The following is a 144179-nucleotide window of genomic DNA, read 5'->3' as shown; positions in this document are numbered from 1 at the left end:
GATCAGGCAGAAAACAGCAGGACGGGTCACCAATAGTCAGCAGCTCAGGAGCTTAGTGAAGCAGGCCCAGATGGGACATCAAACTCAAGCAGTGCAAGACACAGGATCCAACAGCCTCAAGCTCAAGCCCTGTATACACCAGCTCCGTGGTGAAGCAGGTCTTGCAGGAACTTCAAGTTCTAGCTACAAGATCCACAGGTTGGCTGTCCCACAGGTAGTGTAGCTCACAAGTTGAGAGCTAGCTAAAGCAGCCTTATGCTGGTCCAATCACCAGAGAGCAAGAGAGAGGGGCCAGGGTTTGGCGAGCCATTTATCTATTTGCCCTCCAAACAAACTGCAACTTTATTAATCCCACATGTTCTCATTGGCCATGTTGACACAATACCTAACTATCACACAAACTAAGATAAATTAGGGAAAAAGTCTGGTGAGCTAACTCCATATATTAGCCATTGAAAACACTATGGGTCACAACACAGTATTTTCTGATATACTGCCAGAACTTTACCTCCCTGCATGTAGACTAGAAAACACTACATAATGGCCACAAATTATGGAATCAACCATACCAACAATAATGACTATGATGAAAGACCAGGCAAAGGAGTCAAAGACAAAAGCCAGAGGAGTGATTACAGTGCGACATCACATAATCTCACCTGGGTGAAATGGGAAGTTGAAAGTGATGTCTTCATAATCTATTACCTAGACTACTAATAAAGTTCTAGTGAATATATGTGTATGGATATTCAAGACCATGAAAATCCTCACAACTGAGTTCATTGAAAGCATCGTGATAAACGGAGAAAAGATTGGCATTGTCAAGCGTTCCATTTGACTTAAATGCACATCTATGTATGTTGACGGAGCAGCACTCAACATGCTCCGTGATGCACTGCGCTGGTACCTCTGTTGCGCGGGAGTTCTTTAGAGTGTTGAAGAACAAATAAGTCACTTTCGAGGCTAATCTGCACCTGACCCGAGCTATGGTATTTGCAATTACCTCATATGCGTATAATATTTGGACATTAAATAAGGAAGATTGGAGAACCAATGCATTTGAATTAAGGTGGCAGCAAAGAATATTGAAAATATCATGGACTACCAAATAAGCCAACAAATTTTGAAAGAAATACAGCCAGAATGCTCCTCAGAAGCAAATGGTTAGACTTCGTCTCATATACTCTGGACATGTTATTAGGCGATACCAGTGCCCGAAAGAGGGCATATGCTTGTGACAGCAGAAGATTGTCAATGCGAGGGACTGACACTGTGATTGCAGCAATATGGACTTGTCAGTACGATGGACTTTGTATTGGACAGGGTTCTCTAGAGAGACAAACCAGATTGCTAGTAATTATATATAAATATATTTATAAAGATAGACATATAATTCAAGAAATGAACCGTTAAATTATATACAGCTATATAATACAAGAAATTAACAGTTAAATTATAAAGCAGTGAGACACTAGCAGTCCTTTAAGGTTTGAGAGCTGCCAGTTGCCAGTCCTCTTCTGTAGAGAGAGCTGGGCTACATATATCCAGGCAGCAAACAGCAAGGCCTGTCCCGAACTGTCATCAACTGTCAGTCCCCCGCTCCAGAGATGAACATTCCAATCGTGTGGGCTTAAAGGGACCTCAACTTACAGCGACACAGTCCACAGGCTAGGCATCCCACAGGTAGTGTACCCCTTTAAACTGAGGCACAGAACAACCAAAGTGAGGGTCACCGAGCCATTTATCCCTCTGCCCTTCAGTTAATCCTACTTGTGTTTATCAGCCAGGCTGGCACAATAAACTATAGCAGACTTGTCGATGCAATGGACTTGATGATGCAATTTGTCGATGCAATGGACTGATACAGTGGATGTAGCAATATGGACTTGCTATGTGATGGACTTGTCGATGCAATGAACTTGTCGATGCGATGGACTTGTCAATGCGATGGACTTGTCAATGAGAGGACTGACACAGTGGTTGCAGCAATATGGACTTGTCGATGCGATGCACTTGTCGATGCGATGCACTTCTCGATGCGATGGACTGACATTGGTTGCAGCAATACGGCTCAAACATAAGGACAAATGTGAGAACGGCACAGGCCTGAGCAGTGTTTTGTTCTGTTGAGCGTAGGGTTGCTATGAAGCAGAACCGAATTGAAGGCACTTAAGAACAATAACATACAGACATTCAGATAAATATCTTTAGGTTTTTTCTCGCTCTAGAGCAGTGATTCTCAACCTGTGGGTCGTGACCCCTTTGGGAATTGAACGACCCTTTCACAGGGTCATCCGATTCATAACAGTAGCAAAATTACAGTAATGAAATAGCAATAAAATAATGTTATGGGTGGTGGGTCACCACAACATGAGGAACTGTCTGAAAGAGTCGCAGCATTAGAAAGTTGTGAACCACTGGTATAGGACATGTATCAGGACCACATCATCTGACTTCTAATTCTTCGGATGTGAACCAGAGGCCTATTGTATTGCTTGTTGCTCTTAAGACTCATCTGCTTCCAATAGATGTCAGCAGTCTGTTTGACCTGCCAATCTTAGGTTCATCAACCCTGTAGCTTCATGAGTAAAGAGAAGCCGCCATACTGACTTTTCACCCATGACTTGGGAATTCCAAGCCTCTCAACTATGTACCTAAGGTACACCTGACCCAAGCCCTGGTAATTTTAATTACCTCATATGCACTGTTGGGCAGTGAATAAGAAGATTAAGGAAGACTTGATGCATTTGAACTATGATGCTGGCTCAGAATACTGAATGTACCATGAACTGCCAAAAGAACCAACAAATCTGTCTTGGAAAAAGTACAGCCAGCAGGCTCCTCAGAGGCAAGGATGGTGAGATTTCTCTCACATAATTTGGACATGTTTTCAGGAGAGACAAGTCCTTGGAGAAGGACATCATGCTTGGTGTAAAGTAGCAAGGCAGAAAGAAAGAGGAAGACCTTCAGCAAGAGGATTGACACAGTGGCTGCATCAATGGGCTTAAGCAGAAGACAATAGGGAGGATGGCGCAGCACCAGGTGGCGGAGCTATGAGCTGGGCCCAACTCGATGGCCCCTAACAGCTAACAGCAACACTATGAATCATTCCCTTAAGATTAAAAAAAAAAGTCTCTTTCTTTATTTAGACACATATATAAATTTTACTGCTTTTGCAACTATCTACCTTAACATTTTAAAAATTTTACCAGTCTCAGTACAGATAACTAAATATCACGCCTGAGTGTGTTCACTTAAGAAAGGAGTGCACATTTATTATTTTTACTCCAAACCCTTTTCATTGTCTTCAAAAGAATTTTAGAAACACATGCATGAAAGATACATTGCAATATTAACTTTGATTCTACTATATCCTGAAGGGCACAAAAAAACTAATAAATAGAAAACTTTAATATTTTTGTGAAGTTTAAAGTAATATCTTCATTATATTTCTAACACTTCACACATGACATCAACCATAAAGATTCACTTTCTAGGCTCACTATATAAAACAAAAACACAAAATACAACAGCATTATATCAGCCCAAATAAATCAACTGCCATCAAAAAATGAGGATCAGTACATTTTCTTTATTGTGATCATTTATTTGTAGGGTTTTTTAATCTTAAATTTCAAATGACTGATATGTTTGACAACATATATATAAAAGATGACACTGGGTACAGATCCTCAATTTTTATATCCTCTAGCTTTGAAAAATAGAATTCATTCTGAAACATGTTATGTTCTCTCTAAGATTGTTGCATTAAAGACATCCCTTGCCTACTCTGACCTCACTTCACCCGCACTTCGCAGGGGTAAATCCATTGCCATGTGGGGAAGAACTCTATTCTTCCTATGGCCAAGTTCTGAAGCAGGGGCGTTACATGCCTAAGCGTGAGCCTTAGTGAACTTAAACTTTTAAGAAAGATTGAACCAATAAAAATAAAAATAGACAGCACATATTATAAAGTCTCCGGGTAGCTCAAATAGTTAAAATCTTGAGTGCTAGCCAAAAGGCTGCTGGTTAGAACCCACCCAAAGCTATTTTGGAAGAGAAACCTAGCACTCTCGTTCTGAACTCTTAAATATCTTTAAAAATTTAAAAGGGTTTTTAACTCTGAAAATATGCAGTAGCCATGCACCAAAACTGTCTTGATAGCAACTAACAATAAAAATACTGTATTAGTTCGGGTAGACTAGAGAAACATATTCACAAACATGTATATGTATATAAGAGACAGGTTTCTGTACAAGAGCAATTGAACATGGAGAAAACATCCCAGCCCAGTCCAGATCAAGTCCGTAGTCTGATATAAGCCCATATGTCTGATATCAATCTATAAAGTCCTCTTCAGAATCACGAAACACATGCAATGAAGCCAAATGCAGGATGATCACAAGCCAGTGGGTAGAAAGTCTCCGGGTCCAGTGGCGTTGTAAGCATCTCAGCGCTGGCAGGGGTTTCTCTGTGGCTTCTCCAGCTTCCGAGGTCTGGTTGCGTCCATGTAACTTGTCTTCTGCAATGTCTCCCAGGGAATGGGAGAGAGAGAGGTGTCTTCCAGCTCTCCAAGGAGGAAGTACCAGATTTCCCAGAATTCTCAGGAGAAGCCCATGCCCACACAGAAGTCTCATTGGCTATCTCCAGATTGACAACCTAGACTTAACCCGTACACTCTCAATCCTTAAATTGACACCAGATTAGGTGACTACCACAAACACATATTAAAATACTTACAACCTACAAAAAGAAAAACAAAAACCAAACTCACTGCAATTGAGTCACTTCTGACTCACGGCAACTCTGTAAGACAGGGTAGCACTGCCCCTGTGAGTCTCCGGGTCTGTAACTCTTCATGGGAGTAGAAAGCCTCATCTCCCTCTCCAGGAGGGGCTGGTAGTTTTCAACTACCCAACGTGTAATCACTACACCACAGGGCTCCTTGAAACATACCATGGACACAGTAAATCTGTGAACTTGGAAACATTCCCATTTATAGATTTAAATATCTGAATGCCAGAGATCTCACAGACACTGAGTAGCAGACCTGAAATTTAAATCCAGTTCCCTGAGTCAGCAGTATAGAATCAGTCATTATGCTTTACTACCGCTCTTCTTAATTTTCAGCATTATTCAAAGTGGTGAGAAAAATGGGTTTATCGATCCTGAAGTTTCCAGATATTATTCATTCCAGGTGAGAATGTTAAATAAATTAGACAAAAGTATCAACATAAGTCTTTAGATGAATATGCAATATTGATTTTTAATATACTGTACATAAATATGTTTAATATGGTACATACAAATAAATTAATTTACCCATACATATAATTTAAACTTTTCAAAAGTTATATAGAAACAAATATAGTCATTTATCATATACAAATAATATAGCATATGATTATAATTTTGATACATATGTATACTCAATTAATGTGGGTACCATTATATATATTTATAGACAAATTGATTATCTTAATAAAAACTAAATGTACCAGTTCTTTTTAATGTGACAGTTGAGTTTTATTTTTAAGCATATATAGAAATGTAGAAAGAAAATACATCCCTGATTATAACCTCTTAGTTTAAAGAAACTATAGGTTTTTGTGTTGTTGAATGAAGGAGGCAATCAAGTAGAGTCCGTGGCCAAATCCACATGCCTACCTGTTTTTGTGTAAAATTTTACTGGGACGCCTATCCTCATTCACTTATAAATTATTTATGGCTGCTTTCTTGCCACCTCTACGAAGTTGAGTAGTTGTCGATGTCATGTTATGGCTCCCAAACTGTAAAATATTTATCTAGTGTCTGATCTGTTACAGTGAATGTCCTCTAATCACTATCATATTGATTTTGGAGATTTATTTCCTTGATTGAAATTTATTCTTATAAATTGTCTCAATACAGATGCCAGGAAAGGGTAAGGTAGTTTAACAGATATTAAGATGATAACCCAATTAAATCTCTTAAATGATTAAATAATTAATATAAAGTGAAACTGTGAAAGGGAAGCCTTATACACTTTATGGCTGTCATATCTACATTTGGGCCATATAGTCTTTGACAATCCCTCAAATCTCAGCAAGTAGCACTGAATGTGACCCAAGTCCATGCATAAGTATAGAAGTATAACCAAACTTCTGCTACAGCTACAGAGTGTTGGTTTCGTCCACTGGAGAAGTTTGGCTCACCAGGATTCATACCACTCACTATCTAGTTTTATTAATATTAATAAAAACTTGCAGGGTCTATCTACATGTACTTAAGCTAAATGATCCTAAACATTATAAACCTACCAATTATTTTACAGTCAAGTGAATGTTTTTCCAGTCTGTAAAATAGAAGAAAATGCTAAACAATTTAAAAGCTAAAAAACATGCTATTCTATCTTATTGAAGAGATACTTTAGGTCATTCATGAATTATTTCTCATAAGGAGACTAAACCCATAGGAGAAAATAAAGCCAATAAAGAATAAATCTAAACTATAAACCATTAAAATTCCTCCAGTTGAAAAATGGCATTTGGAACTCACTCCTTCTTTCAAAATTAGACTCCCTAAAGCTTTAGAGATGCCCCAGGGGCATCATTTACGACTGCCATATTGGATCCGCTCTGCTTATGTATGGCAACCTCCCATGCAGGCCACCTCTCTTTTTTACACTTCAGTCTGTTTTACATTTACATGTGCTGCAGCTGCATCACAGTTCTCAAAGATCGTGAAAGAGGTTGTAAGGCTAAAACTGACGTAGTAATATATTTTCCATTTGAAAATCATAATGTTTCAATCTCAATCTCAGATACTGCAGTGGTACAGTCAATCAAGTAAAAATGTAGTTTGCAAAAATCTTATTTTATAAATATAATTCACTCCAATATGGATTTCAACTCAATCTGAAAAAAGAAACAAAAACCCCAAGTGCTTAAAATTGGATCAATACATAACATCATGTGAAACAGAGAGAAGATTGAAGTGCTCAAGAACAGAATGCTCCTCAGCAGCGAAGATGGTGAGACATCTCACATACTCTGGACATGTTACCTGGAGAGACTGGCCCCTGGAAAAGGGCTTCATGTTTGCTAAAGAAGAAGGAAGCACAAAAATATTACTACCCTCATCAAGATGGATTGACCCTGGCTTCAACATTAAGCTCAAGATAACAAAAACTGATAGGAGGATGTAGCTAGGCAGTGTTTCCTTCTGCTCTCTCTATAAAGAAAGTTATGCGTCTGGGTTGTATCCTCTTACCATACTTGTTTAATATATATGCTGTGAAAATCATGAGAGGCTGGCTTATAAGGAGAAGAATGTGGCATGAGAATTGGAGGAAGGCTTATTAACCCCTGCGATAAGTAGAGGAAGGCTTCGAGCACCTGCAACATGCAGATGGCACAACCTAGATTGCTGGAAATGAGGAGGACTTGAAGTATTTGCTGTTGATGATCAAGAACTGCAGTCTATGGTATGGATTACAACTCAATGTCAAGAAGACCAAGATCCTGACAACTGAACTGACGGGTATCAACATGGTAAATGTAGAAACTGAAGTTGCCAAGGATTCCATCTTGCTTGGATCCACAATCGCTACTCATGGAAGCAACTGATGCATTGCATTTGGTAAATCTGCTGCACGAGACCTGTTTAGAGTCTTGAAAAGCGGGGTGTTACCTTGAGGACTAAAGTGTGCCTGACCCATGCAATGGTATTTTTCATTGCCTCATATGCATGTGAAAGTTGGATATGCAATAAGGAAGGCCAAAAAAGAATTGATCCATTTGAACTGTGGTGCTGGTCAAGAATATTGAAAGTACTTGGACTGCCCAAAGGAGAAATAAATATCTGTTGAGGAAGAAATATGGCCAAGAGTGGTCCTTAGAGGCAAGGAAGGAGAGACTTCATCTTACATATTTGTACATATTATCAAAAGAAACAAGTCCCTTGAGAATGACACCAAACTTGGTTAAGTGGAGGAGCATCAATATAAAAGGAAAGTCTTTAGGGAGATGGACGGACACTGTGGCTGAAACAATGGGCTCAAGGGTAGGAACTATTGTGCAGATGGCACAGGGCCGTGCGGTGTAGCATTCTGATGTGTATAGTGGTCACTATGGGTGGTCACTGACTCCATGTACCTAACAGCATACTTGCACTCTCTCTGAGTTAGTGTCAACTTAATGACTCCTAATGATGACAGCATCGATCACTATTTAGAAGACTGTACCTTTGTTATTAACTGGAAAAATATTTCAATTTATTTTTCTTGTGATAATTTCCTCATATCCATCCCAGTTTAATTTTTATATGGTTTGAGAGACAATCCCCTCTGAGATTACAGAAAATAAAAAGTAAACAAAGTATACCTCACTCAGGTGAGAGAGGGACATCTGCTTTTCGCTCCACAAGATTGGGAGTGAATATTCCATGGTTTACAACAAAGATCTTTGTTACTCTTCTTTATTGTATCAGATCAGACAGCCTAAATGCTGAAGGTAAAGGAAAGCCATGATCATGGTCATTCGAAGCCCCTAAACCGCAGAAAGGATCATCAATCAACAAGTAGTCCCTGTCTTTTTTCTGAGAAGCTCAGAACTGGATAAAGAATGCTTAAAATAACACTGGGAAAAGGGAGACAAAAAATATATTTTGACTATTTCTCTCTTAGAGAGCTTTCTGCCTTTATTGGCTTTTAGAAGGGTAACCTTAATTTACATAACGACCCCTCAGTCTCAGTTTCTTGTAATGAAGCTATTTTGAAAAACCTACTGATCTCAATATAAGCTATTTTAGCTCTCAAGTTTATAGGAATGGTCACCTTTCTTTTCAAATTGCCTGATTGGCAGTGCTTCTGTCAGCAGTACTCCCCAGCCTAGACTTTAATGAAATGTTGCGCTTGTCCTCTGAGGCTTAGGATAGCTATTTGGTTATAATTAACTCCGGATTGACCAATGGCCAGTGAAAGAACAATTTACTCCAAGAAAAGATTATTACAACCATCATTTTGTTCCAAGTACAGCTGCTCTGTTTGGACAAAACTGAAAATACAAATGACTCATCCCACTGTGTTAATTTCAAACAACCACGAGGGAATAAGGAAGCATGAAAAGATTGCGCCCCTTCACTGTAGCTATGCAGAAGTGTAAGCTACAAGGGAAAGAAGAAAGAGCATCGTTTTTCAAACTAGTTGCCACCAAATTACACTAAAAAGCAGTTCAGAGAAAGAGGCACCCAACTTCCTTTTTTCCAGATGTAATGCAGCAAACTGTGGTGGGTCTCCTCTCAAAATCCATCCAAAATAAGTTCACTCTGTCAACCTCTACTGCTAGCACTCTTGTAGAAAATTCCATTCTTTCTCAGATTAATGCAGGAGCCTCTCAGCTTCTGCCCTTGATTCTCCTCTATCCCCCAAAGCCATATTATATGAAGCAGCTAAAAACTGAAACTCACTGCTATTGAGTCTATGCTGATTCACAATGACCCTAGAAAACACAGTAGAACTGCCCCTGCGAGTTTCTGAGACTGGACCTATTTATGGGAGTAGAAAGCCCTATATTTCTCAAACCAAGTTTCTAGTGGTTTTGAACTGCTGACCTAGCAATTAGGCAGCCCAATGCGTAACAACCATGCTATCAGGGTTATTTAAGTGACCACTTAATATTAACTCAAAGCAGAGTTCAATTGCTCCTCTGCTCAAAATGAAAGTGAGCCTTTCATTAACCATGGAAGATCTTTGATTGTCAGCAACAGTTAGTTTACAAATCCTACTCTCAGGTCCATGCAGTCTGACCCGGTCCCCCGACTTTTCTCCAAGGAGTCAGACAATGTTCTCCTTCAGGCTTCTCTCAGGTGCCATTGAGTCCATGTCAATTCACAGTAATGCCATGTGACCAAGTAAAATTATCCTCTAGAGCAGCGGTTCTCAACACATTTCCAATGGTCTTAGGAACCGAGACCCTTCTCTATCTGTCTCCAGGCAGGTCCGCCCACATGCAGATACACCCACATACAAGTACTGGGCATGAAGACTGTTACCCATGCTACACCATGCTTCAAGACCAAATTTCTTTTATTTGTCATTAAAAATAAATGTTTCACAATATATAATTACTACAGTGATTATCCCTATGCTTTAAATATGTTCAATTTGTTTAACAATGAAAATACATCCTGTATATAAGATATTTACATTATGATTCATAACAGTATCAAAATTACAGTTATGAAGTAGCAACAAAAATAATTTTATGGTTGGGGGTCTGTATCAAACATGAGGACCTGTATTAAAGGGTCATGGCATTAGAAAGATCGAGAACCCCTGCACTAGAATGATCTTAGCTGCAATCAAATGATCTCCAGTTTTTGCTTCTACCGAATGAATGGGTGGGTTCCGTCTGCCAACCAGTTGGTAGGGAGCTGAATAATGAACCATTTCACCATTAGGCCTTTGAGATAGCATCAATGAATATGGTCCTTTGGCCACAATCCTTACATGATGTACTAAAACTGCTGGCCTCTGCGCTGCTGGCTCGAATTCCGTTTTGGAGAGAGCTCTCTACTGCACTGACAGTAGATTAGGGGGATGAAGTCTCCACTGCAGCAGAGGGGGTAAACCAAGCCAGCACCCTGTTTCCTTGGGGCTATGGTCTGCTGAAAGATTAAACACCACACCTCAAAATCATTTTCTCTATATAAGAGACACTTCAAAAGCAGGAGCAGAGAGAGAAGTCCCAGGATCACCCATCAGAAGAACAACTACCAAAGGAGTATATTTGAAATCCCTTTCTAAAGTAGCACAAGCCAAGAGCAAAGACACCAGATACACCAGAAGATATGATGTAGACACCATGGGACTTAGCAAAGAAACCAACCCAACATCAGAGGCTGAAGCAGAGAGATCATGAGAGAGAGAGCAGACACTGAGACTGCGAGGCAGAGCAGCAGGTCAGCTTCTTGGCCGCAAGAGCCAGAGGCCAAGAGATCATGTGGCGAGAGGCTGATACTATAGAGAGAGCTGGCTATTGGCTATGAAGATGCTGCTGTGGACCAATGACCATAACTGTATTGTTTGCTGATCCTGACTTGGGATTACCTCCCAATTCCCCTAATACACAATTGTGGGTCCTATGTGTGACTTCTGCCTCAGCATGAAACGCAGCATGAACGTAGAGTGTCATGGCAGGAATGGTCCGTGTCAGCATAGGATAGAGAAGGACGGAAGGTCGAGGCATGGCTGACGTCTGCCTCATGTCAACAGGCAGGCCAGGGGTCAGGTGGGGCCTCCTCCATGCCTTTTGAGCAGCTTTCTCTCCTGACCACACACCTTGTTTAAAACTACAGCCCGACCTGCCAACATTTTATTTTTCGTATATAAGTTATCACTTTCTAACATCATAAATGTTTTGTTTTCGACCTGTCTTTTCCCATTAAAAAGTATGCTCCAGGAGAACAGGAATATCTGTTTCATTAACTGCTGATTTTCCACCAGTTGGCAGAATAGTATCTAGTAAACAGCCAATAAACATATGTCAAATCCATTAATTAATGTGGTTCTAATGCCCAAGAAAAGCGAGATTCTGCATTTTCAGAAGAAAAAAGCATTTCATGCAAAACCACCCTTCTTAACAGCTCCACCCTCACACTGCTCTGATGGTAAACAAAGCTCAATGCACTTGCCCCCAGTCTTCACAGCAAACTCTACTTGGGGGCCCTAATGGCAGGGCTGTTGCAAATAGAGATACCACATCTTTAGTCTCGTTGACATCTTATTTACCGAAAAGGCACAGCTTTGGCAATTATGAGGAAAACCGTCATCATTTTCTCAAACAAGATGAACCACGAGAACTAGATGGTAGCCAGCTACCATTACTGAACATCTTGACCAAAGCTTCTGTGGAATAACTGGACCAAACGGGAGAAAAGTGTGTACCAGCGTTTCAAATGCTCATAGGCTTCACACTACCTGGAGCCCTTGAAACTGCATGAGATCAAGCTGACCAAAGCAACATGAAATATTAACTAGAAACCTCAGGGGCAAAACGTTCAAGTTCCTGGAGGGGAATGACTCGGCAAAGGAGAATGAGGAAGGTTGCAGACCTGGGGTATGTACTCACTAGCATTAAGGTCAACATGGGGAATTGGTATATACTTTCAACAACAGTAAAAGAAAAGGTTTGCTTCTTATCTTCCACATAATACAAAGGGTTAAAATGGAAGATGGGAAAACACTGAAAGATTTGTTAAGTACCTCCCTTGGGTCAGGCACGGCACTCGGCAGTGGAAATCGAGCTGCAAACAAGAAAATAAAACCATCTCTTCTTGTATCGCCTATCTTGAGGTCACATTCCTAACACCCAAAACCAAACTCTTAAAAAAACACAGAGTGAAAACCCCTAAAGTCATATATAATTGGCCCCTTCTGATCTCATCTCTTGCTACCCCTTTCCCCACTGACTTTAGTCCAACCTCACTGGCCTTGTTGCTGTTAATCAGACTAAAACATTGCACACCTCAAAGCCTTGGCAATAGATCTTCCCTCCGACTAAGACACTCTTCTCCCCGCCGTCCAAGTGCCTGCTGTGGGACAAGGGCTAGAGACCAAGATTTAATAAGGGAAATGATAACCTTAATGCTGCATGAAATGAGGGAAAGGGAGAGGAGTAAAACAAAGAAGGAAGATAAGGAGTGACCGCAAGGCTATAATATAAAAAGCGGAAGTCAGAAAACACAACTCTGAAAAACAGATTATTTTAAGTACGCATACATCTGAAGGAAGGGGGGCTTTAGGCTGAAAGAAGGGCAAGTGAAAACACCCAAGTAAGGAGCCTGCGTAGTGCTTGTAAGAAACAGTAGGCTGGCAGTGTAACCAGAACAGGTGTGCACAAGGAGGAGAGGAATCGGAGACGAGGATGGAGCGGCAGCCACACCATCCAGGGTCTTGAAACACCAAAGAATCCCTGAATGGGCACTAGGTGCCAAGGCAAGGTGTGAACAGGAGAGCAGCAGCAGCAGCTAAATCTAACATCTGTCCAACAGAATCTTAAAATTCAGGACATATCACATTCACATACCACTTAACATCAGAATCCATTTCAGTTAAAAGGTGCACAAAGACAAAGAAAGCGGGGCAAGTCAGATAACAGTATGAGCTGTTACAATGGTAAATGGCTAGAAGTGATCAGATTTCCAAGATATTTATAATATAGAACCAAAAAGATGCATTATGACTTGGGTGTGTGACATGAGAGACAAAGAGTTTAAATCTAAGGTTGCTACTTTGTTTGTGTGTTTTCTAAACAATGTAGGGGTTCTCTAGCTAGCACACTTCAGTGCTTGGCTCCTAGCTGAGAAGCTAACGATTCATTTCCCCTCAGAGATAACAGCGAAGACAGGGCTAGCGATCTACTTCCAAAAGTTCACAACAACGAAAAGCAAACGGAGTCGTATTCTAGTCTACACACACACAGGACCACCGTGAGAATGAATCACCAGACAGCAGCCAGCAAGAACACCAAACAACTTTTGGAGGAATGGATCTGCCCTGTTCTGAGATAGGCAAAACTTCAGAAGGAAAAAGAAAGTGATTTACAATGTGTACCTCAAATTTGAACATGGTAATTTTCATATACGCTTTAGACACTCAAACAGATGCCAAATAGTACAAAGTAGACATCTGAAATTGAGAGCGAACTCAATTGGAAAGATCAAATTTGGGAGTTGTTAGCTATCAGCAGATAGTAATTAAAGAAGCTAGGTGAAGTCAATAAGTGACTAAAGTTGGTAGTTAAGAAAAGAGCTACGCAACTTGAGACCCGGACACTTCGAGAGAAAATGTGAAGAGAGACGGAAAGGAAAGTAAATACATAGGAAGAGAATTCCCAATGAGCAGCAGGAGGGATGGCAGGCAGGGAAGAGAAATGTGTTGTCTGAAAAGACAAGTGAAAAAAAAGTATCTTAAGGAGTTGAGAGAACAACTGTGTCAGAATCTGCTGGCAGTTCAAGATGAAAACTGGGAATTGACCACTGAAGTTCACAATGGAGAGGCATTCTTGCACTTGACAAGCACAGTTTTAGTGGCGTGTAGGGGGCAAAAGCCTGGTGTTAAGTGCATTCAAAAGACAAAGGAGAGAGAAAAATTGGAGTCAGTACAGACAGCTAACCTCTTAAAGGCTATAAAAGTAAGGAGAGAAATTGTCCAGTGGCTGGAATGAGTGGGAGTGGAAGTGTGTGGGTCTGTGTGTTTAAGTGAAGAGAAACAGTTCCCCATTTTTAGTGCCAACAGAAAAGGACCCAATAAAAGGGGAAAATCAAGGATTTAGGGCAGGGACAGAACTCCGAGAGATATCTGGGAGCAGGCGAGCGAGGCTGGGCTCGGGTGATCCTGAGAGAAGGTCCCATCACTGGCGTGGCATCATTAAAGCCATGGGAATAGGGGTGGGGGGGAAGAATACAGAGCATGAGACTTTAGCAATGATTCAAGTCAACATAGTGGAGCCAGTGCGTTCTCTCACTTCACTGCAGAGCTGTCAGGACCGGATACTGCTGCTGGAGTCTGTAAACAACGCCTTGGGGGGCTCCTTACAAACACACCCGAGCAAGTTAAGCACTTTCTGAAATTGCATGTAGTTTCAGGAGGAGAAGCACTCTTTCACAAGACTAATACTAAATTAATGAAAATATGCTTGGGCACAAACCCAACGTTGTAAAGGCCAGACACTCTTAAAAACGAACGCATAGGGGAGGGTGGTAAGCAAACTGAACATCAAACAATGCTGGCAAGCTGCACAGTCATAAAAATCAACTAGGTTTTAGGTTCCTAATGGAAGAGACCATTTATTATCATCGCTGAGGACAACGTTATCTGGTCACTACTCAATAAATACTAGTTGAATTAGTTAATTCAATTCTGTTGTGTTGCATTACATGCTCCTCTCAATGAACTCATGGTTTGCTGGTTTATAGCCGTAATAATCTCATGCAGCGTCCCCACTAAAATGCATTGTTTTCATTGATTTCTCTCATTGTCACAGTGCTATTTTTTGGCTTTGCATTTTTAGTGTAGTCTTGGAAATGTACACTATGCGGTAAATGCAAAATATCTTAACAAGGACTGCTAAATGATCATATTATAATTAATGAAGGGAAAATTGCCTTGCTGGATTGTTGTAAAATGGCTGATAAATCCTGAAGTGACTTGGATTTGGTATTGTTTTAGCATAAGGCAGTGGGGGTAGGAAACGCATAAAAATATTTGCCATTGAAATTAATGGGAACTGCCTTTCTTTTTCCTTAGAAAAATCACCCTATGAAGGACTTTGACGAAATAAATTAGCTCCATGAGGCAGGAGGCGTCTACATTTACTTGATTCCAAATGGGGAGCAAGGATAGTCATTTGCACAAAAGTATTTCCCGGTGGTACTTAGAAAACTGAAACGAGATGGACTGCCTCACCTGTTTCCCTGAGAGCCCACCGAGACAGCTTATGTTAGTTTCCACCAATAACCCACTAGATTAAATAGCTCTATTGTAAGTTTGAAGAGCTCTAGTTGAAATAAAGTGTTTTGAGGATGAAGTCAGAATTAGACTAGGCTATACAGACCTCCCAGAAATTTTATTCCCCCCGACAAAAAAAGTGTTACTTGATCAACTTAAGAAAACACACACCCCCATATACTCAAATATAAGCCGACACGAATATCAGCTGAGGCACATAATTTTATCATAAAAACTGCATTAAAAATGTGCTGACATATTATTATATCTGCAGGTCCACCTAGATAAGATAGGCGGGACAAACAATGTAAGAAGAAAATAACGGGACCAAAGGTCCCGGAGGGAAATGAGAGTGTGGGAGGTGGGGGAAAGGAGGAGGTATTGGCCAACTCAGGGACAAGGGAACAAGGAGTGGTTCAAAACCAGTGCCAGGGAGGGGAAGGGAGGACTGGTAGGGAGTGACCAAGGGCAAGGTACTGAGAGGAATTACTGAAACCAGAAAGAAGGCTGAACATGGTAGTGGGACAGGAGGAAGGCGTAAGGAAATAGAGGGAAGGAGTAGGAGGAAAAGGGCATACCCAGAAGCCTAAATACAGACATGTACATATGTAAATATATTTATGATTATGGGGGAAATAGACCTATGTGCATATATTTATAGGTTTAGTAGTAAGGTAGCAGGTGGACATTTGGCCTCCTCACGTGCATTCCCTTAATACAAGAGCACCTTGCTCAGCTAAATGGTCATTTCATGATTCCCACCTTCCCAGCATGATCGCTAAAGATAGACGTATGCATAAGCAAATGTGGTGGGAAAAGCTGATGGTGCCCGGCTATCAAAAGATATAGCATCTGGGGTCTTAAAGGCTAGAAGACAAATAAGCGGTCATCTAGCTTGGAAGCCACAAAGCCCACAGAGAAGAAGCACACAAGCCTATGTGAACACGAGGTATTGAAGGGATCAGGTAGCAGACACCAAAGAACAAAAACCATCATTGTGTGATCACCTTCCCCACATAAACGCTGAAGATGAATGTGTGCATAAGCAAGTGTGGTGAAGAAGGCTGATGGTGTCCGGCTATCGAGAGATATAGTGTCTGGGGTCTTAAAGACTTGAAAGTAAACTAGCGGCCATCTAGCCCAGAAGCAACAAAGCCCACATGGAAGCAGCACACCAACATGTGTGATCATGAAGGGCCGAGGGGACCAGGTTTCAAGCAACAAAGACAGGTGGGGAAAAAATCATATCATTGTGAAAGAGAGGAGCGTGTGACGGGGACCCAATGCCCATCTGTAGACAACTGGACATCCCTTGCAGAGGGGTAGTGGGGAGGAGATGAGTCACTCAGTGTTCACTGTAGCAATAATGAAACTTTCCTCTAGTTCTTAAATGCTCCCTCTTCCCAACTATCATGAGCCAAATTCTACCTTGCAGACCTGGTTAGACCAGAGGATGCACAGTGGTACAGATGGGATCTGGAAACACAGGGAATCCAGGACAGATGAACCCCTCAGGACCATTGGTGAGAGTGGCCATACCAGGAGGGATGGGGGTTAAAAACGGGGAACCGATCACAAGGATCTACATATAACTTCCTCCCTGGGGGATGGGCAACAGAAGAGTGGGTGAAGGGAGACACTGGGCAGTGTAAGATAGGATAAAATAATAATTTATAAATTATTAAGGGTTCATGAGGGAGAGGGGGGCAGGGAGGGATTGGGAGGGAAAAAAGGAAAAGGAGTTGCTGATTCCAGGAACCCAAATGGAAAGCGAATTTTGAGAATGATGAGGGCAACGAATGTATAAGTGTGCTTTGCACAATTGATGTATGTATGGATTGTGATAAGAGTTATATGAGCCCCAATAAAATTGTTTTTTTTAATGTGCTGAAAAACTCGGCTTATACACAAGTATATATGGTAAATGGTATTCAGTATTTGTACATTCCAATAGCTAAGCAAAAGCAGAAAAAATATATACGGAGGAAGAAAAAACACACTGAAAGGATCACAAATAATCACTATAATATGCATAATCAAGTATTATAAATCTATTACCTCCAATTAAAAACAACAATACAGCCACTGATACAGGGAGAAGACCCAATCACAGAGTAAGTATGGAACTGTAACCACGCTACCGGATGAGAGACAGTAAGCGTGCCTACCTTCAAGGAGAAGGACTGTCGTTGTCATCAGTGCTGTCAGCATGAAGACATAGATACATCTGTGACAACTTGAGAAACTACACAAGCTAACCTCTCTCATTTACAAAAATTCAAAAGGTACTATATCTCATAATTTGTCTATTATAGGAAAGTAAATCGATCAACATACTATATAAAACCAAATGTATAAAGTGAAATCTATGAGCTTTCCCTAGTACACAACATGAAAACTGATCTCCCATCTACTTCTATCTCTTCTTCTCATTCAATTCCCCTCTCTTTTTCTGGACTTAAGTAAAATGAAGGCTGCTTTTAATAGGTATTTCATGTTCTGGATATATAGTACAATGAGTCACTGTTCATAGCCTGGCTAGCAGGTAATTGTACCGTACATTTGTACCGTACACGTTGGTACTTAATTACATCCCATATTGTGTAAGTCTCTAATTCACACATTCCTATAAATATCTCATTGCTTCCTCATCAAAACCACAATCTCCCTGAAGGCAGATATTCTTGTTACAAAATACCAGTTCTTCCTCTAAGATGGCACCTCTGTGCCAGGTGGGTAATGGATCTTCATAAAAGCATAAAGTGTTGAAAAGAAGTAATCGAGCATACGCTTTAGAGAACTTCTTGATATACAGATTTTGAGCAGCACCAAAAGGAAACTGAAAACTATCAGTCTATAATTAATTGAAATTTAAACAGGGTGAATAACAAAATATTCCAATAAAATTCTGACTCACTTTATCTATCACTGAATTAATTATGAAATGTCCATGAAGAAATCACACTTGAAATACTCAAATATATCTTCGGAGATAAAATTAGGAGCTATCATATGTGCACTTTTAGCTAGTTAAGTTTCCAGTTTTTCTATAAAGAACATGTATTGCCTTTAAGGAACTAAAACAACAATAACAACAAAGGAAAAAGTCTTGTATTATTCCTGAGAACAGATCATGGAGTTTGAAATTCCAGATCCAAGTGTGTAATCTGAGTACTTTACTTCATCACCAAATGCCTAGTTTTCTTCATCTGGAAAATGAGAATATAAGAGGGACTATCTCCTAAGGCCATAGTAAAACACTAAATGGGTCAAAATGTTCCATGTCCTAAGGAGTGACTCATATATAGTAAAAGTGATATAAGTATTTGTTGTTGTTATTTTTAGTATGTCTTTGGGATAGGAGGAAAGAGGACAATTTCATTCTTCAAATTTCTACAACACATCCTTTTAAGAAGCACTCCATGCCTCTGAGGGTTCTCATGAAGATAAAATATAAATAAGATAGCTTGCTGTATTGTATCAAGTAGATGATACACTTTTAATTATAATTGAACAGCTAGAAATAGAAAAGATCTGCCAATCTCATATAAATAGATTACCTACAGATAGGTTAATTATCAAATTTAGAGATTTAAAACCAAATCCTCACATGGTGAACACCAATTACATAATTCTCCTCTGGGGTCTCTCCTGGATAAACCGCATGAGGAGAAAATTCAAACCCTTGGGGGTATGTTAACAGATGAGACCACAATAGAAAAACAGACTGCTCAGTACTACAATTGAAAAAGAACTTGGGAAAGAAGGAAAAGAGAGGAGAGAAGGCATTGCAGAGTTTATAATCGAGAAATAAAAATTACTTTTAAGATTTTTAAAATTTTAATATTTGTTAATAGAAAATTTTATTTTAAGGTCATTGGTCATATAATACCCTTACATGCACATTTCGCCTCCATAGCTTAAGTAAAATCAGGTCAACTAGTAGTTTATTATTGGCTCAATTGGTCTAAAATTTGACTTTCTAATGGAAAGTAGCAAGCTCCTTATTCCTCTGGGATTTGGTTGGGGAAAGCAAGTTAAGGCAGCTCTCAGCTCTCAGCTCTGCAGAAGCAGCCTTTGTCCACCAGAGATAAGTATTATCAGAACATAAGCCTTTCTTCCCCTCCTCCTCTTAGAAAATCACTGGGAATTCCTAGAAACCCATTGTCTATAGCCATGCCCCACATCCATTGTCTCTTCAACACATCTATCAGGTATTTGTTGCCAACATCCCCTGCAACTTGTCAAAGTCACTGTGACAGGTAAGTCGCGCCTCATCTTGGCTGGGTCAGGATTCTCAATACGTTCCCAGTAATCCTCCACGATGTGATCTAACACAGCACAACAATTCCCATCTTGGGGTCTGCTTGTGAGTAGACAAGCACAGGTGAGAACATAAAGGCGGGATGCAACCTCCTGACTTAGGTCACAGCCCTCATGCAATGGGAAGGAGGTTTCTTTGGGGAATGTGTCCTACTACTCATGTACTGGTCAGTTGAGGCTGTGGGAAACTGCCTCGCTTTTTGATGGTGGGGATCCAACATCTGGCTCATCAACCCCTGGGGTTCTTTGGACTTCAACCAAAGACCCACTATCTACATTAATGACCCTCGACGTCACCAATAGTTTGCCATTTGGCCTTCTGTGCATGGATTTTATGAACTCTGCAGCCACAAGCCTGACCTCGGACCTCAGACTCATCCTCCTCTGTAGTCATTGACCTTTCTGTCTTCTTTCTTTCTGTGTAATCAGTCACTATAGTTAGGCAAGTCAGGAGAAGCCCCCAGCTTAACATCTGATCCATGCACTTGAGCTAGACTGAACTTACCCATGTCTACAATTGTATGAGGCATTGTCTTGATATCAATTTATCTCTTTATAAGTGTCCCTAGTTTTGCTTCTTTATCTGTAACACAGTCAGTAATTACCTTAACGTTGCTAAAGTTAATTCTCAGTCAGTCCGCCTGTAACATGATGTGTCAGAATTGTCTGCTCCTATTTGAGATACTCTCTAGACATTGTCTATTCCTGGTTTCCTCAGCACCTCTATTAGCAGCTTTGCAGTTGCTGGAATCCACTCAAGGGCATGTAGATGATAGCCTCAGATGACTGATCTCTGTCAGTGCTGCCTTGTCCCATTCTCTTTTCTACCTTCTTTCACCACCAGGGTGAGTGCACGAAGCTTCACATTTCATTAGATACTGACAAATGTATATCTCAAGCCAAACCACTCAGTCAACTCCAGTTTCAAATCCAACATCTGTTTAAATTTCTAGCAGATATAAAATGTCTACCTAAATGTTTAATAGATATGTCAGTCTCTAAGTGATCTCCTTCTTGGACAGACGATCTTTTGTCTCAGCAAATGGAAATTCCACCCTTCTCATTCTTCAGCCCTGGTGCCAAAGTGACTTGCTTGTGGAGCTAACCACAAAATCAGCAGTTCTAATCCATCACCCACACCGAGGAGAAAGGATGACGTTTTCTGCTCCCACAAAGGTTTACAGCCTCAGACACCCAAAGGGACAGTTACACTCTATCCTACAGAGTCACTGAATTGGAATTGACTCAGGGTCAGTGAGTTTATTGATATATTTATGGTTCTTTCCTCAAAACCTTAGAGTTGGTGCCTTGATTTCTCTCTCTTTCACACCTCATACATCTTCGTCAACAAATTCCAAATGGTTCTGCTACCAACCAGAATTGTTCTACTCCTGTCTATGCCACTGTTAACAGCCTACACTAAGTGGCCATCATTTTGGGCCTGAATTTTAACTGCTTTTCATGCCTCTGCCCTTTCCACCTACAACAAAGTTCTTTTATGTGAACCACTGCTGACATTTTCAGATGAACAGTTGGCCTCACGATGTAAAATGTTTAGCAGCACCTCTGGCTTCTAAATGTCAATATCATCTCTCCGCATTTGGGACCATTGCAAATGTCCCCAATACCTCCGAATGTTTTGGTTTTTGGATGGGGCAACAAATTTACCCATGATTAAGAACCAATACTATATAGCATGTCTTATCCAAGCCATGGGTCACCTCAAATACACATGAAAGTTGGATAGTGAATAAAGCCACAGAAGAATCGATGCAATTGAACAATGGTGCTGGCAAACAATATGGAAAGTACCATGAGCTGCCAGAAGAACAAACAAAGCTCTCTTCTAAGAGATGGACAGCAATGATGACTGTGTCCCATTTGAGGGGATCAAATAACAAAACTGTAGTAAGCAGAAACATTTGATGGTGTAAGATATGGCAATTTAATAATAATAATATATAATAAGGTTTCCTGGGGGGTAGGGAGGGCTAAGGAGGGGATAAAGGGGATCTGATATCAACAAGTTCACGGAGAACATGTTTTGAAAATGATGGTGGCAGCAACTGTACAAATATGCTTGATCTAATTGAAATATAAATTTTTATAATATCTATAAGAGCTACCAATTTTTAAAAAATAGAATACAGCTAGAATGCTGCTCAGAAGTGTGTGAGGCAAGACTTCATCTCATGTACTTTGGACATGCTACCAGGAGAGATTAACCCATGCCAAAGGAAATTATGTTTAATAGAGGGTCAAAGAAAAGGAGGAAGAACCCCCAACATCATGGACTGACATAGTGTCTGTAACAACGGGCTCAAAAATAATAAATGATGGCGAGGATGACATAGGAATGGGCCGTGATTCACTTTGTTGTCCAGTAGAATAAAATAACGAGGGAGGTGCTCTCAGCCATCCAAACAGATGAGTTTGAAAATGTTTCCAAGAATGGAATCACAGATTTGACTAATGTATTAAGTATAATGGATAATACTTTGAAGGTTAAAAGGTTGTTTTGTAAAAAAATTTAAATGCATAGCTTAGAAAAAAAAAACCTGGGTTATTTTTGGATACCCGCTTGAATGTTGTCATCAAGTCGGTGCTGCACAGTAACCCTATGCACATCGGAACAAAGCACTCGTCTCCATCCCAGCGTCACGCCTGTCCTTCACTTTGAGCTCACTGTTGCAGTCACTGCCAATCCCTCTCTCTCATTGAGGGCCTTCCTTCTTTACATTGCTGCTCCACTTTACCAAGCATGATGGACTTCTCCAGGGACCGGTCTCTGCTGATAATAAGTTCCAAGTATGTGAGACAAGGTCTTACCATCTTTCCTCTAAAGAGCGTCTGGCCGTCCTTCACCAAGATAGACCAGTTTGCTCTTTTGGCAGTCCGTGGGACTTTCATTCTTCTTTGCCAACACCGTAGCTCAAATGCAGAGAATCTTCTTCTGCTTCCTTATCCAATATCCAACTTTCACACGCACAAAAAGTCACTGAAATACCATGGTTTCTGTCCGCTGTACCTCAGTCCTCAAAGTGACCTTCTTACTTTCCAATACTTGAAAGAAATTTTATGCAACAGATTTACATAATTCAATGTGTTGCTTCATTTCTTGAGTGCTGTTTCCATGAGTGTTGATGATGAATCCCAGCAAGACGAAATGCTTGCCAACTACAATCTTTCTGTTTTTCCTGATGTTACCTATTAGTCCAGTTTTGAGAATCTTGGTTTTCTTTACATTGAGTTGTAATCCATACTGAGGCTGAAATCCTTGATTTTTAACAACTAGAGCTTTAAGTCCTCCTGTCTTTCAGCCAGCAAGGTGTGTCATCTGCATATTGAAGGTTGTTAATAAGCCTGCCTCCCAATCCTGATGCTGAGTTCTTCACATAATCCCGTTTCTCTGATGATTTGCTGTGCAAACAAATTGAGTAAGTAGGACAAGAGGATTCAATTCTGACACACGCTTTTACTGAATTTTAAACCAAGTAGTAGTCCCTTGCTCTGTGCACACAATGTCCTCTGGATCCATGTACAGGTTTCACATGAGCATAATAGGTAGTTCCTGTTCTTCTCAAGGTAATCCATAGTTTGCAGTGATTCATACAGTGGAATCCCTTCACATAGTGAATGAAACACGCTGCACAACAGCTGGTCTTCTCTGTGTTAAGCCAAATCCATCTGATTTCAGCAATGATATCTTTTGTTCAATATCCTCTATTGAATCTGGCCTGAACCTCTGGCAGCTCCAAATCAATGAACTACTGCAACTGTTGTTTACTACTTCAGCAAAATATTGCTTGCATCTGATATCAAGGATAATTTTCTTATTCTGTTGAGTCACATTTATTTGGAATGATTATAAATATGGATTTCTTCCAGTCAGTTGACAAAGCAGCCATCTTCCAAATTTCTAGAGGAGTGCTACCAGTGGTTCATCACTTTGTTGAAACATTTCAATTGATATTCTATCGATTCCTGAAACCTTGTTTTTGGCTAATACTTTCAGGACAGCTTGGATCTATTCCTTCAGTGTCATTAGTTCTTAGTCACATGCTACATCTTGAAATGGACAAATGTTGATTAGTGTGGTTCAATGACTGTGTATTCCTTCTTTCAATGCTTTCTCCATCATTCAATATTTTGCAGATAGAATCTTTCAAGATTGAAACTGAAGGCTTGACTTTTTTAATAATGAGTTATTTCAGTTAAAGATATGCCAACTATGTTCTTTCTTTTTGGTGTTCTAACTCTAAGTCTTTGCACATTTAATCATAATAATTTATTTTGTCTTCTCAAGCTGTCCTTTGAAATTTTCTGTTCATCTCTTTGTGTCCATCATTTCTTCCATGTATTGGGCTAATTTTTCTACTACCCTAAGTCCTTTGCTCAAAAACCATTTTCCCAATGGTGTCTTCTGTGATTTCCCATTTAAAAACCTCAACACCTTATTAGACATAACCAAACACTTATTAGCAATGGTTAGGGTGACATAGGTAATTCATGAAGGCGATGTTCTAAGGCCTACTTTGGTGAGTAGAGATTGAGGCCTGAAAAACTCATGTGGCCATCTAGGGTACAATTACTGGTCTCCTTTGCTCCCCCACTGGGAGGAGAGAAGACTGATAAAAATAGAAACTCTCATGGAAACAATTAGTCTAATAGTTGTATGGGGCATGCACACATCAGCCTTCACATCCATGAAACACAAAGCACTAGGTGGCGCCTGGCTACCACTTCCACCTGCTATGGAAAGGCTTACACAGAAGGCTCGGGTAGAGCAGAGGAGAATACAGTACAGATTCCAGAATCACAAAAGAGACCGGGCTCACAGGCTGGAGAGAGACTGGTGGCACCCTGAAGTCTATGATCCTTAGTCACTCCTCAGGTCTGTAACTGGACTCACCCTTGTAGTTCACGTTTCAGTCACACATCAGACAGGTCTCAAAGAGGGATAACAGCGCTAGTGTGGTAGGCACACCTGAGTATAATCAACCAATTAAGACCCAAAGGGCAGCATTTCCCCAAGGACAAATTTCAGAGCATTCGAAAAGAAGCATGGATGGGAACGGGTAACAGAAAGGAAGTACATATGTGATGGTACATGAGATGAAACAAAATGTGTTTAATTGTTGAAAAAAACTGATGATCTGCTCTGTAAACCGTCACCCAATTCACAACAAAATCAATTTACAAAAAGAAAAAAGTAAAACAAGTAAAAATATGAGCTTCATCTACAGTGCCACACACACACACTTTCTATTCATCCTTTCTGCCTTTGCTAACCCCAAGGTCAGCAGTTCAAAATCACCAGCCACTCCATGGGAAAAAGATGAGGTTTTCCATTCCTGTAAGGAGCTCCAGTCTAGGAAACCCACAGGGGCATTCTACCCTATCCTACAAGGTCGCTGTGAGTCTGCATCAATCTTATGGCATTGAGTTGTTTTTGTTTTGTCTTTTAATCTGTAGCTGATAGGCTATATATTTTACTTAATGATTTAACTTGCCTCAAATTAATAGGTTTTAAATATTAGTATAGAATGAAGTTTTGCATTTTTTATCCACAACTCTATGGCTATCAGAAAGTTAAGTGTCTACAACAGGTGAGTGACCCAACGAACACCTGCAGAGGAAATGAGAGGAGGAGGGAAGGTCGAAGAGAGGGCAGGAAGGGAAGATAGGTAAGGGAAGAGAGGATGGGTGAAATAGACTCTATAGTAAGACAGCCACAGCGAATACCCAAAACGAGTCTGCCTGGGTCATTCATAAAAACCGAGTTGATTCCAAAATATTCCTTTTTTGAAAATACAATTCACAATGTATAACAAAAGCTAAGACTTTGTCAAACTACTTCTGCTTTTACCAAACTTTATGTAGGATTTTATATAGAAAATGTACTTATAATGTCATTAACAGACATATGAAAATATCTATAGAATGCATAGAAACTGAGAGAAATTTTACAAAGCACATGGGCTGTGATATCTTCCCAAGATAACACTGACTGTGCCGGGGTAAAGTCAAATCATTCCATGCCATACACCCTAAAGTATGTTAGCGAGTCACCATCACAGTGAACAGCGTCCATTTCTACAGAGAAAGCGTACATGGTTCGGCTGGGAGTGAAGCAGAGGAGCAGAAATGCTCCCTGCTGCAAGCTGACAGTTACATGGGACCCCTGAAGTTTTAAATTGAGTTCCTCTGCTAATTACCGGCCTGAAAGAGACAAAGAATGATCCACATTTTATTCTCTGCTGAACTTGCAACAAGCACTCGTGAATGGGACATTAGGGTCAAGCTGGGAAGCTCCAGTTTGTTTGACCGAGTACAGAGCATGGTGTCACCTCCCGCGCAAATAAGGTCAGGTACACCTCCCTGCCTTGGGTTCCCACCAGGGAGATGTCAGTGTAACCGGGGCTAACTGAGGACTTGAGAGAGAGGATAAAACAAAAACGCAAACAAAACAGAAAACAAAAAATCACGTTGCCTATGGATTTGAAGTTCTGTGTTTTAAAATGAATTCAAATGTGTACAATCTCATTCTTTTCCATCACATGCTACACCTAGTGGTAAGAGTGTCAACTATTCTGTCTATTTTCTAAACAGCTCATTGTATGACCAGTAAAGCTACACAGCAGGCAGGTACTTTAATGAAACAGGCCTATTCTCTGGGGACAAGAACCTGTGGTTGAAACGCTAGCACTGTGATCATGAAAGCACTTTGTTCTTGCCAATGAGCAATACTTTTGATGTGGATCCTGATCAAAAATCCCCTTGGGAAGGAAAAACGTGTAGCGGTGGGGAGGGGGGAACAAAGGAGTGTTGTGATGTGAGATTTCAAAACAGATTTTCTCAGAAGAAAAAATACCTTCAGCATTCAAAATGGGTATGCATTCTACCTTTCTGGAAAGTCATAGAATGACGTTGCCAAAGCAGCCTCATTGAAGTTAAAGTAATAAAAGTAATTAATTTATTCATTCAACCAACAGTGTTGAGTATACTACTTTCGTGCATGGAAGAAACATAAGAACACTCGAGAACACAATCCCATGACCAGTGCAATTTCTTTCTCTCTTCTCTTTATTTAACTTACTATAACTCGGCATCCAACATGTGGCTGAATGAAAAAAACCTAGGGGCAGCTTACACACTGTAGCCCGGCATGTGAGAGTTAGGAAACAAGCACTAATCAATGGGCACCTCCTCATAGTGTCACAGTGAAGACTTTGGGGAATCACAGAGAATGTGTTTGACATCCCAGCTCCTTCATTTAATGGCTGTCTGCAGGAATAGGAAACTTCATGGTCTCAATTTCCTTAATATAAAAAATAATCGTGTAGCAGTGCCTACTGTACACAGTAGTTAAGAACATGAAGTGTGACACTGCCAAGAACCTTTTACGCATGTTTTTAACAAAGTAGAATTATTTTGGCTATCTTTTAAAATGCTAAACCTACATCAGTTCTTAAATAATTATACACATACTTTGTGGCAAGAATCCAGAAGCACCAAACTTTATTTTACCTCTTGTGAAATCATAGCCTCTAAAAATATAACCCTTAGACTGTTCATGCGTCCTAAGCATCTTAACCAATAAACTCCACCTTCAAGGAGCCCTTCTGAAAAAATAAACAAGAAAATTCTTACCGAGTTTTGGCAAAGAATAGGGCACTTTAAAGTAGTCTTCATAAAACTCAATTAGTCTCTTTGTTATATGGAGGGCGTAGTGCCCGGATCCTCTTCTGATGGCGTCGGGTCTTGCATACAACCGCACCTAAAACATATGCAGACGCAGCACTTTAGCCTTTTGGTCTCAAGTTGTATCTATCGTGCAAATATGAACCTACACAAATTACTTCAAGGACTACAAAAACTAAACAATATCCTTTGTCCATTATATCAAGGCACTTTGTAATTGAAAGAATCAAACTACAACAATTGAAGTAACCAAGGTGAGCAAGTTACAATTTCCTCCCTTTGCAAGACGACAAAGAGAACAATTCTATACCTTGCTTCAAAATAAATATTCAAAGTGATCACTTATGTGCGCCTGTTAGAGATTTGAAGGTATGGTGGATTAATATAATGGGTCCCTAACGATGCTGAAAATAGTCAGGATACGGTGGCTCAGCAGGAGAGAAAATTCATGGTTTGTTAAAGACATATTATAACAAACTTTGAAAGTATTACTGAGCAGGGCAGAAATATAATTTATGCCCCCTTCTTTTCTTTGGAAAAAACCTGTCTTGTTCCCAATCTGCAAACCAGGGATAGAAAATTCTTGCCTGGACATCAACAATCCTCATTCTGGTGGGCACTCTGCAAGTGCTCCTGGCTCAAACCCAGCTGAACATCATTCATATTCCAGCACAATCTGGACCCTTAATATGGATTTTAAATCAAGCACTGTATATTATCTAGTCCTCAGCCAAGAAGGATCCTAAGGCAAGTAACATAAAACTGAACAAAACTAACAATTGTACAGAAAAGGCTAAAATGAGATTAGTTTCCATAAAGCTTTCATAAAGCTATCCAGCATCCTTCTTTCCAAAGGCTAAGTCTATTTTTCACAGATGTGGTCCCTAATCCTCATATCAATTGTGTGAATAAGAAATGTGTATTTTGTACAGCAGTGGAGAGCAGTGTCCTGGGAGTTGGATTTTAGTCCAACTCTGCCACTAAGAACGTGGGATGCTGGTGAGCAAATTACTTAACCTGCTTGGGTCTCAAATGTTCTCATTTATAAAATAAAGGTGTTTGCCACCAGATAGTTCTACAGTGTTTTTCAATTCTAAAACACCTATTCCCAATCCCATTTTACAGATAAAAGGATTTATTATTTTCTTACTGGTGATTTTCCCAAATCAGTATAAAATATTTTATTTAGTATATGTAAATGGATATTTATGTTCATAAAGACTACAAAGGAAAACTGTAGTCCATGTGTAATGGTTAGATCTTATACTAACTTGGTACTTTTGTGGAGGCAGGGGTGGAGTCAAACCTGTCAATCATGTAGTCGCCTAGTGACGCCTCCTTGGGGGCGTGGCTTTTTATAAGCGAACAGCAAGAACTTCTTTCTCAAGCCCGCCGCCTTCCCTGCTTGCCAAGATTGTGTCTGCCTCTAGCGTCAGCCCCATGTGGACTGCAGACCCTGCATGTTTCAACACCCTGCCATTTCCCACCAACCCTGGATCCACAGGACTCTGCGCCCACCTGTGATCCCCCTGCTTCCGCTAAAGGTACTTGTTCTGTTTCATCCGCCTGCCTCAGCTGGGATGCATTCTTGATGTGAAATTGTTTCTTGATATCAAGGGTTTTTTTTTTTTCTGATTTCAAATCCATAAACAATCTATGTCATTGGTTTTGTTTCTTTAGACACCCTAGCCTACCCCATCGCAATATAACACATGATTGTACAGGTGACTCTTTACCATCTATATTAAAAGGAGAGAGAAGGGAAAACCAAAGCAGCTGCTCTTAAGTCAATTCTGAAGCAGCAGCTCGATATGTCCCAGAGCAGACCCGCTCCATAGAAGTGTATCACGGTAATTCGTCTGGAAGTCGTTCCTCGGGACTTCCTTCAACAGAATTTCTGGGTAGGGGTGAGCCAATCGCAAACTATCTGTACAGTCAAGATATAAGTACAATCTAAAAGCCTAGAAAATCGAGGAAAACACATTTTGACTTTAGCTTGAAAGACCTATAATTCAATACCAGATTTACTGACTAACACATTTCCAACAAAAATGGCTGACAGAAATATAACCTCTTCCATCAATCAATTCCACAAATCAGTCAAGATATCTGCAATGAATTCAATAACAATTAACTACTAAAATGATGAAGCTGCTTCTCATGCAGCAACTAAGTTAGATATAAAATTGGGTCCAGTCACCACAGATTTAGTCGGCAGCGGTAGAAAGCCGACACTCTCAGGAAAGCCCATCTGAAAGAGCAGCACATGCCACTCTTGACACTCGGGGAGATGCAGTCATTCCGAGTCCCTGCTGTGCCTGGCATCAACTATTCTGTATACATTCGGTATTTTAGGTGGAATTCCCAAGAGATAGGCCACAAGACAAGTAGGGTGTGTGGGTGATCAGGAAAGAGGCGTGCCCAGGAGATACCTCCGAGGGAATAGGCAAAGCAGCATCCAGAAACGTGAGAATCCAAGCGAGGCTGCAATTTCAGGTGAAATCTGGAGCACAGACTGACCCACAAGGGCCTCGATGATCTGGAAAGTGTGTCCTGCGTGATTGGCTGGCTCCCATGAGCCTGGACCAGGCCTCATTGGCTGCTCAGTGCTAAGGACGGGCATAAAACCTCAGGCACTTCCTGTTCTTGAGACAGCTGGGCAAGGAGCTCCCCTAGTCAATTGCTCTTGTTTTGGGACTCTCAGGTGTGAGCAGTTAGGAGTAAAATCACTAAAACGGAGCAATAGGGACATCAAATAGGGAAGGGGATCTAGCCTATACAACAGCAACTGTCATAGAAACTAATTCACTGTCAACAGATATTTAATTAGCACGTGCTCGGTGCCATAATAATCCGAGAAGTGGTGGACTGCTCACAAAAAGGTCAGTGGTTCAAAGCCACCAGCTAACTGAGAGGTCACCACTTCAAACTCACACTTCAGGAGCAGCATGAGGCCATCTGTTTCCATTGAGGTTTACAGCCTCGGAAATTCTAAGGGACACTGCCTGCCTCTCTGTCCCGCAGGGTCACTATGAATCAGAATTACTCAATGGCAGTTGGTTTAGTTTTTTGATTATTTTTAATAGGGATGAAAAAGACTACAGGAGGAGCAGGTGTGCATGTGTGTGTGAGAGATTGAGAGAGAGAAATGACTCAATGGCAGTGGGTGTTTTGTTCTTTGGGGGGAATTTTGTACCATGGTCAAGGCTAAGTATTTTTTATTTAATGATGAAGAAAACATGGTCTCTAGTTAAATGAGGTACAAAGCATTAAGGTACAAAGATCAGAGATAATATAATCATCATTATTAAAAAGCTTAACATATATTCAGTAATTTAGTATTTGTATTTTTTAGTTACATTATTTTCATATCAACTTGAAGATATGAAAATGTAGGGGTGGAGTCCAGTCTGTCAATCAGGTCACAGCCTGATGATGCCTCCTGTTGGGCATGGTCTTCTCATATGAAGGATCCTGGGCGCTCTCTCTCTCTCTCTCTCTCTCTCTCTCTCTCTCTCTCTCTCTCTCTCGCTCTCGCTCTCGCTCTCGCTCTCGCTCTCGCTCGCTCTCTCTTTTTCTCTTCCCTCTGCCTTTACCCTCCTGCTGGCAAGCCACTCAGAGACCTTCCAGAGCCCTGTGATGCTTCTACCACCATTTGATCCACAAGACTTGTCACCTACCAGCCTGTGATCTTCCTGCATTTTGCATCATGGCTTGCAGCTGTGTGAGTCTGAAGAGGAATTTATGGACTAAGATCAGACTTACAGACTAGTATTGGACATAAGGACTTTATCAGGACTATACTGGGATATTTTATTTATGCAGAATTACTTCTTGATATAAAGCTCTCTCTTACACATATATGAGTGTCCTTGGAATCCACTCTGTCCAGCAAACACATTGTACAAGTAACATTTTCCTGTGATATAAATGGCAAATGTATCATGAGAAAAATATATAGCTTTCAGAAGGTTTGAAATGAAGTAACTAATAAATTCAAGTTAAAACTATAACTAGGACCACTACAAAATGACAGAGTAAGGGTCACTGATTTTAATCTTAAGCACCATCACCGATTTTGGTAAAAATGCAGCTATTTCTATCAATCAACTCCACCAGTCTGTCAAGCTATCTGCAGGACCAGACAAGAAAAGCATGATTGAGTCAATCTGGTTGTTAAGAATTGATGGAAATGATCCAATTCCAGGTGAGGAAATAAGACATAGAAGCAGTGTCTTCATTTATTCATTCCAACATGTATTGCATGCCTGCTGTGTACCAGGCACTTTACGGGAGCCTACAAATAAAACAAGACCACAGAGTGCGTAGCCCTCGAGGTCTGAAGTTTGAACTCACCAGCCGCTCCAATGGAAAAAAGATAAGTTTTTGGTTCCTGTAAAGATTTACAGCCTTGGAAACCAAAAGTGGCAATTCTGCTCTGTCCTATAAGGTCAGTGTGAGTCAGAATTGACTAGATTCATACCATGCACTTCATAGCAGTGCCTAGATGTTGATAAGTAATGGCATGGATTAAGTTGTGTATCCTCAAAAGATGGGTGAGCTTGGCTGGATCATGATTTCCTGTATTGTGATTTTATTACTCCCCCACTTCGTGATCTTCTATGTATAGCTGAAGCTGGACTAGGTCATGGTGATGAGGATTATGTTATGTTTGTTATGTCACCGAGGCAGGATTCAGTGGGAGGCAACAGCCCTAGTCAAGATAAGGCCCCTCGTCCAGTGTCAGGAGAATCCTCCGGGGAGATAAGAAGAGAGAGAGAGGACCCTCCCCACCACAGTGAAAGAAAAGCCAGCAGAGTGTGTCTTTTTCACCGGGATCCCTGCCCTGAGAGCCTAGATTCAGGGAAAGAGGGATGTCCATACAGATGGAAATCTCCAAGGAATGCCAAGCCCACAGATGCTGAGGGCAGACAAGGACTTTGTCTTAGAGTCAACAGAGGAAGAAAGCCTTCCCCTAGATCTGGCATTTTGAGTTCTGACTTCTAGCCCTGAAACCATGAGAAAATAAACGAACTTGTCAAAGCCATCCCGGTGCTTAAGCTGTGTTGTAGCACCACTACTCTTCACGGCATCTTAAATGACACACAGATTAACAGCAAAAGGACAATATGAACATCAAAAGGGCATCTTTTGCTTTTCCTCTCATTCCAACAGATCAACTGATTAATCTCTTGTCCAAGGCCAAGTCCTTATTCCATCCCCTTTTACTTGAACAAAGACGTCACTGCCAAAATGCCTTCCCCGTTTCCTGCATCACCAACTGATGCCTGCCTCCTGGATCATTCTCCTCGGTAGGCACATACTCTGTTTTGTCTCCTTTGTTAAAATTAAAAACCGAAAAACCCTTAACCTCTGTTCCTCCAATTATTGTCCCATATTTCCATTCCCTTTTATATCAATGATACTCAAAAGAGTTTCCTATATTATAATAAACAACATAAAATGTAATATGAACCAGCATGAAAGTGGGCATATAATATAGAGACAATTATAAATGGGGTGTTTTGAAACGTATATCCCCTGCTTTTAAGTTGCTCATGAACTACAACCAGGCTTTTTTTTTTTTTTTAATTTTAACAATTTATTGGGGCTCATACAATTCTTTTCACAGTTCATTAACCAGGCTTTTATACCCAGAAAACCAACACTAAATCCAATGTCACTGAGTTGATTCCAACTCCATGTTGGGTTTCCAAGGCTGTAAATCTTCAAGGGTGCAGAAAGCCTCAACTTGCCTCCATGAAGCAGTTGATGCGTTTGAAGCCCTGACACTGTGGTTGGTAGTCAGCCCAAAGCACCACCTGGGCCCCCAACAGTCTACCAGAACTAGACGCACCAAAAGTACCCTACTAATGACTTCACAATGCATGCTTGCCCTGTCAGCAGTGCTTGGGACAGGCGATCATGTGTTCTCTTTGAAACACTTTTGTTATTTGACTTCTATTCCCACTTAAGCACTCCCAAGTTTGGCTGGCTCCTCCTCTTTCTTCCCTCAATGGTAGAGAGATCCGGATTGCAAGCCATAGGCTTCTTCCACAGGCTGTCTACACTTAAGATCTTGCTAATCATATATCATATCTAGTTTTCAGATATTAAAACTGAAGACTTTCCCTACAATTTCAGATTTGTAAATGCAGCTGCCAACTGATACCTCCACTCAAATATCTATCAGTCATATTAAAACCAAACCTTGATACCTTGATATCTGTCTCTCTGTCTCTCTCTCTCTCTCTCTCTCTCTCTCTCTCTCTCTCTCTCTCACACACACACACACACACACACACACACACATCCTGCTTCTCCTATAGTCTGTTTCATCCTGTTTAAAACTAATCCAAAAAACAAAGCAGCCACTGTTGAATCAATTCTGACTCATCGTGACACTGTAGGACAGAGTCAAACTACTTCCAGGATCTCCAAGACTGTGAACTGTACATGCTGACAGAAAAAAAACGCATCTCCTCTGTCCCTGGGAGTAGCAGGTCAGCTCCCACTGCAGACCTACCTAAAAGGCTTATTAGTGTTGTGCTTAACCATAGTTAAGTGCATGCAGCAGGACAATGGTACACTTACCCACTCTATGACATTTCAAAGTTTGCATAGACTGGCAATAGAAAATAATAAAAGAAATCTGCATGCAACTTTCAGATATGTCTCTTATGAAAGGCATTTAAAACAATCAGGCAGATAGCCGTGAATCTAAACCAGCCAAAGACCATAAGCTGGAGCTCTTCTGACCCCAGCACTTTAGTAACAATGAAGATAAATCACAGCGTCAGTAAAGGGAGATAGAATGCATGTCAGTCTTGGCTCCATGGAAAAGACATATGAGACACACTCGGGGAAACTAAATTTACACAGTCTCCAGAATGAGCATCAAGGAGGGAAGCTGATCACACTCTATAAATACCACCAAGGTAACACCATAAATAATTAAGGAGAGGAAATATTCGTCATCTCTGAAGGAGCTCTAAAAATGAAGTTTTAGATTTACTTCTCTATTCCCACTTCTTGGCATCAAAACAGCTTTGTGTTGAGAGTTGGTTGCTCCTGCCCAGGACATATTGGCGCAGAAGAGTTGACATGTGGCTATAGTTACTCAGCCCTGCATAAGAAGAAGGACTCTCCTTTGTCCCACAGACCATACAGCTCAGACCCCCCAGCAGTGGAGGGATTAGACCTCTGCCAATCAACACTTCTGAAGCATGCCTCTAACCACCCCAGGGAGCCAGTGTCCAACCCTCCTAAACACAAGAAAAAGAAATTGGATTTGTGGCTTCTCAAAAAGTTAAAAATGAGGGGTCATAGGGAAGAGATGAGTCAGTCAGGGTGCAGTGTGGCACCAATGAAACACACAACTTTTCTCTAGTTCTTTGGTGTTTCCTTCACCCCACTATCATGACCTCAATTCTACCTTACAAATTGGATTAGACCAGAGCATGCCAACTGCTATAGATAAAAGCCCCAAACACAGGGAATCCAGGATAGATAAACCCTCAGGGCCAACAATGAGAGTGGCGATACCAGGAGGATTAGGGGATAGTGGGGGAAGAAAGGGGGAATCAATCACAATGATCAACAAGAACCCCCTCCAAGGGGGACAAATAATGGAAAAGTGGGTGAGGAATGATGGGGGACAAGGTAAGATATGGAAATAATAATCTATAACTTATCAAGGGTTTGTGAGGGTGGGTGCGGAGGGGAGGTAGGGGAAGAAATGGGGAGCTGATATCAGGGGTTCAATTGGGAATAGAATGCCTTGAGAATGATGGTGGCGGCATATGTGCAAATGTGCTTGGCACACTGGATGAATGTATGGATCGTGATAAGGGATGTAAGAGTCCCCAATAAAAGTATTTTAAAAAATGCAATGACCACATAAGACAGCAATTCCACTCCTAGGCATATGTTCAAAAAATTAAAAGCAGGACACTGATACTTATATACCAATGTTCATTGTAGCATTAGTCATAATAGTAAAAACTCGAAACAACCAAAATGCCTGTCAACAAATGAATGGATAAGCAAAATGTCTGTGCATACCTATGAAATCTGCTGTCATCTACGCTGGCTCATGGGGACCCCGTGGATGTCAGAGGGGAAGTTTGTTCCATAGAGTTTTCCATGGCTGAAATTTTACAGAAATAGACTGGCAGGGTTTTCTTCTGCAGAGTTTCTTGATAATTTCAGACAGCCAGCCTTGTAATTATTAACTGACAACTATGTGTCTCACCCAAAGAAGGTACACACATACGATGGAATATTACTTACTCCATACACATAAATGAAGTTAACATACACATACTACAATAGATGAACTTAGAAAGCATTCTGCAAAGTGAAATAACCCAGAGAGAAAATGACAGGTGTTGCACAATCCCACCTAAATAAGCAATAAAGTAGGCAAATGTACAGCGTAGAATGTATATCAGTGGTCCTCAGGCTCAGAGGGGGGGGAAGGAAAGTAAGGACTTAATGTGCACTGAGCTCCAGGTGACCAACGTTTTAGAATAGCACTGCCCACAACTATCCAAAGGAAGAAACACAGTAACAGTGGGTCTACTGCATGTATGTATGTATGTATATATATGTATATATGTATATATATTCTATTTGCTCAAATGAGTGCTCACCATGTAATAACATGGCATTTAGCAACCTGTAAAGTATAGGTAAAACATCTAGAGATTTCATTAAAGTGCAATTCTAAGTAGGTCTGAGGGGATTAGATGTGAAAGTTGAGAACAAAGAAAAATCAGTTTAAAAATATGACTTTGGTCATAGAAAAAATGCTGAATATTGTTTGATAAAACATTTCAAGACCAATTACCTATTCATTGAAATGCCTTTTTTAAACAGAATAAACTATACACATGGAAATGGTTGGTTAGAATACACAAGAATCAATCAACTTTATCTGTGTAAAGACAAGATGGAAAAAGTTCAATTTCATTAGACAAAACAACGTCAAGGAACAGCCATGAAAAGAGATCATCAATGGCTCATATGCAAGTTCAAGTTGAAGCTGAAAAAAGAAATCCATGAAAGCCAAAATAGAGCGTGGATTTAAAAGGCCATCTCAAAAATAGATAGGACACATTAGACCAGATGAGTTGTGGGATCATATCAAGGATACCATACATTGAGTCTCTCTCGGCCCGCTGAGGGCCGCTCTGGCCGGTGCTTCGCCCCGGCGCCTCCGTGCGCTCGGCCAACGGCCTCCGAGAGCGCCCCCCCGAGCGCCCCGGGAGCCAGCGGGCGGCGGCCCTCGCCAGGGACCCTCCAGCGGGCCCAGGGCCCCTTTTGTTCCCCGTAGGACTTTTTGGAAAAGAACTTAAACGAATGGTTTCCATGAGGGGGCTTCAGAAAAGTCGTAAGCTTGAATTCAGAGATGATGGAGTTTTTCCATTTTTTTTAAGCACCCTCATGTACATAAAAACCTTGAACTAAGACCACACCATATATGCTAAAAAAAAAAACAACAAAACTGGAGGGTGTTTTTTGGGAACCAAGTGGCTCTAAATCCAACACATGCCCTTTGAAGCAAGTTAAAGGATTTACTATGAAGCCCAGAAGCAGATAGTGCCAAGTAGCAGGCAGTAGTAGTTACCCATTTGGTGAGTGGGGCAGCATTTCCTTCCCCCACTGCTGCTGAGATGGCGGAAATCAGTCGCATCCAGTATGAGATGGAATACACCGAAGGTATCAGTCAGCGAATGAGGGTCCCAGAGAAGTTAAAAGTAGCACCGCCGAATTCTGACCTAGAACAAGGATTTCAAGACGGCTCTCCAAATGCTAGTGTGATAATGCAGGTCCCAGAGAGGATTGTTGTGGCAGGAAATAATGAAGACATTCCATTTTCAAGACCAGCAGATCTTGACCTTATTCAATCAACTCCCTTTAAGCCTCTGGCACTGAAAACACCACCGCGTGTTCTTACACTAAGTGAAAGACCGCTAGACTTCCTAGACTTAGAAAGACCTGTACCAACGCCTCAAAATGAAGAAGTGAAATGTCGATTGATGACAAACCTCGTCCTGGATGTGTGTCAGCTTCCCAAACAGACGAAAATGATGACAAAATCTGTGCACTTGTGCTCAAAGACTAATGACAGACCATTGAAGAGATGGGGACGTTATCTGAGCTCAGTTCAGCAAATTGTAACGGAAGATTTAGGAATGAGAAGGGACGCTGCAAAGTTTGTTCCATGGGTTCTGACTGACCAGGGAAAAGAGCCGTGGAAACATGCCTGTGCTCTGAAAGAACAACTCTGAAATGCCCCCAACATTTTTCTCCAAGGTCATTACTGGTAAACAGACATGGTGCTATTCTTTATACCCCGAAACCAAACACCAGTCAAGCCAATGGAAGACGCATTGTCACCTTGCCCAAAAAAAAGTTCATCAAGTGAAATCAAAGATCAAGACGATTCTCATTTGTTTTTGTTTTTTGGATATAATGGGGGATAGTGCATTTGGAGTTCATTCCACTACGTCAAACTGTTAATCACACTTTCTGTTTAGAGGTTGTGAAAGATCTCGTAATGTTGTGTGACAGAAGTCTGATCTGTGGCAGAAGGGACACTGCTTTTGCCACCATGACAATACACTTGCTCATGTAGCCATCTCATTGTGCCAGGTTTTGCCAAAAAGGGCATGCCTCTCTTCCCCACACACCTTACTCACCTGACTTTGCTCCGGGCAACTTCTTTTTGTTTCTGTGAATGCAGAGGGACATGAATGGACAGTAATTTGATGACATAGAGAGGTGAGGACAAAAGCGAGGGAGGCGCTATCAGCCATCCAAATAGATGGGTTTGAAAAATGTTTCCAAGAATGGAATCGCAGATTTTACAAATGTGTTAAGTGTAATGGAGAGTACTCTGAAGGTGATAGAGTTGCTTTGTAAAAATATTTGAATACATAGCTTTGAAAAAAAAAAAAAAGGATACCATACATTAAAAAGGCAAAGTCAGAAAAATTTTTAAAAATTAAAAACAGAGGGGACCCGGAAATGTGCTTTGGGGCACAGAATGGTAGCTAAAGCCAATAGAGAGATGCTGAATCAAAAGAGTTACACAGAAGGTTTCAAAACCTAGAGGTTGTTATCATGAAAAATTCAAACACCTGGAAATAAACAACTAAGAAGGAAAAACATACCCAATATTTTTCAAGTTGAAAGAACTGAAAAGGAAAGGGTTCAGTCATAATATTGAAAGATTCGGCAAAACAAGAGGGAAACCCTACAAAAGATGGCTTTCCAGAATGGCTGTTACAATGGGCTCATCCATGACAATTATGGAGATGGTGCAAGACCAGATAGTGTTCTGCTACATATAGTGTTGTAATAAATCAAAGATGACCTGGCAATATCACACCAACATCATAGACCAGATACTGAACAACAAAAATATAATCAAGAACTGACAGCACTAAGAAACTAATGACACACCCATTCAGAAGTTTCAATAAATGGCTCCAACCCTGGACACACTCACACATCTGTTTAGAAGATGGCTATCTGTTTGGAAGATAGTAACCAGACTAAAGCCTGAAAAGATGCCTATTTGTTCCCATTCCAAAGAAAGGTGAGCCAATTGAATACCAGGCTTTTCAAAAGTTTGTGAAAAAGAAAAGAGATTAGGAAAATGAATTTCCACTAACTTTTTAAAGCCCCCTTGTACCTACATTATCAAACAATATCTTTAATATTGAATTGTCTTAGCGTTCTCTATTTTACTTCTCTAGATTCCAATATCCATTGAAGTGGCTACACAGCAACTCAGAGACCAAATCCACGATTAAATGATTTATTAAAGAAGTTAACAAATTGTAATGCCCATAAGAGGTGCTCAGGGTAGTTGCTAACCAGGACATGTGTGTGACAAAGTCACAGGTCTGTTAATATGGCCAAATTGGCGTACCCTTTTGCTGTAACCCTCAATCCAAAGGCAGTCAGCTCAAGCTCTATGGATCAGCAACCCAGCTCTTTTAAGAACCCAGAGGTGCCCCACTGGAGAAGTCTGCCTCCTGAACAACAGCCCTAATCTCAGCTCGGAAACCCAGCCCTCCCCTCTCATGCTCTAGCTCCTGGTGTGACAGCTGCCCCTCTGCTGCGATAACTGTCATCTGGATCCAGAAGGACCCTATGCAGTCATCTCTGGTCCACTCTTGCGTCCTGCTGATAAGGACATCCCTACTCTTCCTTCTCAGGTGATACACAGCAGGATGGCACTCCCAGGAATCCTGTTTTCAATGACTCACAAGTGAATCTGATCAGTATTATCCCCACCTTCTTACCAGACCCATGCATGGAAAGGTTGTTTATGGGAGTTAGAGACTTTGGCCAGAAGAACCACATTAAATCATTCAGTGCCCCTTCGAGTATCACATGCAGTTAAAGCTTTACTGAAGATAATTCAACCATGGCTGCAGCAGTGAGTGGACAGAAAGCTGCCAAAGCTCAAGCTGCGTCCCAAAGACGATGCTGAATTAGAGACGCCATTGGGGGAGTCGGGGGATCCTGGCAAGAAGCAGAGAAGACCAGAAGCTTATTTACCTGTATTTTATTGACTACACAGAAGCATTTGACTGTGAGCATCCTAACAAATTATGGAGAACACTGCAAACAATGACCACTGCAGAACACTTCACTGAAGGCATGCAGAAGCTGTCAGAGACCACAAGGCAACTGTTAGAACAGAACAACGGAATGCTGTGAGGTTTAGAGCAGAAGGGAAATGTGTCTGGGTTGTGTCTATTCCATCTGTGTCCTGAGCAAGTAATCTGAGATTCTGGATGTTTTAAAGAATATGGCGTCAGGACTGGAAGTAGATTGACAACCTGCAATATATAAATGAGATAAGCTTGCTTGCTGAAAGTGAAGAGGACTTGGAACACTTCCTAATGAAGATCAGAGTGTAGCCTTCAGCAGACTGCAAATCCATGTGAAGAAAACAATGGACCCAAGTCAACATCATGATAAACTGAGAAAAGATTCATGTTCTCAAGGCTTTCATTTTATTTGTACCGATAATCAATGTCCATCGGAGCATCAATCAAAAAATCAAATGATCTATTACATTGGGGCAATCTTTTGAAAAAAGAGTTCTTTAAAGTGCTAAAGAGCTAACTTTGAGGACTAAGGTGTGCCTGACTCAAGCCATATTCTTTTCCATTAGCTCGTGTATGTAAAAACCGAGCAATAAATAAGAATTGATGCCTATAAATCATGGTGTTGGTGAAGGATACTGAAAGAACCATGGACTTCCAGAACAAAAACAAGTTTGCCTCAGAAGAAGTACAGGCAGAATGCTCTTTAGATGCAAGGATGAAAAGGCTTTGTCTCGCGTACTCTGGACATGTGATCCAGAAGGTCCGGTCCCTGGTCAACACAGACCGATTCTCACAGAAGTCTACACAGTGGGTTCCAAGATAACAGTGTTTCAGGGTAACCCAGAACTGGACTGCGTTTCACCTGTTGTACATAGGTTGCTCTGTGCTCCATTAAATTGGCAACCCACAATACCAACAACAGATCCGGGAAAGACTTTGAGAGTCTGTTTTTCTTAGTGCTCCTAAATGATCCTGAGGCTGCCGTGTTATGGGCCACTCTTTAATAGTAAGCATCGGAGGAGTTGAGAGTTTTGTGGGAGAGACAGGCACAGAGAGATAAAACTAATCTAACGACACGGCAACAAATAATAGAATTCGCCCTAGTAATGAAAAGAGTGAGGGGTTTGGTTGCTAACTGAAAGGGCGGTAGTTTGAACCCACCCCATTGTTCCACAAAAGAACTACCAGGCCATTTGCTCTATAAAGACGACAGACAACGCTGTATGGACAGCTTTACGGGGTCCCGTGAGGTCCTTGTGGGTCACAATTGACTCAGTAGCACATAACAAGCACAGCAACAACATATTATAGGTCACTAACTAAGCCTGAGGAAGTGCAGTTTCCCAGAGAAGAAAACTCTTCATTCAGTTCTGAAAAATGATGTTATTAAAGATCTTGAAAGGACGCTCAAGAAATTCTCGTGACATTTCCATTCACAGATAGTTAATATGACTAAGTTGAGGAATAAGAGGGATTCAATTAGATCCTGATTGACGTTGGTTGGCCTGGGATTTTACAGTGACTGAACAGAAGACAGTATGGAGCAGAACAGCACGGGCTTTCAAATCAGGTAACATCTCTGAACGAATGTTTCCCATGGGGAAATGGGCACAATAAAACCTGTCTCTGGGGTTGTAGAAGGTATAACAAATGTGAGCTCTTAACATGTGTCACGCTCTCTCCCCTTTTATTGGCATCTAAAATCAATGGCAACTCCAACCTCACCATAAATGCTCTCCCCACCCTCCATCCTTTATAGTTACTTTCATTTCTGATTGCTCTAAATGTGCTTATGTCTCTAAAAAAACACTGAATTTGCAAATTTTCTGTCTTCTAGGGAAAAATGAGTTAAATGTATTATTCCACTTGCTCACTGTTATTATTCTTTAAATAATAGTTCATAAGCCTATTCCTCAAAATAAGTAAAGATGTGGTCATCGTATATCTGCCTTAAGTTTTTCAAGGGAGCTTGGATTTCAAATATTCTGCCCACTCATTAAATAATGATCACCAATTTTTGGTTTAAAAAATGGCTACCACTGACATAAAACAGAGCATAATAAATTGCCACCATGGGTCCGCAGAAGGGTTTTACTAAAAAAAATTTTTTTTAATAATCTCATTCTAATGTTTGTCTTCAATTCCTAACATATAAGGTATGATGGGGCAAACCTCCATGATTACCATATTATCCCTGTACTCAGATTGTGTATAATCTGGGGGTTGGGGGGTGAGTCTGCAAAACCGGTTGCCACAATGTTGGAATTGGTCTGCATAATACCAAACCCAAAACCAAACTCACTGCTATTGAGTCTATTCCAGCTCACAGTGACCCTACAAGGACAGGGTAGAACTGTCACTGTGCATTTCACAGACCCTAACTCTTTATGGGAGAAGGAAGCCCCTTCTTTCGCTTACAGAGTGGCTGTTGGTTTCAAACTGCTGACCTGGTAGTTAGCAACAAATGGATTACCCTTATGCCACCAGGGCACCTTCTTGTGTGCTGAAGGCAGTTATTTCTTCCAGTGACCCACAGACAACACTTGACTCTCTTATTTTGGTTTCCATCTTCTGCTTGCCAGCCAAACAAAGAAAGTCTAGGCATTCTGCTCCCCATTTCTCTCCCATTCTACATGGAACAAAGTATTGTGATCTTAGTTAGAAGTTTGTTTCATGTTGCCTCTTGCAGTGCATAAATCCAGGCAATTATGTGATGGCCTTGCTGTTCCCTTGGTGCATTCTCTTCATACTTGCAGCGTTGGCCTGGTAGTGGCGAATTCCCAGAGCATTTGGTTGCGGAAAATATCGTGATTTTCCACACTTGTTTTTAAGTGACATCTTTCTGGGTAGAGGATTCTTAGTTAGAGATCATTTTTGTTTAATAATTTATACATTTTGTTCCATTGTCTAAAATTGCTGGGGGGTATGTACACTGATTCTATGAATGCTTCTCAGTAAGTTACACTGATCTTTGTCTCTTGCTGCTTTCCGAATTCTTTTGCTTTGGTTTTGAAGAGTTTTATTAGAAGACGGCTGGGAGTTAATCTTTGTCTCTTTTGGTTGACATCCATGGATTGTGTTTGGTTGCAGTTGGTTTGGGCGGGGTGACTGGTTGTGGTTGGGTAGTTGGGCGGTTGTGGCTGTTGGTTGTTGTTGTTGGCTGTGGTGTAAATTCCACTCAGAGTGACCTGTGTACAACAGAAGGACACACTGCCTGGTCTTCCACTGTCCTCACAATTGTTCTTTTCAAGGTCATTGTTGCAGTCACTGTGTCAGTTAATCTCTGTGAGGGCCTTCTGCTTTTTCACTGTGCCGACACGAGTCCGTAAGTCCCTCATTGGACTCATGCAGTCACATGCCATGATGCAGAATGCAAGAAGATCACAGGCCGGTGGGTGCAAAGTCTCGTGGTTCCAATGGCCGTGGATCCGAGAGTTCTCATAGTGACTCACCAGCAGGAAGGTGAAAGGAAAGAGAAAGAGGCGCCGGTCTCCAGGCAGCCATTTATTTCATCGCACCTCCTAAGGAGGTCATCAAGTTGCAACCTGGCTGGCAGGCTATCCTCCACCCACATCTTCTTACAGGAGCCAGGTACAAACAAAAAAAAACCCCCCTAACTATCACATTGTGCTTTTTCAGGAACCAGTCTCTACTGGTGACATGTTCAGAGTACACAAAACTAAGTCTCGCCATTCTCACATCAATAAAACACAAGTAAACTACTGGTAAGGATGTTTTCTTTCATCTAAGATCCAGCAACATCAATGTCATCCCTCCTCTGATTCCTGCTCAAAGTTCTGCTCATGTAGCTTCTCGTATTTGTTTCTCTGTTCAGTTCTGATCATCTCTATGGTTATCGCTTGAAAAATAATATCTATGTCTTTACTATTACTATAGAGTTCTGGAATGTCTATATTAGACTGATTCCTAATTAAATCAAATATTACCTTTTCTTTTGTTTCTTGTTCTTGAGGCTTGTTATTTTGTCTTTTAATTCACTCATTCTACAGTTTGTCTGTTGACCTCTACTATGGTCTCTCTCCTATTATATTACTACTTTGCCTTGTTTTCCAATTTTCTTTCTTTTTTAAGTTTCAGTTTCCTTGTTGAATCTCTCATTTTGTTCCTCCATTTTCTTTTTTAACCATTTCACTAGCATATAATTCACATATAATACAATAATTCAATCATATTTTTTAAAAGTAATACAATCATCACCACAATCAATTTCAGAACATTTACCTCGTGTATCCATTGTCATTAGCTCGCCATTTCCCTACAACCTCCCCCACTGTGCCATGAGGAAACCATTCATCCAATTACTTACTTGATATATTTCTATCTCAGTCGAAATATTAAAAAACCTTGTTGTATTTAGTTTAGTTTAAATTTGTTCTAATTTTAAAAGGCTCAAAAGAGAGATCAAGTGGTAAGGTGATACATTTTTAACCTAATTGTATCTTTAATAATCCACTTTCCAATACACTCCTTCCATTGTTTTCTGTGACTTTTGCTTCCTCCAAACACATTTAGCACCACGGTCTGAAAGTGATTGATTCTTGGCAGTAGTCTGACCTCATAGGATAAAATCTCTCTCCTCCATGCTTTTCTTTTGATTGATCCTTCTCTTGTAATTCTGCGTGCTTTACTATTTTTAGTTAAACCTTGGTCATTTTCCTATTTCTTTTTTAACTTTAAATGTCATACTCTAGTTTTCGGTGGGAACTGTCTCTGATTGACTGACCTGGTAGCACCAAGGTCAAATAACCAGGTGCCAATCAAAAGACTGGGGTCCACACTCAACAGCCTCTGCGTGGGGAAAGACCCCTGCCTTGGAAACCAGCGGGGTGCTGCACTCTGTCCACAGGTCCCTGTGTATCCGAATCAAGAGAGCAGCCATGGACTAGCTATCTTTTCCTGAAAGAAGTCATTATTCAGTGCTGATTCAGTTCCGGATGCTTGAATTCAGAAAGACAACAGGTATATATGGAAATGGCGGGAATATTTAGCTGCCTGGACTGTGATGTAAGCAACAGGGCTTGACTTTCCAGGGCAAAGACTAGAGGGCTCTTTCTTTCCCTCATGGGTGCCCCTTTACCCTCCTGAGTACCCCTTTACAGGCTCTCCGATGGTGTCTCACAGTAGACCAAAAGCTGGCTCCTTCTCTCTGTGTCAGTAACGGTGTGGACTCTTCCCCCGACCCTGCTGCTTGCAGTTCCTCCCTGTCCTGCTGTCCATTTGTCTCGAACCTCAGCAAGATTCAAGTGTTCTCTCGTAGCGGCACAGCCTCCTGTTAACCCCTCTCAGGTTCAAGGCCTATGAATTCCTATCACCAATCCACACTGCTTTAACATACCAGGTGACAGCTTATTCAGGTGAGTTTCTCTTTGATGTCCCTTCTCTGGAGGACTGCCCAATCCCAGCTCAAAATGGCTGTGAAGAAGGAGTCATACAACGTTAGTGGGAAGGTTCTCTCGGCTGCTTTGCCATCGCTGGTCCTCATCGTCCCTGCTGCTGGAGTCACCCCAACTCCCAGGTTCTTAGCTGCAGCCCAGAATTCTGGGGCTTCCATCCATGCTGTATTTATTCACTGTTCGTTGAACAGGGTCACATTAGAGTTAGCCTGCCACCAACAAGGTTGGCAGTTCAAACCCACCAGATCTCCACAGGAGAAAGTTGAGACCGTTTCTATAAAGATTGACAGCCTCAGAAAACCTACATAAGATTGAGTCAGAGCGACTCAAGGGCGGTGGGTGGGTGGTTGCACTGAGCCGGTTTCTGGGGAATGAACAGGGGCACGCGCGCACTGCTTCTTCCTCCTCATTCTCTTTGCACTCGCTCTGCTTTTATGCTTCTTAACTCAATTCAATGAACAGTTTTAATTTTCTAAAAGCCGAACTATAGATAATGGTTACATAGGTGCTGTTATCATGAAACCCCAAAAGTTATTATACTTTCAAAATTTTGCAATTTTTCACAAAAGACTTCAAAATACCAACAAAAAAGGCGCTGAAATAAAATATCTCTAGATGCCAGAATCATTTCATATGTATATGTGCTCATCAGTTTATCTGGATTTCATATCTGTAGTCCAAAAAATTAATTCCTCATAAAGTAAATATAAAATGTCATTTAGGGCTGTGCAGTCTTAATGTTCCCTAAACTTTCTTGCCAGAGCACAGATGTCGTCCTCGGCAGAATATAAAGTCAACACTCTATGACTGGCAAGCTCTAAGCAACACATAGTCACAATAACAGAATCTGAGTGGGAGTGGATTTGGAAATACACAGTTCTTGTACCTGTTCTATCATGAAGAATCAGAGTGAACCTTATAACTACACCCTAAGTCATTTTTACTAAGGCAAAATTCTGGCAAGAAAGGAAAAATCTACAAATGAGCAAAGTGCCGACTGAGGCAATCAGGATGACGAATGATTTGCTGAACAACAAACGTTACAGAGATTTCTGCTCTCTGTGAGCATCGGAATGTGATTATTTTATACCAGACCCCTTGAGATACAATCCACGTTGGAGAGGCGGAGCGAACGACCTCAGTTCTCCTTCTCCTTTACAAAGATTAGAAGAAGAGAAAATAATTAGGAAAACCGTCCAGAGGCCTCTGTAAACCCAGAATTGTACCCATTCCACTAGATAAAAAAATCAAAGGTTGACTTTAGTCTCCAAACAACTGAACCATAAAACACTATTTCTCTATGTGCATCAACACTTGTGTTTGAATTATCCAATGTAATATTTTCATTTTTTTATTTATAAAAAAACCTGTTCCTAAAGGAAAATTTTTCCAATATTGTCTATTCAAAATATGATGTAAATAAACAATGAACAAGATACATTTCAGCTATACCTCAGTGCAAAATCACTGACCCTAAAAAATGGTATGAAGATATTTTTATCCCTATTTCCCATCACTTGAAGTATATTTAGGCTACATGGACAAGAGGGTCAGACATGGTTCACTAAGGACACAAACGGAGCTAATCATTAATGCTTGTGAATTTCCCCATTACCTGGGCCCTTCAATCTATATCCTTCTGCTTTTAATGCCTAGAGCAAGAATGCTTTAGTACCACACTACTGTTTTAACCTTCTTAATGTCACAAATTCCAGAGACTTTCCAAATTGCCTTGTTTCCTAAGTGGATCTGAATTATGTTCACTCTGATTCTCATTCACTGCCACTGAGTCGACTCCAACACATAATGGCATTCTAGGACAGGGTGGAGCTGTCCCTGTCCCTGGGAGTTTCTAGGACTGAAGCCTTCACGGGAATAGTAACTTTCAGCTTTCTCCTGTGGACCTGCAGCCCTTGTGGTTAGCATCCCAATGTGTAATCATCTTTGATTCATTCTCTTCTAATTCAAATTCCTATGATTTAACATTCTCTCATTCAGATAACTTTCTATCTGCTAAAACTTTCTTTCTGATAAACACAGAGCAAAACTCAACCTGGGGCTATTGATTCGGACTAACAGTGATGGAGGACAGTTGCTCCACGGGGTTTCCAAGGTGGAAAGATTTACAGAAACAGACTGCTTCGTCTTTCTCCTGTGGAGCAACTGCATGGCTTGAACTATAAGCGCCACCAATGTGCCGCCAGGTTCAGGACAGCACCAATATATTTGGTAAATATTCAGACAATCTACAGTTTCTGGTGTAATTTGTATTAGGTGTATCCGTGATTCCAATAATCTTCATTCTGCTCAGAGTTCAACTAAAATGCTTTGCTCTGAAGTAGGTGCTGAGGAAGACATAAAAAAGGAAGGTGTGTAATTAACGGTGGTCCAAGACTGCCGCATACTTACTATTTTAATGTCCTCTTTTCATGATTATGACATGCATTAATCTGGTAGCCCTGGTTATGCTGTGAGGAATGAATATTATTGAAAATTTACCCTGGTGCCAACCTCCATTGAGTATGTAGTGTCCAGTCACGTAAGAGTTCAACATGTGCAAATCAACAATTTATGTACTGTTGGTCTTAGCTAGCCTATACTTGAGTAATTTCCTTTGCTCGATGGTGTTTTTGATTCTAGTGAACAAATGAATGACACTATTAATAGATTTGTCTGATGCCCCTGTTCTGTATCATAAAATGATAACGATGTCTCTAAGGTGAACCAGAGACATGTATTAACCATAGAGACATGAATGGATCTGGAGCTTGCACTTAATGCCAGCCCGGATCTAAGAACAATTAGCTTTTATGACATGGCCCCGCTGGATGCTCATCCACATGAAGAGATCACTGAAGATAAGGATGTAAGAGCAAAGTGTGGTAAAAACGAAAAAACTAGATAGTGTCTGGCAATCAGAAAGACTCACATCTGGAGTCTTAAAGGCTTGTCTTCAAACAAGCAGTCATGTAAGTAAGTGGCCAACGAAGTCCACATAGAAGAAGCAAACCAGACTGTGTGATTCAAAAAAATGGTAAGCAATAAAACTCAAATCTTTCTAAAGGTGTTCCCTCCCCTCCTGGTCTCAGAGCCAAGTTCTGAACACCTGCCTGGTTTGCAGAAGGCTGTGCTGAGAGTAGAAGTCCAAATCCACTTGCAGAGCCCACGTGTGGAATAAGCTTCTCCTGAGTCCCCTCTGACCATAGTCAAGGGATATGAATAGACTTGTTATCCGACAAAGAGCATCGTAAGGTTGATTATGGTGGGTATATTTAGGTTAAAATGTAATATCTTATCATTTGATTACCCTTTTGACACATTGTCCAGTTTTTTCAGTTTGTTTTTTTTTTAAGTGAAGAGACAATATTCATGGACAGAGCTGCCAGTGAATCCTCTCAGAGCACAGATCAGGGCTGTGAACAGCCTTATGCTCATCCAGAGTGCAATGGGAAATAGGTCAGCGCAGATGAAGCTCACTTAAAATGGTCATTTAAAACACCTTATCATTTGAGCTCCTTTGTGTTCTAGTTCTATTTTCTATCCCCTTTTCAACTGAAGTTTTTCTCTGTTTTCCTTTGTTATTGTTGTTAGCTTTGGCGGTGTTGTTTTGTATGTTTTTCTGCATATGAAATCTAGGATATACAAATCTATAGACACAGTATTAATAGTTTCTTGAGGGTACGGCTGGAGAGGCTGGGGCAAATGGGAAGCTAATGACAATGAGTACAACAAAAAAGAAAATATTTTAAAACGGTGATGAGGATTGTACAACTCCTCTTAAGATGGCTGAATTACTGAAGGGTATGATATGTGCATTATATGCCAATAAAACTGTTCAAAAAAAATTAAAAACAGATAAAGCAAATTATTTAAAGGAAAAAAAGATAATTGACGTGCTCCCCTAGAACTAGCAAAGTAAACAGAAACAAATGCGGCTGTGAAGAAAGTAAAGCCTTTGACTACGGTCATTACTTCCTTGAACCGAACATCTCCAGGAACAGATCAAGTCTTTTTACCTGCAGACCACATGGTGGGTTCAGTCTGTGACCTTTGGTTAACAGTGAGCACTTAACCACTACACCACCAGGGCTCTTTCCTGTGTGTGCTGCTGCTAGACGCTGCTGAGGCAACTCTACACCCAACAGAACGGAACACTGCCCAGTCTTGTTCCATCGTCGCGTGTTTGCTGTTTGAGCCCATTGATGCAGTCACTGTGTAAATCCACCTTGTTCGGGTCGTCCTCTTTGCCACTGACTCACTGCTTTACAAAAACGATGCCCTTTTCCAGGGACTGGTCTCTTCTGATAACATGCCCAACGTCCATGAGATGAAGGCCTAAGGAGGATTATGGCTACTCTTCTTCCAGGACAAACGTGTACGTTCTTCTGGCCGTCCATGGTACTCTCAATATTCTTCAGCAATATCAAAAGTCAAAGGCATCAATCTTCTGTCCTCATCATTCAGCTTTCACATGCATGGGACCCACCTGAAATGACCATCGCTTAGACCGCAAAGTCACGCCTTAGACCTCAAAATGAAACTTTAAAGTGGTCGTGTGCAGATTCACCAATGCAAGCAATATGTCATTAGATTTCTTGATTGTTGCTTCCATGAATATTAATTGTGTATCCAAGTAAAATGAAATCCTTGACAACTTCTTTCTTTTCTCTACTTATGATTTTTCCTGTTTGTGAGTATTTTTGTCTTTCTTTTTTATAATTTCATTTCATTATAATTAACGTACAGTTCAATAACTCAGCCACGTGAAGGTTTGTGCAGTCCTGACAACAGTCAATTTTGGAACCTTTCCTTCCTTCTCGTTCCCATTGTTGTTGACTCCCTATTCCATCCCACAGCCCCTTCCCTTGCCCCCGGCAACCATCAGTCTACTGCAGGGCGTTGTCTTCCTTTACCAGTGAACATTTTCAAGTCCTCTACGCTCTCAGCAAGCAATGTTGCGTCATCTGCATATCAAGAGTTGTTCATGAGTCTTCCTCCAATCCTGATGGCAAGTTTTTCTTCTTAGAGTCCAGGTTCTCAACTTATTTGCTCAGCATACAGATTGAAACTTGAGGGTTGATCAAATCATTTCTGCATCCAATTTCCCATGCTGGCCATCAAGGTCACCCACATTTAACTCCGCATCCCTATCCCCTTGCATTGTTCTACACCATTCCCTTAGCTGGGGCCATGTTTCTCACCGCACTTATCTATTGAACTGCCCGTTCATCTCTCGAGCATTTCACACCTGCTCCCTTTCCCACTTACACTCGCTCAAGTCCTACCTCCTCCATAAAGTCTTGCCCAGTTTCTTCAGTCATACCAGACATTATTCTGCCCCTCAGGAAATGTGTACCTCATCAGTCTTTGAGGGCACTCTAAGAGAGCAAAATGCATGGGAAGCATCTCAGATCAGAGACATTTAGTCTATTTAGGAGCAAAGTCATGAAATGCGCTCTATTGGTGTAAAAAGTTCCCTGCGAGTTCAATGTCTTGTATTTGCACTGTCCATGCAGAGTAAAGAAATGTAATCATCCGAGCGTTTTTCATTCCTTGCGTGGGCTATACGGGCAGGTGAACTCTTTTAAGTATTTTCTTTTTTATTTTAAAAGACACTCAAAATTCTGAGGTGTGGTACTTACAACAAGGGTTTTAGAGACCAGCACTTAAAGATCAATCGGCTTCCTACTTATTAGATCGATAGCTTTGGCCAAGTCCTATAGCTTCTGTAAAGCCAAGAGGCTCTGTTGAAAGGAGCACATGATACCTCACAAAGCCATTATAAATAGTAAATGAGATAAAATACATGCGAGCTGCCTACAGAATACATGCTGCATATAAACTCCTCAAATGTTAACCTGGCTACGACAACCACAGACAAGTTTATGTAGGCAATGGTTCTCCACATACACTCCTGAGAGATGCAGTGGCAGCATCACCTGGGAACCATCTAAAAAGGCAAACCCCCAGGCCCCATCCCAGACTTTCTGAATTAAAAGCCCTGGGAGTGGAACCAAAGAATCTATGTTGGGAAAAGCCCTCCAGATAAATCTACTACACACTAAATACTGCCCCAGAAAATCACCAAGTTGTAAGAATTAGATCATATGTGTAAACCGCTTCGCTTAGTGACAAGCAAAGAGATACTAGCTAAATGGTTCCTATTATTTTTATTAAGATATATTTAATCTAAAAGTGCTTTCACTCTACTTCTGAACACATGTCCTGGCCTGTATATCAGTAACTCTCTAGTTGATTCAGTTACCTCGCTGCCTAATTACCAACCTTTGAGGCTGCTCCAAACTGCTGCTCACAAACGATATCCAATTGCCTGCCTAGGAACACCCCTGGGTCTAATTACAGCACCTGACCTCTGGCTGTAGGCGCATGACCATCAGCTAGCCCATCACAGGGGCGAGCACCAGTGGCCTCAGAATGGTGCTCACGCAGCTCCAGGCTGGACACCTCCTCTCGTACCCTTAATGTCACCACCCTACGTACACGACATGCAGGGTTCTGGATTGCTCGGATTTGTTGAGGTTTAGATTTTATTTTGTCTTTGCTTTTATTTTTTGAGGATTAGGGGCCTGAGTTGGGGAGAGTTGCTTTTGTTTCCTTAACAGCCGAATAGTAAAACTTTTCCATAAAAACTGTGTATTGCTCAAGGCCAGACCGTTAAGCAGCTGGGGCATTTTTGGGCACTGCCTGTTACTGATTTTATTTCTTTTTCACTGCACTTGCAAGCAAGTCATTTATCTTTAAGTTAGCAAGCAAGAAATGGGAAATAAAAGAAATATGTTTTATTTAAAGCAGTGTTTGGGGTTTGGAATGATGGGGGAAATGACATGGCCTACGCTGATTTCATTTTCATTCCACTGCACTGACAGCAAAACCATTTATCTTTTCTACAGCCCCACTTCCATCTCTCCTCTTTCCCTCCTGTTTCCCTTGTCTGTCCCCTCCACACCCTACTCTTGTCGCACCAGTGTTCTTGAATTTTGATGAGACCAAACTGGGGGAAAGCAGGACAAGTGATTCCTTTGGGTAACAAGCCCCAAGCTATCCGTCTCCTCTGTGATAAACAGATGGAATAAATAAAACATTATTTCAAGGCATAAATCAGAAGAGAACTTCCTTTTTCCATCCAAATGGAACAAATGATAATCAGAGAGACTGTTCCACTCACTCCCACTACTTATTTTCCTTTAAAATGGAGATGCAACATGCTACCAACTAGCGCTGCACCCTATGATGTAGCTGTAAAGCACAACAGAAACAACGTACAATAGCCTCAAAAACTGATGTTCTTTGATAAGTTCTATATGCTTTGTTTTAATGTAATACACTTTCTTATCATGGAATTGGTAGGTAAAGGTAGGCATTACCAACCTGTAAGGAAAAATGGGTTCAATGTTTTACTATAATTACAGTCACTCTGATTTCCCACTCTGCTTGAGTCATACCCAATATGTATTTCTAAATCAAATGGTATTTTCATAATTTTAAAAACTTGAATATCTTTATTTTTATTAATTGAAGCCTCTAAGGATTTATCTGACCTAGATGGACTCTGTCCTTGTTTTTTATTTAACCTTTAACCTCCCATAATCCCCTCTGCTGGCTTCAGCAGAGTTGACAACGGTCTCTAGTTTCCTATCAGACTTCCAATCAGTCAACTGTGAGTAGGGAAATATGGGCTAGCACCTCAAAGCCTAACAAAAGACAAGAATCTGGTGAGCTTTCCATAAATATTTTTGAAATGTGAACTTTATAAAAGAACTTTGAAACTAGTATTCATATTTTCATATATATTTCCAGTGACATAAAATTAGGATGTCAGAAATTATATATATGATATAAATATATATACATACATACATTTCTTACTGTCAGTTGATTATGACTCATATATAGATGCATATATAATTAAGGTTTTAAAATACACTAGATATTATTAAACATGCTCATACAAATTATAAGCTACATCAATAGCAAAAACTCTAGAGATTGTGCCACTTGAAAAACCGTAGTATAGCAATGCAAGCAAGTCAGAAAGAAGGACAATTTTCCTCTCTGTAAAATTACTTCATCCCACTTACAATCTCATCTTGCCTGGTTAAACTATTTCAACAAATTTATCTCTCACCCAGACCACTTATGATTCATGTGTAGTACCATTTCTCTCTAAAATATAACATGGTGAAAATTTAATAAAATTTCACAAGTATCTAGGGTAAAGATTGTCTGTTTGCCTATGAAAGTCTCCAGGTCATAAAAGTAAAAAGTATTCTCCTATTGTGTCTGTCCATGATTACAATGAACTAAATCACTGATAATCTAAAAGAAAATATACAAATATCTCTGTAACAACACTTTAGTGCCAGCATTTGCAAAGAAAATGAGTGGAACGTTGTTTCTGAAAAGAATATCGATCAAACTTAAATTTGACCCATTAATGTGTAATAAGTGACCCTACTTCAGAAAAGAAATTCCAAATTAGGAAATTACTTGGAACGCGTCAGTAACACTCAGCTTCTATTTTAAATCTCCTTGAGTCTGCACCCCACCCAATCAGTGACTGCCTTCACAGGAATTTAATTTTAGTAGGTGTCCATATGAGGTGATCCAAGAAGTTCATGGAAATTTTATATTATTTTTCACTTCCATTTTGTCAAAAAACTTTTTGAAGCCTCCTTATACACAGCATCACAAAAGCATACTATAATCATATCAAATTCAGAATGGAATTTGCGAGATTGGGTTGGAGTATTTCGGCTTCGAATGATATAATTCATAACCTGACATTGTTCAAACCTAGTAGAGCAGTTTTTTCCTCTCTGATACCCCTGGGTAATTTACAATGTATGTCAATATGCAAAAACCAGAGTGCCTGGTGTTGATTAGGCAAAAGCCAAAACACGCACAATTACTAAAACTGGGCTGCTTGCCCTGCATACACTCCTAGCAAGAAAACTGATGAGAAAACGTGTGGGAGACTAGCAGAAAGGGAAGTCTGAGCAGAACGAATTCCCCAAACAATCTTTTGAAAGTCAAAGCTATATCTTTTATATTTCACCCTGATAGGTAATCAAATAGCTTAGGTGTTAATTTTATGTGTTACATTTTCTTTCTTTCTACTATTAATCCGATAAAAGAGAATAACTGCTAAAAGCTAGCTTCATCTTGGATTTAAGGAGCTTTAAAAGGAAAATAAATAGTGTTAACAATGGCAAGGGGGTGGAGATTGTACGATATGTCTTCATTGTGGTCTCAGCAGTTTCCCACACTGGCAATTTCATGATGGGTAGACGTTGAATTCTGAGAAGAAATATCTCTGGTAAGTGTGTTCTAATAGGTGATCAAAAAAATAATGACAATTTCCCAAAGACTAATAATTTTAGAATATCACTCGTGCACATAACCTAATTACTTTTGTTAACAGCACGGGTTAATGGTATAAGAACAATCGTTCATTCTTTCACTCACTCACTTGCCTGACCAGCACTACTTATTTTTTCAGAAACTCTCCTACCCCTGTGAGGGTCCCACCCTCCAGTTCACATCATATTCTCACTTCCTCAATAGAAGTCTTAATGTGAATTAAGGAGAAATACGGACACTGCCCCTGACTCCCTCCCCTCCGAACTCTATTCCCTCTAATTAAAATCTGTTTCTTTAAGGTCTCCACCTTCTTGCACCTCCTCTCACTGGACACATCTGGTCAGTGCACATTATGAAACATCTTTGCCTCTGTAAGCGGGGAAATGAATAAGGCTCCTCCGAAGGAGCGATCCCACCCCTCGCGTGTCAGTTTGAGATAATGGACGACTCACGGGTGGCTGTGACGCTGTACTTTAAATGCAGCCAGGGCCACCAAAGGAAACGCATTTCAGCGAGCGTTCCCACACAGAGACCCCAAAGCAGAAATCAGGTATTAGCCACTGACCACTATAACGAGGGGAACACTGTTAGCTGCGTACCTGAAGGGGACCAGGCTCCCACTGCTGAGGGATTAAGAACACTGCTCGCTAAAGTGCCAGAAGCTGAGCCCCTCACCTTGGAAGGCCCTCAAAATAAGATAAGGAAGAGCTGCCTTCTCAAGGCAGAGTCCACCATAATAATGTGGATAGAGGAAAGCTTTGGGAAACTTCATTTACAGACAGAGCATCAAAATAAGAAGGAGCTACAAATATCAATTAATAACTAGAACATAGAATGTACAGAGTGTGGGATATAAAAAAGACTTCTCCCCAGCTTTGTCTCCCCCAAAGATATGCCAGACATTAGAGGCTGTTTGCAGGCACATGGTGGGAGGTCAGATGCTTAAGAGATATCCGCCCTGAAGGCATTCAGCCATCAGACTACTGTCTGGTCCCACCACAGGTGGGGCTCACTCCCTGCTGTTAGGGACAATGGAATGCTTCCCCTGAAAGCTTGGAGTCTGCAGCTCAAGGGCAATCAAGGTTAGCCCACCATCATGAGTCTAGGATCTGCCCATCTTGTCACATGTGTACCCCCAATAACTCCCCTTCCTATTGTGCGTATACCCCTAGATTGTCTCCCTCATTACTGTAGTACCTATAGTACAACCCTTTCCTGTGACATATGTCTTTACCTGTAATTAGGGGGCTTGCACACCCCCAAAAGATATATAAGCCTTGGTTAGTAATAAATCTTCCTCCTGCCCTCTCTGCCCGCGCTGTGCATGGACCTGGCTGTTGAGATCATGGCCATCCAGGAGGTGAGCATGCTACCAAGAAATGTGTCTGATTTCTTTATTTTACTCTCTCCCATCTCTCCCATTTCTCTATGACTTTATTATAATCTTTATATAGCTCAACAGTACAACTGTGCTTACTGAACCCATGATTATTTGTGGGGGGCTGGCTTCCCCCACAACAGAGTATGAATCTAGTAAAGTTGAAAGTCACCAAAAATGAAATGGAACACACAGAGATCAATATCCTACATATTCGTGAGCTGAATGGAATGGTTTTGATCAGTTTGAATCAGGTAGTGATTTGGCTATGGGAAGTGGGATAGTGTCAAACTCATCATCAAAGAGAATACTTGAAGCGCTCCCTTGAAGAACAATGTTGTCCGTGATAAAATATTATCTATACATCTACAGGAAGTCCTGTTAATACAACTTGTATCCAAATTTACAAACTAACACTAAAGCTACTGGTGAAGACATTGAAGAACTGTACCAATTTCTTCAGTATGAAACTGAACAAATATGCTATCAAGATGCCATCACAGTTATTGGCAATTGCAATGCAAAAGCTGGCAACAAAGAAAAAGGGGCAGTCATTGGGAACTATGACCCTGCTGACAGAAACAGTAACAGAATTTTGCAAGAACAATGACTCCTTAAGGATCTCTGTAGGCATGGTGGGCTATGCATTGAGCTTCAAACCACAAGGTCAGTGGTTCAAACACACCAGCAGCCCTGAAAGATAAAGATGAAGTTGTCTTACTCCTATAGAGATTTAGTCTCAGAAATCCAAAGGGGCAGTTCTACTCTATCCTACAGGGTTACTATGGACTTGAGTTAACAAATTCTGCAATGCAAATACCTTGTTCAACAACATAAACTGTGACTTGTACACATGGATCTCAACAGGTAGAGTACACAGGGATCAAAGGGACCACATTTTGAAGTTGGAGAAATGCAATATCAGCAGCCAAAGTGAAGCCATGAGCCAACTGTGGAACAGATCACCAATTGCTCACACACAAGTTCAAGTTGAAACTAAAGAAAATGAAAACAAATTGACATCGCTAAAATACAACTTTGAGTATATCCCATCTGAATTTCAAGAATACCTGTGGAACAGATATGCTCCATAGAAAACTAATGAGAGAAAATCTGTCATCTGTAGGTTGACATGAAGCTCATACATGAAGAAAACAAAAGGTGTTTAAAAGACAGGAAGCAAAAAGAGATCAAAATCCATATCAGAATAGACTCTAAAGCTAACTCCTGAACATATACAGCTATAGAAAACTGCAGAGAGGATAAAGTAAGAGCTTAAGGTGACCAAAATGAAGATGGAAGTTATCAAATAAAACCATAAGTACCACATGGAAGTAAAACTTTGCCAAAGATAATTCAACAATAGTCAATGCAGCATATTGACAGGTACCAGGCAGAATTTCAAGCTGGATTCAGAAGAGGACATGCAACAAGACTAACAATGACAGAAGATCCCAGAAAGATGTTTACTTGTGTTTTATTGATGGACTATGCAGAGTCATGAAGCTGTGTGCATCATAACAAACTCTGGGTAACATTGAGAATAACGGGAATTCCAAAATGCTGATATCATAGTGCTTATGCAAAGCCTGTACATGGACTAAGAGGCAGCCATAGGAACATGAATGGATGTACACATTGGTTTAAAATCAAACAAGGTGTGTGTTAGGGTTGTATCCTTCACTATACTTATGCAATAGCATGCTGATCAAAAGATCTGTGAAGCTGCATGATATAAAGAAGAAATTGGCATCAAGATTGTAGGAAGGCATACTAAGAACCTGTGATATGCAGATTATACAACCTTACCTGCTGAAGGTGAGGAGGAGGAAGAATTTGCTGATTAAGATGAAGGACAGTCGCTTTTTAGTATAGGTTGCAATTCAATGCAAAGAAAACAAAAATACTCACAACTGGACCAATGGGTAACATCACAATAAACAGGGGAAAGATCAGTGTTTGCAAAAATTTTATTTTGTTGGTTTTTTCCCCCAAAAACCATTTTATTGGGGGCTAATATATTGTCATCCCATAGTTCAATCACATGGCGCAATACTGTACAACTGCTACCACAATCAGGTTCAAAACATTCGCTTCCTTCTTGAACTCTGACATCATCTCTCTCTCTTCTCCCATCACCCTCAATCATACTCCCAGAAACCCTTATTCTGCCTGCTGTCTCTATAGGTTCATCATTCCTGGATCTGATCAACAGAAAAATGTAACAAAAATTCAAGATAATTACCCCCAAAGACAAATTGCATCTAAAATAAAACCCAGTATAAAAACACAGACGCACACACAACACAGAAAATATTGAAAACCAGATCAGGCCCAACATTCATCACAGGAGCTTACCCTCAATGATAAAATACATCGAAGATAAACCCCGTAATGAAAAAAAGAAAGAAACTACAGAAAATGATGAAAACCAGATCAGGCTTAACAGAGGGGAAATCAGCTGCCAAGGTTTTCACTGCTCAAGTTAGGTTATCATTTTGATCTCCCTAGAGTCATCTTGCCATGCACTTGGTTTGGCAACCAGTTTCGTCCCATCCCTCAATTATGGATCTAGGGAATCAAGGAAGACTTATTTCCTATGTAGAACTCACAAACGTATCTTGGGCGCCCCCCATCACTCATAGCCTTCTGCAAACTAATGTCTCACAATTTAGGTTCTGATATTGTTGACCTCCTTTGGCTTCAGATGATATGGTTTATAATCCTTTGGTGGTCACTGATATTGGTGTACTTCTAAGTGGATTTAGTTGACATCTCACTTAGATGGCTGCTTATTTGGAAACAATCCTTTAAGACTTCTGATGTTATCTTTTTTCTGATAGTAAAGCACCATCTAATTTCTTCACCACACTTTGATATAGCATTCATATATCCTCGGTTCCCTATCAAGCAGGGCCATGATGTAAGCACTAATTGTTCTCTATAGGATATCGTATGAACCCAAAATCTATTTCTGGATGTATGGATTTTTATCTGCATTTGGCTCCCTTTAGAGACCGCATTGTCAATTTATGTTAGAGAGTCTTATTGATCACCTCCTTGAGGCAAAAAGATCTTCTGTTAATATTGTCATTGATTAGCCCCTGGTACCTAATTTTTTTTTAAATAGAGATATCGGTCCAATGTAGACTAACTCCCTATCGCAGGACCTGAATTATTCGCTTGTACAGAATCAATCGTTTCATGGCTGGACGCTACTTATACAAACAATGGGAGTTGGCTGCCAGGGAAAACTTAAAATAATACTCACTGAGAATGTCAGTCACAGGTTTGCTAGAATGATATATATCTTCCTATAGCATATGGGGCATTGATGTGGTAAGAAAATGATTGTCAGCCTACTGACTGTTCAATAATCTTGGTATAGCTGCCTTCTGTTTAGTAACCAGGAAATTTAGTGAAATATTTCATTAGGCAAATCTGCCACACAAAACTACTTTAAGGTGTCGAAGAGCAAGCAGGTCACTTTGAAGACTAAGGTGTGCCTGACCAGGCCCTGGTGTTTTCAATTTCCTCATATGCAAGTGAAAATTCGACAATGAATAAGGGAGATGGAAGAATTGATGCATTTTAATTAATATGTTGGAGAAGAATACTGAAAGTATTGTGGACTGTGAGAAGAACAAATAAATATGTATTCAAAGAAGTACAGCCAAATTGTTCCTTAGATACTCTAGTGGTCTTCTACTTGACCAGAAGTGCTGTTCTATTCCATAACTCGACCAGTTCAAATCAAACTAGTCTTAAAATGATCAGTTCATATCACTAAGGTCTTCATTGGTTAATGTTTGTATCGGGCCTTTCTTCCTACTCTGTCTTAGTCTACAAGCGCTGCTAAACCTATTCACTGCGGATGACCCAGTTGGTACTTGAAAGACCAGAGGCATAGCTTCTAGGATCACTGCAACACGCAGCCATCAGAGCACAGCAAACTAACAATCGGGTGGAGGTCTAAATCAGGGTGTTTACATCGGGAATTCCAGTTCAACCCACTGCTGATAATTTCAACATCCATCTCACGTACACTGAATCAGAATCTACATTTTAATAGGGTCTAAAAGAATCACATGAATATCTTGTCCAACTATAGAGTCAGTTTCAATTTATCTGGAGAAAAAAAGGAAATTTTCAACAGGAGGTTAACCAGAAAAAATAGGTTGGAAGATTTTATTTAAATTACATCCATATACACTTCACATAACAATATTAATAAAGATGGCTTTCATCAGTAACAAGGAACAATTTGACACCCAGACTGACATTTGTTTTTAATGGTCAGCAAGAATACATTTTCTCCCTCCAAAACTAGACAATTATTTTCTTGTATGCACTGCATCCAATATTGAGCCTGTAGTCCCATAACCAAGAATCAAATATTCTGTAAATGGCAAAATGCATGTTACAATAATTAGTTATATACTCGTGTATAAACCAAATTTTTCAGCACATTTTTTATGCAGTTTTTGTGGTAAAATTAGGTGCCTCAGTTGTTAATCAGGTCAGCTTATACTCAAGTATATACGGTAGTTAAGGCAAATAAAATGTACCATTAAAAAGAACTGGCAGTCATATTTTCAATTTCACTAAATAATCCTTCATTTCAAAGTAATTACATTTATCCTTATAGAACCTCGACATCGGAGGTTCTCAAACTGTGGGTTGCGACCCATTTGGAGGTCGAATGACCCTTTCACAGGGTTCGCCCGATTCATAAGAGTAGCAAAATTACAGTTATGAAGTAGCAACAAAAATAATGAGGAACTACATCAAAGGGCCGTGGCGTTAGGAAGGTTGAGAACCACTGCTCTAAATAGAAAGATTGACTTGACTAACAGTCTGACGTGGTGGAATGAACTCCAAATGCACTACAAGTCAATGTTTCAATCTGTTTGGGAAGTTAATGGATGTCCAGAATGAGTTTTGTCATCAATAGACATTTCACCTTTTTTTTGAAACAAGGAAAACACTCATACGCTTGAGTTTTTCCCATAGTGCTATCCTGTAAGCTGTGTTCAACATCGCAACAGTTTCTGTGTCATTTTTCCCGAGCAGGAAACAAAACTTCACAGCCACAAGCTGTTCACTTAAATCAACCATCACAAGAAATGAGGTTTGAGAGAAACTGGTTTTATGAAAAAAATCCACTGAGACCATAGAGAACCTCCCCAGGTGACACCACTGGATACACTAACTCAGAGAGAGTTGCTCAATGCTTGCCCAGTGGGGAAAACACATACTAAGAAAGCTCTGCCAGCCCAATTCTGGTTTTAGGGGGTATCCCTTTGTATATGACATGATTTGAAATCAAGAAAGGTGTGTGTCAAGAGTTGGGTCTTCTCACCTCACTTGTTCAATCTGTAAACTGAGCAAATAATTAAGGCCCCTGGATTGCATGGAGAAGAATATGGCATCAGGATTGGAGAAAGGCTTATTAACACCTATGATATTCAGATGATACAACCTTGCATACTGAAAATGAAGTCCAAGGACTGCAGCCTACACTATGCATTACAACTCAGTGTCAAGGAAACAGAAATCCTCACATCTAGTCCAATAGGCAACATCATGATAAAAGAACATTGAAGTTGCCAGGGGTTTCATCTTGCTTGGATCCATAATCAACATTGAGGGCAGCTTAGTCAAGAGATCAAATGCCACATTGCATTGAGTAAATACGCAGCTCAAGTTCTATTTAAAGTGTGAAAAGCAAGGCTGCTATTTTGAAGAATAAGGTGCCCCAGCGCCATGCCATGATCTTCTTCATTTGCTTCATAGGCATGTGAATGTTGAACAATGAATAAGGAAGACTGAAGAAGAATCTGCACATTGGAATTGTAGTGCTGGGGAAGAATATTGAAGGTACCGTGGACTGCTAACTGGACAAACAAATCTGCCTTGGAAGAAGCACAGCCAGAGTGCTCTTTAGAGGCAGGGATGGTCAGACTTCGTCTCAAGTATTTTGGCTATGTTATCAGGAAAGACAAGATCCTGCCACAGGGCATCCTACTCAGTAGAGATGCATAAATAAATTAATTAAATAAAGCCCTCAATAAGATGGATTGGCACAGTGGCTGGCAACAATGGGCACACAAAGGAACGGCGGTGAGGCTGGAGCAGGACCCGGTAGTGTGTCGTTCTGTTGTACAAACCGTTGCTCTGAGTCAAAACTGGCCTCATTTCATGTAACAACATCAGGCCTCTTCTGAGACTTGCCATTCCAATGCTTTGACCATGTTTTTACCAATGCCTGTTCGCATTCTAGATCCCACTAAATTTTAAAAGTCGAGTATCTTTTACTTCATCACCAAGTTTGGACCCATCCAAAACAGTGCGAAAGGCACTACAAGTGATATAAGTAAAACATTCTTCTCTATTACTTTTTCCTCTCCAGCAAAAAAGGATTGTTGATTGCTGTACTTTTCTTATTAGCATAGTTACTCTACTCTTAAAAATACAAAATTCTGTTTACAAAAACAAAATCACCCTTGTTTTCTTTCTTCACAAAAGTTATTTGATCAACAGAAATGTTCATTTGTTTTACAGGCTTTCTTTCCTATTTTCCCCCTGAGATTTGAGTAGAAACATACAGATATATAAATCTCTCAAGATGAAGTCTAAATCTCTTTAGTGGACAGTACTTGAAATTATGTAAAAAAAATAGTTTGGAGAAAAAATGGTGACTATGTGCAAATAAAACTGGATAAACAGGCTTAAATGGAAAAAGATAACATTTAAATTGGAATTAAACCATTTTTATAACAATGTGATGTTGTGAAGTCAACATAAAAATAGGTGTGAAAATTTCTTTGTTTATTTTTTGTACCAAAGACTGGTAAAATGACTATGGGCAATGTGTGATCTGGGAAAAACAAAATCAGTGGCAGAGATGAGTCATGGGGTCTGCGGTAAATACCCTGCCGCCAGTGTGACTCGCCCACTCTGTCTATTCTCTCATCCTCTGTCAACCAGACTCCCCACCACCCTCATTTTTCTGTGTTTATGTTTTTCTGATAAATTTTTTCTTGCAGAATACCCATCATAACAAACCCAACCTCTCTCAACACCATGACGCCTTTTAGCTGCAACTCCATGTGGCTTATTTAAAATTTACGATGAAGCAATGTGATTGGCCCAGTACACTTTTTTGACCCATGTCATGCTATTAGCCATCATAGTCAATTATTTTAAAATGGTTTCCTTTGGGTCAGATTTTGACAGATAGCTCAGTTATTTATTTGTGTACCTGGGCAATAGGATGGGTTTGGGATCACCTGGAACAAACCTGTTTGTAGTTTGTATAAGCACAGCGCCTTCAGAACCGACAGCAAGTAAGTTGTTGTTTTGTTCTAGCAATTCATACAATATTCATTACAAATGGTTTTCAACCTTATTCAAACCCAACATAAAGAGTCGACAGGAGCGGTGTGTGTTTTTAATGCGAAAAATTCTGCTTCTCACCAGATGACTCTAACAAGCTACTCTCTGCCCTCCTCCTCCTCTAGGCTGGAAAGCACGGCTCCATAGGCTCTAATTGATCTCGTTACATCATCTCCGATCTTTGTGTTTCAATTTCAGTATGTTCTCTTACAACTGGTGGTGACCTTCCTCACTATAAGTACTATGCTTTCTATAGAAACATTTTTGTAACCGAATTTCTTTTTCCCTTCTCCTAGCGCATGGGGAAACACAAGTGGTAATATTTTCACAGACAAATATAATTGTAAGAATAGAACTCTGAAAATCTTCATTTACGCCATCCTTTTAAAGATTAAAAATGAAACCTGAGAAACTGACAATGGCTAATTTGTTAGGAGGCAAAGATTAGCACTAGGTCGGCAAGGGCTCCAAACAGTGCTCGTGTATTTCCAGCATCCATTGCTGATGGTACCAGCCCTGGAGAACCCAGGTCCTAGAGCTCACTTAAAGGAGTGCTAGGGACACAGGTTAATGCTCTCAGGTGGTGACCGAAACACAGAATCCATCAGCTTCTTTGCAGGAGAGATGTGGCAATCAGCTTCCATAAAGAGCACAGGATTGGAGACACAAAGGTGCAATTCTACTCTGTCCTAACGGGTCATGTGAGTCGGAATCAACTCAAGGGCAACAGGTTTTTAAAACTCACTCCCAGCTTAGTGTGTGGCGATTACAGAAAATCTTGATCTACTTTTTTTTTTGAGACATACCTGATAAATTCAAGCTCAAAAGCTCATTTATAATTTATCATATGGTGATTACTGACGTTTTCAGATATCCCTTTTAATTCTAAAGTAGTGATAACAAGTCTAATACATGGTGGAAATTAGTCTATTATCTGGTGTTCATATATTTATATATAATCTGGGTAATGTGCTAGTTTCTCAATTTCATTTTTTGATATCTTACCCCGGGGACCTACTATAATAAGATAAGCAGCCAACAGTCCTTTGATGTTCCTGGAATACAGTCCCTAGGAATACCTGTTGTTTGATATCAGCATGTTACCACAACTAGGCAGAAGACAGCAACACCTAACAAAACTGTACATTATTCACAAATAATTATTTATAAATACTGCTTCCTTTGTATGCTGCATGAATATATTAATTGTGCATTTAAAAATATACCTTTGTAATGCATTCATAGTAAAAAGTGCCTTTTAGAAACAAATTTGAATATTTTTAGAACACCATGTATAGAATTTAATGAATATTCACCAGAGAAATGCTTTGTAACACTTAAAAAATAGATGTGCGTTTGCTTTCTACAAAGAACTTAAAAATTTATTCCTTTTTGGGTCCGTGTTGCCTCACACATGAGCCGAATTTCAGAAATACTTTCTGTAACTGAGGTCATGACCTAGTAACCACAACTTATCCTGTCCTCCCTGAACAGTGTTCACCAATATATGTATTTTTAAAATTTTGAATTAATTACCAAAAACTATATTGGGAAGACTTTTTTAAAGGTTTTTTTTCTGCCTTCTCTTTAAAAACAAAACCATTCCCATGTATGCCTGGTAACCACGAGGAGTCACTGACTCGTGGCTGCTGGCTGTATCTGACATTAACCCACCTCCTGCCACTGTGCTGACTTAGACTCACAGTCATCCTCCAGTCAGTTTCCAAGATTGTGTGTGTGTTTATGCGACAAGATGACCTCAGCTGTCTTTGGCTGGTGGGTTTGAACTGAGAAGCTGGAAGTTAGCAGTCCAATGCTTACCTACCGGCCCCACTTGCGCTCCTTGTACAGGACATACAGAAACACGCATCAACGATCTTCCACTGAGTTGACTCCCTCTCGCGGCAAGCCTCCCTGTGTGTGCTATAGTGGAATGATGTCCCACAAGTTTATTTCAAGGGTAGATTGCTAGCCCTTTCATCGGGGGTGTTACTTGGTGGACCTTCACTGCCAACCTTGTGGTTGGCAGCCAAGATCATTAACTATTTGCTTTACCCAGGAACTCCTACAGAACAGGGCAGATGGTTCTTCTAAGTATTGTTTCTCTGCTACTTGCTGTTACCCCTGATGTTGCAGTGAGTTTTCTATTCTAATATTGAGAGAAGTACTTCTTTTACTAATGCCTCCATCGATGATGAGAAAAAGGCAGAGAATCACAGGATTCGTTTTCTTGACCCCTGATCGTTCACATTGGTGTTAAGTTGGTGGCTCCTGTTCTAACGCTGTGACAGATACTCTTCTAAGAAGTGAAAATCAAAACTTGGATAACAATATTACCTCTAGCTCTTTGCAGTTTACAGAGGATTATGCATTATCCAGTGTAATCTTTGCAATAAAGGAAAAGTAGGTAGAACAGATATTTTTATTCTCATTCTACCGAGAAATTCAAAGCTCACACAGATTAAGTAGCTGTGTAAGGCCACACAGCTATTAAAAGACCAAGAAGGATGAAATCCTTCTGATTTCAAATCCATAGCTTTTCCTAACACAATCTACACATGAGTTACACAGCTAACTCATTTTTCTTGCATATAGCATTTTAAAATACTTTTTTACTGTTCATGAGATGGAGATTTACAGCAGAAATCGGTTTTATACTCAATTCTTACACACTTTGTTGCAATTCCCCCCAAGGTACTCTCACGTACACCATTGTCTTCCTGTGTGTCCTATTTCCATTCCTCTTCATTCCCCGTCAGCTAAGCTTTGCCTTGAGTATTTCCTGTTGCTCTTAAATGGTTGATGATTCTAACAAAGGAGTTCAGTTCAAAACACACAGAAGGACTAAGGGCCATAATCACGGGGGTTCCACCTGTATCTATCCAACCATTAGAAAGCCTGATCTTTTTTTAAGATTTTTAGTTTTGTTCGACATTTTTCTCCTGCTCCATCCAGGACCAAACATAATCCTTTTCAGGGCAGTTGGCAGTGGTGGTGGGCAACATCTAGTTCTTCTGCTCTCAGAATTATAGTGACTGATGTCTGCATGGTTCGTTAGTCCATTGGACTAATGGTTTCTCTTGATTTTCATCACTCTTCTTTCCTCAGGTGAGGAGACCCCAAGATTTGCACCTTAGATGGATGCTGATAGTGTTTATGACCCCAGTCACTACTCACCTTAGTAGGATGTAGAACATTGTCTTTGTCATGCCAATTGACCATGGTATCTCCCAAGACTACCTTCTTGAGAGAGCAGGTCCATTCCCTGAGGTTGTTTGGTTATGTCTAAAAAGTTTTGATAGCTTGATCCCCTGTACACTCAGCCACATTCATTTCTGTCATTGAATTCAAGGTAAAATCACATATACAAATAACCTCTGTCAAATCTCTGTATGTACATGGGCTTACTTCCCCCTCCACCTCCCATAGCTGTTCAGCCTTTGTGTCTACACAAGCATGTACTTGTAGATCTCCATGATTGCACGATGGTGTCTATAGTAGTATTTGCCTCTGGTTCCTTTTAACTCTAGAAAACCTCTTACCCTGCTTCCATTATTCTTTAATATATATATATCTTTGTAATAAAGATAAAACTCCCATCTTATGAAATTAGGATGTTTCTTACATATGCCACACAAAAGAGCCCATTTCAGTGGAATAAAGAGACGGTTTGTCAGGTCCTTGTTAGTGCTTTTACAATGACATGTGTGTAAGCCTGTGCAAAGGAGCCCTGGTGGCACAATGGTTTCCAGCTTAGCTTCCAACGAAAATATCTGTAGCATGCAATACTCCCCGGTCCCCACAGTGGCTCCACGGAAGAAAACGCTTCCAACGAAAATATCTGTAGCATGCAATACTCCCTGGTCCCCACAGTGGCTCCACGGAAGAAAACGCCAGATATCTGCTTCCATACAGATTGAGCCTACGAGACAGCTCTACTCTGTCACGTGGAACACACAACACCTATAAGTAGCAACAAAACTGTTGTGTAGGTACACATACACACTCAGGTATTTATAGGACAAACAAGAATGTAAGCGCCTTACCATCTTCCGAGTACCTTACTCGAGTAATGAGACTAAAGAGAACTGAGAAAAGGTGTGTAACAGGAAGTAAAAAGAGGAGAGAATAAAGCCAGAATTTTGATTAGCACTATAATTACTGTTATTGGTAACAGATACTTCATTCAGAACCATATGCTTTCCTCTGAGTTTCCCAGTGACTAACTCAAAGAAGGAAATAACAGCAGCTACATAATTCACCATCAAGGGAGGGGGGCGGTGAATATTCAAGAGAAGTAGAGCACTTCCCGTCATTGATCACTGGAAGTTACTTTTCTCCCAGAGTCCTCATGTAGTCTACCTAGTACACTATCGAGAACCAGATTATTCACAAAACCAAAAGTGAATTAAAAAATAAACCATGGTTCCTTGCCAGTTCCTTATAACATCTCTCAGTAAAAATTGGTTGCACCCTGCCAAATCATGGTTTGTAGAAGCAACCTTATTAAGAACCAAAGTAATACGGTCCATTACTCAGCAAACCTGATGGCCATAGATGGATGGAAGGACAGATGTGTAGACAGATATATAAAATTATCTAAGGGACTATCTAGAAGAACACCTTATGTTTTTCCATCTAAGCATTTGTGAAAGTATCATGCAGAATTATTCAAAGTTAAAAGCCCCAGACAAGATTTTCTTGGCATAAGAATGTTCTGTTTTGCATCCCTTGCAGAGGGGTAGTGGGGAGGAGATGAGTCACTCAGGGTTCAATGTAGCAACAATGAAACTCACAACCTTCCTCTAGTTCTTAAACGCTTCCTCCCCCCAACTATCATGATCCCAATTCTACCTTGCAAACCTGGTTAGACCAAAGGATGCACAGCGGTACAGATGGGAACTGGAAACACAGGAAATCCAGGACAGATTAACCCCTCAGGACCAAGGGTGAGAGAGGCGATACTAGGAGAAAAGGGGGTAGAAAGGGGGAACCAATCACAGGGATCTACATATAACCTCCTCTCTGGGCGATGGGCAACAGAAAAGTGGGTGAAGGGAGACACCAGGCAGTGTAAGATAAAATAAAACAATAATTTATATATTATTAAGGGTTCATGAAGGTGGGGGAAGCGGGGGAAGGGAAAGAGAAGGAGAAAAAGGAAAATGAGGAACTGATTCTAGGAACCCAAGCGGAAAGCAAATGTTGAGAATGATGAGGGCAATGAGTGTATAAGTGTGCTTTGCACAATTGATGTATGTGTGGATTGTGATAAGAGTTGTATGAGCCCCAATAAAATGATTTTTTTTAAAAAAAGAATGTTCCATTTTGTTGACAAAAAGCAAATCCATCATTTTTGACAGTCTGCTGATTGTTTGGTATTATATATGAGATCATGGAAACCTCCTCCCTCAGACCTGCAGAGAGCAAAGGGGGGAGGGGGGCAAGGATGAAATGAGTGGCACTTCTCACCTGTGGACAGTTAGGCCCTCTCTAAGACAGCAGAAAGCACAGTGGTTAGCACGCCTGGCCTGTCCCTGAGTTTCGGTTATGTATCACCAGCAGCTGCTGAACATCTCCAGCTGGCTATCATTCTTGCCCTTTAATCTTCCTTGCGATTCCTGTGTTCCAGATCTATTGTGAGAATCTCACCTCCCACCGCACATTTGGGGATAAACATAGGGAGACTGTCGTATAGCCTCTTCTTGTCTTCGCGCCACCATCTGAGGCCGAGTCTTGTCTAACGTCCGTTTGGATTGCCTCTCTCAGAGCCTACTTCTAGCACCCTGGCCGAGCAGTCAACCAGCTCTCCTAAGCATTTCCTTCCTCATGCCTTTGGTTCCAATTCTGATGGAGTAATATTTCCAAAATAATAGAAACGATTATAATTACTGAAATTTTACTATCTCCCAGACATGATTCTAACTACATATATTATCATCCCATATATTCCATCATAACTCCATGAACTAATCCTATTTTCAGAAAAGGAAACGGAGGCATAATGAGTCTAAATAGCTTGCCAAAGCTCACTCAGCTAAGACAGTGGAGTCTGAATACATAGCTTGCACCACTAAAATCTGGCTGAAGAGACACCCCGGACTGGCCCTCACAGCACAGCTGCAGTGTTGTCCTGTGGGCACAAACAGTCCCAGGGAACACCAACATCACCCAAGGTCACTATGACTTTGATGAAGGGAGAGCAAAGCCAAGTCTACTTCATAATCCTGCCTAAGCATATAAAAAAACAGATGTATCGTGTACTCCGTTAAAAAATGCCAACCACACCCTCTCCCAGCTAATATGAATAATTTCTGCTTTTTCTGAGACCAATCACAGTGTCAGATTTCTTTCAGCACTCCTACTAAATCCAATTTATAAAATTACCAAATTACAGAATTACCTCTGGTTCCTGATAACATCCTTTGACCTACCCTGAATCACCAAATCATATCTTAACTTTTTCTAACATACTCTACAGTAAGAATAAGTCCAGGTTATTCCATTGCAGACGCATTATTTATGGGCTTTGGTTAAAGGATATTGGTGTCACTGTGCAGTACTGATTCTCCTGTTTCCCCCCTGATAAAAGTCCTATAATCACTACAAATTACCTATATGGAAAAGCTCACACTCATTAGCAGGAAAACCCCGTCCTCCTCGTTCTTGTCCATGCCTCACGTCCTTTATTTTTATTCCCCCTTTAAAATCATTTTATTTGGGGCTCTAACAATTCTTATCACAATCCATACATACAACCATCGTGTCAAGCACATTTGCACATTTGTTGCCATCATCATTCTCAAAACATTTGCTTTCTACTTGAGTCCTTGATATCAGCTCATTTTCTTTTTCTCCTTCCCCATCCCCCTCCCTCATGAACCTTTGATAATTTTTTTTCATGTCTTACACTCTCCAACATCTCCCTTTACCCACTTTTCTGTTGCCCATCCCCCAGGAAGGAGGTTATATGTAGATCCTAATGATTCGTCCACCCTTTCTACCCCACCTTACCCTTCCCCTCCTGATATCACTACTCTCATTATTAGACCTGAGGGGTTTATCTATTCTGAATTCCCTGTGTTTCCAGTTACCAGTGTACATCCTCTGGTCTAGCCAGATTTATAAGGTAGAATTTGGATCATGATAGGGACGGGGGGAGGAAGCATTAAGAACTAGAGGACGGGAGCCATTAGAGGGGCCCGAGGGCTCGGTCCCCCATACCAGCTACGTGGACAACTGCCATTCCCCCCAGAAGAATTTACTTTATTTCCCCATTGTCATATAGAAATATATTTATATATGTACATGCTTTTATTGAGACCTTTATAAATGCCCTTTGCCTTCTAGCTCTTTCCTCTATTTCCTTTACTTTCCACTTGTCCCACTATCATGCTCAGCCTTCATTTGGGTTTCAGTAATTCCTCTGGGTTACATTGCCTTTGATCAAGCCCTACCAGGCCGCCTACACTTTCCTTGCCATTGATTTTTGATCACTTGTTGTTCCCTTGTCCTTGGTTTGTTAACACCCACTTCCTTTCCCCCACCTCCTCCTTTCCCATGTCCCACCCCCACCCCACCGGAACCCTGGATCCTGTTGTTTTCTCCTCCGGATTGTTCATTCCACCTATCTTATCTAGATAGACCTATAGAGATAATATGCACAAAAAATAAGAACAACAAAAAACCCAATGACCAAAAAGACAAAAGCCTATAAATAGTTCAAGGTCTGTGTTTTGGTACCCCCTCTGGACTTCCTTGCTCTGCTCACCTTGCTGTTCTGTTGCACACCCTTAGTGTTTTGCCTCGGTGTGGTGGGGTCAGGTTGGGCACAATTCCCACACTGTGTCTCCAGTGTTGCCCCCCGTAGAGCTATGTGTCAGTGAGGGATGTCGTGTGTCATAGTGGGCCCGGCCATATGTTCCTCTCTGTGCATTGGCTGCTCTGAGCAGGAATATTGTCCTCGGGGCTTGGTGGGTCAGGATGTGCTCCCCATTCTTTTCCTCCCCCTCCGTTTACTCCCTCCGTTTACTCCCTCCGTTTACTCCCTCTCCCTGAGCTGTAGATCCAATAGAGAGGTCTGAAGGACCAGCCCCAATCCCAACTAGGTGGGCAGCCCTCCCTCTCCCCAGAAGAATTTCCTTCAGAGGCCAGCACTGAAGGCTCAGTTCTACCATGTGCTTTCTCCTGCTATCCTACCCCATGCCCATCTTGAGCTGTAGCTGTGCTCCCCACATCGTGCCATGCCTCCGCAAAAGCACCTGTTCTACTTTGCATGGTTCTTGCACATTCGACCTACAACTGTCTCACTACCCTGAAGACTTACATGCACTGATTGCTCCCATGCTTCCATTATAATGTACAGCCATTGTACAAAAGTTCACATTTAAGCAGTCACTTTCTCTGTTTGTATCTCTAGTGCCACAGAATACAAGCTACAGGAAGGCTGAGGTTATGCCTTAGCATGTTTTAAGAAAGTAGAGTTGAACACACATGGAACTTGAAGATAAGAAAGCAGCCTAAATTTTGCTTTACCACTTAGAAGTTGCATTGTAGGCAACTAGCTTCAGCTTTCTGAGGCTCAATTTCCTCACACTAAGGAATGACAATACCTTCTAGGATTGTTCTGAAGACCAGAGTACATAGTAGTGTCAACACTCAAGGTGTGTTTAATGAATTTAATAGGATAGGACATGTCATAACTGCACACACTTCTTTTAATGTCTGCTATACACAAATATTTTCATTAAAAATAAATGAATACATCCTACCCTGTCAGAAGTGAGTCTTGATCCTGTATGAACGATCCAAGAAAAGCATGTAGCTTGCATGTGAGAAACTTGAACGATCACTGACTTAGAAATGCACACTACACAACTAGCGCGAAGCTACTTGATGCCACGCACTCTTGCTTCGTTAATGAGCTGTGGTATGTTCGTAATAAAAGGAGACTTGCTGGCACACTGATTGAGGCATTCATTGTTGCTAACCAAAAGGTCAGGGATTCGAACAGCCAGCTGTTCTTCAGAGGAAAGAGGGGCCATCGTCTGCCATAAGGTTTCTCAAAGAATTTCCCCTAGAGCAACCCTTGCTAGTCTCGAGCAGGGGCAGAATCTTGGGAGGCAAAACGTCCCGCTCATTCTTCGAGGGTGTCAAAGGTATTCCTTGAGAATTTACTGAGAAATCTTTACCTCATTCACCCAACAGCCTGAGCTTGCCTCTTCAGGCTTCCTTTTGTTCAACAGGGAAATTCATCTGAGTCCCTGGAGGATGGCAAATCTGCCATTTGGGCATGGTGTAAAGCAAGAGTGCAGAATTTTTCAGGAATGGGTTACAGAGAGGAAAACCAAAGCCCGCATGGAAGAAGCACACCAGCCTGTGTGATCACTAGGTGTCAAAGGGATCAGGTATCAGGCATCATCAGAACAAAAAATTATATCATAATGAATACGGGGGGGTTGTGCGGGTTGGAGCCCCAAAGTCCATGTTTAGGCCACTGGACATCCCCTTACCAAAGGGTTTCAGGGAGGAGACGAGCCAGTCAGGGTGCAATGTAGCAACAATGAAACATACAACTTTCCTCTAGTTCCTAAATGCTTCCCCCACAACCCACCCCCCACTATCATGATCCCAATTCTACCTTACAAATCCGGCTAGACCAGAGGATGTACACTGGTACAGATAGGAAGTGGAAACACAGGGAATCCAGGGCGGATGATCCCTTCAGGACCAGTGGTGTGAGTGGCGATACAGGGAGGGCATTGGGAGGGTGAGTTGGAAAGGGAGAACCGATTACAAGGATGTGTACATTACCTCCTCCCTGGGGAACAGACAACAGAAAAGTGGGTGAAGGGAGACGTTGGACAAGGCAAGACATGACAAAATAATAATTTATAAATTTTCAAGGGTTCATGAGGGACAGGGGAGTAAGGAGGGAGGGAGAAAAGGAGGAACCGATACCAGGGGCTTAGGTGGAGAGCAAATGTTTTGAGAATGATGAGGACAATGAATGTACAAATGTTCTTTACACAATTGATGTATGTGTGGATTATGATAAGAGCTGTATGAGCCCCTAATAAAATGATTAAAAAAGGAAAAGAAAGTATGTAGACCTAGATGGAGAATCTGTTGAAAAGTAATACCTGCACCTTTAGATTTTTTTAAGAAAGGCCACTATTAATTTTAGCAATACTTTTTGACTTAATAATACTTCAAAAAATAGTTTATTTTGAAAATTGGTATCCCCAAGTGCCTTGTGGTCTTTCCAGGCCCCATTAATCCAGCAAAGTCATATAACAAACCCATGACTCAGAATTAAAGCCCAGAAGCCTTATCTCCATGCCAGGGTTCTGGATTTATGTGTGTATAAGGCTATTCAAAAAACATATATACCAGTGTCTTCTCAAGGAAAAAGTTCCTTGGATCTGTACATTGAGAAGCTGGGATGGAAAGTGTTCAGTGGAGCTTGGTTTTGGCCCTATCCCAGCTTTTGCGCTGGCTCGCTGGCAGAACATCCTCCGAATCTGCGAAAATTTGCAAATCAAGGCCAGGCTTCAATCTGCAGCTGGCACAACGCATTTCTGTTTGAAATGGATTTCAGTTGCAGTTTTTTCTGACTAAACTACACATCAAAGGGGGAAAAATGAATGCTTATCCGTTAAAATGACCATGGTGCCAAAGCCACACAATGCAATTAAAACCCTGCGGGCAAGGAGGCTGCATGGCAACAACATGGCAGCACCAGCTCCCGTTTTCCGCCAGCGCCGAAAGCCTACTCAGAGACAGCCATGGGTAAAATGGTGCCATGCTGCCCTCCCTAACTAGAGCACCCAAGGCTGACCAGCAGGAAGGCCAGGCCCCTTGGCAGCCACAGACCCAGTCCCTGCTTCCTGCTGCCAACCGCACTCCAGCAGTTCAGCAGCTGTGCCTCCGAGAGGCCTTGGTTCGCAGATCATCTGCTCAGGTACAGGGAGGCAAAGCAGGAAGTAGTTTTCCAGCTACATGCCCTATATCCCACAGCTCTTTGCTGTTTTAAGTATTTAGGTAGCAGGAAGGCTAGGACTGTGCATAACTAGACGCTGATTAAAATGCACAAGACATCATAAATTATGGTGCAGATGGCTACCTAAACACAGCACACGCACACACACAGCACACACCACACACACACCACACACACACACACTCCATAAAAATCTAAAGTATATGTGGACTTTACAAAATCTAAACTACTCATTCCATAAAACATTACCACCTTGAGGAACTTGTGGAACACCTATAAATTTGCTTATTTTTTCCCGAGAAAATTAGTAGGAAGCAGCCAGTAGCTATCATATTGAAATACTTCCTAACAGCACCAAAGTTGAAGGTAGAAGTTTATCTTGCTCGTGTAGAATATACAAATGAAAGATCTGGGAGTTAGTTGCTGAGAATAACTTGTCACTTAAAAAATATATAAAAGTAAAATGCAGTTTTCCTTTAAATATAACTAAAGTTATTCTTTACTAAAGCTAAAAGCAAAATACCCTATATAAAATTTAAGGCTCTATCTCAATATAAATCTATCAATATGCCTGCTGTCTTCTATGTCTAGCACTACTACAATAGAAATATCACAAGTGGGTGGCCACGGCAAACAGAAATTGTGTGAAAATTCACAGGTTAAGAGGTGAGGAGTCAGCGCTGGAGGAGGGATTTTCTTTGTGTTGGTTCTGTGGACGGCCCTGTCCCTTCAGCTAGCCTCCTGGTTTCTTGCAGATCTCCACGTGGCTCAGCTTCAGTCTAGTCCCATCTCTACTAGCTTGCTTCTTTAATTGCGTCTGTATATCAAAAGAGACTGACTGAAATACCACCTACATAAAGCCCTCGTCATAAACATCGTAACAGAGACAGCCCGCCCCCAAGTGGAATTACACCTACAGGCATGGAGGTTAGGAATTACAGCATATGTTTTGGAGAGACGTCATTCAATCCATAACACCTGCCTGAGCATTTCACTTTTATCTAGGGCGCACCAAATTAATTTGGTAAACTTGCGATGAATACATCACTTATATTAACAGGTATTTGTGGTTCATTGACTGCAAACTTGCCACCAAGCTGAGCATGGGCATTCAATGCAACGTCTTTAGTAGCTTTTCAAAAAGTAGCCCCATTTCTAATCCCAATTCTCAATTCCCGTATCAGTTGCGCCACATCTGAAGAAAGAACACAACACCAAAGGGGAAAAAAATTAAGATCACAGTTACCAGGCATCTTGATATATTAAATCTCTTGCATGTGTTTTATTCATTTGCTAGAACTCAGATATAAGTGCCACCTGCTGCTCCTTTGAGGGCCAAACACTTAAACTGCACAGAACTACACACCATGGACACATCAAGCCTCGAACTATCAGTACTGCTTAGCATTTGAAGCAGTGTGAGTTTATGCAAGTAAAATTAATTTCATATTCATACTCTTGTCTCTGCAATAAATGCTGCCATAAGTTGAAGTTTTATACGGCAAATAGTATATATGAATGCTTCATTCCCAGTGCATTTAGTTTGAGAAATAAGTGCAATTTATAAGGCAGTTGTATTCCTTTTTTTTCTCTTTTTTAAAAGGAAGGCCTGGTGTTCTAATGTTTAGCTACATGTGATAAAAAAAAAAATCAAGCACTGTGAAGGGACTGAGAACTCTATCTGGCTGTCAAACTCCCCTGTTCGCCTGTCACAATTCCATAAACGCTGACGTCCCAGTCACAGACTCTCTCACTCACGGGGGGTGCTGTACTCACAGTGTCTGTGTCACACCGGAAGAATCCCAAATTTAGGAAGTCCCCAATTTTATAGAGAGCTGCACACAAACCTGCTAACCTCTCTGCACAGAATCTATTTGGATCAAGGAAAAAATCTCCCCTGTGCCTCAAAGGCAGAACTGTTCCTAGCTTCTAAAGCTGTTTGCTGGGCAAACACCCCTGAAAAGATAGTCCAGAACAACAATGGTCACAAGACGTGGAGAATTCCCATGGGAACTGTCACCCGACCCCCACACTAGCAGTTCTCAGCTACATGCTATATACTTTCTGAAATATGTTTTTTCTAAAATCTTCCACGCTTTACCTAAAAATAAAGGTTTGAACTAGCGCTGGAAGCACATTTTTTCCCCCAGTGATAAAATGGAACAAAGTTTGCTGTTGACAAAAAATAAAAAATTCCCCTTTGATGATAGAATTAATAACCTTACCACTATTATAGTTTATTTGCCTAATACCATTCTTAAAATGTTCACTTCAACATCTAATGTACATTACATTTTTTCCCAAAATACGCATCTATATTAGTAGTCACTTCATCAGGTGTTCTATAAGGCAAATAAAATATGAAAATTCTAAGAAGCAGCCAAATGGTTTGGCCATTGGAAAGAACAGATACATTGCCTTGTTCCCTGATACAGTTGTTTGAAATTATACATATATCCTGCCAGAAATAATACAATTGTCAAGCTGAACAGCTAAGTCCAAAGTTGAATGCTTCTAATCTAATAAAATTAACCAATGGCTTACATCACAGGAGTGAAACATTCCAAGGGGATAAAACAAGAAAGGAGAGATAGAGGGAGGGAAAACACTTCTTCCTTCTCAAAATTTAAGAAAAGTTTGTTTCAAGACCCACAAAAACATCCTACAAATCCCTTCAGGTATGTAGGCAGTCTCCAGGTCACCCAGGTCTGACTTGGCTGCAGCCTGTACTGAAGGGCCAGCCCTGTGTTGCCTACTAAAAATGAGAGGAAATGGATTGTAGTCACAAGGGATGGTACTTTGCAATGCACATCAAAACATTATTATTAAGTATTATTGTATTGTGTTAAGGATGTTTTAATATATCCCAGGGTACTTCTTTAATGATTTTTATTCATAGAAATATTACACACACACACACAAAGGCAAACATTTGACCGACCTAACTATTGTAACTTACAAAAGAAAAGAAAGAAGCAGGATTGAAAATCTTTCATAAGTCAAGGCCTGCCCAGAATGACAAGAGAAGGAGGAAGGTGGGGAGCGGGTCTTTAAAATAAATTTTAAAATTTTTAAAGAGAGAGAAGGAGGAAGAAGAAAAATAATGCAGAAAAAAATACTTCACAATATTCCTGGACCCAATCTTTCTTCATTTGCTTAAAAAACGGAATGGTCACCTCATAGATTTTCAATGACATAACCATAGAAAGTTAACAGACTGATAACCTTCTTGAGACTTTATTAAAGTTTAAGTGGGTAATAAAGCCCAAGCTGGTACATTTGCGACCTACCGGAAAATGAGTTCACCTGCTCTTGTGAGTGAAGTTACGGGAAATAGTCATAGGCCAACAAAATTACCTTTTTAACACCCACCACACTGTTACATAACAACCAAAGCATCATTTGTTGTATTCTTTATTTTTTTATTATTTTTAAAGCAATGGCTGAGTGCTCTTGGATCATAATTAATAGTAGGCTGCAGAAGTTCTGGTCATTACTTTACAGGAAATGTCTGACCTAAGGTCATCATATTTATTATGAGTTGTTCTAACCTCCTAAATATAGAAAATGAAAAAGCAATTCCTGTTATTTGCTGAACACTTGTACATAATCATAAAGTTGATGCTCTGTGAACAATATCAATGCATTTAGCTAGTAGATAAATGGACCAAAGGAATGACACTGAAGCGTCACCACACAGCATACAGGGAAATCAACGAGGGGAGGCACATTGACTGTGGTCTTTGAAGGTGGTATCTGGCTTGACTGGCTGCATGGCCCTCGAAAGGCTCTGCTTACTTTATGTATGTAGAAAATAGGAATCACAAAGCCCCCTTTAAGGGTTTCTGTCCGGCTTGTAAGATGTATTTAAAGCATCCATAAGTGCGCATGTGGCAGAAACTTAAATACTTGTTAGTATTGTCTTTCCACCTATTTGCATCTATGATAATGCTACAATCTAAAATAGAAGATTATATAATTATCCCAATTTATCAGGATATGAAACTTCCTAGGATGGAGGTACTAAGTGATTTGAAGCTCTACTCGTAAGGAGGTAAGTAATGAGTTTCCTTCTCACCCATGTGTGTGGGAAGAATTTCTATTGCCCATCAATTGACCCTTTTGTAGTCAATTTAGTGTTCTCCAGCTGTATTGCTGGCCATCTACCAAAATGTGTGGAGCAACAGTAGCACTCCAAATTGGTCAGTGTAACAGATACAACAGCACTGATGCTGATGTTATTATTATTCTCCTTTTCATACAGATCAACTGACTTCTCCCCAGCAGTAAAGCTATTTCCTTAGTTCCATTACCATGTCAGCAGTCAACAGGGTTGACTGAGAGGCAACTGAGAAAAGAAACCTCCTCCTTTCTCTGATTTTCAGCAACTGTGCTGCCCTCTAAAAATCCCATCCCATCAGCCTCTCGGGCGATAAATGAGGCCTGGGCCCTGGGGCTCATTAGCACCATCCTTTACCACCTGCCTCGAACCACTCACAAACATGGACACAGCACTCATACACCCACGCATGCCTCCATGGGTAAATTTGGACATACAGGCAGTACCAGGTAACAAAATTCCCACGTAGCGACGAATCCTACTGACCCTTTAATGCAGTGGTTCTCAACCTTCTTAATGCCACAACCCTTTAACACAGTTCTGCATGTGGTAGTGAGCCCCAAAACAAAACTATTTTCATTGCTGCTTTATAATTGTCATTTTGCTACTGTTATGAATCAGGCAACCCGTGTGAAAGGGTCATTCAACACCCACTCCCAAAGGAGTATGACCCACAGGTTGAGAACCACTGCTTTCATGTTATGTGAATTCATCCTAACTTTGAAACAATTGAACCAACCACTACATGCAATTAATTAGCCATCACAACCACTTCAACTTTCAAATCAATGAAAATAATAAGAAGAATTTCTTGCACTTGAAAAAAAAAATCCAAGATCATCAAGTCAATTCCAACTCATCAGAAAGAGTAGAACTCTGCATTTGGGTTCCCAAGTCTTTGCAGGAATAAAGTCTCATCTTTCTCCAGTGGACCGCTGGGGGGGTTGAGCTGCTAACGTTGTGGTGATCAGCTCAACATGTCACCCATTCTGCCACCAGGGCAGGGCTCTTCTTGCACTGAAGTAAGAGGACACAAGAACTACACCACTTGTTCTGACAAACTTACAAACTTCACAGAACTTCACATATTTGATATAAATGGAATCCTGGAACAAATAAAAGGGCAGGGAAAGAAAAAAGATCCGTGGTTCCCATGGCCTGAGCGTTGGGCAAAGAGACGAAGCGCAGAGGCACGAAGGCCCGTTGGGGAGTGATGAGCTTGTGCTATATCTTGATTGTGTTAGTGGATACATGATTGCTCACATTTTTCAAAATCCAGAGAACTTTCACCTTAAAAGGATAAATATGATGATATGCAAATTACATATGAATAAATCTGACTTAAAAATAAAACAGCTCACTGGAGAAAGGAAAAGAAAGTAGGGGAACCCACACTAACAGCAAATGCTATAATTTATCCTCCAATGGTGCTCCATGAAGTTAATACACAGAGTTACCACAAATCTTTAAAAGAACTTGCAACATTTTGTACCTGAATGAATTCTTGGGCTGTATGCTATTAGAGGTTGGGATCGACTGAAATTGGTATTGCCGAGGCACTGTCAAATTCCAACGCCACGTGCTGAAGGAAAGAAAGGGACTGAGCACCACAAGAACAGCAAAACTTTCTGTTAATGAGAAATTTAAACGGTTGCCTTCTTTTCTTGCCAATAAAATATTTCTTCGAGGCTGCAGGTTAAAAATATAATTGCATAAATACATAATCAATATTGGTTCACTGCCATCGAGTCAATTCTGACTCATAATGATTCCAGAAGACAGGGTCGAACCTGCCCCCTGTGGTTTCCTAACCTGTAACTCTTCACAGTAGTAGAAAGCCTCATCTTTCTCCCAAGGAGCAGCTGGTGGTTTCATACCACTGATCTTGCATTTAGCAGCCCAACTCCTAACCCACCATGCTATCAGTTGCCTTGAAGTCAGTTATGACTCATGCTGAGCCCATGTATGTCAGTAGAGCTGTTCTCTAATGAATGTCCATTGGCTGATTTTTTCCAGAAGTGAATTGTCTGGTCTCTCTTTCGAGGAGCTTCTAGGTAGACACAAACCTCCAACCTTTCTGTAAACAACTGAGCTCTCGATCATTTGGAAAACCCAGGGACCACATGATCATAATAAAAATCTACAGACTATTTTTAATCTCAACACTGCTCTACATTTATAGCCTTGCCTAGCCTATAACATGTTCATATTCATTACTTTACAGAATTCCTGTGTAATCGGACACACAATTAACACTAAAAATTGTGTTATTATTTGTATATACCACAAGCATATATAGTATATCATTCCATTGTCACTCAACTACGTTCAGGTAAGTTAATTTAACCTACAACACAGCTGACGTAAGCAAATAGCACTGAATGGACAGCTTTCACACTGGCTTTGAATTTAGATATGAGATTTGAACTCAAGTTTTCTGACTCTTAATGGTAATAGAGCCCCCGTGGCACAATTCACCACAGAATATTTGTGTAAACAGCATATCCCATATGTGATAGGCATACATGCTACTCCAACCAATGTACGCATTTTATCCATTTTTAAAAGGATACTGGAGCGTATTGCACATGAACTAGAATAAGGTCACCTCTTTTACAGTCAGTTAATAGCTGACTTTAAGCAATGCTTCTATCTTGAAAGAAAAATAATCAAGGCAGTATGGTTTATGTAAAACAGTAGACAAATAGATCAGTAAAATAGCATTTAAATAGACCAACACAAATCTAGTCTATTGATCTTTCAAAAGTGTGCAAAGACAATCCAATAAAGAAATGACGGGCTGTATAATAAATGCACTGGATTAACAAAACAACAGCATGCCCCAAATATCTGAACACTAGCCTTACATCCTTCAAAAAACTACTTTAAAACAGAGCACTGACCAAATTGCAAAATGTAAAATTATAAAAGTTCGAGAAGAAAATGGGAAAATCTATAAGATGTACACCTGATAAAGGATTTATATCCAAAAAAATACACAAGAATTACTAAAATTCAACAATAAGAACTCAAACGGCCCAATTACAAAATGGGTTAAAATATCTGAGAAGGCACTTCACCGGAAAGGGACACAGGGCATAAGGAAAACGCTCAGTATCAAATGTCAATTGTTGTTGGGTGTCGTGGGTCAGACCTGATACACAGGACAACAGAACAAAGCACTGTTGTGTCCTGAATCCAGGAGATTCCCTGCACAGGGATCTCACATCCAAACAATAGGCTCAGCTCCATCCTTCCTCCTGCCTTTCAGAGGGCTCATTTTAAATGCAGCAGGATGGCATTCCAGGGAATCCTGCTCACAGTTACAGGGAATTCTCAGTCTCTTCCCTCACCTTCATACGAGAGCCATGCAGAAAAGGGTCCTTAGAAACTTTGGGGTTTTGTTTTCTTAACATTGAGGTGTAATCCTTGTTGAAGAGGAGTCTAGCCCATAGCTTCCCAGATTGATTTGGCCTGCCACTGGCTTTTAAAAAAATTACTCAGCACCATCCTCGCAATTAAAAACTTACTTATAGAGCCCATACTCCAGCATGTCTGGATTGTTACAAAGCCCTTCAGGGACATATCACCCACTTGCTGTCAGCAAGTGAGCCTGTGTCACCTGAATCCCACAGGTGTGACTGGCTCTTCCTACCATCTTGAGGCCACAGTTGTCTTCATAAACTCCAGCTGCTCAGCTTCTTTGCACAACGCGAAGACTGGATAAGCACGAAGAAAGGACACAACCCTGACACACCCTTTCCTGGATCTGAAACCACGCAGGACCCTGTGCGTTCAAATGACCACCTTTATGTCTACATACAACCTTGGCTTGACTAAAACGGAGAGTACAAGAAAGCCCATGTTTCTAAATCACATACATTATTTATTACGATTCTAATGAATCATGGTTTAATGCCTTTGCATATTTAATAAAACACAAATAATCATCGTTCTGGTGATTTCTGCTTTCTGTAAATACCCACCTGACACTAGCAATGATACCTCAGAGTCTACAACCACATCCTCTTCTGAGTCCAGCTAGAAATTCTAGCAGCGCCCTGTCAGTGTAAAATGATCTTCAGCAAAATCTCACCTGCATGGAATATTAATGATATTGTTCAATATTTGCTGTGTTCCTTGGATTCACCATTCTTTGGAATGGCACTGACACGTATCTCTTTGCGTTCCAAATTACTTGGCACAGAGTCGTAAGTGCTTCAGCATAGTATCCGCTAGTTGACACATTTCAATTGGTACTTCCTCAATTCCCAGAGCCTTGTTTGTCACAGTGCCTTCACTGCAGCTTGCATTTCTCCCAGTAATACCACCGATTCTTGGTCACACGCTGTCTCTTGAAATAGGTCAACTAATTCCTTCGGTCCGGTGATGCCATGTGTTCCTTCGATCTTCTTTTGAGGCTCACTGCATCACTGAATAGTTCGCCCTTAATGGGTGCAGGGTGTTGGTAAGTGCCCCCATGTGAGTTCCAAATCACAGCCACCTTATTTACAAGAGAAGGCCCCACTGCCCGGTCCTTCACATCACCACACTGGTTGACTTGAGCAAATCCATCTTGCTAAAGATCTTCCTCTTTTCAACTAACTTCACCAAGTATGACGCCCTTCTCCAGGGCTGGTTTCCCCTGATTATACGTCCAAAGCATGAGAGATCAGGTCTTAACCCCTAGCTTCCAAGAAGCATTATGATGTACTTTATTGGACAAATGGGCTGGGGGTGGTGCTGGGGGGGACCTCTGACCCAGTATTTTCAATGATATCATGTGAAAGGAAATGTTGGACAGTAAATAAGGAAAACTGAGAAATGATATCTATGATTATGGTGTTGGTGAAGAATACTGAATAGCTTCTGGACTGCCAAAAAATTGAAAAAAAAAAAAAAAGGTCTTAGCGGAAGTACAACGTGACTGATCCTTGGAGGAAAGGACTGTGAGCTGTCTCCCATACTTCGCACAGGCTGTGCAGGCACAGCAGTCCCAAGAGAAGGACATGACACTGCAGGGGAAGTTGAGGGCTGCAGATGCAATGACAGGAAAGGGGCAGGGGCTACAGCACCTGCCTCAAACAGCAGCAGTTGTGAGAAGGATGCAGAGTGGGGCAGCATTTCACTCTCGTGTACATAGGCTTGCTACGTTGGGGCTGAGTCAATGGCACGCAAGAACCTAACAACATGCCTTGTAGTTGGTGACTGGATGAACTATGGAACATAAAGTCAATTTCAACATGTGGCAACTCAGAGCTCAACCCCTTCTGAGGGTTTTCACGCCTGTTACCCTTCTTTGGAGGGGCTGTTGGGTAAGTTCCAGAAACAACTCTTCCAGTTAAGAGTTTAGGATTTAACTCTTTGTGCTACACAAAAACTCCAGTCCAGCCACGAGACGGAATATTATTCAGCAATACAAAGAAATGATCTAGCAAGCTATGGAAATATATGGGTGGACCTAAAATGCATATGAACTGTATGATTCCAACTCTATGACACCCTAGAGAAGTCTAGTCTCTAGAACCAGTTTAAAAAAAAATAGTGGTTTCTAGGGACTCAAGGGGAAGAAGAAAGGAAATAGGCAAAAGGAGTGTTAGGGCAGTGAGACTATTCTGCAGGTGATTTTGCTGGCAGTCATATGACACTGTGCATTTGTCAAAATCCATAGAACTACACAGCACAGAGTAGGAGCCTTATGTAAATGAGGTACTATACTTAATAATAATGCTGCTGTATTGGTTCTCCAGTGGTAGCAATTCTAATGCACAATGCAAGTATTAATGAAAGGAAAAACTGTATCCAAGAGACAGAAAGGGTACATGGGAGCCCTTTGTACTTCATCATTTTGCTATAAATTGAAAATGATTATAAAAATGGTATATTACAAAGATAGTTTATCATACATAAATTTCTCCATAAGATTGATTTAAAAATAAGCTGATTAAGAAAACAAAGAAAGAATGAATTGCAAAGAAGTGAATTACACTGATCAAAAGGGGTGAGAACATGAACTATGTGGCTAGACACCAAACTGAGAGGTGAGTTTCTCCATAACAAAGTCAGAAAGGGATTAATATGAAATTAGAGAAATGTTTTGTGTTACCAGAATTCAAAGAAGATGGTATCACTTAGTCCTTGTAGATGAAGTTTTTAGGTAAAAATAATAAAAATTCAGAAATGTTTTAGTGAATATTTTATGCATCACTTCTATTTTAAAAGATGAGACATAACATTAAAAATTACTTGATCTACTCCCTCAATACAAGAATACTTGCTCTATTAAACTGACATTCCATGATCCTCACCTTCCCAACACAATCACAGCAGACAAAGTAGGTGCATAAGCAAATGTGGTGAAGAAAGCTGATGGTGCCCGGCTATCAAAAGATATAGGATCTAGGCAGGGGTCCTCAAACTTTTAAAACAGAGGGCCAGTTCACTGTCCCTCAGACCCGTTGGAGGGCCAGACTATAGTCTAAAAAAAACTATGAACATATTCCTATGCATACTGCACATATCTTATTTTGAAGTAAAAAAGAGGGGGGGCGGTCAAAAACACCCAGTGGGCCGGATAAATGTCCTCAGTGGACCACATGTGACCCCACGGGCCGTAGTTTGGGGATGTCTGGTCTTGGGTCTTAAAGACTAGAAGGTAAACAAGCAGCCATCTAGCTCAGAAACAACAAAGCCCACATGGAAGAAGCACACCAGCCTGTGTGATCACAAGGTGCGGAAGGGATCACGTTATAAGGCACCAAAGAACAAAAAATCATATCATTGTGTGTTTACCTTCCTGATATGATTGCTGAAGACAAAAGGGTGCAAAAGTGGTACAGAAAGCTGATGATGCCCGCTATCAAAAGATACAGCATTTGGGGTCTTAATTTGAAGGTAAACAGCGGCCATCTAACTCAGAGGCAACAAAGGCCACATGAAAGAAGCACATCAGCCTGTGTGATCAACAGGTGTTGAAAGAATCAGATATCAGCCATCAAAGAAAAAAAATAAAATTATTGTGAATGAGAGGAAGTACAGATTGGGGGCCCAAGACACATCTGTAAGCAACTGGACATCCCCTTACAGAAGGGTCGTTGGAAGGAGATGAGCCAGTCAGGGTACAGTGTAGCAACAATGAAACACACAACTTTCCTCTACTTTCTAAATGCTTCCTCCCTCCCCTCCCCCTACCCGACTATCATGATCCCAATTCTACCTTACAAATCCAGCTAGACCAGATTTGTACACTGTACACTGGTACAGATAGGAACTGGAAACACAGGGAATCCAGGACAGATGAGGGTGGAGTAGAAAGGTGGAACCACAAGTATCTACATATAACCTCCTCCCGGGGGGATGGAAAACAGAAAAGTGGGTGAAGGGAGACGTTGGGCAGTGTAAGATATGAAAAAATAATAAAAATTATAAATTATCAAGGGTTCATGAGGGAGGAGGGAGCAGGAAGAGGGAACAAAAGAGGAGCTGATACCAAGGGCTCAAGTAGAAAGCAAATGTTTGAGAATGATGAGGGCAACAAATGTACAAATGTGCTTGAAACAATGGATGTATGAATGGATTGTGATAACAGTTGTACGAGCCCCTAATAAAATGTTTTAAAAAATCTTTTAAAAATAATTACTTGATTAAAAAACTGCAACAGCTACTAAGATAACCTGGACAGTGGCTGCTGCTTTTTGACAATACACCCCAGTGATAGCAAAGAACTGAAGACAAAGCAGCTTCTCTATTCCAGGCATTTTAGATATGTAATCTTATTTTACCTGACATGCATAAAAATGTGTTAGATGAAATGAAATTATTTATTTAACATAGTTAAGTAACACGGCTAATATGTAATTATAGCAGAATCAGTTCCAGAAAATGTCAAGCTTTAAAATCATCCTGTATGCCATACACAGCCACTAATCTAAACAAGTAGTTTGTCAGTTTACTGATGACATGATCTTTCTCAGATACCAATTGTCTGAAGAAATCATTGACAAATGCTGGACCACGCGCAATCTGTCCTTCCATTCACTGGCATGTGCATGGAGGAAAATGACCGTCAGCGTATTGCAGCCAGTACTAGAAGGGGGAGTGGGAATTGCCCTGCTCCGAGAGCCTAACCATATTCTTAACCAGCTTTCTCTCCACAGTGATGAAGATCTTCAGGAACGAAAGCAAAAAACAGAATTAGTAGAATCAGCCTTGATTCTGTTAATACCTTCAGATAGTTATTGTTAAATCTCAGAGTCGACACCATATAGAATTGAAAGCATGACAAAATGACTATGTAGGCGATAAAGAATCTGATTTTATTAATAAATACTCTGTTGTGGGTGTGCATACAATATGCAATCTGTAAAATTAATTCTCAACTGTTCAATTAATTACTGTGTTGAGCAGAGTAATTTAGTACTGTCCACTTACAGACTAAATGATCCCAATGTTAATTCAGTTGAGCTTGTTTAGACCTGTGCTCTCTGACAATGAACAACTAGCTCAGCTGTTTCCTATGTATCCCCACATTCTAAATATCTTTTTTTTTAACAATTTATTAGGGGCTCATACAACTCTTATCACAGTCCATACATATACATACATCAATTGTATAAAGCACATCTGTACATTCTTTGCCCTGGTCATTTTTTTCTCCTCTTTTCTTTTTTTACATTTTATTAGGGACTCATACAACTTTTATCACAATCCATACGTATACATACATCAATTGTATAAAGCACATCCATACATTCCCTGCCCCAATCATTCTCAAAGCATTTGCTCTCCACTTAAGCCCTTTGCATCAGGTCCTCTTTTTTTTTTCCCCTCCCACCCCTCTCCCCCCTCCCTCATGTGCCCTTGGTAATTTATACATCGTTATTTTGTCATTTCTAAATATCTTTTAAGTACAAAACAAACCTTAGAACCTTGCATTCTCAAATTTTCTTACAAACCACACGCAATATCTTATATAGACAAGTTTTAAATTCCGCCGCCTGTCTAAGTTCTGCTATCAGAGGCTGCAAAAATCACTTAGAAGACCACTCAGCTTCTATGTTTTGCCCCCCTATAGGAGGGGTTCCAAAAAGCTCATGGAAATTTTTTATTACTTTTCAACTCAATTTGTCCTTGAACTTTTCAAAGTCCTCATAGAGAGGCCCTTTCAAATGTAAACCTGGTGGGTCCCTCCTTTGTTTTTCTAAAAGCCTGAGAATTCCCATCTCCTGCAGGCTGAATAGGAAGTCCTTGCAGTAAACCTACAAGGGCCTCTCCACAGCACACGCAATCCCCCAAATCATCCTTTCCTTTGCGTCAATGCTTTCTAGTAGCACCTGAAGAACTCCAGGCAGCGTTCTGTCTGAGCCCTGTGCATATGCTGTCCCTCTGCCTGGAATCCTCTCGCCTCAGCTATCCGAAGGCTCACACCTGCAGTTCATGAAACCTTTGTTCAAGCGTTCATTCACAGTTCATTGTGATAACCACCCTATTTTAAATGGCATTGTTTTTCTTCTCAGCACACATCACCATTGAACTTACCATGTATTTTCTGTTTTGTCAATCTTCCTCGACCAGAAGACATGTAAGGTCTGTGAAGTTTTATCTGTTTATTTCACCGCTGTGTCCCCAGTGCCAGGAGAAGTGGCTGGCACGTGCTAAGATTCAAAAGGGGGTATTTGTCAAGTGAGCATGATTGTGTGATGAATAAATGACTGACAAAAACACAGAGAAGAACGCTTGCGTTCATGTCTACAACAGCTGAAATGTAAATCTAAAATAAATAAGAAACTAGGGCAAAAGTCAGCTTTACAGTTTAGTACTAGAATTTTATCTTACATGGTTTCTGCCCTGTAAAATCACTGATTTTAAAATGGTAGTATTATGCAGATTTCTAAGAAAGGGTTACTATCCTGTGACTTATACAGGTACTATTCTTAGTCCATGATGACTTTCTGACACGAAATCAAAAACAGATAGAAAAATGAATGAGTACTGTCATTCAATGTAGTCTCAGAAAATACATAAACATGGGAGTGTCAAAATCCTCCTCATTCTTCCTGAAAAACATTAAATTAAGACATTAGATTTAGTTGTCTAGTTTTGCTTTAACAGAAATACTATGACTGACTGGTTCGAGGAAACGAGAATGTATTCTCTCCTAGTTTAGAAACTAAAAGTCCAAATTCAGGGTGTCAGCCCTAGGATGAAGTTCTTACCTCCCTTCAATATCTGTAGACATGGCATCTCCGGGAGATCTCCATGTGTCTTGGCATGAATGTTTCCCTGAGCACAGGTAGCATGTTTACCAGCGTAAAGCTCAGTAGACAGAAAGGGATAGTAAAGAAGGACAAATGGAAAGAGTAAACCTAAGAAGGGTGTGGAAAGGGTGTTGTTACACTGTACACATTGCAGTCAATGTCATGCACCAAAAGGTATATGAACTATGGAAGGAAAATCCAAATTTCTCTGTAAACTGGAAGCCAAATTACAATAAAGCATCTTAGTTTTTTCTCTAAAAATAAAAGATAGTAAATTCAAAATAAATAGTACTATGGTTCTAATAAAATCTTAAACATAAAGGCTTATTGATACTCCTGTTACCAACAGAGGCCAAATTGGCTTTACATATAAATCTAAAGACTCTAAACACTGTAACTAAATTGTCCTGGGCAACTGAGGTAAGTGATAGAATTCAATAGCCTCGTCGCAAATGCCGATAGAATAGAGAGAAACTGTTTTAGCATTTCAGCACAATATTCAGCAACTATGTCCCCATAAACAAGTTGTTCAGGCCTTGAAGATTCCATTTCCTCATCTATAAAACAAGGATGCTCAAAGCAGGGACATCATGTAGTGGCTTTGCCTCTTCCTGGCACCCGTTCAGTGCTCAATAAATTACCCCCTATTATAATAATTGAATGTGCTAAGGACTGCTAACAGTCCATCAATGTCTGTTCTCTTTTGTTACTGAGCCGTAGAACCCCTCATTTTTAGCTGGACATGTGACCTTCCTAACTACAATTTACATTTCCCAACATCCCTTGAACTTCGATATGACAGAGAAGTTCTAGACAATAAGAATTAAACAGAACTGCTCTTTGTGAATTGGGGGATAGTCCTTTGGTCACAATAGGTCACTGCAGACCAAGAGGCAGGGAAAAAAGACTGTCGATGCCTCTCAATCAGAGTGTGCTTCAGAGCTTTCTAACTCAAAGGAAGCTTCAAAAAGTTCAGTCCTAAAACTTCTGTTATCTTTTGAACCTTCTTAGTGAATTGAGTAGAAGGTTACTGGGCAGATCAGTCCTCTACTCCACAAACCATGCTGCAAACCTCACAATGCATCCTGCTTCTCCCGCTTCCTCCAGACTTCCCTGTGTCCTGCTTCTCTCACCCGCTGAGCCGTGTTCTTCGCACACACTGCCCCTGAGCCCTGAGTGTCGGGTCTTCTCCCTCTCTAGTGTGACTGCTCCCCCTATGGTTCTAGCTCAACATTAAGCGTGAGAGTGAATTCATGTCCACACCTGAGGGTTACCAAGGGTCATCGGCTCATACGTTCCATCAGTCGCTATCTGACTAGTAAGCCTGGTCATACTTTTCTTTTTAGTTTTGTTCCAAAAATAAAATTACGTTATTTTCATTACATTTCCCATGAATTTCTGGAGCCCCCTTGTATGCTGTCAAAGCATATGCTCTCCTGCATCTAAAGACTCCAACGCAGCAGGTTTGGAGCTGCATCTATACGTATGAATTTGAGAGAAAAATGTCCTCAGTTTATTCTGATATATATATATGACCACCACTGTAGGGCTACTAAAACATAAGGAGGACCGAAGGCTAATCAATCATGCATTAAAAACATTGTTAAATGCAAGTTCAGACTATTCCAAAATACACCAGCAACCCCCAGAAGCAAACCAGGGTACTCTGAAAATGACAAAAGCCAGATTCGTGTACGGTAGAAGCCTGTCAGAAAAGGGAAACTCAAATCTTTTCCATTAAAATAAGACAAAAGAAAAGCTTACAGGCGTGCAGTCGATGCTGACTCCTAGCAACCCTACAGGAGAGGGCAGAGCTGCCCCTGTGAGTTTCCAAGGCTGAGACTAACTCTTTCCTCCCCAGCAACTGGTTTCAAACTGCTGACCTTGCAGTTAGCTGAGTTTCTGAGACTGTAATTTTTTACAGGAGTAGAAAGCCCTGTCTTTCTGCCACAGAGCAACTGGTGGTTTCAAGCTGCTGACCTTGCGATTAGTGGCCCAATGCATAACCACTACAGTACCAGGGCTCCTTCCGCTCAAACAAGTGACAGAAAGGTCCTAAGATTTTTCCCTGTAAAAGGAAAATACTTGTGAGACTTGGAAAAAGCAAAGCAGTAGTGTTGAGTCCCAACTCTCACGGGTTTCGCTCATAAAATGTTTACTTCTCACTTCCTTTTACTTGTATTTTCTCTTCATTTAAAATAACTATCCAATGAAAATCTGAAAACCTTTCCCTTTTAATCACTCAATTGGTTACGCCAAGCCCTTAAGTCTCTCGCGCTGTAGTCCAGATGTCCTGCCTGCAGCGCCATTTGAGTTCAAGTTTTTCTGCAGACAAAGAAGATTACCAAGGAGTAAGGTGAGTCTCGCCAACCCCTCTGTCACCTCCGAATATAGGCTGGCTGCACACCTCCACACTTTTGCAATTTAAATTCACCAAGAGCCAACGCATTTTTCTAGACTCGGGAGGGTCCTCCCGGCACATGTGGCCATCTCTGAATACACTGCTGATTATCACAGCTGCTGGCGCTGCTGGCATCTAGTGGGCAAGGAAATGCTGATCCACAGCCGGTAACGCGCCGGACAGGCCATCACAACAGCAACCACAGAATCAGTCAGGTCAACATGAGCATGGTCCTGAGATGGAGAAACTGTGTTCCAAAGAGTGCTTAAGGGTCCCTCCCCTCGACAGCTGGAGTTAGAATGCTCAGAGAATTTCATCTCTGCCTCGGAATTAACTCCATGCAGACAGACAGAAAGGGCTTGCCCTGCTTCCCGCTGCGCCTGCCTTGCAGACCTCCTACCGCAACCCGTGGGGGAGGGCAGAAGGAGCAGAAGGGACTCTGCAGACCATCCCAGCTGGAGTCTCAGCCCCACAAGTTAGAGTCACGTGGCAATGGGAACATCACTCCAATCTCCCGGAGCTTCTGTGCCCTCCTCCATAAAATATTGTAAAATAATGTGACAGAAATTTCTTCCTAACTGTTATGAAGATGAAATGAGATAACTGATGCATAATAATCAATAAAGCAAACACTAGGTATTATTTGATTAATGAAACATAAGTATTAGCCATTATTTGGTGAATAAATGATTTATTTTTGTACAGCCCCAACAGTGCAGACAATCTCTTTTCCAGCTTTCGAACTTGCTGTACAGCCCCCCACCCCCACCCCTTCTTTCAGGACAGCCGGACAACTAGCAGGATATCACTCTGCTTTACATACGGCTACTTGTCACAGGCACCTGTGCATGACTAATGCAATCATTTACCTGCTTTATTTTTGTTGTTGAAAATAAACACGGTAAAACAGCTAACTGTAAGTCAAAAAGTATTGATACTACCGTTTCCGTTCATTTGCGCATGGGTTTATTCCAAACAAAATGTATGTAAGCATGTCCTTGGATCCGTGGATGGGTACGGACAAACCCTGTCAGCAATGTCCTTGTGCTGGTCTGATCAGGGCGCCTTCATAAAGGAAAGGGAATAGAAGGTGGGGCGCTGCAAGACAGCGGCGCCCCACAGGATCTGCCGGGCCAATTAAACTCCAGACAACAAAGCCAGCTCCGAAAGTTACAGCCACTGTTTGTAAGGATCCCAGTGGGATAATCTTCATAGGTTTTCTCAAAGAAAAATGCACAATTAATTAGAGTTTACTGGGGGGGGGGGAGAAAAATGAAAACCGTATAGGTGAGAAAGGGCCAGGAAAGTTGTGCCAAGAATTTTCCCATCAAAATACACCTGCTCGGTCCTAAGAGCAGCTATTCGGGAAATCCTAGCCCATTCATCCCACAACCTCGGTCCTGGGCCTCACACTTCCCTTTGTCCTGAAAACTCACAGAACATTTGAAAGAAACCCAATTTGTATCCCTTGCGGATGCCAAAATTATCATTGACATGGTCTAAATCCAAGAGGGCAAAGGAATGCCCCTTCCTCAGGGCAGGCGAGATAGGTACAAACACTGCCTTTGGAAGTATAGATGTAGACAGAAGATATGTCAGGAAGCAATAGCTTCGCATTTTGTAAAGGTTTAATAGAGGTTTCTATGATTTTGTAGCATTACTTTTTTACGTATCCTTACATGCCACTTCCACAGTTAAAAATTACAATTCAGTGACACTGACTATATTCTTCAGGTTGCACAACCACGTTCAGCCTGCCTTTCACTGTTCCCGAAGCTTCCCATGCCACATCTCAAGGTGTGATGAGCTATTGGACCTGTCTACATAGTTCGCTGACAGAGTGCAGTGCTCGCGGCAGTTATTCCACATTAATTAAGCTACACTGAGGCCTGGACTGAAGAAGGATTCAGAAACAATTCTTTTCATGTAAAGTTGAAATGTTATCCCAGGGCGCATTCCATTTCTTCCTCCTAATCCTGACTCTCCTTCTTCCTCTGCTGTTCTTCATGAACCCCATGGCCACCAAGTCAATTCCAACCCATAGCGAGTCTATACTGCAGAACAGAGTAGCCCCTGTGGGCCTCCGAGGCTGTAAGCCTTTGGGATGGGAAGAAAGCCTACTTTTCCTGTCTTGAAGTCACTAGTGGCTGTGAGCCCCATGCTGTGATTATCAGCCCAATTCTTAGCCCACTCCAGCATCAGAGTTCCCATGGTAGGTACGTCGAAACCAGTTATTGTCACTTAGATGCCTGCTTGCAAGCTGTTTAGCACCCTGTGACAAATCAGGGACAAAACAGAAGTACCAGAACCAATGATAAGCCAATTAATTGAATGTCCTATGAAATCGTGACCCCTAAACCTTCAAATCAAAAATCAAACCCCTTGAGGTGTCTGACTCTATATAAGCAGCCTTTACGACGATTCTCCTCTTTCTCTCCTCTCTGTTCCTTTACTGCTGCTGCTATTAAAAAACAGATATACATGCATGTATCACACAACATTTGCTAATTCAACTTCTTACAAATCTCCATCTCTTTAAATACTTCGTCTCTAGTATATTACTGAGAACAAAGTGCCTTGAACCTAAGAAGATCTGATCATCCAACATATGACAGAACTTAGCTCATTTGCTCCAATAACGAGGTTGATTATCATAGGAATAATAAGCACTATGCATTTTTACAGCATTATCCACAGATGCATTATGCTGGGTATATTGTCCTCTCAATCTATGCCTCCTTCCCTTTTGCAAACTCCATCTTTAAACCTGCTCCCACAAAGCTCCCCATTTGAGCCTCCTGTGCACTTTCTCCCCTATTCCATGCACAGCTCTACCCTGTTCACTCACAAGACACACACGCACTCTGGTCTGTATAGTTGCTACACATTGAGAAAGAGCCCTTACATATCAGGCACTTGGATGGGTGCTTCGCTTCCTTGGTCTCTCTTTAAGCCTCTCAGCTGCATTACAGAGTACTTATTGTTATCCTCATCTTCGTAAGAGAAAACTAAGGTTCTAGTCCTGGTTTGGGGCTGCAAATCACAAGGTCAGTCATTCAAAACTATCAGCTGTTCCAAGAGAGAAAGATGAGGCTTTCAACTCGCTAAAGATTTACAGTCTCAGAAACTGACACGGGCAGTCCTACTTTGTCCTCTAGTACCACTCTGAGTCAAAATATACTCAATGGCAGTGAGTGAGTTTCTGGTGTCTGAGACCCAATGCTGGTTCATGGTAGAATCTGAAGTCCAACCCCACTGTGCCAAAAGCCAACGCTATTTCCACGAGCCTCTCACCAATCTACACTGGAACCTCCATGGCCCCCAGAAACCCCACAGCACTGAACAGACTCACTGTATGCTCAGTTGATTCTTTTACAGAGGACTCTTTCAGAGCCACATACTGAGCCTGGACATTGCATCTTCTGTTTCTTTGTCTCCACCACACACTTCTCCTATGTTCATATAAAGGCCTTTCTGGTAGAATTTTTCATTGTCTAATGAACTACTGAATAAATATGTAAATAAAACTCACTCTGGAAAAATAATCTGATTTTGAACAGTTAGTGTGTGTTTGCGCGCGTATGTGTATATATATATTATATACATATATGAAATTCTGTGAGAGACTTCGGCATTAATTCTAGGCATGTGTGGAAATAACCTAACTTTCAGCCTGACTTGGCATTTGAAAGATTTACATTTGATCAGAGACACATATTATAAGTTTTCCATATTAAAGAAAACCTGCCATACTTCTTCATTTTCTTTCACTGGCATGACAGGATTGCGCTGTGTTAAACTGGAAGTGGAGAGAGAGAGAAAGGAGTATCGCATTCTGACCGGCCCTCTACCTGAGGCTTCACAGACAAGAGTAGTAAGAAAAAGTATGAGATAAGGGAGGCAGGGGAAGCAAAAGGGAAAAAAAATAAACCTAACGTGCAGGGACAGTAATAATTTGCCATCCTCTCAGGAAAAATGGTCTAAAATCTGTAAGTTCTCTTTGATTCCCTTTTTACCCCTTTGTCACCGAAATCAAGGCACTCATCACGTCCACATGACTTCCCTTCAAATCGTACCTGGCCCCATTCCTAAGCGCTCTGGATGCCTCCTGAGAGACAGCGAGGGCATGGCACTGGGCTAGGGACCATGCGGTGAGTAGTAGCTAGTTTGTATACCATTTCTGGGACTGGGAATATTATCGCATGTAACAGCGCATATCTTCAAACTACAAAATGAATAAACCGGGATAACTATCCAATGAGAATCATTCCTGAAGAGAAAAATTATGAATAAAAAGAGAAGAATCAAAATGGGAAAAATCACAAGGCTTCAAGGAGGAAGTGAAACTGAAAATTTTCCCTCGAAGTTCTTGTGCCAGAATAATTCTTCCTTGTTAGACCATTTTTTAAGAAGTCTCTGCCTCTTTAACACAGTGTTTCCTGGAACTGTGGGGCATCATGAGCTGAAGCCAACGTGACAGTAAACAGCAGTGACAGTGTGTTCTTGTGATTTTTTTAGAAGACTAATGGAACAAACTGGAGACGTCAGAAGTAAACACAACCACCTATGAACAGCTGATGTTTGGCAAAGGCTGAACTACATTCAGTGGGGAAGAGGTCATCTCTTCATTAAATGGTGCTGGCAAAGCTGGGTTTCTATTTTCAGAATAATGAAACAGGACCCGTATCTCATATCACACAGAAAACCAAAACTCAAGACAGAGCAAAGACCTAAATGTAATACCTACACACTATCATACATAAATAAAAATGCACAAACACCAGACTATAAACTAGAAAACTTTAACCTCCCAAAGATTAAATATTTATGCTCATCAATAACTTTCCCCAAAAGAATAAAAAGAGAATCTAAGGTCGGGTACTATTTTTTGGCAATAACGTATCTGAAAAAATGGTCTGATCGCTAATGTTTTCAATAGAACACTTCAATCCAAAAGAAGCAAAAAGACAACCCATTTTAAAGTGAACAAGACATGTCACCAAACAAGACATCCAGGTGGCTAGCAAACATCAGAAGATGCTCAGGATCACTGGCCAGAAGGAAGATGCAGATTGAAACTACAATGACATATCATCTCACTCCAGTCAGAATAGCACTGATAAAAAAGGAGAACAATAACAAAAACAGCAACACAGAACAACAAATGCTGGAGCGGTTTGGGGAGACGGGGACTTTCAGACACTGTCAGTATGACGGGGCACAAATCAGCACACCCACTGTGAAAAAGGGAATCCACACTTCTCCGAAAGCCAGGACGAGAAATGCCATAAGAGTTAGCAATCTAACTCCTAGATGTAGATCCTAAATAAGAGGCATTACATCAATAGACAAAAGCACATCCATGTTCCCTGCAGCATCAGTCACAATAACCAAAGATGGAAACAACAAAAGAGCCCACCGAGGACGAAACATAAATAAGCAGTGGCACATACATACAACGGAATATTCTGCAATGATAATGACGAATCCACTAAACACGGGTGAATCTTGAAGAGATCATGTGAGTGAAATAAGTCAAACTCCAAAGTACAAATATTGTATGAGACTGCCATGATAAAATGTCCAGAACAGATTTAGAAACATCATTTGATCATTACCAAGGAAAGAAGGGGAATCACTTACTAGACAGCAAACAGGATGATTCTGGTGAAGAAAAAGCAATATACAACATGGAGGAAGTCGGCGCAATGTGACCAAGGCAAAGGGAGACACTGAGAACATCGTAAGCAGAAAGGACAACGGTGGTAAATGCTATGGGGCTCTAGGGGCTTCATGGGTACAAGTCGGGCTGCTGCCCCAAGGTCAGCCGTAGGCTTTCTATGGGGCAATTCGATCCTGTCCAATAGGGTGCTCTGTGGCAGTTAATTTGGCTTGGGTATGTAAATGCTGTAACATATACAATTCTGGAAGAACAGTAATATTGACCAAACATCTGTGAGTGGTTACCTTCTTAACATGTATACTAGCTAAGTGTGGGAGGGCATCTGAGAGTACACATGCATGCACGTGTAGATATCATTAGGGAAATTGGGCGTATGTATACAAATAGGGGCACTTTTGGGGAAACGTCTTAGACCTATCCAAACACCTCAGAGGACTGAGCTATTGGGTTTGAATGTTAAGGACCATCGTCTCGAGGGACATCTGGGTTAATTGGCATAACATACCTCATAAAGATAATTTTCTACATCCTCATTTGAAGAGAAGCTACTGGAGTCTGCAAAGCTTGAGACTGGCCATCACAGAAGCCTGGAGCACCAGATGGGTCACCCTGACGCAGGCTGCTGGCTGTATCCTGGGGACTCAGGCTGGGTGTCACGGGGCCTTGGGACACTGAATCCTGGACCTTTACGTCGTACGGCATGCCCCAGAGGCAGAATCAAAGAGATCCCTTGCAGGAATCCCACCTCAGACGCACCTAGAACTTGTGGACTTAAACCGGAAAATACATGTGTCCAAGGAAGCAGAAAACAGCTGTATCAATTTTGGAGAATTGTTGGCAGGTAGACAAATAAGGTCTTGCTACATCAATGCCTCATAGATTGTGCTAAGATCAAATATTGTTCTGGCAAATATGTGATGATCGTTCTGCTATATTTGGTTTTTGTTTGTTCATAGCAGGGCATACCTCAGGTGCTATGGAGTAGGGAATTAGCCTTCAGAAGAAGTGAAATAAGTTTTTCCTTTTTTTGGTAAATGAAACCCAGGAAAGTGGGGAAGGGGGATAGCAATAAAAGGGAGATAATGTCAGAGTACCCAGGAGAAATCCAATGTTTGGGAACTGATTATGGAAGCAATGGTAAAATTCTGCTTGATGAGATTAAGTGGTATGATATTTGGGTTAATTCCAAAGTAAGAATAAATTGAAAGACCACGTCAAACAAACATACATCCAGGACTGGTTTGGGCATACACTAAATCCCAGTTCCAACTTAAAAATAATTAGTTCGTACATCATGGCCATGCTCAATACTCCAATACTCGTCTCCAGGAAAGGAACATGGAGGAGACGGGTGCTATCGCAAAATGTGGTAAAGAAATTAGATGGTGCCACCTATCAGATAAAATAGCATCTGGGGTCTTAAATCTTGTCTCCAAACAAGCAGCGATCTAAGTGAGATGTCAACCAAGTCCACATGGAAGAAGCACACCATCACCAGTCACCAAAGGATTGTGAAGCATATAATCCAAATTGAAGGGAGGGCTCAGTATCAGAGCCTAAAGCCCAAGAATCTGGTTTGCCAGACGCTACGGATGACATGGGAGCCCGAGATTCATTGGTGGAACTATGCAGGAAATAAGACTCTATCCAGAATCGAGGGACAGGAGGAAAGTGGTCACTAAACGGAGGGCATTGGTGAGTTGAGTATAGAAGGTCAAAGGCAGAAGCCTGCCTGAAAAAGTTAAAACTTGTCAACAGATTCCCCCTAGGATGCACGCTGGACCTGATCTGGTCTCCAAAATCGTATGCATTGGGGATTGTATTGTTTGGCTGGGTTTCTGACTGTGCATATTCAGGGGTATCTTGGGAGTGCAGTATCATTGCAGTCACCCTCTGGAAGCTGCAGTATATGTCTTTTTCATTTTTCAGGTTATGAAAACCAGGACAGATGAACCTATATCGTCAGCAGTAGGATATGAGTTTTGTGGGGGAGGGGGCCACAGATTAGGTAAAGGGAGGCTGTTATCAAGGGGGTCCATACAGAAAAAGATTGTGTGGAAAATGACCGTGGCAGCAAGTGTACAATTCTGCTAGATGTGATTGAACTGTGGCCTGGTTTGATAGGTGTATTAATCACAATTAGTTTAGAAAGAAGACGAAAACTGAAGACTCAAGGAAGCAATTAGTAGTCCAGTCCAAAGGATGCACGGCCCACATGAGCCATAATGTGCGACCAGAGAACCAGGTGGTGCCCAGCCACCACAGTTGGCGCTGACTAGGAGCACGGAAGATGACCCTGATTAAAATGATTAAAAAGTAGGGCAAATTCAAAAACAAAAATAGAAAATACCAGCTTACTGCTCTGAAAGGTATTGGAAGACACCGCAAGGCTAGTTCCCTAAGACAGTGGTTCTCAACCTGTGGGTCCCGACCCCTTTGGGGGGTCTAACGACCCTTTCACAGGGGTTGTCCAATTCACGACAGTAGCAAAATTACAGCTATGGTTATAGTTATGAAGTAGCAATGAAAATAAGTTTTATGGTTGGGGTTCCCCACAACATGAGGAACTGTATTAAAGGGCCCCAGCATTAAGAAGGTTGAGAACCACTGCCCGAAGGCAATCTTCCAACTTGAAACTCAATACGGGGCTATAAAATAAATAACAGCCATGAAGAGCATGCTCTATATTGAGACTAATGGGGCAAAGAAGGATGGAACAGAAAAGCCAGATCAATGGAAAGGAGTACCCAAGGGGAAATTAGGAGATTTCAATTAATGTCACAGAACAATGTGTGTATGAATTAATGATTAGGAGATTATTTTGCTATGTTAATTTTCACTTAAATTAAAGTGTGTTAAAAATAATTCATTGCCATGTTAAAAAGGTATACAGGCATTCAATGAATTTGCCTTCACTCGGCCATGGGCTTTCAGGACTACAGACTTTAGTTTCTCCATATTATTTGACACTCTACTTAGATAAAAAATAACATTTTTAAGTATTTATCTTTTTTCTTCTATGATGATCATTTCCTCCCACTTCAATATAAAAGTGTGTTTTTGGCTCCTCTACGTACTCAACTTTATTTTCTGAGTCTCCATTCTGCAACTTCTTCAGCATAGTCAAAAGTACACACCTTGGAGCTCAACTACCTGGGCCGGAACCTCACCCCTGCCACTTATGGACCACGTAACCAGGACCAAGTACCCTCACCAATCTCTCAGCGTCTTACTGTCCTCGTCTAGCAAACAGATAACGCAGGTCCTGACACAACCTGTTCACCCTCTGAGGAAAGCCTTATGATCCTTCCTCCCTTTCCTGACCCTTTCTTCTTCTCAAACACCATTCTCTGACTCGCTTTTTAACACCTCATGTTCACTCACTTCCCAGGCTTCAAGACTCTTCGGTAATCATACCGCACTCATTGACTTTCTTCTCTGTTCTTCATCATCTAGCAGTCTACTGACTTTACCTTTCTATGTGCCTTGTAAAGAAAGCCCCATGAGTGGCAGCGTGCCTATCGTGTCTTCAACTACTTCCTGAACCAATAAACATAAAATCTATATTGTCCTGCTGGTCTACACATAGTACACTCAGAGAAGACACTGGTGTCTGCTAGTCAACTGATTAAGGTTAATCAAAATTATTCCATTTCTTATCATTCAAATTCCTATATGTATGTGAACAGCTTATGAATTCTTCCCAAGCTGTTCTCTTTTTAATATGCTTAATTAAGCTAAAGTATTCCAAATATCTCAGTTCATCATTGGTTATAGTTGTTCAACTTATGTTTGTGAATAAATTAATAGCTCTCTGTGGTTTTAATATATAGGGTCAGCAATATATAATTTTATTTTAATGTCAACAGTACACATGAATAATGATTAGTTTCAAACACTGGCCAGTTCCTCCCTAAATTAAATCTAATCAGAGAACAGCAGCATCTCACAGAGCCAGTAAGTTTCCAGCCTGCCATCTGGTCTGATAAGGACATGCAGAAACATTAGTAAGTGGCAACGGCTGAGGACAGGCAGAACTGTCAGTACTTCTGATGGCTTCTTCCACACTGAATGTGCAGCTTTGTTTATCTGCTGAAATAGAAAGGCCTTCCAGGAAGATAATTCCTTGATCTTTCAGCAAATGGTTTTTCTCTTTTCTCCCCTTGGAAATTCCAGACCCAGAAATATCAAACAACCTTCCACCAAATATACTTGTAAGTCTTCCTAAAAATTAATATCCAATCCTCTAGGAATCTTTTGAACCTAGGTAATATTGAACTTTAGACTATGACTTTGCCTCATCATACACTTTATAGGATACTTACCAGAAAATTTTCTCTGTAACACAATTTGTGTCTGAGATCAGATGCAAAACTTTGGCTTTGTTTTCATGTCAGCTTTGACATGAAAGTCCACAAGGCCAATAAATCTTTTTCTTGAGCCTTAAACTAGATTAATCTAGTAGCCTTAACCAAATAGGAAAACAGATACTGGTCAGTAAGAATGGAGAAAATGAACTATTGCAAGTATGTGGGCAAAGGTGATAAGACATTGTCTATTATTCCTGTGCTTCTGCAGAAAGCTCCAGATATGATCTGAATGCCTCTCGGCACAGCCTTTTAATGGTTCCTCTCTGCTTAAAGATAAAATCCAAACTCCTTATATGACCTACAAATCCCTTTGCAATCCCGACCGTGCAGAAATAATCAACCTCATCTCTCCTCACACCCTTCTCTCTACCTGTCTCAACCCGCTGCCGTGAAGTGGAGACCAACTCCTGGCAACTGCATGTCTTGCTGAGCTCCACAGTCCACCCATCCCAGGCAGGGATGAAAAAAGACGTGGCCAAACAATCCTTTAAAGCGAAAATCTTAAAGAACTTAAAGGTAAAAAAGAAGAAAAATAAATCTGAAATTAGGAAAATAAACGCAACTGCAAAGGAAAGAAAATCAAGTCTATGAGGAGGTACTCTGAAAAAGTGAATTTTGTTTTCAAAGCTAGGTATTTAATTTTTTTACAAAACAACCTTATCACATTCTAAGTATTCTCCATTACACTTAATACATTGGCCAAATCTGCAATTCCATTCTTGGAAACATTTTTCAAGCTCATCTGTTTGGATGGCTGACAGCACCTCCTTGATTATCTTCTTCACCTTCCTACATCAGCAAATTGCTGTCCTTTCATGTCCCTCTTCATTTGCAGAAAGAAAAAGGAGTTGCACAGAGTGAGGCCCGGTGAATAAGGGGCACGAGACAAGACAGACATGCTGTTTTGTTGCCCAAAACTGGCACATTGAGATAGCTCTGTAAGTAGGAGCATTGGCATGGTGGCAAAACCGGTCCCCTTCTGCCACAAATCAGGCCTTTTCTGTTGCACCCTGCTATGCAATCTTTTCAGACCTCTAAATAGAAAGCTTGATTAACAGTCTGATCTGGTGAAATGAACTCCCAATGCACTAGCAGTCAACATTTTCATCCATTCAGGAAGTTGACAGACATCCAGAATGAGGTTTGTCATCAACTGACATTTCATCTTTTTTTTGAAATGAGAAAACAACTCATACACTTGAGTATTTCCCATAACACTGTCCTTATGAGCTGTGCTCAACATCAGAACAGCTTCTGTGTCATTTTTCCCAAGCAGGAAACAAAATTTCACAGCCGTACACTGTTCTCTTAAATCAACCGTCACAAAAAAAAAAAAATCCGAGGTTTGAGCTAAATTGCTTTTAAGAAAAAATTCCCTGTAACCAAAGAGAGCCTTCCCAGGGGACACCACTGGGTAAACTCGCTCAGAGCGAGTTGCTCCATGCTCTCCTAGCAGGAACAATGCAGACTACACGAGCTGCCCTCTGCCCAGCGCCGTTCCAGCTTTGGTACCCCTCACATTTAGATGAGCACGCGATTGCCATTAAATCATTATTTCCTGATCTAGCCAGCATGTACCCAACAAGACACAGTCGCGCTGCCCGGATAGGGCAAGATATGACAAAATAACGAGGTATAAATTACCAAGGGCACATGAGGGAGGGGAAAAAAAAAAGAGGACCTGATGCAAGGGGCTTAAGTGGAGAGCAAATGCTTTGAGAATGATTGGGGCAGGGAATGTATGGATGTGCTTTATACAATTGATGTATGTATATGTATGGATGGTGATAAGAGTTGTATGGGTCCCTAATAAAATGTAAAAAGAGAAAAGAGGAGAAAAAAATGATTAGGGCAGGGACTGTACAGATGTGCTTTATAAAATTGATGTATGTATATGCATGAACTGTGATAAGAATTGTATGAGCCCCTAATAAATTGTTAAAATTTTAAAAAAATTAAAAAAGAAAATGATTAGGGCAAAGAATGTACAGATGTGTTTTATACAATTGATGTATGTATATGTATGGATTGTGAGAAGAGTTGTATGAGCCCCTAATAAAATGTTTTTTAATAAAATAAAATAAAATACAAAAAAAGAAGCAGAGGGGCACATTTTCCACCCCAGAGTAATTGGTGGGTTCAAATTGCTGACCATGTTAGTATGTAGCCGAGTACCTAACAGTGGGCAACCAAGACTCTTTTTTTAAAACAGGATTTAAGCGAGGAGAATAATGCAGCTTTCTACTCCCATGAAGATTTACAGTCTCAGAAACCCACAGGAGCTATCTGACTCTGTCCCAAAGAGTCGCTAGGAGTTGGACTCAACTGGATGGCAGTGAGTGAGAGGGAGGACACAAACTATTCTTTAGTCTAGATATGCCGAGACTACACTAGAAGACAAGGGAACTGATGGTCCCCTCTGTAAACACCTGAAATCCTGCTGGAAGACCCCAAGGATCATTTCCCAGTTTGTACAAGGAAGGAGAATAACCTGGTTGTGCGCTATACAATCTAGCACACGCGTTATCGCGTTATCATATCTAAACACACCATAAACATGAATGCTCTACACTAATTGAACTCTTCTGTTTTGTACGTTTGATTTTCAATTCAAGCTCTTTCCCTTAGTTTCTATTCTGCTCCTCAATATATATGCTTCTAAGCCTTAAGGCTGTTGATAAATTGTGGATTATATAACAAAACCCATTATCGTTCATCACTGAAGCCACCATCAGCCGAGGCCCGCCACCAGGGGATGGCGATTTGCGGAGGCACACTCCATTACACCGATATCCCGATGGAAACCTTGGGGCTTGATGCTTGTGTCAGCGCCTCCATTAACGAAATGTTGCCTGCTTACTCCTCCCCTGTTCTGCAAATATGTCCCTCTAGTCTACCATTCCGACAGTTCTCATCCTCTGACTCCTCTTCCTTTCTGTGCCCACTGAAAACAGCTTGTTCACCTACCCTCAGAGACAGACAGGGGTGGGCACATTCCCAGCTCCCTCAATTGCTGCTTTATGCTATTCCTCTTCTACTTCATGGAAAACCTTCTCTCTTATTGGATGGAGTTCACGGCATTCACAAATCCTTTCTGCGCCAGCCCCCTGGCCGTGCATTTCTTCAAGGAGCTGAAGTCTAGCTTACAGATTTCTTATCAATCCCTTCTCAATAATACTGTCTGTTCTAATCTGACCTCTCCATGTACACTCCAGAACTCTTATCTTCATTGCCCCAATTCACCCAATTTGCAGTAGAACTTAAAATCCCTCCAGCTTACTTAGAAATCTGCTTACCTTACCTAGAAAACTCTCTATAACAATCTTCCTACCTTATCCACTTCATCTCTCTATTTCATGAAACTACAGTTTAGTCTCATGTTGACTTATATTCTTCAATCCCACCCAATCCATTTTTCACTTATGTCCCTATAGGCTCCCACTGAAGGTTGGCTTCCCTCTTTATCGTTCTTGACATTAGGACTAATTATTTCTACAACACTAATATGTTGTACTAGAAATCTTGTCCTCTAGACAACTGGCTCTGTATGTCTTGTGAATCCCCAAGGTTGAAAATCTGCATCTCCTCTCTCTCTATTTCTGGGTTAATAAAACTTGCAAATAGGCACAAGAGTGTGCTGGGTATTTCTCTCAGAAAGATGAGTTGTTAAGCATTAGGTGACCCGTGACTGCTATCTGAAAATGTCTTATAAATACAGCTCTCCCATTATCTAAATCATTTTAACTATGCTATGCATGAATACATTTTCCTACCCCTTCAAGGATAAGGGATACTTTTGAAGTCACGTTACTGTTTACACTGATGTTCCAATCAGTCTTGATCCATCGTGACCGTGCGTACAACAAAACAACACTGCCCAGTCCTGTGCCGACCTCACAGTTGCTCGTGTGTCTACACCTACTGTTGCAGCCACTGTGTCCGTCCACCTGCCCCTCCACTCAAACAAGCATGGGGCACCTTTCCAAGAACTGAGCTCTCCTGACAGCACGTCCAAAGTATGGGACTTCTCTCCGTCCTTGCCTCTAAGGGGCATTCTGGCTGTAATTCTTCCAAAACAAATCTATCTGTTCCTTTGGAAGCTCATGGTATTTTAAATATTCCTTGACAACACCACAATTCAAATGCACAGATTCTTCTTCAGTTTTCCTTTTTCAATGTCCAATTTTCACATGCATAGAAGTCGATTAAAAATCCCAATGCTTGGTTCTGGAGCACCTTCGTCACCAGAGTAACATCTTTGCTTTTCACCAATTTAAAGAGGTCTCGTGCAGCAGAGTTACTGACCACAATGCATTTCTGCTGGCTGCTTCCATAAACATCGATTGCGGAGTCGACCAACATGAAATCCTTGACAATTCGATCTTTCCTCTACTTATCAGGATGTTGCCTATTGCTCCAGTGGGAGGGTTTCGGTTGTCTTTACATCGAGTTGTGATCCAGACTGAAGGGGACAATCCATGATCTTCATCAGCAAGTGCTTCAGGTTCCCCTCCCTTTCAGCCAGCAAGGTGTGTGTCATCTGCAAGTCACAAGTCGCTAACAAGCCTTCCTCCAATGGTGATACCGCATTCTTCCTCAGCGTCTCCGTTCTTCTCCTTGGCATGCAGACTGTAAAGGTACGATGGGAGGATACAACCTTGGGGCACAACTTTCTTGATGTCAAAGCATGCAGTGTGCCCCTGTTCGTGGTCCCATGTGCTATGATCCACACAGCCAAACACTTTTGCACAGTCAACAAAACACAAGTAAACATCTTTGTGGTGTTTTCTGATTTCAGGCAAGATCCATTGACATCAGCAATGATAACCCTGGCGCTAAATCCTCTTGACAGAATTTCCAGAATTCCTGACAGAATTCCAGACAGAACTTATGGAATTCCTGGAATTTCTGGAACTCTCTGTCAATGTCCTGCTGCAACACTGTTGAATGATCTTCAACAAAATTTCACATGTAGGTGATATCAATTTTATTGCTGTATAATTTTCACATTCTGTTGGGTCTCAGTTCTTAAGAATGGGTAGAAAGATGGATTGATTCCAGTTAGTTTGCCAAGAAGCTGTCTTCCAAAATTCTCAGCATAAAGGACTAAGTGCTTCCTGTTCTTCATCAGCTTGTTGAAACATTCCAATTGGTACTCCATCAATTCCTGAAGTCTTTCAGTGCTTTCTGTGTAGCTTAAACTTCTTCCTTCAGTACCACTGGTTCTTGCTTATATACCACCTCTTGACATGATTCACTATTGACGAGTTATTTTTGGTAAAGGATTCTGCATATTATTTCCATCTTCTTTTGATGCTTCCTGTAACGTTCTGTATTTTGTCAATGGAATCTTTCAATATGACAAGTTGAGGCTTGAATTTTTCTTTAGTTATTTCAGTCTAAGATATGCTGAGGGTGTCTTTCTTTTCGGATTTCATATTTTATATTTTCTTCTCAAGTTGTCTCCTGAAAAATTCTATTTAGTTATTATACTTCTTCATTTCTTCCATTTGCTTTAGTTACTCTACAAATAGAGCAAATTTGTATGTCTCTCCAGACATCCACTTTGATTTTTTTTTCCTTCTTAGATTTTTAATGACGTTTTGTTTCTTTATAGATTTTTCTTGATGCCATTCCACTGCTCATCTGGTCTTCTGCAATTAAGGGGGCACAGCGTCAAATCTGTTGGGATATTCTCAAAATTCAGCTGCAATATACTCAAGGTCATACTTTGACTTGGGGGGACTTCTTTCAATTTTCTTCTGCTTCAACCTAAACTTAAATATGAGCAATTGATGGTCTGTTCCACAATCAGCCTCTGGCCTGGTTTAGCTGCTGATAGTCAATCAACTTTGCCATTGTCTCTTTCCACATCTATCCACAGATGTAGTCAACTTGATTTCTGTGTATTTCATCTAGAGAAGTCTACATGTCTTCAACCTTTTGTGTGTTGAAAAGAAGTTATTTTCTATTAACAAGTCTTGCAAAATTCTATCATGCGATCTCCAGTTTAGTTCTATCACCAAGACTATATTTTCCAACTACTAATCCTTCCTCTCTTTCCAACTTTTCCATTCTAATTACCATTAATTGCCATTGCATCTGGATTGCATTCTTTAATTTATTCATCACTACCTTTTGAGGTTGGTGCATAAATTTGAAAAATAGTGGTATTGGTGGGATTTGTGTGAATGTGGATCGATAGAGTCCTATCACAGACAGCACTGCACTGCACGCTATATCTTGATGTTCCTTTGGATGATGAAAGCAATGCCTTCCTTTCCTTTCGATTTTGCTGGTGGGAAATAAAATACATAATTTTCTGATTCAAAACAGCCAATATCAGACTATTTCAGCTGAACAGTGCCTAGAATATCAATCTTTTGTGCTTTTCACTTTTAATGACTTCCAATTTTCCTAGATGCATTCTTTGTACAAACCACGTTCCAAGTACTCATTTACATTCGCAACACCTTCTTCCTGTTTTGAGTGAAATGCCCCATCAGAAAACGAAGGGCCTGCAGGCTTTACTTCATCCAGGCCTGATGGTCCCCTCTACTCTGAGAAGGCAGTTCTTCACAAGTAATAGTTTTACTTCCAATGTGAGGGGCTTATCTTCCAGCATAATCTTTTGCTTTTGATTTGCTTCTGTTACTTGGGTTTTTAGTAACTGACAATGTTTTCTGCTATCCATAGTCTTTCCAGAGGCTAATCGCTCTGAAGTGGACGACAGACTAGTCCTTCAGAGTCCATTCTCAGTCTGGATCCTCTCCTGAAACTTGTTCACGCCGAGTTACCCTGCTGGTATCTGAGATGTCAGTGGCACAGCTTCCACATCACAGCCATACACAAGCCACCACAGAATGACAGACAGACAGCGAAATGGTGGCTGGAAGACAGAGTCAGCAATAGCTGGAACCATTTCTCCATTAGACATTCTATCCATCACAGAACCTGTCCTTTTCTCACCACATCCGTGAAATATACTGAGGTTTTCATAGTATGTGTGTTCTTTTTATATTCTCTAATTCCTGGACCCAGTAACCCTGGCCTTGTCATCTCACCTGTTGATAGCAATGCTGATCTCACTTGGAGCGCTAACCCTGACTCGGCACATCTCCCGCACATCCGAGGCAAGTTACTGATGATGACCCAAGGCAGGCACCCACCTCACAGATCTCTGCCTGCCAGCTCAGTGCCTATTTGGCATGACCAGCCTGTCAACAATTCTTAGAGACGATGCTCAAAAAGAACCAAACCCAAACGTATTGCCATCTGGTGAGCTCTGACAGACAGCAACCCTGCATAGTTTCTGAGACTGGAAATCTTTAGATAGCAGTACCCTCGTGTTTCTCCTGCAGAGCAGCTGGTGGGTTTGAACTACCAGCCTTATAGTTGGCAGCAAGGTAGTGACCCACCCCACAGGACCACACAGAGTCCTTTCCTAAAAAGAAAACAAAGATGATTTATGCTTCTTGATAGTGACGTCTTCAGTGTCTAGACTTTGCTGGTTCCATTTTTCCATTTGACAGTCTCCTCAGTATTCTCTCTGGAATCTCATTTCACCTACATCTTCCTGGAAAATTCCTTAGAGGCAATAATAATGAAAGTATCTGTCCTACATATTAACTACCCCAAACAGTTAGAAGCTCCTGAAATTCGGACCTCTCTGAAAGGAACTCCCCCATTCAAACACCAAGTGGACTCTCCCTAAGTACCTACCATTTTTTATACACTACGAACAACCGAACCTACAAACCTGGGTAAACAAAGGAGCCTGCCTCAAAGTGTGCAGACTTTGGCGCTCCAAAGAGGCCAGCCAAACAGCCGATGGACAGCTGTACATCTGTGGAAAAATGCATGCTCCACGTACTTTAAGAGGATCTCGGAAGATGACTAACTCTTTCTGGGTTTGTCAGGAAGTCTCTGCTTACATTCCAAGACAGGCTGCAAGCTAACACATTTCTTACTGTTTGCTTTCTTTTTCTCTCTGCGGTCATTGTTACATGTGCAATATAATCAAAACAGAAAGGCTAATGACAGAGAGACTTTTGTTATCAAACATAGATTTTTTTTCTATGACAACTGAAAAATAAGTCTAACCATATACTAACCTATTTCTCTTATTAAAATAAGACCTAAGTTCTGCTTCCAATGGGAAATAACACAGAATAACTCAATTTTTAAAAATGTACACATTATTTCTTCACTAAAACTGGCCATCAGAATGTGCCTTACAGATCATTTAAAAATATAAACATATCACACGCAACCTCCTCCCTGGGGGATGGACAACAGAAACGTGGATAAAGGGAGACGTCGGACAGTGTAAGATAAGACAAAATAATAATAATTTACAAATTATCAAGGGTTCGTGAGGTAGGAGGGAGTGGAGAGGGAGGGAAACAAATAATGAGCTGATACCAAGGGCTCAAGCAGACAGCAAATGTTTTGAGAATGATGATGGCAACAAATATAAAAATGTGCTTGACACAATGGATGGATGCATGGATTGTGAAGAGTTGTATGAGCCCCCAATAAAATGATTAAAATGTGTGCATATATATGTATATATATAAACATAAAAAAGAAATGTGCCTTACATTCGTGTGTGAATGTGCAAGTGTACACTTTCCAGGGGGTGTATTGTATACACACTACCACTGCATATTTGGTTTATGGTTTCTGTTGTAGTCAATCCAAAGTGAAAATATGTAAAATGCAAGCTTTAGGACTTGCGTTTTCTTCCTGAAGTCCTTCTTTAGAAATGTATTTCTTGAAACACCCACTCCCGTTTGCAAGGATGCAGGAAAAGATATCATGTTCTGAAAATCTCCCTTCACGTGTGTACTTTCCAGACCTAGCAACCATGGATGATCAGTAGTTCAAACACAGGCAATCAATACTCTTGTTATTAATTGGGGACTTTATAAAGGTCACTTCCTCTCTTGGAGTATGCACAGCAATATGTAAAGCCTGAAAATATGGGCAGTCATAGTTCACTGTCTGCATCGAGGAACAGAGGAAGAATGCCACCGTAAGAGAGAGAAAATGAACCAGAAACAGCATTTAGAAGGGCCTATTCTGTGAGCTAAAGTATGTCCCCAGAAAGCGATCATCAAGTCTTTTCCTCAGTATCTGTGAATGTGACCTTACTTAGAAACAGGGTCTTTGCAGATGTAATTAGTTAAAAATCCACCGCCATCCAATCAATTCTGACTGATGGTGCCCAATGGGGCAGGGTAGAGCTGCCCCCTTTGCAGTTTTAATACTTTACCTCTTGACCGCAGCAGGAAGGCACGTCGTGCTCTCAAGCAACAGCTGGTGGCTCGAACTGCTGACCATGTGGTTGACAACCCAATGTGTAGCCACTAAGCCACCAGGGCTCCTTGCAATTATTCAGATCACAACGAAGTGGGTCATAATCCATTCTAAATGAATGGTGTCCTTGAAAAAGGAGAAGCGAAGAGAAACAGAGACACACACCCAGAACTTGAAGGCAGACTGGAGTAATGTATCTTTATGAATCGGTGGAAGGACAAGGACTATTGGAAGGGAAAAAAACTAGAAGAGCCCCCCCCCTGCCCCCCCAAAAAAACACAGACTTTCCCTAGAGTCTTTGAAGGGGTATAACCTGGGGAAAGTGTAATTTCAAACTTCTAGTCTCCAGAACGGTGAGAAAGCAAATTCCTATTATTTTAGGCCACTCAGTTTAATGACCACTTGCTGCAATGGCCTAGGAAACTAACACATGCTGAAATAGGAATCATAAGTTCCCACAGCGCCCCGAGCACTAAGTTCATCCTTGATGTGGACTTCAATCACTTTCTAAAATAAATTCTCTTTTTCTTTAGCTTTGATGGAGTTTTGTTAGCTACTAATAAAAAATGTGACTAATAAAATTCTGTATAATAAGTTACAATGCAACAAATGGGTTATTTGGGTAGTGTGCTTTATGTGCCCAATGGATTGGCCAGGAAGAATGAAAACCCACATTGCCTGTGAATAGTTGGTTCAAAATGCACAACAAATGCTGATAGGAAAAAAAAAAAAGTGGTTTTGCTTTAAACAGGAGGCCTGGTGTGCTGTTGGGTAAGCATTACGCTCCTAACCTCAAAGTCAGCAATTCAAACCCACCAGCTGCTCAGAAGGACAAAGGTGAGGCTGTATGTTCCTGTAAAGATTTATAAAACCTATGAAACTCCACAGAAGGTTTCTATAGTCAGAACTGACTCACTGGCAGCAAATTTGGTGTTGGTAATTACTTTAAATTTTAAAGCCAATCTTTGCTTTCTCAACTTTTTATTTCCCTATCCAAATCCTATCAATTCCTCCTTTAAAATCCCTTCCATATCCACTTTGTTCTATGCATTTTAAGTTATAATGACTTTAGTAGTGATAATACTTAGTCTTACCTATGTGAACTCTCCTCGTGCCATAAAAGCTGCACCAGATTATCAAGAGTATAAATAAACACATGCAGCTTTGAAGGTACCCCAGTGGCACGGCAGTTAAGTGCTTAGCAGCTGGCCAACAGGTTGCCATTGGAAGCCACCACCTGCTCCACGGGAGAAAGGTGTGGCAGTCAATGCCCAGGACACTTACAGCAACAGCCTGTCCTGGTTTGACTTCGCTCGTGGATGCAGACTCACTAGCTCCCAACTGGAACGCAGAGTTTTCACACCAAAGAACACACTGGTCTCCTGAGAGCACTGGGTTGATCTAAGAGGGAAGTATAGAAATTGGATACCCAAAAAGGGAGGACAAAGTAATGACATGGCTGGCTTACAAACTTCCATGGGTATGGGAATATGTTCATAAGAATATTTTGATAGGAAACTTTTTTTGAAAAGAATATTTTGATAGGATTATGATGTAGATATTCACATACTGCAATTATTACGCATAGAATAGTTTTGTTTCTATGAGTGTATAGAATATTATGTTTAAAAAGCCTGGAATATTTTGAATTTTTTGAATTTTAGTTTTTTCCTTTTAAGCACAAATATGATTTTACTATTGTCCTTTTTAAAAAAATTATATTTGACTAAAGAATGGTATATATGTGCCAAGTTGAGGACTGTGATAGTTAGGTTTTCTTGTGTCCACATGGTTCTTGTAGGAACCTGGAGTTTAGTGTATTAATGAGGTCACAGCTTGAATGGAGGACCGAGATAAATGGCTCTGTGAGGCCAGCCTCTTCCTGTCTCTTTCTCCTTGAAGGCAGGCCATACACACTCTCCGTTTCATCTTCCTGTTGACAAGCCACTTCAAGTCATGCTGATGGCAGCCAGAGCCCAGAATGTGTCTACCACTATTGACCTACAAGACTGCACCCACCCCCACCGGCCCGTGATCTTCCTCCATTCTGCCTCACTGCATGTGGCTGCACGACTCTGAAGGGGTATTTATGGACTAGTATTCGACTTATGGTGTAGAATCAGATTTATGGACTTGATCTGTACTAGGCTGGGATGTTAGCTGGAAATATAATTACGTCTTGATATAAAGCTCTCTCTTACACTTAAAAAAATGACAGCATTGGAAATCCTAAGACAGTCTGTCTTACAAGGTTGCTCTCAGTTGGAATCAACTCAAAGCAATGAGTTTGTATTAGCTTTCTATGTAGCTTTAAATTATTCAGTGAATAAAACAAATACTCGAGTGGTCTGGTATCAAGATCCTCTATAATCTAGTTTACATCTAAACTCTTAAATGTATATATCACAAATTCATTAAAGAATTTCTGAACAGATTGATTTATAATCATCAGTGTATTATGTGCCAAATGCTGTGCTTCCGATTTCATATCCATAAAACTGAAATAAATTCATTTTTGTCAAGTCGATTCAGACTCACAGCGACCCTGTAGCATTACTCCATAGGTTTCAAAGGCTGTAAATATTGACAGAAGGAGTTGATGGGTTAGTTAGCAACCAAGACTTAAACACTGAGCCACCAGGACTCCCTTTATTTATGTAATCTCTTCTAATATTTAGAAAAACTTTTGGTAGTTTGAGAAAATTTATACAACTTCTTTGACTCTATTCTCACTGAGAGATGGAGTTTATGCCTCATCCATTGATCATGAGTCACCCTAAGCTTGAAATTAATAAAGTAATACTGACACATGGCTGCATTAGAAATGGTAATACCTTCCTAACAAGAGAGAAAAATATAGTGACAAATGCAATTCTCCATAACTATTTTATAATGCAAGGAACAAATGATGTAAATCTCTTTATACTTGTGTCTTTGGAAAATGAAATCAATAGCTAAGAAGACCAACTACCATGTGAATACCATGTGATCCCCATGCTTCAAAGACGCTCAAGTGACGGAGAGAGGCCACATGTAAACCCCTCGGCTGCCAGCCCCAGGTGAAGTCCTAATGGCATCGGGCCCTCCAGCTATAGATTATCTTGATATCCCAACACTGACACTTCCCAGCTAAGGCCCCAGACATCATGTAGCAGAGATAAATTGCTCCGTTCCAAAAACGATCTGAGTCCCTCACACAAAGAACCTGTGTGTGCCATAAAAAGTATATTATATTGTCAAGTGGTTTGCTCTACAGCAGAATCAGCCAAAGCAAATTTGTATCCATGGAGCATTGCTGTAACAAGGGCTTTTAATTAAAACATGGCCGTAGCTTCAGACATAAGAAGACTATGAGTGGAAACTGTTGATGAGGGCTTCGAGGCTAATACGATAAATGTGGGTAGAAACATAATAAAAGACAAACTTTTTGTGTGGTCACAGAAAGTTTAGCTCTACAGTTGTCTGCAGTATGCGAAAGGAGAAGAAACCCATTCCACTCTTCTTTTCTAGCCAAGGAGCTTCCAGAAAGAGTACTGACAGTGCTACCTGGCTGATCGTCAGCAGCTCTGGTAGTGTAGCGGTGACCCACTGGGGTGCTAATCACAAAGTGAGCAGTCAAAACCACTAAGCACTCTGCAGGAGACACGTGGAGCTTTCTGCTCTTCTGAAGCGTTACGGTCTCAGAAGCTCACGGGGCCAGTTCCACCCTGTCCGCAGCTGCTATGGGTCTTCATCACCTCGATAGCAGAGAGCCTGTCTGGACCTGGCTTATCACTCACTAGCCATGAAACACACACACACACACACACACACACACACACACGTTAAGAACAATCTCTACAGTTTTCAAGTAAAATGTAGCTAAACCATAAACGAGCAGGACTTTCTAGGTTTTAAATTAAAATTGTGTTTCCTTCCCAGACTACAGAGGGCTTAAGATCCTTAAAGTAAAAGCAGCCTCCGAAAAAAAATATTCAAATCAAAGGGTTAGAAAACATGATCTAGTTGGGTGAGCGGGGAGAGAAGCATTAAAGAACTAGAAGAAAGTTGTAGGTTTCATCGGTGCTGTACTGCACCCTGGCGGGCTCATCTCTTCCTTGTGAGCCTTTAATGCTTCCTCCCCTCCACTATCATGACTTCAATTCTACCTTACAAATCTGACTAGACCAGAACATATACACTGCTACAGATAAGAGCCCATAACACAGGGAATCCAGGGCAGGTAAACCCCTCAGAACCAATAATGAGACTAGAGATACCAGTTGAATACGGGGTGTGTAGGGGAGAAAAGGGAATTGATCACAAGAATCAACATACAATCCCATCCCAGGAGGACAACCAACAGAAAAGTGGGTGAAGGGAGACAGAGGACTATGTAATATATGAAAATAATAAACTATAATTTATCAAGGGTTCATGAGGGAGGGAGGGCGGGAAAAAAATGAGGAGCTGATATCAAAGGCTCAAGTAGAAAGAAAATGCTTTGAAAATGATGATGGCAACATATGTACAAATGTGCTTGACACAATGGATGGATGGATGGATTGTGATAAGAGCTGTAAGAGCCCCAATGAAAGTACTTAATAATTTTTTTTAAGTTGGCAAATTCACATTTTCCTCTTCAAAAGCAAGACTCTTTTGTAATAGATACTGCATTGAATTTAATTCCCAAACAAACAAATAAAAAAGAAAAGCTTGATCTAAAGATAATGCTAGAGTATGACTTTATTAAGACCCTAACGGGCCTTTTCAACGTGACAACAGGCTGTTGGAGTCTTTCGATTAAGCCTCTTCCAAGCCTTGTCTTTTAAATAATAGGATAGGTAAGAATTATAAGGGTCTTGTTCTACAGACCCCGAAGGTAAAGAAAGGCTCATCTCAAAGAGATTTGTGCATGTAATTTTGTCTAATCGAGTGGATACCAGTTGATACATAAAAAACCCACCATTTTTAAAAGAATTACAACTGCTTGAATTCCCAGCAATAGAAGCGAAACAATAAAACAGAAGCCTTGCTTCCCAACCCTGCACTGAAACAAACTGAGAAGGTTATTCAACACCAACCACAATCTACTGGTTGTTGTCTGCATAAGTTTTCCTGAGTTTACTGACAAATCATCAAATGGTAAACAACTTTTTTGGAGAATCAACTGAATGTTTTACAATGATCAAAGTTTTAGTACCTGAATTATATACTCATATTCTTTCATGATGTGTAAGTCAATCATAAACCTATGCTCTATCTTTCAAAATGCCACAGTTTGGATTAATAGAAATGTGGCAGTCTCTCCTGCTGACATTTATATGTCCTGCTCACAGCTCATCTTTTGCGGATAAGTAACAGTTTGATTCATTCCAACATACAACACAGTGGAATTTTAATAAAAGAAGAAAACATCTAAAGGGGAAATTATGGTCCAAATGTAAATTAAATTGCAATCAATCACATGAGGCTTATTAATTAATTCAAGAAACTCTCCTCAACAGAGGAGACCATGAGCTCTCTATTACCCCTTGTTACAAGTTCAGCTTAATTAGCAATGTGTGCCTTGAGCACTGCTCTCAGGCATTTGGATCGAATCAACAACAGCATCCAGAAAGATCAGGCAAGAAACTTAAGGAGCAGTAAGTTTATATAAATAGTGGTGGAGTGATTATGAAAAAAATAGTGAGACTGGTTATACAACTGAAGAATAAAGCCGATGTCAATGAATTGAGCAAACTGCCTTTTAAATGTAGAGAAAGGAAGATTTAGAATGAAATATAAAGGCCCCAGCAAGGAAGGTCACGTATCAGGGAGAACAACTCTCAAGGAGTCGAAAAGAGCCATAATAAAGGAATTGGCGGCAGGGGCTCAACTGAATTGGAGAACTGCCATCGGCCAGTGACGTCTGTATCCTCCTATTTTCTCCGTATTTTCATGAAAATGGCTGCTGTAATCACCGTATGCCTGTTTTATTACTGCACACTGGATGTGCAGGGGGAAACAACTTGTCTTCTGACTTGATGGTCTTCAGAGTAGAGGAAGTACACATAAGAGACAAACCCCGAGTGGCAGCTGGGCAGGGTAAGATCCTGGACCTCAAGCTTGAGCTTGAGTTGTAATAGGAGGAGGCCTATTGGTGGTTCGCTCTCTCTGAAGGGTCAGCGGAAATTCGTACAGGGGTGGATAAAATTCTTTAGGACCAGAGAGCAAATAATATACATTTAAAACACTTCCATAAGCTGTTGACCCTTTTCCTATCAAGAGGTGAGGTACACTTTCTCTTCTAATGAATCAGGGCCATCCTTAATGACCCACTTATAATTAGGAGATATTATGTATGTGATACTGAGCAACCCGTAAGGATGCCGGTAAAGGCCACAGTCTCCACCTAGTTCTTTCAGAACACCCCCCTTCGGAGCCCTGAAGTACCATGTAAGAACACAGGCCTGAAGTACCATGTAAGAACTCCCCTACAGAGCCCTGAAGTACCGTGTAAGAAAACCAGCCATTCGGAGATCACCACGTGAGTTAGAAGGCCAGGCCACACTGCGTTCCAAAGAGAGTACCCACAATGAGCAGCAGGTGAGTTCCACGAGCGTGCCAGCACCAATCCCACAGACACAACAAAAGAACCTACACGGAGTCACCTCTCATCATAGAGTGCAGGCTAGCCTGCCTCTTTCCTGTCCAAAATTCCTGATCCATTAAAGGAGAGCTTCAGTATAGCAAAGTGGTTTCTATCTGCCACTAAGCTTTGGGATGGTTTGTTTTATCACAATAGTAACCAGGAAAACAATGTAAATGAAGAATTTGTATTTCTAGTTTTAAAAATGTGAATTAAAGAGAGGTTAAGTAATTAACCCATGTTACACAGAGAAACGAAATCTAAATTCTCAGATCTATTTATAACAAGAATACTATACTTTCTCCCACAGACCTCCCCATTTCTATGACTTTTCTTTATAATATTATTTAAGTGAATACCAAATCATGTTTCTTTTATAAAGTAGATCTCTAGACTCTAACTCACAGAAATTTCTCCCTCTTCTAAACTCTCTTGGACTCATTATGTACAAGAAACTTATTCTCTACAGGTTACACTTGACAGTTAGTGAATGCTACTGTCATTAATTCACAATTAGTGAACTTGTTGATTTTCTTATTCATATTCCTCTTTTTCCTGGTCCTTATTATTGGCCTCCCTGGTGAATTATGGCCCAAGCAAGGGTTGAAAATCCAAATAGCCACTTGATTGAAAAAGGTGAAGTAGACTAGGTACAAAGATGCAGAAGTGGTCTAGATTAAGTTACACATGGAAGCAAATGTCACTTGTAAATGGGTCAATCACAAACTTAAGAAGTATAAAAGCTTCCTGACAATGTGATTTTGTTCACTTTATTTCTAGACCCTAGAGCCTATGAAACTGCCTGACTCTCACAGAGGACATTCAATAAATAACTGTTGAAGTAATAAATGAAGACAAATACTGCCAAGCTAGAATGTAAGCCCAGTGGTACAAGATTTTCCAATTTTCCAAAAGGCCAGAAATAAATACTTTTCTATGTAATCCCTCAATTTCTAAACTTTTACAGCTAATCAGAAAAATAACATTAAGCTGTTTGGGGGTTAGGTAAACAAATCGTGTCTGCAGGCTTGAAGTCTATCTGAAGGCTGCATGTCCGATCTCTGTACCAGTGGGACCTTGGACTGCTTTTTATCTTTCCGATTACTCAGGGCAGTGCCTGGTGGGGGGGGGGGAGGGAGGGAGTAGGTAGCTTAATAAGCAGGTACTGAGGATATGGCTGATGTCTCAAACGTGCCACCTTGAGGCGCTGCTGTCATTCAGCTGGGGTTGACAAAGACACTACTCAACTTCATCGCTCTCATCCCAAAGGAAGGAGTTTCATCTTCGGCTCTGTAATGGCCACCTGGATTTCACATGACTATCCCCCACTCAAGATTCTGAAGCTAAACTTTCACTCCTTCCAGCTGGTAAGGGTTGATAAATGTCATTCCTATCTGTTTCCAGTAATAAAAAAAGAAAGGCAGGAGAAAGAAAACAGATTGAATTTTCAAAGGGTGACAGAAGAAGCGAGACTGGTTTTGAAATCAGATTTCCACAGTATTAAATAAGAACTCCCTATGGCAATTTTGTTTTCCGTTTTACTGATCTTGGCATTTTTAGATTATACAAACTAAAAGTTTTTTCCAATTGACCTTTGATACTCTCTGATAGTGTGCTATTTTATTTTTCTACATAAAAATTATGAAGTCAAATTTTCAAATGTTTACTAATTACTTAGATTCTTAACTCATAAAAAGTCACATCTAAATAATTGGTGTGTCTGATTTTAAACCTTTAGCAACAAGTACAGATGAGTGGGACTGAGAACAATTTTAAGATACTTTATAGCAGTGGTTCTCAACCTGTGGGGGTCAAAGGAACCTTTCACAGGGGTCGCCCAATTCATAACGGTAGCAAACTATGATTATGAAGTAGCAACGAAAATATTGTTATGGTTGGGGGGTCACCACCAGATGAGGAACTGTCGGAAGGTGAGAACCACCGCTGCAAGGGAGCATGCCCGAAGAAAGCACCTCCGGTACCTGCCCCACGTGCTAAGTGACTCAAATCAAATCAAACACCAAATTTTGAAGACAGAGAGAAAACGAGGTGTCTTGGATTTCCTTTCACGAAATGATCTAACCTGTATAGCCTTGAAATGGCCATAAGAACATCAAAAAGCATCTAAAGATTTCTATAAAATGATTATAGATGCAAAAGAAGAACATGTTCCTCTATATCCAAAATAAAATCCCTGATGGTCCACTGCTTAAACTGCTCTGCTGCAAAGCGAGACGTCAGTGGTTCGAACCCACCAACTGCCCCGTGGAAATAAAAGACGTGGCAGTCTGCTTCTGTGAAGAGTTCAGCTTTGGAAACCTCTCGGGCGGTTCTGTTCTGTCCCATAGGGTCACTGCGAGCCAAAACCTACTCGATGGCAGTGGGCTGGGAGTAGGTATGGCCAGTATCCACTGCACTTAGAACAGTAACTACGGTCACATAGACTAGGCCACTATACTTTGATAATGGCATTAATTTCCTTTGCAACCATATTTATTTTAAACCAGGTTTCCCAGAGCTTGCCCCTGTGTCCTTTTGGAGAATGGGGTTTTTAAATGTTATTTACACTGCATTTAGGTGATAAAATTATTACTAACAAAAGTCCAACTTTGACTGAGTTCCTGCTATTAGTCTAAGTAGCCATAGTAACAGCAACAACAACAACAAGAGTTAATATCTGGAACGCTGGTATGATTTTTTTATAATAATTTACTACATTTTCATTGTCTTATCAACTCTAGCATAAACATCCAATACATGATCAAATTAACATGGCCTTAAAGAAAAAGGAACAGAACTCTTAGGAACACAGAATCCTGTAGTTCCGGGGGGGGGGGGGGGAGGGGGGGGCAAGAGGAGAGTTTAGCTGCATGGGCACTAGGTTAAACTTTCAACTGAGCCCTTTACATCTGTAGGGAGAACTGAAGGAGTGCATTGAAATGCAAATATGTACCAGGGGTATAAGAAATCAGTTATGGGTCAAGCAGAAACATCTGGTCTTTTTAGGAGTCCTGTTAATTTGAAAGCACTGACCAAAACAAACTCAGTTCCACCAAATATATTTTGGCATGGCTCAAAAACCAGCATTAGTTGGAGGTATTTATTTTACCGCAGCAAGATTTATCAGTAGTGATGTGCAATTTACAGTATTGATATTTTGATATAATAAGCTTTTTTCTCAGCATATGAAGATATACCTTCTATGCCTTTCCCCATATTTGATGATAGTGGGGTTTTTAATGGTTAATCTATATTCTTTATAATATATGGGAAAATGATGGAAAGGGGTTTAAATTATCCATACCTAATGCTACGATTTATCAAGTGACTAATTTATGGGAGACCTTAACTATCATGCAACTATTGAGGCATTTCGGTATTTTATTTATATAACGTGACCTCATAAAACAGAACTTTGGTGAAGTTCCCGTCTCTGAGAGACTAGCAGTTTCTCTTGAGAGTTTCCAGGCACCATAAGCTCAGGTCTAGGGATCAGAAAACCAGAGTTCAAACTCAGCTCTTCACTGACAAGCCTGGGGATCCCAAGTGCGCTGGACTGCTGAGCCTTCGTTTTTGCCGTTGTGAGAATCACTGGGGATCTCCCATCAGTCATTTCCAGCACACCTTTAATCAAGTTGTTTGCATTTTTAAGTTTGTTATGTTTCTACTACTTTGTTATTTTTTAACTCTCACCTGTTCTAGTCATTTAAGTAATCATTTGCTTTAAACGCAATGAGTCAGGGGAAGAGCAAGAATCTTATTCTTTCATTAAAATATACCTAAGAACCTCGTACTACCAGACACTTATTTATGGTAGATTATATTCCCCGCACGTGGTCGAGTGTTGTTTAACACATTTACTCATAGGCACCTAGGAGCCCTGGTGGCATGGTACTCACTCATTGGTCTGCTAAACACTAGGTCAACGGTTCGAATCAGTGCTCTGAGGAGACAGACAGACAGGGCTTTCTACTCTGGTACACAGTTACAGTCTCATGAACTCATGAACTCACAGGAGCAGTTCTACTCCGTCTACTCTGTCCTGCAGGGTCTCTGTGAGTCAGACTTGAGTCTCTGGAAGTGAATGAGTCATGGGCACCTGATGCAATACTGTGAGAGTATGGTATCATTATGGATTTATTATTGTTATTATTCCCAAGTCAGGGGATATATATGGGCTCTACCAAGCCTTGCTGCCTGAACTCAAATCCCTGCTTTGTCGGTTCATCATGTAATCACAGTCAAGATACCTGACTTCCCGATGCTCCCCTTTTCCCATCTGTCAAACTCGGGATATCAGCTCCTATCCTACAGGGCTGCTGTGGGGTTGATAGAACTTAGATAGAGGTCATCAGGTTCAGAAATATTGGCTTAGCTAAATTAAACAACTTCACCAAACCATAAAGTTTTGGAGGAACTGGTGCAATTCGCACCTGTTCTGTTGGATTCTTAAGCACAAACTCTAAACAAGTGAAGGAAAGTTTTTTAAGGCACTAATAAGTAGAATACTGACCAATCTAAAAGGCATCAAAGGCACTCGGCTTTGAAGACTAACTAGCCGTGTTTTCTCCCCCTTCACCACTAGAGACATCTCCAGGGGCAATAACTCTAGGAAAAGCCACTGGAATGACCATGCCTTGATCCTCAAACTGCAGCTCCCGGCGGCGGGGCACTCTTGGCAGCGTGTACCATGCCAACCACCCCTCCAGCCTCTCCGGCCTTGAGCTGTACTAGGCAGGGCTGTGAACTTGACGTTCTACTTTTAGAAAACTTTACGCAGCCAAAGCCCATCTTCTGCCAAGCGTTTGCCAGGGGACGAAGAGTCAGACAGGGTGGACCTGGTAAGAGGAATTTGCCAATACCTTAACGGAGAGGCTCTGCTATGTTGGCCTTAAGCGCTCAGTCATTTTCTTTAGAGGATAACTTGTTAGCCTTTTACTGTCAATCTGGCATCGCTCAAATTACACATACCCCTTAGAAAAGCAGCAGCACTGGGAGTGGGAATCTATTCTAAGGCCCAGCAAGCTTACCCCAGGAGAAGGTCCCAACTATGCAAGGGGGGCGGAATTCCCTGTTTGGCACTGAGTGAGTGAGTGAGTTTGCGGAGCAGACGGGCTTTGGGGACGGGCTTTGGGCTTTGGGGAGTAGAGGGTTTGGGCTGGTGACTTTACGCCGCCACCCCTTGCTTCCCAGAGGGAATGGGACCGAGTCTGGGGGGTGGGTGGCAGGCAGCCCAGAGGGTCCTGAGGGTCCCGCGCCGCGGGGCCCCGCCCCTCCCTACCTTCTCTCCCCGTGGAGCACATAGGAGCTGTGGAAGAAGCCCAGGAGCTCGTTTTCAATGAGGGCATTGTAGATGATCTTCAGGTTGTAATTCCTCTGGGCGTCCAAGGTCCGGTTCAGCACCACCACCAAGACCTGGGTCTGTGGGTAGAGGAAAAAGCCGGCCACGGGCACGGCCCCAGCCACGCGGTCCTCGGCCACCTGCACCTTCTCGACGGCCACCCGGGAGGCGTGCAGCACGACGTAGCGGGTGGCGTTCCGGCACGCTATCTCCACGTTCACCTCGCCGGCGAAGGTGAAGTTCTCCATGAAGGCGGTGAGCATCAGATTGTAGTGCAGCGGCTTGAGGTGGCCCGACAAGCGCAACTGGGTCCAGGGGCGCCGCGGCTCGCACTCCTCCTCCGATGGTGGCCTGGCGGACGGGGTCGCCGGCGTCGCCTGGCCGGCCGCTTCGGACGGCGCCGAGCCCTCGCCCGCGGGGTGGTTGCGCGGGGCGGCTCCCGGGAGGCTGGCGTTGCGGTCACGCGCGGGGGAGCCCGCGGGGCCGCCGTCGGCGCCGGGCGCGCCGCACTCGTCGAACCGCAAGCTGAGCAGCACGGCGAGCATGGTGACGGCGAGCAGCGCCACGAGGGACACGGCGAAGGCCAGCACGAGCCGTTTGTGCACCGTGATGTGGCGCTCCGTGGTGCGGGGTCGCACGCCCACCGAGTCCGCCCACGGGTCCGAGGGCCCCCTGCCGCCCGGCCGGGGCGCGGCGGCGGCGGCCTCCCCCATGGTGGCCTGCGAGGGTGAGCGGCTCTCCGCGGCCCCCTCCTCTGCCCTCTTCTTCTTCCTCCTCTTCTTTTTCTTCTTCTTTTCCTTCTCCTCCTCCTGCTCCCCCCGCTCGCCGTCCAGGGCCATCACGCCGCCTCCTCCGCCTCCTCCGCCGCCCTCCCCAGCACCCCCCGCGGGCGGGCGCCCCGAGCCCCCTCCGGCGCGGGCATCCGGCAGCGCACGCGGGCCCGCGGCGCGACGCCGCCTGGCAGCCGGGAGCCTCCGGCCCGCGCTCTCGCAGGACGGGCGCCGGCCCCGGGCGCGGGCCGCCCCGACTGCCCCCGGGAGCCCCGCCTCCCCCCCCGGGCCGGGCCGCCCGGGGCGGGCTCGCGGACGCGCCCAACTTGGAAGGCGCCGCCGCCGGCCGCCGGCGCGCTACTTCCTGGGCGGGGTCCGGGCGCCCCCTGCGCGGCCGCCGCTCCCGCCGGGCCCTCCCCTGCGCCGCGCTCTCCGCGGGAGCCCGTCCGCCGGCCCCGGGCTGCGAGCCACTGCGAGGCGGACGCCGAGCGAGGGTCCCGCGGGGGGGAAGTTAGGGCTCCCGCTTTCGCCCCCCACTCCGGTGTCGCCGGGGCGTTCAGTGCTCCTCCGGGTGGGCTGCGCTGGCGGCGGCGGCGGCGGCCCCGGGGCGCCCCAGACCAGCACCCCGCAGAAGGGCCCGAGAGGATGGCCAGGAGGGACCGACTGGAGCGCCGCCGCCGGAGGAAGTCCGGGAGCTTCGGAGCCCTTCCGGGAATCTGCCCTGGAGACTCCTTCTTCGCCACCCTGGACACTTTAAGCCGCGGTGGCGGCCAACGTCTCCAGCTTGCCAACCGGACAGCCAACCGCCCTCCCTGGTTTGGATGTGGCTCTGCCCTCCGCAGATGGCAAGTAAGCGCTGAGCGCCCGGCCGGGCCACCCCCTGCAGGTAGCTGGAGCTTCGGGCTGGCTTGGTATCCCCGTGGGGAGAGCTGGAGTGAGTGAGTGTGTGTGCGTGTGTGTGTGTGTGTGTGTGTGTGCGCGCGCGCACACAGGCTCGGGTCTATATTGCCAAAGCTACTCTAGCTGCCTTCAGGGACTGAACACCTATTACCCCACCCCCACCCCACCCGAATATCCCCCCCCTCCCCTAGAAAGGCAAAGGAGGCGAGAGCGCTGGGCGGCAGGGAAGGCAGGAGAGGGGAGCGGCTGAAAGGCAGAGGCAGGCACGGGAGATTAGAGAGCTTTTCCCCGCTCTGTCACAGCAGACACCCACGGCCACAGAGGGGGTTGCTGAGCCGCCTGCAAGAACTACATTGTAAATCTTCAGCGAAACAAGCCCCGCAGCCACTCCTCTCCCGGAATCTCGAGCCCCACCGCGCTGTCCAAGGATCTGTATTGCCTTCGGAGGTGAACCCCCTGGAGGAAAAGAAGATCCTGTTGGGGAGATTTGGCCTGTCTCAGATTTCACATCAGGCTCACCAGAGGATTTGGAGAGCTGTATGTAAATTGAGATAAATTCTCCATAGACTGTCGACATATATTATACAGTATGATGTGTGCAGGTGTGCAGTACTAAATTGTGGTTAGCAAGGAAGCATTGGAGTCCTCTGGCTGTACAAGCTAGAGAGAGAATTTCCCTCCCGTGTCTTTAGAGTTGAGAAATGATAAAAACATAATACCTAAACATAACATCCAGGACCATATACTTGAGACAGAACAACAGGGTTCAGAGCCCCAATACTTCAGACTTGCTGGAGGAGTAAACAAAGCAATGCTATAATTGGTCGGCATTTTTTCCCCGCTTCACCCAGTCAAGATGACTCTTGTGCAGTTTTTCGGTGTTATCTTGAAGATTGTTACAAAAATGTGTTTGGAAATAAACTTTGTTAAGAATGGTTATAATAGGCCAATATTTATCAAGGCACGGAGCGGCGTTGGCTGGCTGTGGACACATGTCTGCACGGGGAAGTTCTGAACGGTGGTGCAGAGTTTCTATGAGTGTGCATGGGCTGTGCAGGAATAGCTCGAATTGGAAGAATATTCAGAGGACAGCCCCAATAAAATTAACATCCAGGAGGCAGGGGACTGGTGTTTAATAAAGCGAAGTGTTACTGGCTTTAGAGTCCATAAAAATAGTTTTCACAATATAAAGAGAATGAGAGAATTCCTCTTATATGTGTCTTTCAAGTCTTCAAATCCTCAAGGCATTTAAAATGAATCGATATTTATAATTAAATATAAAGTGTACTGATTATGTTCAAAATTATTTTCCTTACAAAAAGCAACATGTAGTGCTACTGCAGAGCTGAAAAGGTACGATGACCTTAAAATATGACCAAAAGACAAGAGATCAAGTACACATCAACTTTGTCCTAACAACAATTATAGAAATGCAGCCCATCGTGCTAAATCTCTTTTCCATTTTTCCCAGATGGAATACATGCCCAGTGCTATACATTCTAAATGTCCATTTAAGCTGCTTGAAAATGATGAAGAGAAAATGTTCTAGGGTGGCTTTTTAAAAGCATGTTGTATGTGGGCCGTTAGCAAAACCAAGGGAAAATGCCACATTCTGTTCAAGTTACTTTTTTCTGCTCTGTTTTTACATCGCTGTGCTCTTGCTGCCCATATGTATCTGGCTAAATGCATTGGAAGAAGCAAGGCGCAGCGTTACCTATTTTGCTTTCATAGCATCACACAGCAGGGGAACGGAATGGTGGGACCCTTCTCAGATCACCTGACCTCATGTTTTAATCTGCCAATTCAGGTTATTGATCTGAAGTCCATGGATTCATCACACGTTGATGATCAGAAAGGTCTGGAACCATTCGCTGGGGTCTGACAGCCGCCACCTAATGAAGAAGTTTACACACTCAGTATTGCTAGTCGTCATGAAAAGATGGGGCACATTTCCGTTCTTTATGCCTTTTCAATGTGTTCATGTTCTTTTCAGTGCTACAACAAGGAAACTCTCAGATATTTTGAGATAAAGAATATATATGTACCAATTAGTAAAGGCTTTACTAAATGTGACTGAATTAATAAATGATTTTTTTGAAATTCAAGTAGACTGGACATGACCTCTTAATGCACTGATTCCCCAAATGTAGCCTCACTCAATAAATTGACTATCAAGGTCAAGTGTATGGATATTTCTGCCTTTCATATCAATGTTATAAAAGCATCCTAGTGAGGTTTTGTTTGATTTTATGGTGTTGTGTTTTCTGAAAGTGTTTTAGCACCCTCACCCTCAGAAGCAGGGTCTTTGGAAAAATAGTAATATCTTCTTAGAACCTGCTATTTCTATCCTGTGTTTCTGTTAGATTGTGTGTCCAACAAAAATATCAAGAAATAATACCCTGATATTTCTACCAAGGAATATTGGTGTTATGGGCCTTCTGTGTTGTGAGCCACTGGGATAAAGACACTTTTGACTGGGCCAGTTCTGGAGCCATGCATTTCCCTAGGGAAATATCGAGCTTTCCAAGTACATGATGTTTTTTCTCAGAAACACATTTATTTGTTTGAATAATATTATGATTTTTCCAGTGAAGTCAATTTTGTGGCCCTAGTTGACTTGTAAAAATGGAAACAGTCTGAATATTTAATATTCATGAGTCCAAAGAGAAGTTATTTTTAATTAAATTTATACTTCACCTTGTCCCTGTAAATGATCAAAATGAACTGCCTTTCGTGAATGTGCTGGCTTCAGAGCAGAGACTTTATGCTTTAATTGTTTACACCTGAGCTCTTTTTGCTCTCCTTTGGAAACTGGTTTGTATGGTGAGGTGCAATTTAAGTGCCCTTGGATTCTCGGCCCCTTCAAGTGCGATTACTGCTTCTCATCCAGAAGCAGCTGTTGCTCAGGAGAAAGAGCTAGATAGAGCCCTAGTCAGCCCCAGCTGCTTACACAACCTAAATCCAGTGACTGAATGAGCTCAGTTTTGGGGGTGACTGACTGTGGAGAAGTGGGACTAGGCAAACGCTACTAGTTCTTAACTTTTATGAAAGACTTAGAAACTGATATATTACCCTCTCTGCTTTCAATAGATTTCTCAATTATCTCCATTGAGAAATGTTTAATTTTTACCTTTTTAATGGGTAAAGAGACACTATAAAATGTTTAATAGCAAATATGATATGGATTGAATTGTGCCCCCTCAAAAGAAAAGGTGGAAGCCCTCATCCTTGTATCGAAATGTGACCCTGTTTGGAAATGAGGTTTGTCACTTAGGAATGAGAGAGGACTCTGATTCCATCTGAGAGACGGTTTCTAAAAGAGGAGAGCAGGCGAGAGGATAAAGTCACTCGAGGAAGAGGGCCACCATGTAAAGATGCATTTCAAAGCCCAGTCACTGAGAAGCGCCCAGAGCCTGCGGAAACTGGAAGAGGAAAGGAAAGATCTTGCTCTAGAGCTGAGGGAGCATGGTTCTTCCAATACCCTGGATTTGAACTCCTAACCTCCACAACTAACTTCAAGACAATCTCTGTTCTTTAAGCCATCTATGTAATGGAGCAGTGGAGCAGAGAGGAAGGATCAAACCTTCCCCAAACTGGCAGTCAAACAGGGTCGATGCGTGTGCTGTGAGGGCTGAGTTCCTGCAGACCACACGCAATTGGGAACCATGCTGACATGAATATGGAGAAGCTGGCTACCGCCATGTGACAACAGAAAAATGAAAACACAAATTTGTTTGAATAATATTATGATTTTTCCGTGAAGTCAATTTTGTGGCCCTAGTTGACTTGTAAAAATGGAAACAGTCTGAATATTTAATATTCATGAGTCCAAAGAGAAGTTGTTTTTAATTAAATTTATACTTCACCTTGTCCCTGTAAATGATCAAAATGAACTGCCTTTTGTGAAATTGTGATGAAATTTTTATTTTGGAAAAATTCATATTATTGTCTGGTTTATTAATCTTTTCATATTGCACAACTTGTTGATTTCACATGTGGCGCCACTGCACCTGTCAGCAGTGGTGAGGGATTTCCACAAGAACGACCCTGGTGGGTAGAACGTTCCTCACCATCTTGAGGATGGAAAGAGAATTGGTTAAAATTAGCCCTAATATGGAAACATGGAAATGTCCATGATGTGAGTAGTTTGTCACTATAGATAAGGCCTTTGATTTAACTGGGAGTTGTCTGACTTCTGTTTGTTTTTAAAGATCTATGTGAATAGAAATTACATCTAAATGTCATTGTCTTTTGTTCCTCACATAAACATTGGTGAAACTATGGAATTGTCCCTTAATCCCTTAATGCATTAATATATTTACTTGTTGTAGGCCATTGAATCAATTTCAAGTCAAGTCAAAGCAACTCCATGGAGCCAAGTAGAACACGTGGTCGGGGTCCCTAAGCTATAATCTCTGGGGAAGCAAATCTGATTGCCAGGTCTTTTGTGGAGCAGAAGGTAGGTTTGAACTTTTCAAATAACTTTCAAGCTGTCATTACCCCACCCCCACTAGCATTGCTATAGAATTATTGAAAGTCTTCTGATTATTCTTACATCAAAACAAGGTTAAGTCTAAGCAGAAAATAGATGGGAAATGTAAGGAAAAATCTGACCAAATATCCAGGGTATTTCCCAATCAAGCATTGAAAACTATACGCACAGAAGAGATAACTGGGATCTCTGGAAAGTTATGTTTCCACCAAGGTGGGGTGTTGGGGGGTCCTAATCAAGGAGGCCTGGTGGCACAACAATTAAATGCTTCACTGCTAACAGCAAGCTCTTTGGTTCAAACCCATCCAGTAACACCACAGAAGAAAAGACCTAGGAATCTGCTCCAGTAATGCATCCGGCCTAGCAAGCCCTATCGGGCAGTTCTGCTCTGGCTTACAGGATCACTATGAGTTGGAATCAACTCAGTAACACACACAGTTGGCTATAGTCCCTGGGTAGTGCAGTTACAGATACAGCTGCTAACCAAATCACTGACAGCGAATCCTCCAGAGGCATAGCAGAAGAAAGGCCTGTTAATGTATACTACCCCCTCCACCACCACCATCCCCCCAAAAAAACATTGATGAAGCACTGTGGAGCTCAGTTCCACTCTGACACTGGATCAATGACAACGTAAAACTTCAGTGTTTGCTCTGGGTTCTTTGTTTTATAAGCTCAGGAGACAAACTCTATAAAAAGGCAAAGTATGTATTGTGGAAATCTTATATATTTATAAAGCTTGCAAGCATAATAGGCACCAGATTTTACACACAGAACAGAAATTGGGTCATTTTCTAGGGATACATTATGTTGAACTAGTCTGAACTAACTAGTCTACTAGCTGAAGAAAGGAAAACTATAAGATACCAACATATTTTTGTCATGAACTTAAGTTGTTCAAATACATAACTATGACAAGAATTAATTATATAAGAATTAGGTAATGGTAAAGGTTTATCGAGGACTTTCTCAAGCTGAAAGAACATTTCAGGCCTCCAACTGCAATGTTGAAAGATTGAATGGACAAAAAATCAACAAAACAAAGTAACAAAATAATAAGGAAGGAATCGAGAGCCAAAAAAACTGATCAACCAATGTTCAGTTCACGCCAGGAGAGAACAGCTGATCAAGAACTGACAGTACTGAAAAAAGAAGTCCAAGTTACACTGAAGGCATCAGCGAAAACAAGGCTCTGGGAATTGTGCAGTTAACAGATAGCAATTGAGCTGTTTTGTCAAACAGATAATACTGTAAGCACACATTCACCTACAGCAAGAAATGGGAAAGACAGACACCTGCTCCACTGACTGGGAAAGACTCACATCTGTGCCAGTTCCCAAGAAAGGTAATTCGGCTCACTCTGGCAACTATCCACCAATATATTAGTACAAGTAAGCTTTCACTGGAAATATCCTTAAGTGGGCATAGCAGTACATTGACAGACAACTGCCAGAGATTCAAGCTAGATTTAGAGAAAGGTGGAGAATGATGGATATTATGGCTGATGGCAGATGGAGCTTACAGAAAAGCAGAAAATACAAATAAGAAGTCAACCTGTGTTTTATTGATTACACAAAGGCATTCAACTGTGTGGATCATAACAAATTATGGATAACTTTGCGAAGAATGGAAATTCCAAAAGACTTCATATTGCTCCTATTGAGCCTGTGTGCAGACAAAGAGGCTGTACCAGAACAAGAGGATAGCGCATCGTTTAAAATCAGGACTAAGTTACTGGAAGGGCTGTATGCTTTCATCATCCTTACTCCATCTGTGTGCTCAGCCAGTAACCTGAGAAACTGAACTCAGGATTACAGGAAGGCACGTTAACAGCCTGCTATGTGCAGATCATGGACCCTAGCTGGTTAAAAGTAAAGAAGATTGAAAGCACGTACTGATGACTAACAAAGAACGCAGCCTTCAATGTGGATTTCCCTTCGGCATCAAGAAAACACAGGCCCTCGCAGCATAAGCAACACCATGATAAAGAGAGCAGTATGGGAGTGCCAACGATCTCATTTTAACTGAGTGCACCGTCAATGTCCACGGAAGCAGCAGGCAGGGAGCCAAACGACATACCGAACTGGGAATAGCTGTTGCAAAAGACCTATGAAAGGTGTTCAAAAGGCGGGTTCCTCTTTGATGACTAAGGGGAGCCTGACCACAGCCATGGTATTTTCAGTCCCTTGTGGTCAATGAATAAAGAAAACCGAAGGAAAATTGTTACCTTTGATTGCGGTCTTGGTGAAGATCATACTGTGGCCTATAAGAAGAAGCACACCGGTCCTGGAAGAAGTGCAGCCAGAAGGCTCCCTAGAGGCAAGCATGGTGAAATGTCACCTGACGCACATTGGACATGGTATCAGGAGAGACCCGATCAATGGTAACTTCGAACTTCAGTGTAAACTAGAGAGGCAGCAAGACAATGGGAAGAACCTCAGATAAAGCGGCGCCCCAGCCGCAGCACTAATGTGAAACAGAGCAATGCTGTGAGGTGGTGCGGCATTGCTGTACATGCAGTCCCTGTGTGTCAGAACCAGCTCCGCAACTAACAACACCGAGAACTTGCCACGTGCCCTATGGTTGTTGAGCGACTTTAGAATATCTCATTTATCGTGAAAATGACCCCAACAGGATCATTGCTACCATGATCCCTATTTGAAAAAAATGAGACTGAAAGAAATTAATGTGTCTAAACTAATTTAATTAGTTGGTGACTGTCTTAGGTTTCTAAGGCTCAGATCACATCATAAACTGTGGTTAACATATTAGTACAGAAATGTTATGCCATAATTCTAGAAGCTAGAAGTCTAATTCAATGTGTAGACCAGGCCATAGCCCTTCCCCCCCCACTCCAAGTCTCTAAGACAGTGGTTCTCAACCTTCCTAAGGCTGCGACCTTTTAATACAGTCCCTCACATGTGACCCCCTCCCAACCACATAATTATTTCTGTTGCTACTTCATGGCTGTAATGTTGATACTGTTACGAACCAGGCAACCCCTTTGAAAGGGCCCTTTGATCCCCAAAAAGGTCACGACCCACAGGTTGCGAACTGCTACTCTTAAGATCTTTTGTTAAGAACCATATGGTCATATCGTTTGATGCAGAAAAGGCATTTGACAACATCCACCCCTTATTCCTGATGAAAACAATCAACAAAATGGGAATTAGATGGGAAATTTCTCAACACAATTAAGGCCATAGATTATAAACCAAAGGCCACTCTCTTCGTCAATGTAGGAAAGCGGCAAAGATCCCCGCCTAGTGAGTGGGAATCGGACAGAGACTCATCACTCTTATTATTCAACCTTGTGCTGGAATGATTAGCCAGAGCTATTGGACAGTCAAAGGAAATCAAAGAATGTGGATTGGCAAGGAAGAAGTCAAAGTCTCACTACTTGAAGATTATATGATTTTATACATAGAAAATCCCCCAAACATTCAGAAAATTGTTAGAAACAATCTGAGGAGACTCAGCAACGTGGCAGGATACAAGATTAACATACACATAATCTGATCCCTGTGTGCTAATGAGAGCAATACGGGAAGAATATGAGAAAAAGGAATCAAGTAAACAATACTAGTTACAATATCCACACAAACAATGAGACGTACTTAGGAATAAAGGATAAGCCTCACCAGAAAAACCTAGGACGTGTACAGCGAAACTATGCTTCTACAAGAAGCCGAAAGAGAACCACTTAAAGAATATTTATGAATACAATTGCAATTCAGATCCGGACTCCACATGCGTTCTTTAACGACATGAAGAAGACACTACTAACTTCATGTGGTAAGGAAAGATACCCAGGAGGTATAAAAATAAAAAATACTTAAGAAAAGCAAAGGAGGAGGCTTCGCCCTTCTGGACCTCACAACCCATTGTACAGCCACATTATCGAAAACGTCCTGGTACTGGCACAATGACACTGGTACATAGACTAGTTGAACCAAATAGAGATGCCAGAAATAAATCCTTCCACCTAAAGAAAATTTATCTTCAAAAAAGGTCCTAAAACCATCAAATGGCATTAGATAAATTAGATTTCCATTTTGTAGAAGAATGAAACAAGACCTGTCACCCCATGAACAGAAACATACTTAAGATGGATCAAAGACCTAAAAGTAAAACCCAGAGCCATAAAGTCATCGGTAAGAAATCAAGCTGAGAATAAAAATTCCATAGGACCTGGTAATCTCGCTGCTGGGTGTAAATCATAAAGAAGTAAGAGCCGTACCAGGAGCAGACATAAGCACATCCATGTTCAATGCAACACTGTAAGCTGGAACAAGAAGATGGAAAAAACCTAAGTGTAGAAGAACGGATAAAGAAACTGACACAAACACACAATAGAATAGTATGCATCACTAAAACTACCAACACCAAACCACAAATCATGTCCTGGCATATGGAACTAGAGAATATGATGATGCATGAAATTAGCCGTCACAGACGGAGAAGTGTGATATGAGACCACTCTTATAACGAGGGGGGAAACCAAGACGAGGACTTCCATGCTAAAGGGAACAGGCTTTGGAATTTGGGAGGCCATGGAGGAAAGACAAAGCAATGGGCTAGGCTGTTAACAGGTGTTTCATTAGGTGAAATGGAATAAGGCGGTCCACAAGAGGGAGAAGAGAAATCGAGTGGATGAAGGGTGAACTATTGGGACTTTGATTAGTAGTTTAAATTGTTGAATACAAAGTTAGTGATCTGAAAATTAAACACGCACCTAATTTACAATAAATATTGTTTCATGAGTTTTCAAAATTTTTAAAAAATTTAACATTTTTAAAATTGAAAAATTCACGGGTTGTCAGATGCATCCTCACATGGCTGCCCTAAGTCCGTGCTGCTCCTCTTTTACGAGAACACCAGCCACACAGGATTAGAACCCACGCTGCTCCAGGATGACCTCATGCCAACCGAGGGCGTCTGCAAGAATCCTATGTGCTAAAAAGCTACCGTCATACCTAGCAAGGGTTAGAACTGCAACATACCTTTGTGAGAGCCCTTTTCAATCAACAGCTGTGGCAATGCTCAGATTCCAAATCAGGTCATGTTGTTCTGTAACTTCTACAGGTAACCATAATGCTATCCTGTTCTCAGAAAGGTAAGCAACTGTAACAAGTCTGAGTGCATAGCTGAAACTCTTTATATAACTTATGAAGTTGGTGAGACACTGAACTAGGAGTGTAGGGCAGAACCAGACAGCTCTGAGCTCTACTCTTACTAGCGTACAGAAGTGCTACCTGGGTGTTTGTTACGTGAAGTGAATAAATAGAGAATAGTGTAGTGTGACCCTCCGCAGAATAATTATAATTTTATAAAATAATGATTATAGAAAGCACAGCATTATCCATCCTGGATTGAGAACTAAGTAGTTGAAAGAGTTGACGATAGCTTATTTTCATACTGCAGAACAAGCAGTTTATGTGCTTTACAAATCTTAACTTGTGGATGCATTAAAAATATTCCCCTTTGACCCAAGATGGTTTGACAGATCAAATTTACACGATTTGAACGGCGCCTCACCACTTTCAAACCACAGTCAGTATCTGCATAAAAGACATACTGAGTGTAAACGCACATAAAGGTGAAACACATCCTGCTTTAGTGCCTCCACGTACTCTAATCTGTAAATGTTAATCTTTCTTACAGTAATTTATCCCATCTCTTTACATTAAGAGAAAAAAATCATCACAGCCCCTTATTTGATATATAAATATAACTATACTAAGTAGAATATTAAATCTAGCTATCAGATGATCATTGTGGATAAATTGACAAAAATATGGTGAATTAGTGTAGTATTAAAATACAGCTAACATGGAAGTCATATGCCTAGGTGTGATTTTTTTAAAAGCTGATTTTGGCACACGGTGTCTTATTTTTAATATTGTAATATTAAACCCTGTTCTTGCATAGTCAGCTTCCTGGTCAAGGACATTTTAATGTCTGTGTCAGAAGCAGACTTTCTGCTAGAAAATAGTTCATGATGAACATGCAAAATAATGCTAAAAATTTAAATCACATTGTCAACTACACTAAATTCCTACCGGGATACTAGGCAAAGGAGTTGTACTTAGATGTCAGTCCACTATGTCTGTGTGAAGGTGCAGAGGTGGAGTCCAACCTATCCCTCAGGTCACAGCCTGAGGATGCCTCATTAGGGTATGGCCTTTTGCAAGCGAGGCAGGAAGAACTCCCTCTCTTGCCCTTGACTGGCCTCCTTGCTGGGACTCTGCCTGCCACCAAGGGCAGCACCCTGTGGTTCTCCAGAGAACTGTTGGCGCCCCACCTTGCTTCCGTCGACCTTGGATCCCAGTGTTCACAGGCTGATGTCCCTGCGTCCCGCTTCACTTTTCGGTGTCATCAGTCTTGGGCTACCAGAGTCTGAAGAGGACCACGGACGTTGGTTGGACTGGGCTGGAATGATTTCTTAATATATAATTTTATCTTGATAGAAAGTTCTTTTTATAAATATCTGAGTGTCACTGGTTTTGTTTCTCTAGACAACTCAGCCTAACACAGGAATGAATTATTGTGTTTTTTCCCTCTTCAAGTTTTAGGTCTGTGTGCAAATAGCATAGTTCCTTCCCTCGGAACTGAAGAGCAGCTTCTGGTTCACTCCATCTCTTTGCGCATAGTCAGTAAAGCTTGTGCATAGTCAGTAAAGGGAAACTCTTCCTTTCAGCTCATGATACCCTAATTCAGAACCCATCTTCAGTCTCAGGATTGGATACTAAGACTACACCAAATTTGTTTGAGACACACATTGTTTTCTGAGAACATTTCCACACACCCAGAAGGCACTTTTCAATGGCTTAAAAAGAAAGTAGGAATTTGGGAATGCAGAAATATTCCTGAAACTCGAACATTTAGACTTTTGGCTATGGGGTATTATTACAAATATTAAAAATCTCACTAAAAGGATCTTCAAAAAGTTCATGAAAAAATGGACTTGAGAAATAATGGAATTTTCCCAGGAATGTTTGAAAGGCCCCCAGCTCATATAATATGTTGTTACACTGATTGCCTTTTATATTAAGAAACTAAGTGCTGGGGACTATACAAAACGTAAAAGTGCAATGATCATCATTTATATGCCAAACAGTTGACCAGTTTATATCTGTACAAAGTCGTCCCTGCAAAAGGGATCCACAGAAAATGCAAACTGCTGACTCTTGAAAAATAACCAACTGTGTCATAAAATGAAGCATTTTTCCTCTCAACAGTTTGTGGGAGGGGAAAAGCAATGCACCTGAAGGAGACGATTTGTGAATTATTAAATAAAAGTTGACCCGTTCATAAAATTGGTTAATTCTCAGTATAGGATTTATTATGTAAGTCTTCCTTGTATATTCACTTTAGTCATTTTTCTCTTTAGTGCCACCTTGTGGGTTCGCCAGTAACAATAAATACGTAGTTTTTAGTCTCTGGGGTTTGGGGGAAGTTTTTGTCTTCTGCTGTGTTTAAGCTAGTCTTCATCGTGGTGTGGTAAACTCGGCCATTCGTGTCCTCAGACAGCCTCTGCACCAGAAGGTATGTGCCATACCTCTGCAACTGGCCCTTCTGGAGACCAGGATGATTTCTCAGAGATCGGCAATATTGGAGTCTATACAAAAATCGATGTTAATTTACAGGATAATCACCAAACTTATCTTGGATAACATAACTGGCCAGCTCGGACGTGATTTTTCCATAAGAAAAGTGTTTTCTCAATTCAGTATCATGATGTTTCCAACAGTGTCCCATGAGAATTGATTCTAGGTAATTCGCAGCGCTGCTTAATTCTGTTGTAGAAAAGCTCTGGTATCTGATTTCGTCGCTAAGGCAGCTTACTTCTAACATGAGATTGCATTTGCATTGAGTTATCATACTCAGGTTTTTTTTTTTCAATTATGCTGCTGCTATGAGAGAAGAAGGAAAAATTCCGCACAATATATTGAATGTCTTTTTTCAGACATACAGGAAATATATATTCCCTAACACGACGGTCCTCAACCTGTGGGTTGTGACCCCTTTGGGGGGTCAAACGGCCCTTTCACAGGGGTCGCCCAATTCATAACAGTAGCAAAATAACAGTGATAAAGTAGTAACGGAAATAATTTTGTGGTTGGGGGTCACCACAATGTGGAACTGTATGAAAGGGTCGCGGCATGAGGAAGGTTGAGGGCATAACATTTTCTACATATTATAATAATCTTTTAAATTGTCAAAGAAAAATCCATGGCTTATCCTCTTTAAAAAGTGAATGTAATCCACATGTGACCTCCTCCCTGGGAGATGGACAGCAGAGAAGGGGGGAAGGGAGACTCCGGATAGGGCAAGATATGACAAAATAACAATCTGTGGATTATCAAGGGCTCCTGAGGGAGGGGGGAGCGGGGAGGGAGGGGGAAAAAAAGAGGACCTAATGCAGAGGGCTTAAGTGGAGAGCAAATGCTTTGAAAATGATTAGGGCAAAGAATGTACCGATGTGCTTTATACAATTGATGTATGTATATGTGTGGATTGTGATAAGAGTTGTATGAGCCCCTAATAAAATGTAAAAAAAAGAAAAAAAAAGACAAACGTAAAAAAAAGTGAATGTGTCTGAACTTACTGCTGTGGGTGTATGTGGACACTTTTTGAAATTGTATTTTTGGAGTCATTTAAGAGAAAGTAAAAATCATGTATAGTCTGGTTACTTGGAATGTGTAAATGCTCAGAGTTGAACTCCTCCTAACCTATTAACATTTGAAGGTTGGGCCATGTATTATTCAAAAAGTAATTTTCCCTGGATCTGCAATAAGGCCTCGGACCTGACCTATAACCGGAATGTCTTAAGCTACTGGTTATCAATGCTGGAAGCACACCAACAAAACAAGAAAATGTAAGTATTTTTCTAGGCTTGCTAAAGTCTAATTACAGAACTAGGACACAGTCCAGTCAAACACTATCAGTAAGACTGCAAACCCTTCGAATATAACTCCCTACTCACCTTTGATCTTGATCAAGTCTCACACTGTGCTTCCAGAATTAATACATTGTGTTTTCCATTTCAGGAACTTTAATTGTTCCATTTTGCCCTCATTGTTTCCCACAGATTTCGTACAGGAACAAATTTAAAGATACCTTCAAATGATGTCAGTTACGTTGTTCTCGATTTATCCTGTGCTCGGAAAGTTGCTTTGAAATCCAAACCTAAAATCAAAAACCCCGGAGCTAGACTCCTATACCTTGGACCAAGAAGAGTGCTGAGCAGTTTTTCCTTCATGCTTCAACTTCAGCATTGACATTAGAAGCCTATCTTCTTTCTCGCCCTTACGACCAGCTAGGAACAGATATAAATCTCTCAGCAAATTATACCCTAAGCTTCAGAAACTGCTATGTAAGCCATCTATAAAACCCATTGAGCAGATAGGGACTGCTGAACTGCAGTGATGAAGTTCTATTTTATTTATGGTAAATAGATACAGGAAACATATTTCATATCTTCTCTGTTACAGATTTCAAGTTGGACAGATCCTAATTGGATTACATTATAGACCAACAGACTTCTACTTTAAAGTCAAATGGCATGTATGGTCTCTGTTCAGTTCCTCTTAAAGTCTGGCTGCACAAAATATATTCCTGACATTCTTTAGCATCTTGGTTCCTTTAATCTTCCAAAGTGGAAAGTGATGAATTTTGACTTGTTCTTAAAAGCGCTAACATTCAACTAGGAAAACTCAGTAAGTGACACCTATTAATGTTCCCTTTTGTCTTCTAGACAGAAAATCAAAGCTATTTAAAGTAAAAGATACACTTAAAATCAATGTGTGCCCACAAGTTAGCATCAATGCTTACAAACCCTCTCTGTGATCATTGTGTCTTATTTGCGTATATATTACTTTATGTATCTAAATCTATGAATAAGAGAGAGGTATCATTTGATGAGAAAGGAATACATGTTTCCATAGGGTCTGAATAGAGACTCTGCTGACCTGTAGTATTATAAAATACTGCGCCACTCTTCCATTTTCAGTTTTTGCCAAGATAGCCAAATTAAACTGATGTGATAATCATCCAAATATATAATTGTAAAACCATGATTGTAGAATCATTTCTTTCTAGCTCCATGAGATTTACCTCTGGTAATTCTGTTTAATGTTCAGAATTCTATAGCAGTTCTCTTGAAATATTCTAAGCAGAAGCTATACCTTTTAGGGTATGCAAATAGTTGCTTCCCAGCAACATTATAATCTATAACCTGTATTATGACTTGAGCAGAATGAGCCCTCCGTTTTGATTGCCTATGGCTCAAAGTGTTAATGTTCTTGAACTGCCTTGTCTGTTATTAGCTAGTTGAAATTGCACTAACCATGAGAATTAATTATGGTCTGCATCTCCCCTCTCTTCAGTAGGCTTTGTCTGCACCTTCCTAGCTGAGAGGGGAGCTTCTGCTACGAAGAATGACAGACTCCCACTGCACACCTTCCCTACTGTCTGCTCCCCAACTCCAACAGTAATCCGGCCTGAGGACCTTTATATTCCGGTGTTACTTCTGAGTTCCTTAATTACTTTCCCCCAAACTGCTATGTTCTCCAGTGTTTTCTCTAGAGGGAAAAATGAAGATACATAGGCACAGGTGTAAATGTCAGACTTCATCATTTATTTATTGAAGATCACTTAAGAGCAATCTGTAATTTCTTCCATAACCTCAAAATGGGTTTCTCTCAGCCACGTAATCTCTCAGGGAAGCGTTTGTTATGAAATGATCACCTGCTTTTGCAAAGTCCCGGGAGCTTTAAGCTGAATGCCTCTCATGTACCAGTCGCTGAACAATTGACGGCATGATGACTGAGTTGGGCAGCTGCCCGTTAGGTTAGCCATTTGACACCAGCAGCCACTCCATCCAGGAAGCTGAGGCTGTCTACTGTAGCGAGTTGACGTCTCATGAACCCAGAGGACCAGTTGTATCCTACTCTACACAGGGCCACTATGACTTGGAATTGACTCGATGGTTTGGGATATAGTTAATAGGCAATAAACAGGCCAACAACCCAATAGTGATTTGACTAGAACGAGTCAGCAAACTGCGCCTCTCAAACCATATGTCGTTTTATGAGTAGGCATGTGTGGCTCTGAAGTAACAGAAAATTGTAAAGGATTTTGGATAGGGTTCAGATAATTGTGATTTCATTTGTTTGTAAAAGTATCTTTTTGGCTCTTTGATTTTTAATGGTGTGGAACAGGATTGGCTGTTCTGTCTCCACAGTTTACCAACCTCTGGACAAGAAGATCATTTCCATACCCCTTGGAGTTCAGTCCTGTACCGTCAACATCTAGAAAAATGTAGCCACTAGCCACTGTTTCTCAGAAAAGCATTACCACTTCCCTGGTACCTGTTAAGCAACTCAGAAGAAGAAGAAAATGTGCAGGGAAAAAATGTCCTGAGAAAGTCTAAAATTGTTAACAAAACCCTTCTTCCACTTTGCCTTCCCAATACACAAGATCCTGTGTGGAGTGGGGATTTTAAGTAATATTTAGAAATTACTTTTCCAACTCTCATTATAGAGTGATGTAAACCTTATGGAAAGTAGTTTGGCAAATGCTTGTCAAATTCGCCAAAGTAAACAGCTGCAGTGAGATGTTTGAGACACCTTGTATCATAAATGTTAACAGAAACCTCACTTACTAGACTGCAGGCTGTTCAGGGGTGAGGAATATGTCAAAGGGGCTTCAGGGGTTCGTAGGAAAATGGAATAAAGAGGCATGTTTATTTATGTATGCACAAAGCAAGCACTCCAGGGCATCCCAAGCCCTTAGTACATATACATTACATGAGTGAAGTCAGTAGTGCTTATCATCAGTTCCCTTGGCCTTCTGGCTCCTTCACTGCCTTTGCTTTGCCACATCCTCTCGGGATGCGTGCCTGCTGCAGGCGCTCTTCACCTCGGACGTCTACCGCCCGTCCCAAGGAACCGCCTTTGGGGGGCGATCTCATCACTAAGGTGCCTCTTCTCCAACCCCGTCAGAGATTTGGCACCAGAATATTTATTGAAAGCAGTTCCACCTATTTTGGGAGGAGACAAGCTAACAAATGACAGCATTGTCCCTGAATGAGCCAGTAAGTCAGTAGGATCTAAATTAGTATCAGATCCTCGAAGTTTCAAATTTTGAAACCAAAGTGAATGTGTTTTCCCACATGGAGGATGTGACTAGATGTTGGAACACGTTAGGCATTACAAAATGAGCTACACTTCACACGGGACTTAAACTCTGAAATAAAGACTATAAGGTAACAGGCACCTGCGGTGCAATTTACTCCTAAACAGTACCTCAGACTTACTACAATAATTGGTAAGTCAGCTTTGTGTGCCTGTTTCATTATACCAATATGTATGTTTAAATGCCACATGTAATACATAAACAATATTTTTAATTACGTTAAAATTGGGTCAATAAAACACTCAAGTAATTTGACTACCTTTCCCCCACCCCGCCATATGCTTGAAATGAACTTGTATGTCACTGAAGACTTCAAGTTCGCTTCAATGTTCATTGTTTAGCCACTCAGACCAATGTTTATTACATCTAAAGACTGGGGAGTCTGGAGGGGTTTTGTGCATTTATTTTCTCTAATGGAAACTTTTTTTTTTAACCTGCCCTCTCCTATGTATCCCCTCCCCCTTTCCCCATGCCTGTTGCTGGCCTCCTCGCGGGCATCAAGTCGTTTTTTGGTGCCCAAGCCACATTGCTCCTTTAGTTTTGCATATAACAATGGAGATTAAATATGTCAATTTGTAATATCGACAGCCTAAGATCTCTAGATTTGTCCATGTCTTTCTGTGCGTAAGAGTGTTACTGCTCCTTGTTGATGTATAAGATTCCATCGTATGAATGTACCAGAACTTGTTTAGCCATGGCTCTGGGGTTGGGGGGTTGGTTCTTTGTTTTTGCTATTGCAGAAATCGCGGCAAGAAGCATGGGTGTACTTATGTCTGTTTGTGTTTTCCTCTTAATTTCTTCGTAGAAGTTGGAGAGAGGAGAGAGATTGCTAGGTCAGGTCATAAGGGACTTGGCTTTGCGTGTGCTGATGGCCGCACGCGTCGCGCTGGCTTCCGGCACGGCGCCCCCCTCCCACCAGCAGGGTTACAGCGTTCCTCTTGCTCTGCATCCTCTGCAGCACTTCTTAATTTCTAGTTTATTGAATTTTTTGAAAAGTGATGGTGTGCGATGGAAACTCATTGCTTTCATTTGTATTTCTCTCATTGCTAATGAGCTTAACAATTCTTCATATGGTTCTTGGCCACCTCTGGGTCATCTTTGGTAATGTTTGGGGTCATGGGATGAAGTTTGGCTCTTGTTTCATTCTCCTGCAGGTGAAGATCCAGTTTTCCAGCATGATTCGTTGAAAAGCTGTCTCTCACTCATTTAATAGGTTGTAGTTTTTATTTAAAAATGGAGGTGTCTGTATATACGTGGTTCTTCTTCTGAGGTGTCTATTATCATCCATTGGTCTTCCTGCCATTGTGCCAGTCCCAGGCTGCGTGTTAGCATGGCAATAAAGTAGGTTTGAAAGGCTGGGAGTGAAAGACCCACTTAGCTTTGTGAAAAATTTGAATAGTGTCTGTGGGTGTGTGTGTTTGTCCTAGGTTCCTTTCTCTCTCATATAAATTTGGTAATTAGTTTTTCCATTTCTTTGAAAATTTGTGATGGAATTTGGATCACAAGTGCACTGACTTTGTAAAGTATTTTGAAAATGTTGATATTTTCACAACATTTAGTCTGCCTCCCTTTTTAAATAACACTGCTGCTAATTTACTATTGTAGTTGTATGATGTCAAAATAACTTGCTAATACAGAAAGCTTAATTTAAAAATATGCTCACTGGCTTACTAACCTAGGATTCATGGACTACTTCTACTTACATTTTAATGTTACATAATTTTGCTATTGCTTTGAAACCGTTGAGCCAACCTCTCCAATAAAACAAATCGCCAGACTCACTTCCATCGAGTCAACTGCTACTCGTACCAACCCTTGAGATTCTGAACCTATAAATCTTTAAGGAAGTAGAAAACCTCATCTTTCTTCCACAGATTGGTACCTTTAACTGCTGACGCGGTTAACAACCTGACACAAAGCCAACTACACAGACCTCTAACAAATTCTTCATCACAGTCGCTTGCATTTGCTGCATGTGCCACTTGAAGGCATTGGAAAGATAGCAAGCCTTTTGTTGCATTAAATCTGTGTTTCCCGAAGTAGGTAGTACATCCCCTGGGGATGCTGGACTGCTGCAAGTGATTGGAAAAGTCAGACACCTGCGCTTTATCCTGGATTGTGTGCTATTGTGGCAGGAGTTGTTTGCTTTGGTTTTGGGGGTGCTGTTTTTGGTTTGTTTTTTCCTGAACACAGGGCAGTAGGCCAAAGAAGTTTGGGAACCTATCCTTTAAACTCACTTGCTTGGGGTCTTCTCTGACTTCTAGGACCCTGTAGAACTGAAACCAGAGGGTTGCCTAGGTTGAAAATCCTTTAAAAAATAAAAAAGCAGGCTGCCGTATGTGCGTTAACATCACTGTATTTCTACTTAGGAGCCGAGCACTTTAGTCACTGCACTACCAGGGCTCCTATAGTAAACCCTTAGCCATCAAGTCTATTCCTACTCATGGTGACTATCCAGAGGGAGTAGAACTGCTCCTATGGGTTTCCAAGGGTGTAAATCTACACAGGAACCCAGTGCCTCACCTGCTCCTAGAGAATGACTGGCAGGTTAAAACGGCTGACTTGAGGGTAACAGCCCAATACACAACATATTAGGCCACCAGGCCTCTTCTTCTTGCGATAAAGTAAGGGTAAATTTTAAAAACCATATGCATCTGTTCTGAGTTGTCTACAAATGCTTAAAGATACAGAGTCTACCTGTAGTCGTAATGCCTTCCTCTCTGTCCCGCAGGAAAAGCAGTCCAGTGCTTGTCTGGGCTTGCCTAAAGAGTGCATCGGAGCTGACAAGAAGGCAATCTGGCAAAGTTCAGGACTCTAAGGAGGGATGCCTGAGCAGATCAGAGGACCAACAGCATCAGATGAATGATGACGTATGAGGACAAGGAACCAAGTCTCTTAGGAAGACACAAATATGCAAAGGGAGGACTTCAAATTAACTTTGTGGAGTCAAGCTGTAAGTGGAGGTAAAGATGTAATTTCATAGTTTTTA

The 144179-nt window shown here is 41.3% G+C and overlaps 1 protein-coding gene across 1 annotated transcript; it reads right to left on the bottom strand.

The window, feature by feature from the left end:
* Nucleotides 1-26942: 26942 nt before the first annotated feature.
* LOC142436076 (thyrotropin-releasing hormone-degrading ectoenzyme-like) lies at nucleotides 26943-123666 on the bottom strand. The gene is made up of 2 exons (XM_075539999.1): nucleotides 122768-123666; nucleotides 26943-27593 (listed from the first exon to the last, which is right to left on the bottom strand). The coding sequence occupies exons 1-2, from the start codon at nucleotides 123664-123666 to the stop codon at nucleotides 27530-27532; spliced, it is 963 nt and encodes a 320-aa protein (XP_075396114.1). The 3' UTR covers nucleotides 26943-27529.
* Nucleotides 123667-144179: the final 20513 nt, after the last annotated feature.

This window comes from Tenrec ecaudatus, unplaced genomic scaffold (genome assembly GCF_050624435.1).
Source record: "Tenrec ecaudatus isolate mTenEca1 unplaced genomic scaffold, mTenEca1.hap1 Scaffold_1456, whole genome shotgun sequence".
NCBI classification, from domain to species: domain Eukaryota; kingdom Metazoa; phylum Chordata; class Mammalia; order Afrosoricida; family Tenrecidae; genus Tenrec; species Tenrec ecaudatus.
This window is presented reverse-complemented; position numbering and strand designations above follow the sequence as displayed.

Excerpts from the sequence above, each read along its gene's own strand:
- LOC142436076 (XM_075539999.1), bottom strand. The coding sequence starts at position 123,666 with ATGGCCCTGGACGGCGAGCGGGGGGAGCAGGAGGAGGAGAAGGAAAAG. Across the intron at positions 27,594-122,767 it reads GTGCTCCACGGGGAGAGAAG|GTGCGGTTGTATGCAAGACC; the intron begins GTAGGGAGGGGC and ends CATATGTTTTAG.